A 115,110-nucleotide genomic window follows, 5' to 3' on the forward strand; every position below is an offset into this window, starting at 1 on the left:
TGTCTAAACACCTCAACTTACCCTAGATGAAAATATCAATCATTTTTTACTGTCATTATAACCGTCATTCCCTTTTTTTTTTTTTTTAAGATTTTAAGTAATCTCTTCGCCTGATGTGGTGCTCGAACCCACAACCCTGAGATCAAGAGTCACACGCTCCACCAACTGAGCCAGCCAGGCACCCCATCATTCCTTATCTTTACACGAGGAAATAAAATCATGTGAGAGACTGAATCTGTGCAAAACATTCTAGACTCAACCACAGGACACCAGAAAGCTCAGACTTCCCAGAGGTTCCAATCCCATTTCTTATCAGCCAAAAGCCCCACTCCCTGTGAACTTCATCTACTCAGCTAGAAAACAAGCCAGAGGTGATTTTCTTAGACAGGTTTCATATTCCTCAGAATAAGAGGCCAACCTCTTTGTCAATATCTCAATAAAACTAAGGAGAAAAAATTTTTTAAGAAGCAATCTCTCCTTAAGACAATCTATCAGTGAAAATTGGAATTAAGAGACCAGTCAAAGCCTATGGATATGAAACAAAAGATTTAATTTCAGAATATTACATGAATAAAAAAGACAGTGCATATGGTTGTTTCTTTACAGTTACATAGATCTATCTGATATATAGTCAAATAAGAATGATATACAAAAAATGGTGAAACAGTTAAGAAACCTTGTTTCCGTGTTGAGGGAGCTCAGGGAGAATGGGAGGGCAACCCCTGCTATGAAGGGCCCCGGGGGCAGGAGCGTTTTTTTCCCAATAGGCTCTGCCAGGCTCCCAGCAAGTGTGGGCGAGTGCTCTGCTCAATGGCTCTCTAGCGCCCAGGCTGTGGCCTCGAACACTCCAGCTTCCATGGCAACGCAAGCGCTCAGCCTATCACCACCCCACCTCCTCACTAGCCCCTGCACTGACTCTCCACTACACGTTGGCATTGGCTGCTAGGGAAGCTAGCTTTTCCCTGGGGAGTTTTAGATTGGGTTAATTACCACTGGTTTGAAAAGGTTGTGCATCTTAGGAACCCAAATCTTCCCCAGATTCTAGAGCAATCTTGCCAAATGCCGGTATCCAGGTTTAGATCAAGGTCTTGTCTTCAGTACAAAAGCTTCAGGGTGGAGGGGACAGGGATGAGGTTCTCCCCGGGAAAAGGGAAACCTACTTAGAAAAGACCTTCCAGCATTTGCGTGAGGCCCTGTGTGAAGTAAGGAAGCAGCAAGAGTCTAGAGAAGTCCATTCCCAAAGATGGCTGCCCCAGGTAAGCATGGGCCACACAGCTGGTCACTGCGAGGCACAGTTGCGATGACCACAGCTTCTCCTAGGAGGCAGTATTTTAAACCATATCCTAACAGAGGCTCCTGCGAGGGAAGCTGCACAAAAACACTGCTATCCGGGAGGAAAGGCTCTGCCCCGATACTCTGGGATCTGCTGGCTTCCTCACAGGCCAACAAAGGGCTGCCTCTGCAGTGGTCATCGCCGTCAACAGCCCTGCACTTCTCCATTTCCCAAGGGTGCTCCCTTGTCATTCCTGACAGACCCTAGAAATATATTCAGGGTGAAGAGTGTGTGGAGGACCAACTGCCGCTTCAGTTATGATTTGTAAACAACCATCTCCTTTGACATGTTTTGGCACTCAGGTATCATCAGTATCTTCTAATCTTCTTTCGCTGAGGCAGTGGAGTTTTTCAAACCAGACTCACTGGTCCCAGTGCAAAAGTCTGTCATTATAAAAGGTTAGAAACCCCAGTGACTATGGTTTTCACTGATTCACCCAGTGATATGAATCAAGGCGGTGCTCTGTGTTTCCATGCTCATGCCCACTGGCACAAATACACTGCCCTGCACTAACGTATCAGAATCCATCACAACTGACCCCAGAAAGAAATGAAATCTTAAAAATCATAAGAGGCATTTCCAAAGAGACTGTTCCAACATGAAAAATAAACATAACAGATTAAAAAAAACATCTTATAGATTAAAAAACTGTTAAATACTGGCTCAAGAATACCCGCCCACCAAGTCAGAAGGGAGACAGTACCCTTCTGTGGCAAATGACAAAGGGCTTTGTCTTTGAGTTCTCCGTAAGATTCCACAGGATTAGAACGCTTACATATTATAAGGCAGAAGGTTATGCTGTTTATTTCTCAAATTTGGATTCCAACTGGATCACAGCTTCTGTTAAAAAATTACCTATCACACCCTTTAAGCAAGGGAAAGTATATTTAATAAATAACTTAAATGAAACACACATACCCGAATACACACATAAATTGCCCAAGGAAGCGAGCTATATAAAAGCATGTGCATGTGGCAAGCATCTTTCTCACCATCCTGGTGCCAGAACACTACCCTGGGGTATCAATTCCATCCAATCAAAGAAAGTCTCCTAAATCTCAGCCACCTTCCTCAAATAGAACGCCAGAACAAACCTGATGAGAGGGAGCTATCAGGTCACTGCCCTGCTCTCTCCACCTGATGCCAGGCATGTTTAACCGACCACGCCACTCTGGGATGAAACATTTAGACGAATAAAGAAACGAACTACAGAGTTAAGGGAGAGCATTACTTCAGTCTGGTCATACCGAAAGCAGCGTCTGTTTGCATTCACTGGTAGCTGGTGCTTATTTTCTCAATAAGAAAAAAGCCAAATAGAAATCTACATAAGTGAAATTGCTAAAAATATTTTTAAGAATGACATAAAACTGTTTTAGAGAAAAGGGATTCTATGCAGGTTTATACTCCTCACCATCTACCATTCACAATCCATTGAATTGGAAAGCCAAATTTTACATTTCCCTTCACTACTGCTGTTACAGCAGCAAATGAAACAGGAGGCACGGAAGAGGACTGACACCTGGACACAAAACCGAAGCATGCTCCCCGCAGAGTCATCTTCCGTTTCAGGAGAAACGCAGCCTTTTCAATAGTTTGAAGATAGTCAGCAAATCAAACTTTGCCGGGCAACTGCTTCTGCACAGAGCCTGACTCAGCTCCAGCACAGGGCAAGAGCGGCCGCGCAGCTTAATAGAGCAGGCCCGCTCCGAACGTCCTCACCAGCCACACACCGCTCTCCGGGCAGTGAGTCCGCACACCGGATCAAAGCCATGCCACCGCTCACCTCCAACGCACGTGAACATCCCCAACCAGGTCAAAGCCCCAGCCCCACCTCCAGACCACTCCCTTGCCCATCCTGATGAGGAGGGGGCAGCGCAGCAACCCTCCTCAAGCACTGGTGATAAGCCTTAACTGCTTCCAAAGGAGAACATGCTCCTTTAAATCCTCCCAGCCCTGCAGAGTAATGCTGGCTTCCTCCCTGTGGCTCCAGCTTGCTCTCAGGAGACAGTCCAGCCCGCACACACCATCCCTTAGAAGGATGCAATATAATCCCGTCCACAAGGAGTCACCACGGTCATAAAGCCAGCTGGCCCCATCCTAGTCACACTCCAGAGCTTCCACTACATTCAGATGTATCGGCAAACCTCTATTAAGCCGTCAGTGACTTTCCTTGAGTCACAGTGATTTGGCACAGAAGTACTGGCACCAGAGATGTTTTAGGTGAGAGGAGACTGAATGAAGGAGACGAGTTCAGCAACCACACAATTACTTTGGCATCACTGAGGAAAGGGGAAGAGAGGGAAGGAGGGAGAGATGCAAGGAGGGAGGAAGGGACAAAGTTTAACAAATGACATTTGTTAAAATATTCTATCATTCTGAATTCTCCCTTTTCAATGCCACAGGCCAAATACCCTGCAATCTCAGGCCCAAGAAATAATTTGTAAATTTCCGGGAAAGCTGTTAAGTTCTTTGGACACAAATGATATTGAGGAGTACAGCCGCATGAGACAAAGAGCTTTCCCAAAGCTTAAGGTGAAAAAGGGAAAGACACCTGTCTTAGAGGCAATTTAGAGTACCTATCCGAAAAATGGCTTTAAAAAAGACAACAACAAACAAACAAGAAACAACCAAAATACCCCCAACACTAACAAAACAGAGAAAAGCCCCAAATATCAGTTAAAAATAGTATCAACCCACTAGGATTGACAGTACTTTTTAAAAAAATCACTGACAGTTGAGCACAACTTTCATATTTTTAAAAATAATATCTGCCTGAACAAATACATGGAATGAGCACTGAAGCCCACCTGGTCCTGCCCATTTACTGCGCTGTGTGAGCTGGTTGGCTAGTTCAGTGGTTTCCCCATGATATTTTCAAAGAGAGAGAAAGAGAGAGATGCCAGCACTCATTCAGTAGGCAGAGTCTATAGACATTATCCAGTGAGTGGGGTTAGAGGTGTCAGTCAGGTCACAGGATTAGGTGACTCTCACAATTCAAAATGCAGCAAGCAGGCTGCAAGTCCAAGCTTCTCCACGAGCGGTAATGATGCCTGGCCCACTAAAGAGAAAATTCTGGGTGGACAACAGGAGAACTCTGGATCCTTCAGGGGAACCCTAGGCTGAAAGAAAAATAAGAACATTAAGCACATTTATAAACATTTCTTTTTGCAAACATCCCACCTAAAAGCTAGAGAATCTACACTTAATATTTCTACAAACTGAAGGTTCAATAGCTTGAGAATTTCTGACTCTCTATCAAATAAACATCACTTTGTCCACTTGCCCTAATCTCAGTTCATTGTAACAACTTGGGACACCTGGGTGGCTCAACTGGTTAAGCATACAACTTCGGCTCAGGTCATGATCTCAGGGTTGTGAGTTTGAGCCTCACATCAGACTCTGTGCTGACAGCTCAGAGCCTGGAGCCTGCTTCAGATTCTGTGTCTTCCTCTCTCTCTGCCCCTCCCCTACCTCTCAAAAAATAAAGATTAAAAATAAATAAATTAAATTAAACTAAATTAAATTAAATTTAAAAATGTAATGACAATAACAGCTACCACTTTACTGCTCTGAGTTTCTTATATACCTTATCTCATTTATCTTCATAACAATTTGTGCATGAGATAACACTCTTGCCATTTTACAGGTGAAGAATCTGAAGCCTACACAAGTTAACTTGCCCCAAGATAAATAGCTATTGAGCAGCAAAGCTGGGAAATGAACCAAAGCCTAACTGAATGCAGAGCTCATGTTCTTACCACTACTACGCCTCTCACCAGCAAATGTTTACTAAATGCCTACTAGATGTCATTACTGGGAGAAAAAGAACAGGAGACAGGAGACCACAAATATATTCTTAAGTCTGGCCCTGTCTTTCAGAAAAGAAACGGGGCGCCTGGATGGCGCAGTCGGTTAAGTGTCCGACTTCAGCCAGGTCACAATCTCACGGTCCGTGAGTTCGAGCCCCGCGTCAGGCTCTGGGCTGATGGCTCGGAGCCTGGAGCCTGTTTCCGATTCTGTGTCTCCCTCTCTCTCTGCCCCTCCCCCCGTTCATGCTCTGTCTCTCTCTGTCCCCAAAAAAATAAATAAACGTTGAAAAAAAAAATAAAAAAAAAAAAAGAAAAGAAACTAGCTACAGATATTAGATGATACAAGTGAAGTAAATAATGACGATAAATCATACTAAATGTCAACATTTTAGTAGTGTCCACAAGAATCCAAAGGAAAACGCACATCTGGCTGGGCTAGCCAAAGAAGGTTTCAAAGGGGAGATGTGTGGTTCAGGTTAGGCTTTGAAGAATGGGTAAGATTCTAACTACTGAAAGTAATGCTCATTAATAAGGAAGTGCTACATCAGCAATTCTCATCTGGGGGTCCCCAGAGGACACTTGGCAATGTTTGGAGGCATTTTGGGTTGTCAAAACTGGGGGAAGGGTGCTACTGGCATCTAATGGGTAGAGACTAAGGGATGTTGCTAACCATGGTACAATGTACAGGGTAGCTCATACAACAAAGAATTATCTGACCCAAAATGTCCACAGAAGCAGTTGAGAAACCCTCTGCTAAATAAATCTCTTTGGAGAGCGTGTTCTTTTTTTTTTTTTCTTTTTAATTTTAGAGAGAAAGCGCAGGTGCACATAAGGTGGGTAGGAGGGGCAGAAGGAGAAAAAGAGAGAATCTTAAGCAGGCTCCACACTCAGCCTGATGCGGGGCTCAATTCCATGACCCTGGGATCATGACCTGAGCCAGAATCATGTCAGATGCTCAACCGACTGAGCTACCTAGGCGCTCCTGGAGTGTGTTCTTGATGATGATAATTAAATTACATTATTTCCCTCAAATAATATTTGTTCCTTTTATAAAATCACCATCAAAAAATCTAGTTATATGGGGAATGCAAGCTGGTGCAGCCACTCTGGAAAACAGTTTGGAGGTTCCTCAAAAAACTAAAAACAAAACTACCCTATGACCCAGCAACTGCACTACTAGGCATCTATCCAAGGGATACAGGTGTGCTGTTTCGAAGGGACAAATGCACCCCCATGTTTATAGCAGCACTATCAACAATAGCCAAAGTATGGAAAGAGCCCAAATGTCCATTGATGGATGAATGGATAAAGAAGATGTGGTATATATATATATATATATATATATATATATACACACACACACACACACACATATACATACATACATACAGTGGAGTATTACTCAGCAAACAAAAAGAATGAAATCTTGCCATTTGCAACCACGTGGATGGAACTGGACGGTATTTTGCTAAGTGAAATTAGTCAGAGAAACAAATATCATATGACTTCACTCATATGAGGACTTTAAGAGACAAAACAGATGAACATAAAGGAAGGGAAACAAAAATAATATAAAAACAGGGAGGGGGACAAAACATAAGAGACTCATAAATATGGAGAACAAACAGAGGGCTACTGGAGGGGTTGTGGGAGGGGGGATGGGCTAAATGGGTAAGGGGCACTAAGGAATCTACTCCTGAAATCATTGTTGCACTATATGCTAACTAATTTGGATGTAAATTTTAAAAAATAAAAAATAAAATCAGGAAAAAAAAGAAAACTTCACAGTACTTTCTATTATAGCATTTTTGGCTAAGATTTAAACAGGAGAAACCTGGAGCTTTGATGTATAACTTGAAAATTTGTAATTTTTCACAGCAGTTTTTAATCCAAAGAATTTTGAATAAAATCTAATTAATTATGGGAAAAAAATACGAATAAAGATTTCCAAATAACTATTAAAAAAATTTAGTTATATTCATTGCATTAAAAGAATCAGACAGCAGGTAAGTGGATCTATGTCCTTGGAAACTGGAAGAGAATTCAGATCTGGAGATGCAGGTCTGGCAGCAGTTATCCTAAAGAGAGAATAGAGCAGTGGATTAGCCCAAGCTGCTGAGAGGGAAAAAGCAAGAGCAGAGATAAGCAGGGAACTCAAGACAGATCACTTAAAAACAGGAAGCAGAGGTAGACCAGCAACAGTAAGCCACCACAGAAGTGGAAAAGAATTAACAAGGAAGGAGAGTAAGAATAGGATATCATCATGACAGCCAAGGAAGGCTTTTCAAGATGGAGGAAATGACTAAGGGGAGGGCAAAGCGAAAATGCCACTGCTTAATCCAATCAAAGGTGCTCATTATCTGTGGGCTCCCACTATTCTGAATCCTTAACATTTTTTTTTTTTTTTTAATTTTTAAGTAGGCTCCACGCCCAACATGGGGCTTGAACTCACGACCCTGAGATCAAAAGTCGCATTCTCAGGGCACCTGGATGGCTCAGTTGGTTGAGCGTTCAGCTTCAGCCCAGGTCAAGATCTCGGAGTTCATGAATTTGAGCCCCGCATCCGGCTCACTGCTTTCAGTGTGGAGCCCACTTTGGACCCTGTGCCCTCCTCTCTCTCTGCTCCTCTACCGCTCATGCTCTCTCCCTCTCTGTCTCTGTCTCTGTCTCTCTCTCTCTCTCTCTCAAAAAGGAATCAACATTAAAAAGAGAGAGAGTTGCATGCTCTACCAAGTCAGCCAGGCACAACTGAACCACTAACATTTTTGAGAATCTAACAAAACTATATATTCTGTCCTCCAAAAAAACGTACATAGGCATCTACAAATGAAATAACATTAACAATACTAGGAACTTTATCAGAGTCTTTAGAAGGTCCACAGGAACAGCTCAAGAACCCTTGCTCTAAATCTTCTTGGTAAGGGGCACCTGGGTGGCTCAGTCAGTTAAGTGTCCGACTTCAGCTCAGGTCACAATCTCATGGTTCGTGGGTTCGAGCCCCACATTGGGCTCTGTGCTGACAGCTGACAGCCTGGAGCCTGCCTCGGATTCTGTGTCTCCCTCTCTCTCTCTGCCCCTCCCCTGCTCTGTCTCTCAAAAATGAATAAAAAAAACATTAAAATTTTTTTTATAAAAATTAAAAAATCTTCTTGGTAAAATATGAACCTGGCTTCTTTTTTTTTTTTTTTTTTAACTGTTTATTTTTGAGAGAGAGAGCACAAACCGGGGAGGTGCACAGAGAGAGGGACAGAGGATCCAAAACAGGCTCTGCGCTGACAGCAGAGAACCCCATGCAGGGCTCGAACACACTAATGGAACCATGAGATCATGACCTGAGTCAAAGTTGGACGCTCAACCAACTAAGCCAACCAGGCACCCTGAACCTGGCTTATTTCTGTAATGCATTTCTCTCTCCTGAAAGTAGAACTGTCAATATAAAAAGACTTAATATTTCTTGATTATTTTAAAAAATAAAAGCCACAAAAGGTATAATTGATACAAAACAATGTATCCTTCAAAAATAACTTATACTTAGCTTTGATTCATGGATATATAGGTTAGGTAAAAATATTTAGACACACATAACTCAAACACCCAACTTGCCTCAATCAGACAGCCCCTCCTTTAAGTCCAAAGATGGAAAGAAAAAGAGCTCAGATAATTCATTCAAGGATAAGGAATAAGACTATACTGAAATCTGGGAATGCAAGCTGGTGCAGCCACTCTGGAAGACAGTATGGAGGTTCCTCAAAAAATTAAAAATAGAACTACCCTACAACCCAGTAATTGTACTACTAGGTACTTATCCAAGGGATACAGGTATGCTGTTTCGAAGGGACACATGCACCCCAATGTTTATGGCAGCACTACTGACAATAGCCAAAGTACGGAAAGAGCCCAAATGTCCATCGACAGATGAATGGATAAAGAAGACGTGGTATACACATACAATGGAGTATTACTAGGCAATCAAAAAGAATGAAATCTTGCCATTTGCAACTACATGGCTGGAACTAGAGGGTATTATGCTAAGTGAAATTAGTCAGTCAGAGAAAGACAGATATGACTTCATTCATATGAGGAATTTAAGATACAAAACAGATGAACATAAGAGAAGGGAAGCAAAAATATAAAAACAGGGAGGGGGACAAAACAGAAGAGACTCTTAAATATAGAGAACAGAGAGTTACTGGAGGGGTTGTGGGAGGGGGGATGGGCTAAATGGGTAAGGGGCATTAAGGAATCTAATCCTGAAATGATTGTTGCACTATATGCTAACTAATTTGGATATAAATTTAAAAAAAATAAAATTAATAAAATTTTAAAAAAAGACTATACTGAAATCTAATCTTTTAGAAAAGAATAAAGATTTATCCATAAGGATTGGATTTTTGTTCTCTTTCTATTGCTGATATCTCAAATCATAATTATGCTCAGGTCTCATTAGTAAAGTGCACATGTCAAACCAGAGATCACTTCATCTGCCACAGGAGCCTTTTAAAATAAGACCAAGTCTCAACCATTTTTCTCTAGTCACACTAGCACTACTTATCAATGCTTCTAAAACACTATTTCAATGAAGCCTCACAAGATATCTGTGAACTAGATATAACTATTATCCTTATTTTCAGAGAAGGAAACAAGCTCAGAGAGAATGAATGGTCTTCCTGGGCCAGAGGAATAATGCCTTAAATCAGGTCTAACAACAAGTCCCCTGGTCCTCCCAGTGGGCCACATGGCTTCTTCAGAGGAAAGCACAGCAGCCGCTACTTTTCATCCCCAAGCCTCGGGCAACTGGCAGTCAGTGCCAAATAATCTTTTTTGTTCTAAGTATCGTCTGAAATATGTTGTATGATATGATTTCCAGGATCCGTCAGCTGTTTATTCACTGAAAGCCTCACTGAGTAAACAAGGCCAAAGTCTACACAGAAAGAGAACATAACTATTCCATGTTTATTGAGCATATTCTTAGCACTTCTGTACTTGGTTTCACAAATTAGTTTACACTTGCTTTAAATTTTCTTAACAAGTATTCTTAAGATTTTGTTCACATGTGTCCCATCTGTCCAAGAATGCAGGGACCATGGGGGCTGTCTTCACAGCTCTGCACCTCAGCACCGGGGACAGCGCTAGGTATGTTATCAATAACCATCTGCTAAACAAACTCAAGGGCAAAGACCCAGTCTTGCTATTTTACGTTGCTTCTGACACTGGGAATTCAAAAACTGCTCCTGACTGACTAAATGCAGAAAGGACTTACATTCAGTAAGAATAAATATAATCAGTACCTTTTTTCCCCTCTTTCTTCCCCTCAGACCATTTCAATCTTGTTGGCATCAATGTGACAGCTGGAGAACCAGGAAATAACTGTAACAAGAAAATTTTATAGTGGCTTAAATGTGCTTATATCATTCTTATACATGGACTACTAACAGAAGAATTATTTGCTTGTTCCATTTCAGTGTGAAGAGTTTCACGGAGGCAGATTGTATTTATATCACTAACCTTAATTGATTTTATTGCTGGCTTGATGAAGCAGCATGTCTAGCATACCTGAGACTACCCAACAAGTAATGCAGTGTCAAGCAGGCCCAGCTCAGTGTTACCTGCCCCCTTGAGTCTCCCCGTAAGGACTGGAATAGTTCCAGCACTTTGTGGAGCTATTTCACCATATTTGTCACCTCTGCGTATGACTGGCTATACTCTCCTGGAACTGCACATGTGTTTGTTTTGACCATCAACATACATGAAAGGACTGAAGAAAAGGCATAGTTTCATGGCCCAGAGAAACACAACAGGAAATAAAACAGATGACAGACAGTATAGCAATATTTCTCCTTTCTACAAATGTACACAAAGAGAAAGTCTGAAGAACAGGATCTTACTAAGTTCATATTTTCTTTGCTGGCTCTCTTCAGTTCACCCATGGCTATAGATTCCGGAGTAGGGTACTTGTTTTTCTTTTCTGACATCATCTGATTTCCCAGGACCTTCCGCTGATTTAGGAAGAGAAAATATGTGATTTATAAAGATTGACTCTATCTGTATAATAGCTATACTGATCTTTTAAACTACAGTTTCTTTCTTTTTTTTTTTTTTAAGTTTATTTATTTGGAGAGAGAGAGAGAGAAAACGAGCAAGTAGGGGAGGGGCAGAGAGAGAGGGAGAAGGAGGATCCAAAGCTGGCTCCATGCTGTCAGTGCAGAGTCTAACATGGGGCTTGAACTCACAAACCATGAGATCATGACTTGAGCCAGATGCTTAACTTAACTGCCACCTAGGTGCTCCACTACAGTTTCTTAGTTTAAAATTTTTTGAAAGAAATAAAAAAGTTACAAAAATTAAAATAACTAAAAATAAAAATTAAAAAATTTCAGCTTTCTGATAAATTCTGCCAGGGCATCTTATACAAAGGAGTCCAAAGCATGTTACAAAAAACCTTGAAATTATTGCCTTTCTTTAGGTGATCACTTTTCCTCTACATTTAAAATAGCTGAAATGTAAGAAGCAATTTTATAGTTGATTTAAACTAGCTAATGCAGGCCAATTACAGTGTGTTTCTGAGAACATTAAAAAAAAAAAACAAAACCACCAGTTATTTACCAATATAATTTTTTTCCCAAAGACATGTGGTCTCTGGCAGCTATTAAGAGTCCCCTCCCTACTAAAGGACACTTCTGCGAGGTCCACTCTAAGACAGCCTCCCTGTCACATCCTCATACAGGATTAGAAAATTTGGGGAGAGTCTTTAAGAGTTTCTAATACAGCCACAAGAGCATGCAGGTCTTCTTAAGAGGGTCACATGCCTATATTGTCATTCAGAGCAGGACAAAAAGCCCTTTCATCTCTGAACAGCTTAGAAGCTCACCTAACCTACTGTAACAGCTGACGGTGACAATTCTATCATCTTTGAGGAAATCTTCCCATTTTTCTTCTTAGATTAAGTTTAAATCCCAAAAAAGGAATGTAACAAAACTAAAAGATTAAACTTTACAATATAAATTTAGCAGCAATATTAAGAATATTCCAATGCAGGGGCACCTGGGTGGCCCAGTCGGTTAAGCATCTGGACTCTTGATTTAGGCTCAGGTCATGGTCTCAAGTTTGTGAGTTTGAGCCCCGTGTCAGGCTCTGTGCTGACAGTGGAGAGACTGCTTGGGATTCTCTCTCTCTCTCACCCTCTCTCTCACCCTCCCCCACTCTCTCTCTCTCTCTCAAAATAAATAAACTTTAAAAAAAAGAATATTCCTGGAGCGCCTGGGTGGCTTGATCGGTTAAGCATCCGACTTTGGCTCAGGTCATGATCTCATGGTCCGTGAGTTCAAGGCCCACGTCGGGCTCTGCTGACAACTCAGAGCCTGGAGCCTGTTTCAGATTCTGTGTCTCCCTCTCTCTCTGCCCCTCCCCTGTTCATGCTCTGTCTCTCTCTGTCTCAAAAATAAATAAACGTTAAAAAAAATTAAAAAAAAAAGAATATTCCAATGTAATAAATTATTTACATGAGAGGAATTCTGGAGGGAAGGGTCTAGCCCAAAAAAAAGGGATCAAAGCAGAATATAAATCAAATACCTAAAACATAGAAGTACCAGAAAAATGAGACCACTACATCTTCCTTTCTGAAATCAGGTATCACCTCAGAAAAGCTGAAAGGGGGATCCTAGGAGCCATAGGACAGGCTGTAAAGCTTCCAATGAACTTTTAAAAAAACATTTCATTACCCCGTCTCTATTGAGCAGAAACCTCTATTATTAGCTCAAAAGTCTCTTCATTTAGAACAAAAATACTTTATCCTTCTGTTTCATAAAATTTGTTAATGTTTGTATTTAAAGTTGCTGTTCTAAAATGTTTTCTCCTGGCAGAATTATAAACTCTATTATAATTCTAAAGCTCTAAATTCTCTCTCAGTAAGTTAAGTGGGCACTTGCCAAAAGGATATACTCTATATTTACATCTGAAGCAACACTTAGCATGACATCTAGAGCCACGCAGAGACCTCACTAGAAAGAGAAAACTACACCATGTAGCTTCAGTTAAAGAAACATTTGTTTGACTGACACATAGAGAAATATCTGACTAACAACTTTTCTTGTTATCAATAATCTCAATGACAGGAAGTCAGAGGAAATGACAGACTTCCAAGTAAAATGAACCAAAAAGGATGTTCATTTCATGAACTACACCTAAGCAGGTGAGTATACTGCTAGGGTTCTAGCAAAATAAATTACTTTTTAATTATGGTAAAATATACACAACACAAAATTTACCATTTTAACCATATTGAGTATGTAGTTCAGTGGCATTACTTCCATTCATATTGTTGTGCAACCATCACACCATCCACCTCCAGAATTTTCTCATCTTCCCAAATAGAAACTGTGTACCCACTAGACAATAATTCCCAACTCCCCCCGCCCCAAACCCTTAGCCCCTAACAACCACCATTCTACTTTCTTTCTCCATGAATTAGACTATTCTAGGTCTCTCGTATAAATGATATCACATAGTATGTGTTCTTTTATGACTGGTTTATTTCATTTGGCATACTGTCCTCACGGTTCATTCACGTTGTAGTATATGTCAGAATTTCCTTCCTTTTTAAGGCTGAAGAGTATTCCACTGCGTGTATATACAACATTTTGTGTATCCATTCATCCGTCAACAGATACTTAGGTGGCTTCCACCTTTTGGTTGTTGTGAATAATACTGCTACAAACATGGGTGTACAAATATCTGGTTCTTACCCTTGCTTTTGATTCTCTTGGGTGTGTACCCAGAAGTGGACTTGCTGAATCATATGGTAAAATCCTTTTAATTTTTTGAGGAACTGCCACACTGTTATCCTTGGCAGCTGCGCCATTTTCCATTCCTACCAATAGTGCACAAGGGTTCCAATTTCTCCACATCCTCCCTGACACTTGTTCTTTTCTGTTTGTTTTTTTATTTTTTTTATGTTTATTTAGTTTTGAGAGAGAGAGAGAGAGAGAGAGAGAGAGCGTGAGCAGCAGAGGGGCAGAGAGAGAGGGACACAGAATCCGAAGCAGGCTCCAGGCTCTGAGATGTCAGCACAGAGCCCAATGTGGGACTCAAACTCACGGACCGCAAGATCATGACCTGAGCTGAAGTTGGACGCTTAACCGACTGAGCCAACCAGGCACCCCTGTTTGTTTGTTTTTTTAATAATAGCCATCATACTGTGTATGACTTGCTATCTCACTGTGGTTTTGATTTGCATTTCCCTAAAAGATAAGTGATATTGAGCATATTTTCGTGTGTTTATTGGCATTTGTGTATCTTCTTTGGAGAAATGTCAGAGTCCTTTGCCCATTTTTTAATTTTCTTTTTCTATTGTTGTAAGAGTTCATTATATATTCTGGACTCCTTATCAGACATATGTTTTACAAATATTTTACATTCTGTGAGTTGCTCTTTCATTCTGTTGATCACAAAGGCAATTTTGATGTTAAGCAAGACTAATGTAGCAGAAGATACTCGCCCCCCACAGATCAGGATTGAGAGTGAATTCTAAACTTCTATTAATGATAATAGCTAAGACCAAAATTAGGGCTAGATGACATAGCAATGGCTAACAACTGCAGCTTACAGAAAAAATACATATTACAAGGTCTTTATTTTTTTAGGGAATAATGTTTACTTTTAAACAGAGCTCCTTAATGTTGCTGGATTTATAGATTTTAATAACATTAAAACAATTTTTTAAAATAAAAACAGCAGAACACAGAACTGTGCTTAATCTCTCTCCAAGTTAACCAGAACGTTGCCTTAGTTTATGCCTGAAAATTTGAACCCCATAATTGGGTTATCTACTGCCACCTAATGGCAACATCCCTTAATCACAAGTTGAGATCATCCATGAAGACCTGTGAATTCAACCTACAAGCATAGTGAGGGCAGCAACAGCACAGAAGTAGATACTGTATTTGTTTTAAAAACAAGATTTTTAAGTAATTTGATACAGAGGAAATATACAACTGATTGAAATAATAAGCTTACAAAAATTTCAGCTACCTGAAACTCACTAGGCTATCAGAAAATCCATTTTCTGGGGGCACCTGGGTGGCTCAGTTGGTTAGGTGGCCAACTTTTGATTTCAGCTCAGGTCATGATCTCACAGTTTGTGGGTGTCGAGCCCCACATCAGGCTCCACGCTGATAGCATGGAGCCTGCTTGGGATTTTCTCTCTTTCTGTCCCACCCCCGCTGGTGCACAAGCCACACACGCTCTCTCCATCTCTCTCTTCTCTCTCAAAATAAACTTCAAAAAAAAAAATCCATTCCCAAACCATTTCCACAAGCCTGTCAACTCCCTCACTTCTCCAAGAGCTTTTGTAAATTGTGCAGTGAAATGTGTAGCACAAAACAAAGAACTCTCTACACTGCTCAGGAATGGGACTCTGCCCTCAGCCCCCAAAGAGAAGGACCTTTCTTTTATTCTTCCCTTCTCCAATCACAGAACCCCTTCTCCAATTTGAAACAGCAAAATGCTATAAAAACTAAAAGTTTTTCCAAATTCTATCCTTAACCTCTTACAAACAAACCCTTTATAGGATCCCAAAGAATAGAAGAAAACTGTTTATGCATAAGAAAAGTCAGACTGTTAAATTTTCTCTGAGTCAATGCTGAAAACGACAGCACAGCATACCTACCTTGATAAGGCCACTGAAGGAACGTGAACGGGCTCTCTTCTGTACCTGAGGAGTAGAAGATTCTCGCCCTGGTGTCTGAGTCACCGACTGCTTATTAAACTAAGAGAAAACATAAACATTTTACTATTATTCCCCCATCAAGAGATAGGATTCTGTAATCATCAATAGCTAAGTATAAATATCCAGAAAAATCCAGGAATAAGTGAGTCTCCACACATATGGATTGGTAGGTTGGCAAGCAAATCTCAAAGCAAACGATGTTGCCAAAAAAAGTCAAAATTTTTTAAATTACTCTAAGAAGACTGCACTTCATTTTCCTTTTCACATGTACTATATGAGGTTGGAAATGTTACCCCTATTTTACAGACAAGGAAACTGAGACTCTGGGAGTTATGTAATTTGTCCAAGATCTCCAGCTGGTAATCAAGACTTTTCTGCAGAAAGTACCTTGAACAAAGAGAGTGACTAGCACAACCTAAAACAGTCCTTAATTTAACATCAATTGCACACAGAATAAAAAAGTGACTAAAGCTCTTTAAATGGACATCTATCATGATTGCTTGCCAGCATTATTATCAGAGGAAATACATCAGAATAAAAATTTGTTGGGGTACCTGGGTGGCTCAATCAGTTAAGCATCCGAATCTTGATTTTGGCTGAGGTCACAATCTCACGGTTTGTGAGACTGAGCCACGAGTCAGGCTCTGCACTAGACGTGGAGACTATGTAGGATTCTCTCTCCCCCTCTCCCTCTGCCCCTCCCCAACTTGCTCGTACCCTCTCTCTCAAAAGAATTGGCATTTTTATCAATATCAGCTCTCTGTTTAATAGTATCTAACATGAAAAATGGAAGACCTAAGACATTATATAGTCTTATTTAATGCTTTGATTAGCCATTCATCTTCCCAGTTACAAAAAATGACATAGTACTTAATTCTACTTATCTTCCTTTTCGACATATCGTTTTTACATGTGAATTTTAATTTTGCAAATTTTTATCAGTTCAGGTTCAGTTCTGGAGACTTTAAAAAATGACACTTTTCATACATATTATATAGGTACCAAAATGTTCTCGACATTAATTATCTCAGCTGACAGAAAATTTAGTCACTTCTAAAGAGCTTCGCAAGCAAGCATCCCTCCGGGGTATATTGGGACAAGTGACAACCCATCATTCCTGATCATGTTGGACAGGTACAGTAAGGTGGGTTCTCTTGTATCCAGCTTGTGAGAGCATTAATAATTTTCTGGGAAGCTGTTTAGCAATGTGTGTCCAGAGTCTTTTAAAAATGCATACAGTAGCCCCCCTTTATTCATGGTTTTGCCTTCCGTGGTTTCAGCTACCTGTAATCAACCACAGTCCAGAAGCAGATGATCCTCCTTCCGATGTACGGTCTGAGGTCAGTAGTAAGCCTAACGCTACATCATAATGCCTACATCATTCACCTCACTTCACCAAATCACATGAGCATTTTATCACTTCGCATTATCATAAGAAGGGTGAGAACACTATAGTAAGGTATGTTGAGAGAGAACACATCCACATAACTTTTATTACAGTATACTGTTATATCTGTTCTATTTTATTATTATTGTGGTTATTGTTATTGTTGTTAATCTCTCATTGGGCCTAATTTATAAATTAAACTTTATCATAAGTATGTATGTATTAAAAAAACATAGTATATATAGGGTTCAGCACTATCCACAGTTTTCAGGCATCCACCGGGGGTCTTGGAATGCATCCCCTGAAGATAAGAGGCAGGAACTACTGTATTAAAAAACTCACACCACCTATGAAGTTCTTACCAAAAATCAAAAAACCTAATTGATATTCAAATCAGTTTCTATAATTAGATCTAAAAATGTATAATAAATACAGAGGATGGAGGAACATGTTAAATAAAACCGCAGAAGTGCAACCAGCAAGATCCAGCCTGTGGAAAACAATCTGGTTTCTTTCACAAATGAAGTGCAGAGAGAGAATGTGTGTATTTAAACACAAATGCGGTAACCTGGATTAGATCCTGACACAGAAAAAGGGTATTAGCAAAAGAACTGATAAAATCTGAGTAAAATCTATCATGTTAATAGTAACATTAAGTTTTAACAATTTTTTTTTTATGAGAGAGAGAGAGAGAGAGAGAGAGAGAACACAAGTGCGAATGAGGGAGACAGGGCAGAGACAGGGGGAGAGAATCCCAAGCAGACTCCACAATGGTACAAAACCAGACATGGGGCTAGCAGAAGATCATGCATGACCTGAGCCAAAATCAAAAGTCGGATGCTTAGCCAGCTGAGCCACCTAGGCATCCCAGTCTTAACAATGTTAACATCAGGAGTGAAGGGTACCCTGAGTGAAGGGTATGTGAGAATTCTCTGTATTATCTTTGCAAGCTTTTCCTAAATCTAAATTTTATTTATTATTTTTTTTAATGTTTATTTATTTTTTGAGAAAGAAAGAGAGAGAGTGAGTGGGGGAGGGGCAGAGAGAGAGAGGGAGACACAGACTCAGAAGCAGGCCCCAGGCTCTGAGCTGTCAGCAGAGTCGGATGTGGGGCCGGAACTCACAAACCATGAGATCATGACCTGAGCTGAAGTCGGACGCTTAACGAACTGAACCACCCAGGTGTCCCGTAAATCTAAATTATTTTAAATTTAAGGGCCAGCTGGGTGGCTCAGTCGGTTGGGTGTCCGACTTCGGCTCGGGTCATGATCTCACTGGTCAGCTCTGTGCTGACAGCTCCAGGTCAGGCTCTGTGCTGACAGCTCGGAGCCTGGAGCCTGCTTCGGGTTCTCTTCCCTCTCTCTCTCTGCCCCTCCGCCCCCACTCTCATGCTCTCTCTCTCTCTCTCTCTCAAAAAATGAACATTTAAAAAAAAAAAAATTTAAGTTTACTCAGGGACGCCAGGGTGGCTCAGTCATGTAAGCATCCAACTTCAGCTCAGGTCATGATCTCACGGTTCAGGAGTTCAAACCCCGTGTCAGGCTCAGAGCCTGGAGCCTGCTTCGGATTCTGTGTCTCCCTCTCTCTCTGCCCCTCCCCTGCTCACACTCTGTCTCTCTCTCTCTCTCTCAAAATTAAATAAACATTAAAAAAATGAAAAATAAGTAAATAAACAAATGAATTTAAGATTATTCAAACAAACTTTGGCAATGTTTTAGGGGGAAAAGGGGGGGAAAGAAAGAGAGACCTATATATTAAAAGGGATCTAGGGGCGCCTGGGTGGCTCAGTTGGTTAAGCATCCACCTTCAGCCCAGGTCATGATCTCACAGTTCATGGGTTCAACCCCCATCTTGGGCTCTCTGCTATCAGCACGGAGCCCGCTTCAGATCCTCTGTCCCCCTCTCTCGCTGCTCCTCCCTTACTCCCGTGCTCTTTCTCTAATATAAATTTTAAAACTTTAAAAATAAAAAGGGGGGGCCCCTTGGTGGCTTATTCAGTTAGGCACCCCACTCAGCTCAGGTCATGATCTCGCGGTTCGTGGGTTCAAGCCCCACTTTGGGCTCTGCACAGACAATGCAGAGCCTGCCTGGGATTCTCTCTCTCCCTCTCTGCCCCATCTCACTCACACACTCTCTCTCAAAAATAAATAAACTTTAAAAAAAAGTGACCTAATAGCTATAAGCTACACCCAAAAAAAAAAAAAAAAAAAAAAAAAAAAGCATATCCTTGGGTCATGCCACTTCTAGGAAAAACTCTGCAATGAAAATAGCTATGAGCAAAAATTTATAAGCTAAAAAACAACCTATTTCCCAAACATGTACAATGTTAGGCAAATTGTATATACATTAGATATAAGTGATGAAATATTATGCAAGTGTTAAAAATGTTCACGACCCTTTCTGTTGTTGTTTTTTTTTAATATTTATTTGTTTCTGAGAGACAGAGAGAGAGAGAGAAAGAAAGAGACATAGAATCCAAAGCAAGCTCCAGGCTCCAAACCGTCAGCGCAGAGCCCAACGCGGGGCTTGAACCCACGAACTGCAAGATCATGACCCGAGCCAAAGTTGGACACCCAACCGACTGAGCCACCCAGACGCCCTTGTTCACGGCCTCTAGAAAATGATCATGATATAATATTAAATGAAAAGGACAGGAATATAAAAACTGAATATATATTATGATCTCAAGCAAAAGAAAAACATGTCAAATACATATTCATGGAAAGAAACGCTAGAAGAAAATACTCCCAAATTTTTATTGGTGGTTATCTCAGGATGATTACAGGTGATTTTTCTTCTTTACACTCTTCTGGAGGTTTCAATGTTTCTATAGTAAATATTTATTATTTTTATAACCAGAGAAAAATCAGGAAATAGTAAAATTATACTTTCCACAAAACAAAATGGCAGTATTTGAAACGTATGCAAGGAGTTTGCAAGCATGCATGAGAAAATGCTTATGCTGTAATGTTTAGTAAAAGAGATAAAGAAAGTATGTGGTATGCTCCTAATTATGTAAAAATTTATTCATAGGAAAAAAACGAAAAGAAATACCAAAAAGGCAAACCCTGGTGGGATGAGTGATTTATTTTCTTCTTAACCTTCTCTATAATTTCCTATTTTTCTAAAAAGACCAAAAATGATGCTAGCTTTTTCCTTCATATTATCTTTAACCCTCTGCATTCTTGATGACAAAGTCATTACACTTGTCCTACCTAAGTTGCTGTCTTAGTTTCTATCAAGAATGAAATCACTGCAGTGCTCTGAATCTGTGAGAATACTCAGACAACACCCCTGAAAATTCCAGTCATAACACAATTTGCTAGATCTCAAAGTAACTTCAAAGAGTGTAACAGAAAACTTTTCTTAAAAGATTCTATCAACTATTCAGAATAGCTCAGTTCAACTTTTTCTGAGCACTTGGTTATATCTGGCCCTACGCTTGAGATTAGGTATAAAAAAAAAAAAGTAAAAACACAGACTTCCCTCAAGAAGGTCCCAGTTGAATAAGAAGTCAAGAGGCTGACCTTGCCTATTCAGCTAAAATTCAAGAGGGATTGAGACAAAATATATTTCCTGAGAAAGAAATTAACCAAGTCGTTGGGATTTACCCCTGCTACACTTCAAGTCTCAAAATGGCAAATGAGAGCACTAATTTGTTCCCACGGCTCCAAAATCAACAAATTTAGCTACCAGAATTCCTACCTTCTAATATCAAACCAGGCCCACTTTATAGTGTTTCCTAACTGCAAACAACTCATTAGTAAGAGCTACCGCTTTCTGCTATGCCAGCCACTTTACATAGATTCTTTCTAATGTTTATAGTCATGAAACGCGGACATTTCAATTACCATTTTACAAACAAGGAAATTGGGATTCCAAAGGATTAAATTATTTGCCAAGAATATCTGAAGGATTTAAACTCCGGAACAATATATTGTATAACTGCTGATTCTCTCTCAGCATATTTGGTACATGGCCGAAATTAGAGAAACTCTAACTACACTTGGATCCTTCTGTTTAACTGTAGAAATCCAAGAGCCTCCCTCTACTCCCTTCCCTAGTGGGGCAGTATATAGACACCGCCACTGAGATTCCACTGACAAGTTTGCTTCCTTGGCCGAGCCAAGTGTAGGTCAATATGAGCCAAAACTTAAACGAGATTTGTAACAGTATTCCCTAGTGATTCTACAACCTTGACTACATTCCTAAAGCCCGTCACCATTTCCTGCCTTCAGGTACCTGTCTAATAAGCTGTTTCTTCTTCGCTGACTCTGGCATATTGTGAACGTGTTGGAACAGCTCTCTCAATGCCTCTTCTGTACGCTGCTGGGTCTCCTCCTGATGAGAGCAGGAATCAACCCAGTTCCGTTTCTGAGATTTTGCCAGCTGGAAGGACTTAGTATGACATGAAGCTATCAGATCAAGATCATCCTAGAGAAAATTTTAAAGAAAAGCGAATTAATGTATCCTGCCAGCTTATTTTCAGGTTCCCACAACCCTGGAACAAAAGAGGGGGGAGAAATGGGGAACATGGTACACTCTTATATCAAGGAATAAGAAAAACCTAAACATAAAATTATCAGATGAAGAGAAATCGCTAATTATGGACTACATTAACAGCCCACTCCCACGACCTACATAGAGAACCTAAATTCATTTAGAATATTGCCACCAAAAATTATATTTATATAAGAGTTCAGTTTTCAAAGCATCTTTTAATCGCATATAACTCTCACTGCTATCCTATGAGGTAAGCAGGGAAAGTTATCATCATTCCTATTTGATAAAAGAAAAAACTGAAGTTAAGCTATAAGTTTAAAGTCATTTAGATATTAAAAGGGACAGACCCATCCTGGAGACCAAGTGCACGGGCTCTTGGCTGGGTGCTCTTTCCTACACATGACAACATGATGGGGTAACTACACTGCAGTGGTGGAGGAATGGCAACAACTCTCTAAGAAAAACCAAACTCCACTTACACTAGTTGAACTCATATACTGTCCTCCAGGTCACACCAAATATTTACTGAAGAAGAGGCAGGAACAATAGCATAAGATGACAGCTTAAGTTTCTAACCAAGACAGACTAAATAGAAATCGTTAAAAAGTACTTGTGAAGTTTTTTAAACTTCTCAGTTTTAAAGCACAATAATCATACGCAATCTTGTTAATAAGCATCACACATTTGCTTTCTAAAAGCTCATGTGGTCTCAAGCGTTTGAGACATTTGGTAGAGTGTTACCACTGAACATGAAATAAGAATGTATTATATAAAACTAATTTACTGCTGTAAAATATTTAATACATTGCTATTTACAGACTGCTTATACCATATGCTGTAAGAATGCATAGGGGCTTTATGAAAAAGTTCAAACATGCAGTCTATGCCATCACTCACATGTAGAGGATACCATCTACCAGTGGAGCACCTCTGAAAGGAAACAAGAAGACTGCGGGAGGCGGAGGGGGCACTTTTGTTTCAATACATAACTTTCTTCTCGGTCTTTTTCCTTATCTCAAACTGGCTAGATAATTTTGAACTATAACACTAACATTTTATTTTCCATGGCTTATTTTTATTTCATACTTTGTTTTATTATTTTTTCAAAGTTTATTTATTTTGAGTGAGAGAGAGAGAGAGTGCGAGTGAGGGAGGGGTAGAGGAGAGGGAGAGAGAGAATACCAAGCAGGCTCTGCACTGTCAGCCCAGAGCCCCATGCAGGGCTCAAACTCCCGAACCATGAGATCACATGACCTGAGCCAAAATCAAGAGTTGGACACTTAACTAAGTAAGCCACCCAGGCACCCCTCACACTTTGTTTTAAAACTCCACTAATCCCGGGGCGCCTGGGTGGCTCAGTCGGTTATGCATTGGACTTCGGCTCAGGTCATGATCTCGTGGTTTGTGGGTTCGAGCCCCGCGTCGGGCTCTGTGCTGACAGCTGGGAGCCTGGAACCCGCTTCGGATTCTGTGTCTCCCTCTCTCTCTGCGCCTCCCCTGCTTGTGCTCTCTCAAAAATGAAGAAATGTAAAAAAAAAATTAAAAAAAAAAAGAACTTCCTTCCCTTTTAAAAAAATAAAAAAATAAGAAAAAATAAAACTCCACTAATCTGGGGGGGTGCCTGGGTGGCTCAGTTGGTTAAGCACCCAACTTCAGCTCAGGTCATGATCTCGCAGTCCATTAGTTTGAGCCCCGCGTCTGGCCCTGTGCTGACAGCTCAGAGCCTGGAGCCTGCTTCAGATTCTGTGTCTCCCTCTCTCTCTGCCCCTCCCCTGCTCATGTTCTGTCTCTCTCACTCTCAAAAATGAATAAATGTTAAAAAAATTAAAAAAAAAAAACAAACTCCACTAATCTGGGAGCCTAGGTGGCTCAGTCGGTTAGGCGTCCGACTTCAGCTGAGGTCATGATCTCACAGTCAGTGAGTTTAAGCCCCGCATCGGGCCCTGTGCTGACAGCTCAGAGCCTGGAGCCTGCTTCGGATTCTGTGTCTCCCTCCCTCTGTGCTCCTCCCCTGCTCACGCTCTGTCTCTCTCTGTCTCTCAAAAACGAATAAATGTTAAAAAAAAATTTTTTTGTAAATAAAATAAAACTCCACTAATCTTAATTAACTCTCTCCTTGAATAGGCTAAGAGCAATTTCCTATTCTTACCTTTGATGCTTGAGATCTGGAGCCCAAATAGTGCAATCTAGCACATTCCCGAATATAAACAGGAGCCTGGGCGGGATATAAAAGAAAACCAAGAACAAATGGTTAGCAGTATCTAAATTTCTTTCAGGCCACAAAAACAGTGACTCTCAAAATAACTGGACTAGCAGATTACTTCTGAAAAACAAAAGATCCCAGGGGCACCTGGGTGGCTTAGTCAGTTAAGCATAGTTTGAACCCCACATTGGGCTGTCTGCTGTCTACTGTCAGAGGGGGATCCTATGTCCCACTCTCTCTCTGCCCCTCCCCGACTAGTGTGCATGCACACCCTCTCTCTCTCACAAAAATAAAAATTTAAAAGAAAATTTAAAAAAAAAGAAAGAAAAACAAAAGATCCTCAAAATGCCCTATTCCATAGCTTCCTTTCTCTTGCCACCAAAATGGTACTTCAACAAATCTGATAGGAAAACTATTTTTGAGAAGACACTACTATAGATGTAAAAATCAAATATGGGGCGCCTCAGTGGCTTACTTAGTTAAGTCAGTTAAGCCTCTGACTCTTGATTTCGGCTCAGATCACGATCTCATGGTCATGACATTGAGTCCCACATTGGGCTCTGTGCTGAGCATGGAGCCTGCATGGGATTCTCTCTCTCTGCCCCTCTACCACTCACGCTCACTCTCTGTCTAGCAAAATAAATAAATAAACATTAAAAAAAAAAAAACCACTCTGGACATATTTCAGAATGGTTACTTTCCCCCTGGCCACAATTTAAATTGTCATTTAAAAAAAAAAAAAAAAGAGGGGGTGCCTATGTAGCTCAGTGGGTTAAGTGTCCAGCTCTTGATTTCGGCTCAGGTCATGATCTCACAATTTGTGAGGTCGAGCCCCAAGTTGGTCTCCGTGCTGAGCATGAAGTCTGCTTGAGATTCTCTCTCTCCCTCTCTCCCTCTCTCTCTCTCTCTCTCTCCCTCTCTCTCTCTCCCCCTCCCCCACTCATACTCACACACTCTCTCAAAAGAAATAAGTAAACTTTAAAAAAAAAGATTAAACACAACCTAAATGTCTTTTTTTTTTAATGTTTTATTTATTTTTGAGACAGACACAGAGTGTGAGCAGGGAGGGGCAGAGAGAGGGCGAAACATAGAATCCAAAGCAGGCTCCAGGCTCCGAGCTGTCCGCACAGAGCCCGACGCAGGGCTCAAACTCACAAACCGCGAGATCATGACCTGAGCCAAAGTCGGACGCTTAATGGACTGAGCCACCCAGGCGCCCCCTAAATGTCTTTTAATAGAAAACTGGTTGAATGAATTTTTATACATCCATACAACACAGAACTATCTAGTTACTAAAAACGAAAGAGGGGAGAGGGTAAGGGAAAGAAGGAAGAAACACTATGAATTGATATGAATGACTTCCAGGATCTACTGTTGAATGAGAAAAGTCATGGAACAGTATATAAAGCACCTATGTAAGAAAAAGGAAATAGGAACATATATACATATGCACACTTATTTGCTTTTATAAAAAGAAACACAAGGGGCGCCTGGGTGGCGCAGTCGGTTAGGCGTCCGACTTCAGCCAGGTCACGATCTCGCGGTCCGGGAGTTCGAGCCCCGCGTCAGGCTCTGGGCTGATGGCTCAGAGCCTGGAGCCTGTTTCCGATTCTGTGTCTCCCTCTCTCTCTCTCTCTGCCCCTCCCCCATTCATGCTCTGTCTCTCTCTCTCTGTCCCAAAAATAAATAAACGTTGAAAAAAAAAATTTAAAAAGAAACACAAAAGGAACCAGATAAACAAGAAAAGGATAAGCCAGAAAATAATGAAAATGGTTAGGAAGACGATTGAGATTTCTCTAAGTATATACCCTTTTGTGTAATTGGGCTTTTGAAGCATGTAAATATACTACAGAGTCAAAAAAATACACTTAAACCCAAAAGGAAATAAAGGTAAACCCTAAACTGAACACAAACAGGGAAAAAATGAATATATCTGAGTATATGATTGACAACATAAGCACAGAAAAAGAACTATTCCACCTAACTTTTGGAAACTGTATTCTAGGGGCATCGGTTAAGCATTCCAACTTTGGCTCAGGTCATGATCTCATGGTTCATGATTTTGAGCCCCGTGTGGGACTCTACGCTGACAGCTCAAAGCCTGAAGCCTGCTTTGCATTCTGTGTCTCCTTCTCTCTCTCTCGGTTGCTCCCCTGCTTGGGCTCTAGCCCTCTCTCAAAAATAAATAAACATTAAAAAAAAAAAAACTGTATTCTAATTATACATCCTGAGTGAGATATATTCTAGGGAAAAGGAACTATAAAGGAATCTTAAACTTCCATCAGCATGCTTATATAGGTGTATTTTTTAAACTAATTTTTTATATGTTGATATTTTATATATTGTAGGATAAAGCAAGTAGCATATAAATGCTACTAAAATCTTGAATTTGCAATGACTGAAAACAGATACAAAGTAAAAGAAGTCAAGAAAAAGCTCTGGAATGATAAATCTGAATTGGAGATACTACTATGAACTAATAGTTGCTTTTTAAAAAATTTTTAATCTACTTCCTGCCCTCAAAGAGCCTAGAAAGCAATGACACCCCAGAAACAATGAGTATACCTAGGGTCACTCAAAAAAAAAAACAGGGCTCCTTAAAGAAAATAATTGATTCCAGGCCCAGGGCAGAGCAAATGCAAAGTGAGCTGGGGACATTTTATGCCGGGAAGGAAACACTCAGACTAATGGAGTCCTGTCAAAAAGACAGCAGGAAGAGCTGGCAAGGGCTCTCACTGGCCAAATCTCAGACAATTTGAAAATTAAAATTAACAACTGAAATTGACTAACACCTTGAATAACTACAAACCTATGAGTCTATAGAGGTATTCATTAAAAAAAAGAGAGAGAGAATGAAACAGGAAAGGAAAGCTCTCCTCCACAGGAAAAAAAAAGTCAGCTAATAAAGATTAAACAGAATTAGAAAAACACTATTTTGTAATACCCAGTATCACCATAGATTCCAGCAGGATTACAGATGGGTGCTAAAATCATTACATTAGGTAATCACCCTGCAGGTTACTTACTAATTGCAAAGGAGAAAATGTACCTTTGTAATTAAGAGATGTGGCAGTTAGCAAAATTAGCATCACTGAGGGTGAGACAATCTGACATTCTGTGCCTCTGAATGTGATGCAACATGATGCAATAGGAGATACACAAACATCACCTATAAATCTTTGCCAAAAATGCTTAATATGAATCTAATCAAGCCTCTAGACCTAATTTAACAGTTTACAGGAACTACCTAGAAAGGGATACATAGGAACAAGTTAAATAACCTTGAGAAAACAGTAAGACAAATTTAGAAGATGGAATATTCTGTAACACAGTTGGCCTGAATACTTCAACAAGTCCATGACATGAAGAAAAAGCATAGGGACTATTCCAGATTAAAAGTGACATAGGGGCGCCTGGGTGGCGCAGTCGGTTAAGCGTCCGACTTCAGCCAGGTCACGATCTCGCGGTCCAGGAGTTCGAGCCCCGCGTCGGGCTCTGGGCTGATGGCTCAGAGCCTGGAGCCTGTTTCCGATTCTGTGTCTCCCTCTCTCTCTGCCCCTCCCCCGTTCATGCTCTGTCTCTCTCTGTCCCAAAAAAAAAAACGTTGAAAAAAAAAAAAAAAATTAAAAAAAAAAAAAAAGTGACATAATAATCAAAGGCAATATATGAACCTCGATTAGTATATGTTATTAAAAACAGCAGCGGGGCGCCTGGGTGGCTCAGTCGGTTAAGCGGCCGACTTCGGCTCAGGTCATGATCTCACGGTTCGTGGGTTCAAGCCCCGCGTCGGGCTCTGTGCTGACAGCTCAGAGCCTGGAGCCTGTTTCAGATTCTGTGTCTCCCTCTTTCTCTGACCCTCCACTGTTCATGCTCTCTCTCTCTCTGTCTCAAAAATAAATAAATGTTAAAAAAAAAAAAACAAATTTTAAAAACAGCAGCTATGAAATACATTCTTAGGATAAATGGGGAAATTTGAATCTGTACTGAATATTAGCTAATATGAAATCCTCATTAATTTTCTTAGACATGATAATGGTACTGTGACTATTGGGACAATGTTCTTATTCTTAGGAGATGTACGCTTAAGCACTTAGGTGTTAAGTATCATGTCTGCAATTTACTGTCAGGGATTCAGCCAAAAACAAACACCAAAAAAAGCATAAATATATAGAGTAAAAAAAAAAAAAGCAAATATGGCAAATGGTAACATTTGTTGAATCTGACAGTTATATAAGTGTTCACTGTTTTACTCTTTCACCTTTTATCTGTATTTGAAAAACTTCATAACAAAGTTTTAAGAAGAGTCTTGTGACAAAAACATTATGATATCTTGTTTAATTTCTACCTTGCTAAACTATAAAGCAGAGCTCAAAACCAAAGGAAATTTCCTCCAAAGAATATGACAGAACCCACTCCACCTATTCTATAAACTTCATTTAAAACAAAAAAAACAAAAACCTGGGGCACCTAGCTGGCTCAATTGGTGGAGCATGTGACTCCTGATCTTGGGGTTGTGACTTCGAGCCCCACATTGGGTGTGAGATTATTTTTTTTTTAATTTTTAAATTAAAAAAAAAAAAATCCCTGCCCCCAAAAGATACTATGAGCTTAAGACATATCCAGAAAGGGAGACAGAAGCAGATGGGTTTAAATGAAAATCTGGAGGTGTTAAGTATTTTACAGTTCAGAGGGAATCAACAAAAGGACTTCTCACATAAAATGGGAATTGGCCTTAATTGTATATCATTATAAGTCCCTAGGAAAAGATGTTGTGACTCGTGTTAGGGAGACATAAAACCAGATTGGGTCAGAGGGACTGATAATAGAAGACAGAACTAGAAATAGGAAGAATTTTAAGGAAAAAAATACAAAGAACACAGAATCTGAGGATTAGGAGGTAAAAACTCCACCCAAAGAAGCCTGAGAAGAAGAAGACACAACAAAGCACAAGAACAACAAACCGGGGGTACAATAGGACCTCAGAATAAGTGATAGAGCACACAGAACAATCGACCATTTTTCATCCAAAGGAAAAGCTCAGGAAAGAACCTAATTAGCCAAAGTGGTAAAGCAGATGCCCATAAAGACAACAGTTCTGATGTGAGTATCAAAGAGGAGAGACTGAAGACTAAAATCTCAAAAGAAATGTTTTTTCTCTCCTTCAAAGATCAACAGAGGCTCAAAGAGTGCTCACACTAGTCTGGAAACAAAGGTAAAGTAGCAAACAAGAATCAAAACCCCAAAGATGAGGAGCTGAAACAGGAATCTATATAAGGAAAATGTAGAGTAAAAACAGACTGTTGAAAGGGTCTATTAATTAGAACTGTACCAAGCTGAATTGCGTCCAGGAGCCCATACTCTTGTTTTATCTCTAAGATTTGTGTGATTTCTATTCTCAAAATCCTTCACAGTGATATGTTATCTTACATGGTAGAAAGGACTTTGCTGGTGTGACTAAGTTAAGAACCTTGCAATGGGGAGATTAACTAGGTTATTCAGATGGGTCCTTAAAAGCAGAGAACCATTCCCAGCCGTAGTTAGGAATAAGAGAGAGATACAACATTGCTAGCCTTGAATATAGAGGAAGGGGACCATAAGCCAAGGAATGTGGGCAACCTCTGGAAGATGGAGAAGGCAAATAAATAAATTCTCTCCTAGAATATCCAGAAATGAAAGCATCCCTGCCAACCGTGATTTTAGACCAGTGAGACTCCTGTAGACTTACGACCTACAGAACTGTAAGATAACAAATTTGTGTTAAGTCACTTAAAATCCTTCATAGTTAAGTACAACCTCATTGTATACTTGAACTATGTACACTGAAATCATGCACAAGGGAGAATGGATTCCACAGGTAAAGAGATCAGAAGTAGAAAGGCTAAAAACCGTGGGGTGCAATGAGATCTCTGAGATCCCACTTCTCTTTTAACTTGTGAGTGGTGGACTATGAAAAGTTAATCCTATAGCAATAGTAACAAGAAAATTCAATGAAGGAGAGTTCTATTAGAAACTGCACCTAGAAACTCTCCATTTTGATTCACAACTACAGTCAAGTAATTGCCTTACTGTTCATAATCACAACTCCTCTCTACTTATTCCCATAAATGCATGTTTTGGAACTAGCTGTTCCCCTCATCAGGAAGTATATAATGAACAGGTCTGAAAGATCTTTGTTCATCATTAAAAATCATTTTCTCTCCTGGTGTCCTCTGACTACTATTCTAATTCACTTATCTAGATCTTGACCTCTAACTGATGATAATCTTTGACCTGGGCACCAAATCCCCTGATGTAGCCCTGACTCTTTGTTTTTTAACCTAAGATTCTGATCTTTCATTTCTAAACTCTGGACTCTGGATCACTCACCACCTTGTAGTCAATAAATCCCAGGGAGGCCTCCATGTTTACACCCTGCATTTACTACAAAGCTATAGTCATCAAAATAGTGTGGTACTGGTATAAAGACAAACATATAGACCAACTGAATAGAGAATCCAGAAATATATCCTTAAATGATTTTCAACAAGCATGCCAAGACTATTCAATGGAAAAAGAACAGTTTTTCAAGAAATGGAGCTGGGAAAACTGGATGTCCACAGCAAAAGAATAAAGTTGGACACTTACCTAACACCATATTAAAAAGTTAATTGAAAATGGATTTATAAACTAAATATAAGACCTAAAACTATAAAATTATTTTTAAAAAGCATAGGACAAAAGCTTCATGGCATTGGATTTAGCAATGATTTCTTGCATATGACATCAAAGTCACAGGCAACAAAAGGAAAAAAATAAACTAATGGGGGATTTCACAGAAGTTTTTACATTTTGTGTAGTAAGACTATCACCTGAGTAAAAAGGCAACCCACAGAATGGGAGGAAATATTTGCACATCATATATCTTATAAGGGATTACTAATCAGAATATATAAAGAACTCCTACAACTCAACAATAAAAAAACCCAATTCAAAAATGGGCAAAGGCCTTGAACAACATTTCTTCAAAGAAGATAGGCAATAAGCACATGAAAGATGCTCAACATCTCACTAATCATTAGGGAAATGCAAATCAAAACTACAATGAGATACCACCTCATAGTTACTACCAAAAAATAAAAAATAAGTATTCGTGAGGATGTGAAGAAATGGGAACCCTTGTACGTCACTGGAGGGAATGTAAAATGAATACAGCCACTATAGAAAACAGTATGCCCGGGGGCCCCTGGGTGGCTCAGGAGGTTAAGTGTGCAACTTTGGCTCAGGTCATGCTCTTACAGTTCATGAGTTCAAGCCCCATGTCGGGCTCTGTGCTGTCAGCTCAGAGCCTAGAGCCCGCTTCAGATTTGGTGTCTCCCTCTCTCTCTGCCCCTCCCCAACTCGTGCTCTGTCTCTGTCTCTCAAAAATGAATAAACGTTAAAAAAAGATAGAAAGAAAGAAAGAAAGAAAAAAAGAAAGAAAGAAAGAAAGAAAGAAAGAAAGAAAGAAAGAAAGAAAGAAAGAAAGAAAGAAGTATGTCTAAAAAACAAATAATCCAGTGAAGAAATGGGCAAAAGACATGAACAGACACTTTTCCAAAGAAGCATCCAAATAACAGACACATGAAAAGATGCTCAATACCACCTCACACCTGTCAGAATGGCTAAAATTAATAAGGCAGGTAACAATAAATGTTGTCAAGGATGCAGAGAAAGGGGAACATTTTTGCACTGCTGGTGGGAATGCAAACTGGTGCAGCCACTCTGGAGAACACTATGGAGGTTCCTCAAAAAATTAAAAATAGAACTACCCTATGACCCAGCAACTGCACTACTAGGTATTTATCTAAAGAATACAAAAATGCTGATTCAAAAAGGAACATGAAACCCAATGTTTATAGCAGCACTATCAACAAGAGCCAAATTATGGAAAGAGTCTAAATGTCCATCAATTGATGAATGTATAAAGATGTGGTATAATATACAATGGAATATTACTCAGTGATCAAAAAGAATGAAATTTTGTCATTTGCAACAACATGAATGGAACTAGAATGTATTATGCTAAGTGAAATAGGTCAGGCAGAGAAAGACAAATACCATATGATTTCACTCATATGTGGGATTTAAGAAACAAAACAGATGAACATAGGGGAAGGGAAGAAAAATAGATAAAAACAGAGAGGGAGGGAAACCATAAGAGACTCTTAAATACAGAGAACAAACTGAGGGTTGCTGGAGGGATGGTGAGTAGGGGAATGGACTAAATGGGTGATGGGCATTAAGGAGGGCACATGTTGGGATGAGCACTGGGTGTTATATTTAAGTGATGCATTACTAAATTCTACTCCTGAAACCATTATTACACTATATGTTAACTAACTTGGATTTAAATAAAATTAAATTAAAAAAAGAAATAGCAACATAAAAAAAAAAAAAAATGAAAGAAGAAAAAAAACAGTATGGCAGTTCTGTTAGAATTACCATGATCCAGTAATTCCACTTCTGGGTGTATACCCAAAAGAATTGAAAGCAGTGTCTCAAAAAAGATATTTGTACATCCATGTTCATAGCAGCATTATTCACAAGAGCTAAAACATGGGAGAAATCCAAGTGTCCTCAACAGATAAATGATAAGCAAAATGCAGTATATACAATGAAAGGGATATTACTCATCCTTAAAAAAGAAGGAAATTCTGACAAGTGCTACAATATGGATGAATCTTGAAAACATTATGCTAAGTGAAATAAGCCAATCACAAAAAGTGTGATTTCTCTTATATGAAGTACTTAGTCAATTCTCTCTCAATTCTCAGTCTTTCCAGATGGCAAGATGCTAAAATTGAGAAATTCACTATCAGGAAAGTGTGCTCTAAAGAAAAAGCCAAGGATATGACTGTACAACTTTTTGTTAAAATCTTAGAAGCATCAGGGCACCTGGGTGGCTCAGTTGGTTAAGCATCTGACTCTTGGTTTTGGCTCAGGTCATGATCTCACAGTTCGTGAGTTCGAGCCCCACATCAGGCTCCACGCTCACAGTGCAGAGCCTGCTTGGGATTCCCTCTCTCTCTCTCTCTCTCTCTCTCTCTCTCTCTCTGACCCTCCCCTGCTCATGCTGTCTCTCTCTCTCTCTAAAATAAATAAACATTAAAAAAAAAAAAAAAAACAGTAATGAGGCACCTGGGTGGCTCAGTCAGTTAAGCAACCGACTTCAGTTCAGCTATGATCTAGAGGTTCAAGAGTTTGAGCCCGATATCTGTGCTGATAGCTCAGAGCCTAGAGCCTGCTTCAGATCCTGTGTCTCCCTCTCTCTCTACCCCTCCCCTGTTCTCTCTCTCTCGCTCTCTCAAATAAACATTTAAAAACATTTTTTAATAATAATAAATAAAATAAAATAAATAAAATAAAATAAAATAAAATAAAAATCTTTAGGGGCACCTGAGTGGCTCAGTTGGTTAAGCACCAGACTTTGGCTCAGGTCATGATCTCACAGTTCATGGGTTCGAGCCTGCATCAGGCTCTGTGCTGACAGCTCAGAGCCTGGAGCTTGCCTGAATTCTGTGTCTCCCTCTCTCTCTGCCCCTTCCCCGCTCACACTCTTGCTCTCTCTCAAAAGTAAACATTAAAAAAAATTTTTTTAACAAAATCTTTTAAAACATCAAAAGGTCAAAGTTTTCAGTCACACAAAGGACCCTTTCAAAAGAATAAAGATCCTCTCAGTCAGACCAGAGGGCCTCTGGGAAGGTTAAAGGTATTGTCCTTCAGCCTTCTCAGGAGGAGACCAAGGGAGAGAAGGGTTTGTCTTCAAAAGATTTGTATATGTGGTTTTTGTCTAATGGAGTGAATCCCTCTGAAATCCACAGAACCACGAAGTTGAAAAAGTTATATGGGCAGAAACATTGATAGTGTGGACTAAAAGGGACAAAGAGTACAAAATGAAAGCAGACTGTCAGACCCTCAAAATTCTCCTGGCAGGAAGCAGACAGAATAAACTCACTCAACTGCCAGTACAAACTGCCCTTCATGAAAAAGTAACGGTGTCCCAGGTGGGGCCAGTTATCCTACTCAGCCTCCAGGTTCCTTACTATTTCTCCCCACCTTAGTTGTTCTGAGTTTTGCCACTGTCCCATCTGGTTTCAAGTCCGAGGCAGAGACTTTTTTATTAGTCATCCTTGTAGCCCTACTGAGGATTCCACCATGCTCCAACCTCCTGTCCTATTACCACTCAAATCCCATCCCTTACCTACCTTAAAAAGTTTCTGGGAATGTTTAATCATAAAAGCCATCCCATTGTTCAACTTTGTGATATTCTCTTGAAGGTCATTGGCAGTGGCCTATTCATAGGGAAAGAAACCAAAAGAGGATTAAGAGCTGAGAAGTAGAAGAGATGTTCCATTTACTTACCAATAAGCTTATTCTTTCAAAGGTATAAGGGTTTCTATCCTGAACAAAGGTGCCTGTACTATAGTGTTTGATTCTGGAAAGGCTTTTCAGTTCAGCAAGTTTCTACTGGATTGGACATATAACCTAGAAGAGACCATGTGTCCCTGAACTCAACAAGAACCTATGAGAACCAATCTTTATTTCCTAATTCTGCTAGAGAATTATACATGCAAGCAGTGTTGATAAAGAAAATCTAGTCCAGGATCCAAAATGGGCAGGAAGAACAGAATCTGTACAAACTACCAGGGACGCTGCCTCTTCAGAGAAACTGGAGTTTCTCCAAAGGTGAAAGAAAACCATCACTACTAATTGATACCAAAGGTAACATCTGTTTCTTAAAAACGCAAATGGTCACTGATTCTCTTATTTCTCCTCTTTTTTAAGCACTTGAGTATCCATCTCTACTATCCCAAAGCCCTCATCCTCAACATGCATCTTTGTTACTTAATATGTTTGCTTTAACCAAGATCTCTTAATATTTTTTTTTAATGTTTATTTTTGAGAGAAAGAGAAAGCACACGAGCAGGGCAGGGACAGAGAGGGAAGGGGACAGAGGAACCCAAGCAGGCTCTGCACTGACAGCAGAGAGACTGATGTGGGACTCAAACTCAAGAACAATGAGACCATGACCCAAGCCAAAGTTGGACATTTAACCAACTGAGCCACCCAGGTGCCCCAGCATTTCTTTTTATAGACACGGATTACTCACTCTTTTTTCATGAGATCAATTGACTGGTTCTAAAATTCTTTCATTGCAGCACCTGGGTGGCTCAGTCAGTTAAGTGACCAACTCCTGATTTCAGCTCAGGTCATTATGTCACAGTTTGTGAGATCGAGCCCCGAATTGGGCTCTGTGAGGGCAGTGCAGAGCCTGTTTGAGATTCTCTCTCTACCTCTCTCACTGCCCCTCCTCCACTTGCTCTCTCTCTCTCTCTCTCTCTCTCTCTCTCTCTCTGACCCTCCCCCATTGGCTCACACTCTCTCTCTCTCAAAATAAATAAAAATAATTTTTTTAATTATTAAAATTTTTCATTAGGGGGCACCTGGGTGACTCAGTCAGTTAAGCATCCAACTCTTGATTTCGGTTCAGGTCATGATCTCACAGTTCATGGGTTTGAGCCCCCACATCAGGCTCTCACAGAGCCTGCTTGGGATTCTCATTCTCTCTCTCTCTCTCTCTCTCTCTCTCTCTCTCTCTGCCCCTCCCCTGCTTGCACTCTCTTTCTAAATAAATAAACTTAAAAAAAAAAAACAGGGGCGCCTGGGTGGCGCAGTCGGTTAAGCGTCCGACTTCAGCCAGGTCACGATCTCACGCTCCATGAGTTCGAGCCCCGCGTCGGGCTCTGGGCTGATGGCTCGGAGCCTGTTTCCGATTCTGTGTCTCCCTCTCTCTCTGCCCCTCCCCCGTTCATGCTCTGTCTCTCTCTGTCCCAAAAATAAATAAAAAAAAAAACGTTGAAAAAAAAATTAAAAAAAAAAAAAAAAAAAAAACAACAAAAAACTCATTAGGAGGCTTGATCTCCTTAATATGGACAAATGTTAGTGTGTCCTTTTCTTCTTACCCCACCCCCACCTTTGTGTGGGGTGGGGTTCTTCCTAGCCTGGAACATTACATTTTTTCACTAGTTACTTGTTAGGTAAAACGTTCCACACAACTGTTCTCCTTTTTTTTTTTTTTTTAAAGTAAACTCTATGAGGGGCGCCTGGGTGGCTCAGTCGGTTAAGTGGCCGACTTCGGCTCAGGTCATGATCTCTCGGTCCGTGAGTTCGAGCCCCGCGTCGGGCTCTGTGCTGACAGCTCAGAGCCTGTTTCAGATTCTATGTCTCCCTCTCTCTGACCCTCCCCCGTTCATGCTCTGTCTCTCTCTGTCTCAAAAATAAATAAACATTTTAAAAAATAAATAAATAAATAAATAAATAAATAAATAAAGTAAACTCTATGAGCCCAAGGAGTCCAACACGGGTGGGGCTGGCACTCACAACCCCAGGATCAAGAGTCTACACTCTACCAACTGAGCCAATCAGGCATCCACAAGTGCTCTCCTTAACCCTCCTTTTCTCATTTCTTATAATCCCAAAAACCTTTTATAAATCACCATATCCTATCATCCTATCTATTTCCATTATCTTCCAAAACCTTATAAGTGATAAAATACTAATTTACGCCCAGTTTACAGAGGAAGAGCCTAAGCATAACAAGGGTAAAGGACACAGATAACATAGCTGGTTTGCAGCTTCCAACCCAAGTGTTCTGGCTCCCAATTCCAATATGCAATAAAACTTATATTATGAATGTGCAGGAATAGAAAGCTGTACACCTCCAGGTCAAAAATTAGTTCAAAAGACATTTAATAATTTATTTCTCATGTAAGTCACTGAGAAAGCCATGGTCTCAGTAATAAAAAAACACATTCAGCTTTATCCGAGGAGAGCATATCTACAGAAAATAGAAGGGTTAGGATAAGGAAGAATTGCTCGGGGCGCCTGGGTGGCTCAGTCGGTTAAGCGTCCAACTTCAGCCCAGGTCACGATCTCGCGGTCCGTGAGTTCAAGCCCCGCGTCGGGCTCTGGGCTGATGGCTCAGAGCCTGGAGCCTGCTTCCGATTCTGTGTCTCCCTCTCTCTCTGACCCTCCCCCATTCATGCTCTGTCTCTCTCTGTCTCAAAAATAAATAAACGTTAAAAAAAAATTAAAAAAAAAAAAAAAAAGGAAGGATTGCTCTATCATCTTACCTGAGGGCTTAGTGACATTATCCAGTAAAATTGTATGGCTCTAGTCTAAATTTATGCCATTCAATCTTCAGATATCAATTTGATTTCTCAAGAAGGCGTATATATTGACCAGCCAAAACAAATATTCTATTTTAGTTAGTAGCTATAATTTTCCACTAAAAGCTTCCACTAATAAATGTCTTTCAGCTTTATCAGAGATTGATTTACACATGAGGTTAACAGGAATTGGCCCCTCATGTTAGGTGACTCTTAAACGAATTAATAAAGTATGTCCCTAACCTTGTAAAGCTGAAGAGTAGACCTTGGACCCTTGATAACCTCACCAAGATACAGCCAGAGGATTAGGACCAGCCCAAGAAAACCAAGCACTCTTTGCTCGTCGCCTCAACACTCACATTTTTCGGCCACAGGACATGGGGTGCAAACATAAGGGCAAGGTTATAAGCAGACATCTTATTCTTGTCTTGTTTCTTTGCTGTCTGGTACAGGAGATCAAGCAATAACTTCAGCAAGTTACGATTAGGTGGAGGGAGAATGAGGAAGAGCAACTGGAGAGCCTCAATTTGCCGCTCCTTATCTGGTACATTGGTCTTGTTTCCTTTATCATCAAACTGCATCAAATCTTGAGGACAAAAGAAACGATTGCAAAGGAGGGAGAAAATACAAGCAAGAAAAATCAACATGTCTACTATTATCCTCCCCTGAACTCCAATCAAAATGAGAAGAAAGATGTGGTGCATGGGGGGCTCAGTCAGTTAAGCGTCCAACTTCAGCTCAGGTCACAATCTCTAGTTCGTGGGTTCCAGCATTGCATCGAGCTCTGTGCTGACAGCTCAGAGCCTGGAGCCTGCAGCCTGCTTCACATTCTGTGTCTCCCTTTCTCTCTCTGCCCCTCCCCAGCTCGCATTCTGTCTCTCTCTCAAAAATAAGTAAACATTTAAAAAATTAAAAAAAAAAAAAAAAAAGAAGAAGAAGAAGAACGGGGCGCCTGGGTGGCTCAGTCGGTTAAGCGTCCGACTCTTGATTTGGGCTCAGGTCATGATCTCACAATTTGTGAGTTTGAGTCCAACGTTGGGCTCTGTGCTGACTGTGGAGAGCCTGCTTGGGATCCTCTCTCTCCCTCTCTCTCTCTCTGCCCCTCTCTCCCATTCATTATCTCCCTCTCAAAATAAATAAATAAACTTAAAGAAAAGAAGAAAAAAAGAATCAGGCATAAACAGAACTTAGAGCAAAATATAATAACAAATAGTGTCAATACAGTTCAATAATAAAAAGACCAAAATTTTTAAATGGGCAAAAGATTTGGGGTTTTTTTTAATATAATTTATTGTCAAATTGGATTACATACAACACCCAGTGCTCATCCCAAGTGCCCTCTTCAATGCCCATCACCCATTTTCCCCTCTCCCCCACCCCATCAACCCTCAGTTTGTTCTCTGTATTTAAGAGTCTCTTATGGTTTAAATGGGCCAAAGATTTGAATAAACGTCCTCCAAAGAAGATATATGAATGGCCAATAAGCACTTGTATACTGTTTCATTTGCTATCAGTGCGATGTAAATTAAAACCACAATGAGACACTACTTCATACCTCCTAGTATGGCTATAACCCAAAAAACTGAAAATAACAAGTGTTGGCAAAAATGTTGAGAAAATTAAACCCTCCTACATTGCTGGTAGGAATGGAAAACGGTACACTTTGGAAAACAGTTTGTCAGTTCCTCAAAAAGCTAAACATAGCGTTACCATATGACCTGGCAATTCTACTCCTAGGTATATATTCTTAGCTATACAGAGAGATGAAAACATGTCCAAAAAGATCTTTGATAATGCTACCCTCTTCACTTTTCCTCACACAGGGAAAGAAATATGAGAGTGAATTATGCCCTGATAACAGGATAATCTAGGAGCTCCTCATGGCATCAGAATCACTGTTTCTCCCCTAAGAGGCTACATAGGTTATCAATAAAAACAGTCCCCTGGATAATCAGAATTTCAAACAATACAAATAACCATTTGGATATAAATCATATAGACCCAAAAATAGTTAGTATGTTGTTTAAACTATTTAACTTCAATAATAAATCCAAGTTTAGGAAAGGCAGGTATTATTTCTAGAAACTATTCCTTGTTAATATGAAACCAAAAACAAAAATACCTTCCAGTTATCAGCAAGGCATATCAAATGCTACAACTGTGCCACACCTCAATATGATTGCAAAGAAGTGTGAGTCATGGGTGGTGGAGCGGAGGATTTCAAGTATGGCACTAAATTAACTCAAAGTAAACGGAACGAACATTCTTCATATTAACACTTATAAAAAACGTACCAATATTTTCCATATCTTTTTCAAGATCCAAGTTTATTTCTCTCCAAAACAATTATAAAGTTATAAAACGTTTTAATAACATTTACTCATTTGTATAACCTGAATGTCCTGAGAGTGCTAAAAAGAAAATCTAATCTTAATTAGAGGTTAGAAATTCAAAGCTAGTTTTTTAAGTAGTAAAAATTATTCAACAGAAAAAATAATCTTATATTTTACTTAAAATTAAAAGAAAGAGGAAAATACCCAAGGGCAGAAAATCAAGTAAGTGCAGTATAGATTTTGATGTCATGTGCACTTAGAGCCTATAGCAGCCTAACAGCTGTGCAATTCAAGAATGAATTCCCAGGGCGCCTGGGTGGCTCAGTCAGTTAAGCGGCTGACTTCGGCTCAGGTCATGATCTCGCGGTCCGTGAGTTCGAGCCCCGCGTCGGGCTCTGTGCTGACAGCTCAGAGCCTGAAGCCTGTTTCAGATTCTGTGTCTCCCTCTCTCTGACCCTCCCCCATTCATGCTCTGTCTCTCTCTGTCTCAAAAATAAATAAACGTTAAAAAAAATTAAAAAAAAAAAAAAAAGAATGAATTCCCTACCATACAAGCATAAAAGAGAATGAGGTAAATATGAGCTGAAAATGGAACATCCTCCAAGATATATCAAGTGAAAAAAGCAAACCACAGAACCATGTATTTAATACCCTACCACTACCAATACCTAAAAGAGAGAAAAAGAATATATGTAAGTATTTGTTTGTAAATGTATAAAATACCTCTGGAAGGATACATAAGAAATCAATAGCAATGGTTGCCTCCAAGAAGAAAATCTGGGTACTGGGGGACAGGGGCAGGAAGAGAGGCTTTTCACTCTATACTTTCAAATCTTTTGAATTTTGAACCATGTGAATGTATTGCCTATTTAGAAAACAAAATTATTTTCAAAAAACAAGTCTCCTAGATTAGAGATCTCAACTGAGGCATAACAATACTTAATATTAGCAAATGCCTCAAGCCAAGGTAAATATAGCAAACCTATAACCATCTCAGGTATGTGAATCAATCCAATGAAAAGCATTCATTTATTGAGCAACTAAAATGTTCAAAGCACAATGTTAGGATCTATCAGAGATACAAAAATAAATAAAATCCGGCTTTTATTTTCAAAGAAGCTGATTTGGCAAGAAAAACACCTGATTAAAACTAAACTGGCCAATACCACCGAGAAAGCCCCAAATACCATGAATTCTTAAGCAATTTTGGCAGAAGTATTACTGTGGGTTACAAACAACAGAAAATTCCAAAGAACTTTACTCAACTAAAAGAAATGTATTCATTTACATCTCCTTCTCACCTCCTATACTCACCAGCAATTTTGAGGTGTGCATGGAAATGTTTATGAGTCAGCAGCGGCTCAGGTAACTCTCCTAGAAACATCTTCAGCAAGGTAGCAACATCATTTGAATGAAACTCCCCTGATTCCAAGTCAATATCAGTTCCATTATTGAGAGCATCTCTTAAAATCTGCTGTCGGACACTATTCCCTGGTACTCTAAACAAACCCTCTACTCTCAAGTCTGTTTAGCATGGAAAAAGAACAGAAGACATGCAAAAAGGAAGCAAAAAGAGAAATTACAATTAAAACAATTGATCTAGAAGACTACTTTACACTTGAAGGACCCTTTATAAACACCTTGAAGGAGATTACCCCACCACCACCACCACCATTTTCCCAGAGAAGTTTAGAATCTACTGGCCCTTGAGGAGACTTATCTGAACATCCCTGAGCACCTGGACATGGTCTGCCTCAGGCACATCTGGAGACTGAATTTAACCTGAACAATGATTAGAATGAGCTTGAAAAATAAGTGGGAAGAAAGCCAAATCTTCCAGAAGTCCCCTTCCCTTTGGCCATCCCAGACTTTGTTTAGAGGTGCTAAATTCATCTGTGGAAGTGTGTTGCCCCTGTAAATGGTTTCCCAGCCCAAAATGAATTTGGAGTCTCTGCACTGTCCCAGAAATTAGAACTCTAACCTGTCAGATCACATTTCAGTCTGAGATTCCCAGAAGCTTAGGATCATCGCAACTAAACTGTTCTCCCCTGCCAACTAGGTTCTAAGCTAACCTAAGAGGATTTAAAAGGGGGAGGGGGGCGGAATTATAGTTTTGGTCTGATCTAGAAGAAGCATAAAAGTTCATATTTTCAGCTGAGGTATACATTTATCTTTGTATAGCCTCCTAATTCAGGGGTTCAAGTTCAAATGCCTACAAGGGCAGGCAGGTAACAGTAAATGAATGAATAGGAACCAAAACAAACTGGAGAGCACATAGCTGTGCTCCAGTTGATTGTATCCAAGTGGGGGCCCCAGGATGCTAGATCTTCCTATACCAAAAGAATTTTGAAAACCTGGACTTCCACCAGTAACTAATTTTATTTTTATTTTAATACTTTGCCAAGCAAACAACACATGAACATAGAGGACGCAAGTCCTTACATTATCGGTTTACAACCTCTGCTCTAGCTCCTACCACAGTGCCCCACATAAACAAGTCATAAATAGGGGTGCCTAGGGGCGCCCATGTGGCTCAGTCGGTTAAGCTCTGACTTCAGCTCAGTCATGATCTCGCAGTTTGTGAATTCAAGCCCCACGTCAGGCTCTGTACTGACAGCTCAGAGCCTGGAGCCTGCTTCAGATTCTGGGTCCCCCTCTCTTTCTGCTCTTCCCCCACTCACACTCTTATCTCTCAAAAAATGAATAAATATTAAAAATTTTTTAAAACAAATTCTCTCTGAAAAGAAATTTAAGAAGAAATATATTTAGAAACATGCCACCTAAAATTATAACTGGTTAGTGTCTTATGTTCATTAGCACCTACTAACTCAAGGAAGTTCATACAAAACTGACAACTCTTCATTAACACAGAACAACAAAATCCTGAGTAGTCTTACTTTTGTGTAGATACTCAATCAGTTGGTATATCTGGGCAATGCCTTCTTCCGTCAATGGGGATCCAAATACCACTCCTTTTTCTAAAAAAACATACAACAGGACAGGGCTATATTTTCCACAAATAGTACAAAATCATCATTCTTAAAACCACTCAAGCATCCTACATAACAATCCAGCAAATGTTTTCACAGGTTCAGTAAACAAAAACCTTAAAGCTGTTAGTGCCCCCAAAAATGCAACAACTCTCAATCAACTCTGCATGTTTAAGATTAAACTGTAGGTTCCCTGAAGGCAAAAACTATCTTCTTAAAGTAACAATACTTAGCATGTTGATAATTAGCTTAAAAATAAAAAATAGAACTTAGAGCCATGATTGTCAAAGTATGACAGACTATCCACTAGAGTATAGGGTCTAATCTATTGTCATGTTTAAACATTTTTCTCTACCTTAAATGATTTTCTTATGTTTAATAAAATGAAATAGTACCTCTTAGTATCTTATCGAAAGTAGTGCTACAATTTATTTTCTAGGGAGGCTTTTATTTTGGGTGACTCATAGCTCTTTGATAATGCCTTATCAAAGCATTCCATAGAATAAAAACATTTGAGAACTGCAATAAAAAATGTTCATTCTTGGGGCACCTGGGTGGCTCAATCGGTTAAGCGTCCAACTTCGGATCAGGTCATGATCTCACCGTCTGTGGGTTCAAGCCCCATGTCGGGCTCTGTGCTGACAGCTCAGAGCCTGAAGCCTGCTTTGGATTCTGTCTCTCTCTCTCTCTGCCTCTCTCCCGTTCGCTCGGTCTCTCTCTCTCTCTCTCTCTCTCTCTCTCTCTCTCTCTCAAAAATAAATAACCATTAAAAAAAAATTTTTTTTAATGTTCATTCTTTACTCTCCAGCTATGTTATAGGGCATGAAAATCAAGGTGCCTCTGATAACTACCTAAACTAAATCATGTCATCTCTCTCAGGGACTGATATACTTGCTTTAACTTATCTATTTTTTAAAATTTTTTATTACTATTACTTAAGATTTTACTACTTATGAAAATGAGAAAAATGACCAAAAAATACTTTAAATAACAGCAACTCAGTGAATGTGCAGATGTTAGGAATAAAGCCCAGGGAGCAGCTGAGACCTGCCCACCCTTCACAGACACATCCCCTACCTTTCCGCTTGAGAGACATCAGAGACCGGAAGAATCCCGGTGCTGGGCTGGCCCCACCAGGCAACTTAAGGTCCACTTCCCCCATCAGCTGAGCCAACTCAGTTCCAGGTAAGTCGATGAGCCTCGTGATATTGCTGACCACCAACTCGGTGAACACCTCAGGTTTCTCATGTCGGAGTTTCTCCACAAAAAAATCAGGATTGAAGATAATGGGCTGCCCTCGAAGGGAAGAATCATTGCAGATAACAAAATTACAGATAGCATCACTGAAAAAAATGAAACAGAAGACTCGTTAGGGGGATCATTTCTGTATGCTTCTCATGCTCTCTAAGCCATATAATTATTCACTCTTTCTGTGGGTTAATCTACATATTGGTCTTTTGAAAAACCTAATCCATAATCTGCTGACTGTACAAAAGAAGACAATTTGAGCTTGTTGCTGTTTAGGTTATACCCACGCAACTACTTAGGAATTTCATTCAAAACAATTTTTCTTTAATGTTTATTTTTGAGAGAGAGAGAGAGAGAGAGAGGCAGGCAGATTGTGAGTAGGGGAGAGCCAGAGTGAGAGGGAGACATGGAATCCGAAGCAGGCTCCAGGCTCTGAGCTGTCAGCACACAGCCCAATGCAGGGCTCAAACCCACAAACCGCAAGATCATGACCTGAGCCGAAATCAGACACTTAACCAACTGAGCCACCCAGGCGCCCCGTGTAATTTCATCTGATAAAAAGACACCAAGGGGCTCCTGGGTGGCTCAGTCGATTAAGCATCCAACTCTTGATTTCTGCTCAGGTCATGATCTCACGATTCTTGAGATCGAACCCTACATCAGGCTCTATGTAGACAGTCCAGGGCCTGCTTGGGATTCTCTCTCTCTGTCCCCCCTCAGCTTGCACACATGTGTGCATGCTTGCTCTCTCTCTCTCTCTCTCAAGATAAATAAAACACTCTAAAAAATTAAATTAAATTAAAAAAGAAAAGACACCGGGGCACCTGGGTGGCTCAGTGGGTTAAGCATTCAATTTCAGCTCGGGTCATGATCTCACAGTTTGTGGGTTCAAGCCCCACATCGGGCTCTGTGCTAACAGCTTGGAACCTGGAGCCTGCTTCGGATTCTGTGTGTTCCTCTCTGTCGCTCCTCTACTCATGCTGTCTCTCTCTCAAAATAAATAAACATAAAAAAAATTATACTATTTCCCATGCATCATCCCAACTGTTCACAGTACCACATTTAGGCCAGTCTCAAATGCCACAGAAACACATGATAGTAAGCATAAAACTATAAAAGAGCTAAAACTACATCTAAATAGTGTAGTAGACATTTTGGAGACATTTACTCTACCCATAGGGTTCTTTGGTTCCTGGGTCCCTATACAGGCATTTTCTAATAATCAGCTCCCTTTAACTGAGTCAGCTGCCCTTGGATTCTATTCCTCATAATTGGAAAGCCTTCCCCAGAATGAAAAGCCTTCACCTTTACAGGTATATAAAATAAATTAATTCCATCTTACCCAGGTCCAGAAATCTTGTGGGGTTTTTTTTTTTTTGTTTTGTTTTTTATTATTTATTTTGAGAGAGAGAGGCAGAAAGAGAGAAAGAGGTAAAGTCTCAAGCAGGTCCTGCACTATCAGCAGAGAGCCCACGCAGGACTCAAATTCACAAACCGTGACATCATGACCTGAGCTGAAATCAAGAGTCAGATACTCAACCAAGCCACCCAGGTGCTCTAAGAAATAAGTTTTATTTTACAATCCTTCAACTCTAGGGTGCCTGAGTGGCTCAGTCAGTTAAGGGTCCAACTCTTGATTTTGGCTCAGGTCATGATCTCACGGTTCATGAGTTCGAGCCCCTCATGGGCTCTGCGCTGACAACACAGGGCCTGCTTAAGACTCTCCCTCTTTCTCTCTCCCTCCCCCACACATACTCTGTCTCTCTCAAAAATAAAACAAAATAAAATCCTCCAAGTCTAGATGCCTCTGCCCCGTCATCTAAGTCCAACCTTTGTTCAGACAGTTTCTTCTCTCTAGGGCACTTGGCAAACTTCTACATCTTGCTCCTAATTTCACTTTTCTGTCACTAAATAATACTAAGCTGATATGTTCTGTGGGCCCCTGATCTTAGCTGGTTTTCCACTCCTACATTACTCAGGCTGCACTCCTGGCAAAGTTCCTTTGACTCTCAGGAAATATTTTCTTCCCTATTCATTGTTTTCTGATACCTAACTACTATACTCCTTTGTACTTCATGTGATTCCACATGTCTGATAGCAGACACAACAACACTTGTTTGTATCCATTATCAATTATCTCTAATGGCTTGTTCTAACCCTTATTATATAAAGGCATCTACTGTATAACCAAAGAGTAGAACACAAGCCAGAAAGGACTAGTCATCACGTCTGCCAGGCGAAGTCAAAATCCACCTGACACACACAAACATTCCCACAATAAAAAAATAAATTAAAAAAATCACAACTTAAAGTCTTCCACAACATCCTAGGTACCAAAATACTGTTGAAGGAAAAATAACACTCTAAATTTTAAATATTAGTGATCTAAATCCACTTCGTCAACACTACCTGGATAATTTTTAACAATGGCATAATGAAAACAAGGCATGGGAAAACTTCAAAGTTTGTCACTACTTCCTTGAAAAATTATCACATAACTTCAATCAACAGCCCAAATCTTCAATTGGTGGCTACTAATTCCTTCTTTTCTCTGGAATGACAATATAAGAATTCATGTAAAAATTTTAAATTATGCGTATTCTCAAGCCAAAGAGTCAGTAAAGAAAGATACCTTAACCTGCTTATCTCTTCAACCTTTTCACACACAAAGAAAGGTTATTTTCCCTGTAAATATGCCAATGATGAGAAGCCAATTAAGCCAATTAAAACCAAAAGTAACCATTGGCAAAACCTCTTTTTTTTTTTTTTAATGTCAGCTTATTTCAGTTAAAAACCAATAGTCAATATAAAACTACTGTTTATAATCACTGCCAATCAGAAATCACTACTCTGAGACAGCCAGAAAAAATCATGAAATGTATCAGCACTGAAAAGATTCTTATAATTTACTGAGGTTAAACAATCATTTTACGGATTTCACACTCCTTTTAATTCTGAAAAACAGATTTCAGATCAAATTAGTTCTAACGTATATATACATGAATAGCATCCATTATACCCCTGAAGTAGAACCACATACAGACATATAACTTTCAGATCTTTAGTTTATTAATATCCAGAGAAATACTCGGTTAAAATTCTAAAATTTCCATCACAGATGACCCTCCAGCACTAAACTGGATCACATACACATGTGAGAAAGGAACTAGAAGCACAAAGCCCTAGCTACATAGTTTCTCAACAGAGTCCTTCCTGCCTGGCCTTTAGCCCCCAAGTGTGCCCCCTCCTAAACAGGTAGAACTGGTAGAAGAGTAAGTAATTCAAGGCTGCCCCTACCTACTCACAAAGAATACCAGAAAAATTCCCTTGGAGTCCTAACACACAGGTCACAAATAAGCAATCTCCTCTTTTCTCCTTCTGCTTTTCCTCCCCTTCCTTCTCCTGATCATTCACTCTTGTTCTGCCCTACTTTAATGTCTTTAACCTAGTTTTTTGTTTCCTCTTCCACACTTTTTCTGAGGGGGGCATCTGGTAAGACAGGATGTAAGAGAGAGAAATGGTTAAAAAAGAAGTAAAATGGAAGATGAGAGGTGGAAAAGACAGGTACAGTGGGATACATTTTTTTAATTACCCCCATACCACACAGCCCACTAATCCCTTTCCGCAGAATACACAATATCACAATACAAAGGTAAGAATATCAAGGAACACATTAAGAACTTAAGAGATTTCTAGGACTAACAAAAAAATACTACATTTAAGCAAAAACAACTTCCTACTCTATGGTATCTTATTTTAAAACAAAGTCTAAGTTTGCTCAAGTTCAAGAAAAAAATTTAATTTCTTACATAAGTGCTGAAAGCTTCTGATGAGGCATTGGTAAATCGAAGAGACAGGAAAAAAGCTTTCTCCTTGTTTGTTATGACAAAGGAGCCTTCCTTTCCCTGCCCCATCACAGCCTACACAAATTCCAGACATGTTAGAGGATACAAGGGCATATTATGGGGCCTGAAAGGCAGTACTTATCAGGACTCTAAGCACTCATCTGCAAGTAGGAACAAAACAGAAATTAAAAACTGGACCAGTTCATTGTATTTGCCAATGCGTACTTGAAACTCAACAGTAGTTCCGCATCACACTGAAAATTGTATTAGATAAAACAATCACATAACGTAAGAGTATAAGGACAAGTAGTTTTATAATATGGAGAGGATGATCCCTACCTCACATCATACACAAAAGACAAATTCCAGACAGAACAAAGATCTAAATATAAAAAGTCAAACTTTAAAAAGTTTAGAAAAGAGCAAAGAATAAATGAGACAGAGGAAATGTCTTAAACAAGGCATAAAAAGCACAATCCACAAAGAAAAAATTGATATATTTAACTACATTAAAACTTTAAATGTCAGTACAACAAATGGCATTATGAACAAAGTTCTTTAAAAAAGAAATCAAAATGCCTCTGGAGAGAGGAACAGGAATGAAAGAACAGGAGTGGGAGAAAAACTTTTCACTGTATGCTCTTTTGTATTTTCTGCATTTTTGATTCATGTGAACATACTACTCATTCACATACATAAATAAATAGATTTAAAACTTTAAGGGGTGCCTGGATAGCTCAGTTGGTTAAATATCCGACTTCAGCTCAGATCATGATCTTGTGGTTTGTGAGTTCAAGCCCGTGGAGCTCTGTGCAAACAGCTCAGAGCCTGGAGCCTGCTTTAGGTTCTGTGTCTCCCTCTCTCTCTCCCCCTCCCCCTGCTCACACTATCTCTCTGTCTCTCTCTCTCAAAAATAAATACGCATTAAAAAAAATTTTTAATAAAACTTTAAAATAACAAAATAAAAGGCATAAACTGGAAAAAAATATTTGTCATGCATATAAAAGGATTAGTATTCAGAATTCATCACTCTAAAATTTTATGTCTAAAATTTATAAGAAAAATACACTCAGGGCACCTGGGTGGCTCAGTCAGTTAAGCGGCCGACTTCGGCTCAGGTCATGATTTCGCGGTCTGTGAGTTCCAGCCCCGCGTCCGGCTCTGTGCTGACAGCTCAGAGCCTGGATCCTGTTTCAGATTCTGTGTCCCCTCTTTCTGACCCTCCCCCATTCATGCTCTGTCTCTCTCTGTTTCAAAAATAAATAAACGTTAAAAAAAATTTAAAAAAAAAAAAAAAAGAAAAATACACTCAACTCAAAGAAAATTAGACAAAAGATATGACGAAGTAATTCACCAAAGAGGAGCCCTAAGTGACTGACAAACATGAAAGGAATCTCAACTCTAAAAATTATAAGGATAGAAGCACGTGGGTGGCTCAGTCAGTTAAGCAACCAACAGGCTCAGGTCATGATCTCATGGTTCATAAGTTCAAGCCCTGCATTGAGCTTTGAACTGACATTGCAGAGTCTGCTTTGGATTCTCTGTCTCCCTCATTCTCTGCCCCTCCCCTGTTTGCACTCTCTCTCAAAAATAAGTAAACATTAAAAGAATTTTTTTTTTTTAATTACAATAGTTGGGGCGCCTGGGTGGCTCAGTCAGTTAAATGTCCAACTTCGGGCTCAGGTCATGATCTCATAGTTCATGGGTTTGAGCCCCACATCAGGCTCTGTGTTGACAGCTCAGAGCCTGGAGCCTATTTCGGATTCTGTGTCTCTGTCTCTCTCTCTGCCCCTCCCTCGCTCGTGCTTGCTCTCTCTCTCTCTTTCAAAAATAAATAAAACATTTTAAAAATAAATAAATAAATATGGGGCGCCGGGGTGGCTCAGTTGGTTAAGCGACTGACTTCAGCTCAGGTCATGATCTCACAGTTTGTGAGTTCGAGCCCCGCATCAGGCTCTGTGCTGACAGCTCAGAGCCTGGAGCCTACTTCAGATTCTATGTCTCCCCCGATCTCTACCCCTCCCCTGCTCACGCTCTGTGTCTCTCTGTCTCTCAATAATAAATAAACGTTAAAAACAATTTTTTTAAATAAATAAATAAATATCACAAGGGTAAAGCAAATTGAAGAATGGTACCTTTCCCCATCCATCATTTTGGCAAAAACTATCAGATTTAGGCATTATCTTTTTATTCCTAGTTTGCTAAGGGTTGGTTATTTATTTATTTATTTATTTATTTATTTATTTATTTATGTATTTATTATCATGAGTCAGTGCTTAATTTTATCAATTTTTGTGCATCTGTTAATATGACTTTTCTCCCTTATTTTGTTGATGTGGTGAATGACATTGATTAATGTTAAGCCAATTGTGCATCTCTAGAATGAATGTAATATTGTTATGATATATCATTTTTATATATTGTTGAATTTGGTTTGCTAATATTTAGATTTCTCTACATTCATTCATAAGTGAGAAAGTCATGGAATTGCTTTCCAAAAGTATAGAGTTCCTATGAAATCTTTCATTAAGCCAAAATGGCATAAAGTGAAGAAGCAGTCACCATTAACTCATACGGAAATTTTTTTTTGCATCTTGACCCCCAAAATAACCCCTCTTAGTCTTTTCAGATCCCTTAGGACCTATAACTCACAGATCCTCACAGACACAGTTCAGAGTTATGGCAGCTTGCTACTGAGATGCTAAGTGCAGTGGGAAGGAGCTTGGTGGGGCCACTCTCGTTGATCAGGCTCTGAGCCGCCTCTATAATGGCTCCATGGAAAATAAACGCTGAATACTATTTTCATTTCTTTGCCATTTTTCATAAAAATGGAAATCCTCTTTGGATTGCTTTCAGTTAGTGAAAATAGGCACTAATGGAGGTCCCTCATAAAAGTGGCCAAACACAGACGGTCAAAATGCAGGTGATACCTGTGCAGTGGCGCCACCACCCGTCCACAGTTTCACTTTCTGGGGTCCACAGATAATCTTCCTCTGACCTATCATCAGAAGGTCAACAGTAGTCTAACAACTACCACAATGCCTACATCACTCACCTCACGTCTCACTGCACAGGCATATTTTCATCTCACATCATCACAAGAAGGGTGAGTACAGCACAAAAGATACTCTGAGAGAAAGACTACACGCACATAATTTTTATTATAGTATAATTGTTCTATTTGATTGTTATTTATTGCCCTATTGTATCTAGTTTTTGTTATTAATCTCTTAATATGTCTAATTTATACATTAAACATTATCATAGCTATGTACATATAGGAAAAAAGTATATATGGGGTTCAGTACTATCCATAGCTTCAGCCATCCACTGGGGGGTCTTGGAACATATCCCCCATGGACAGAATGGGACTACTGTATTGTCTTCATTAGGTTTTATATAAAGGTTGTGCTGGCCTGGGGCACCTGGGTAGCTCAGTCAGTTAGGCATCCAACTCTTGATTTCAGCTCAGGTCATGATCTCACAGTTTGTGAGATGGAGCCCCACATCAGACTCTGCACTGACAGTGTGAAGCCTGCTTAGGATTCTCTCTCTCTCTTTCTCTCTCTCTCTCAAAATAAATAAATAAACATAAAAAAAACAGATTGTGTTTCCATATAAAATTAGTTGGGGAATATGTCTTGTTTTTCTATTTTCTGAAAAAGTTTATGTGAGATTGATGTTATTGCTTCTTTAAATATTTGATCAAATTGGCTGATGAAGCCATCTAAACCTAGAGCTTTCTTTGTGAGGTTTTTAATTATATATTCAATTTACTTTATGTTACAGGACTATTCAAATTTTCTATTTCTTCTTACATTAATTTTGGTTAAGCTGGACATTTCTAGGACTTTGTCTATTTCACATAAATTTTCAAGCTTTATTGGCATAAACTTGCTTATAATATCCTCTTAGGTACTTTTTTTTAAAGATTCCTTATTTTTTATTATTTTTTTAAATGTTTATTTATTTATTTTGAGAGCGAAAAAGAGAGAGCATGCATGCGTGCAAGCAGGAAAGAAGCAGAGAGAGGGGGAGAGAGAGAATCCAAAGCACCCTCCACGTTATCAACACAGAGCCCAAGGCAGGGCTCAAACTCACCAACCATGAGTCATGACCTGAGCCAAAATCAAGAGTCGGACACTTAATCAACTGAGTCACCCAGGCACCCCCTCCTTTTAGGCATTTTTTAATGGTTCCTCTTAAGAACTACAAAGTTACGGGGCGCCTGGGTGGCGCAGTCGGTTAAGCGTCCGACTTCAGCCAGGTCACGATCTCGCAGTCCGGGAGTTCGAGCCCCGCGTCAGGCTCTGGGCTGATGGCTCAGAGCCTGGAGCCTGCTTCCAATTCTGTGTCTCCCTCTCTCTCTGCCCCTCCCCTGTTCATGCTCTGTCTCTCTCTGTCCCAAAAATAAATAAACGTTGAAAAAAAAAAATTTTTAAGAACTACAAAGTTACATAATGATGTCCTTCTCTTTGTTCCTGATATTGATAATTTATGTTTTCTCTTTTAATTTATGAATCTTATTAGAGGTTTATTATTCGTTTTGTCAAGGTTACGGCTTTTGATTTTGCTGAATCCCTCTATCACGTATTTGCTGCTTATTTCATTAATTTCTGCTCTTATCTTTATTGCTTCCTTTCTTTACTGGATTCAGGGTAAAGGTGGCACTGCAAATCAGTGGGGAATCAATGACCTTTTGACTAAATGGTGTGGGACACTTGGCTATCTACAGGAGGAAAAAGTGAAAATTGACCTCTATCACACAATATACACAAAGATCATCAATTGCAGGTGAGTGGCAGATCTAAAGGTGAATAGCAGAACCATAAACCTACTAGAAGGTAATATAGAAGAATACATTCTTGAACTGAAGCTGAGGAAATTTTTTAAATAGTTTTTAAATACCGCATTAAAAATATTAACCACAAGGGGGCACCTGGGTGGTTCAGTCGGTTAAGCATCTGACTTGGTTTCCGCTCAGGTCATAATCTCACAGTTTCATGAGTTCAAGCACAGAGCCTGATTGAGATTCTCGGTCTCCCTCTCTCTTTGCCCCATCCCTACTCATGCTGTTTCTGTCTCTCAAAATAAATAAATAATCTTAAAATATACATATATTAACCATAAAGGTACCTGGGTGGCTCAGTTGTTTGAGCATCCAACTCTTGATTTTGGCTCAGGTCATGATCCCAGGGTCATGGGATCAAGCCCATGTCAGGCTCCATATTGAGCGTGGAGCCTGATTAAGAGTTTCTCTCTCTCTCCCTCTGCCCCTCTCTTCCACACACACTCTTTTTCTTTCTCTTAAAAAAAAAAGAAGAGGGGCGCCTGGGTGGCGCAGTCGGTTGGGCGTCCGACTTCAGCCAGGTCACGATCTCGCGGTCCGTGAGTTCGAGCCCCGCGTCAGGCTCTGGGCTGATGGCTCGGAGCCTGGAGCCTGTTTCCGATTCTGTGTCTCCCTCTCTCTCTGCCCCTCCCCCGTTCATGCTCTGTCTCTCTCTGTCCCAAAAATAAATAAAAACGTTGAAAAAAAAATTTAAAAAAAAAAAAAAAAAAAAAGAAGAAACAAACCCAATAGAAAAACAGGCATGAAATTTCAATAAAATGTCATTAAAAAAAGCCAAATGGCCCATATATTCATAAAGAAAAAAAACTGTTCAATATCATTAAATGTCAAGGAAATGCAAATTTTAAAACAATGACATACTATTATCCAACAGAATGACTAAAATTAAAAAGAATGACAATACCAAAGCTTAGACAAACTGACAGTAACTCTTTTATACTGATAGTGAGGCTATAAATTGGTACAAGCATTTTGGAAAACTGTTTGGTCTTATCTACTAAAGTTGAACAAAAGTGTATCCTGTGACCCCAGCAATTCTAAAACATGTCTAATGTATGCAGCCACGTGTGTACCAAAATCATTAGTAGAAACATTAATTTCTAAACAGCCAAAATATCCAGAATGATTCCTTAAATTGTGGCATATATAATGGTATATTTTACAGCAATGAAAATGAGCAAACTCCAGTCACATGCACCATCAAGAATGAATCTCACCTGTAATGATGAGCAAAAGAAGTCTCTCATACCACACACACACACACACACACACACACACACACACAGACTACTTAGTATGCAAGACCATTTACATCAAATTTTGAGAACAGACAAAACTATATTATTTAGCAATACTTACTTAAGTGGTAAAATTGTAAAGAGAAGCAAAGATATATTTACCATAAAATTCAGGAAACTGGCTACCTTTGAGGAGTAGTAATTAAGAAAAGGAGGCAAAAAGGGGGGTTGAGGGGAGTTTCCAGGGTGCTAGCACTATTCTTGTGATAAATCATGGAGCTATGGGAAAAAGGAGCTTCATTTGAATGACTTATAGCTAATGTTAAGGTTTACTGAAGCTGGGCAATAGGAAAATACTGATCATATTATTCTACATTCTTGTAGGTAGAACCACATCTTCCAAGATAAATCTTTTTTTTTTTTTAATTTTTTTTTAACGTTTATTTATTTTTGAGACAGAGAGAGACAGAGCATGAATGGGGGAGGAGCAGAGAGAGAGGGAGACACAGAATCGAAACCAGGCTCCAGGCTCTGGGCCATCAGCCCAGAGCCCGACGCGGGGCTCGAACTCACAGACCGTGAGATCGTGACCTGAGCTGAAGTCAGATGCTTAACCGACTGAGCCACCCAGGCGCTCCCTTCCAAGATAAATCTTAAGAAACCAAGCAGATTTGACCTAAATCTTGCTACAACTTGATGTTAATATCATAGAAAGTCAAAGTGAATAGTAAAGGTTAACTTCCTCATCACAGGAGTTTTTGATACGTGAACAGAACCAGGAGAATTAGTAGTTAGGCAGTAGGCATACAGAGATAGTTAGGACTCCAGTATTTAAATGCATATATTAGGTAACTATCCCAAAGAAGAATAAGAGGCAGGGTCTATTAAAAAGGAAACTTTGGGGGCATCTGGCTGGCTCAATTGGTAGAGAATGTATGTGACTCTTGATCTCAGGGTCGTGAGTTCAAGCCCCACCTTAGACATAGAGCTTACATTTAAAAAAAAAAAAAGAAAAACGGCACAAAAAGAGACACTCAGATCAATGAAACAGAATAGAGAACCCAGAAATGGACCCACAAACATATGGCCAATTAATCTTTAACAAAGCAGGAATGAATATCCAATGGAATAAAGACAGGCTCTTCAGCAAATGGTGCTGGGAAAACTGGACAGCAACATGCAGAAAAATGAACCTGGACCACTTTCTTACAGCATACACAAAAATAAACTCAAAATGGATGAAAGACCTAAATGTAAGACAGGAAGCCATCAAAATCCTAGAGGAGAAAGCAGGCAAAAACCTCTTTGATCTTGGCCGCAGCAACTTCTTACTCAACACATCTCCAGAGGCAAGGGAATCAAAAGCAAACATGAACTATTGGGACCTCATCAAAATAAAAAGCTTCTACACAGCAAAGGAAACAAGCAGCAAAACTAAAAGGCAACCAACAGAATGGGAGAAGATATTTGCAAACGACGTATCAGATAAAGGATTAGTATCCAAAATCTATAAAGAACTTACCAAATTCAACACCCAAAAAACAAATAATCCAGTGAAGAAATGGGCAAAAAACATGAATAGACACTTCTCCAAAGAAGACATCCAGACGGCCAATCGACACATGAAAAAATGCTCAAGGGGCACCTGGGTAGCTCAGTCAGTTAAGCCTCTGACTTCAGCTTCAGGTCATGATCTTGTACTCTGGGAGTTCGAGCCCCTCAGGCTCTGTGCTGACAGCTCAGAGCCTGGAGCCTGCTTCGGATTTTGTGTCTCCTTCTCTCTCTACCCCTCTGCCTCTCACGCTCTCTCTCTCTCGCTCTCTCTCTTTCTCAAAAATAAATAAACATTAAAAAAAGAAAGAAAAAAAAAGAAAAAATGCTCAACATCACTCATCATCAGGGAACTACAAATCAAAACCACAATGAGACACCACTTCAAACCTGTCAGAATGGCTAACATTAACAACCCAGGCGACAACAGATGGCGGCGAGGATGCAGAGAAAGAGGATCTCTTTTGCATTGTTGGTGGGAATGCAAGCTGGTGCAGCCACTCTGGAAAACAGTATGGAGGTTCCTCAAAAAATTAAAAATATAGAACTACCCTATGACCAGCAATTGCACTACTAGGTATTGATCCAAGGGATATAGGTGTGCTGTTTCAAAGAGGCACATGCACCCCAATGTTTATAGCAGTGCTATCAACAATAACCAAAGTATGGAAAGAGCCCAAATGTCCACTGATGGATGAATGGATAAAGAAGATGTGGTATATATATACAATGGAGTATTACTTGGCAATCAAAAAGAATGAAATCTTGCTATTTGCAACTACATGGATGGAACTAGAGGTATTATGCCAAATGAAATTAATCAGAGAAAGACAAACAGCATATGACTTTACTCACATGAGGACTTTAAAATACAAAACGAACATAAGGGAAGGGAAGGAAGAATAATATAAAAACAGGGAGGGGAACAAAACATAAAAAAATCTTAAATATACAGAACAAACAGAGGGTTGCTGGAGGGGTTGTGGGAAGGGGGACGGGCTAAATGGGTAAGGGACATTAAGGAATCTACTTCTGAAATCATTGTTGCACTATATGTTAACTAACTTGGATATAAATTTAAAAATAAATAAATTATTAAAAATAAGAAAGAGGGGCGCCTGGGTGGCGCAGTCGGTTAAGCGTCCGACTTCAGCCAGGTCACGATCTCGCGGTCCGTGAGTTCGAGCCCCGCGTCAGGCCCTGGGCTGATGGCTCGGAGCCTGGAGCCTGTTTCTGATTCTGTGTCTCCCTCTCTCTCTGCCCCTCCCCCGTTCATGCTCTGTCTCTCTCTGTCCCAAAAATAAATAAAAAACGTTGAAAAAAAATTAAAAAAAAAAAAAGAAAAGAAAAAAAAATAAGAAAGAAAGAAAGAAAGAAAGAAAAAGAAAAATTTGTATAACCTACTTATTGTCTGCTATGATTACTCTTACCACTAGATGGAAGTCTACATGTAAGGTAATCTGCTTAGTGAAAGAACTAGAAACAGAATCCACAGCTGAAAAATCAATTACAGAATAATGAAATGCAAGTGCTTTTGAGGCATGTTGAACCCATGAATCTGCAAAATTCAAGACAGTGGGGGGAAAAATATGTATCCTGCAGATGTATCTTTTGGCTGACTGCTACCAAAACTGCATACCCACAAAAACTAAATGTTTCCTCCCTAGTGAATTGCTTAACTTGATTTGTTCTCCAAGAACCACAACCTTGGCAACATCTATCAAAATATGAGCTATAATTAAAGTTGTCTAAATCTGACTTACCACCCTAAGAGAAGTAGGCACTCTCTGACTACTTTTTCAACTGTCTGGCTCTGAAATATGGCTTTCAATGTGTCACTTTCTGGGAGAGCTGTTAGATAGGAATACACAGAAGTATTAAACGAGAGGCTATTCTTCCTTTTTCTGCATATAAATTTAAACTGGTATCATGAAAAGTTGTATATATAGAGAAAGGATAAAACAAACCCCATGTGCCCAAGCTGGCAGCATTTTTATATAACAAAAATAGTTCAAAGTTGACAAGTAGTACTACAAGGTTTCAGCAAATAATATCCAATTTCTTAGACAAGAAACATTTATATCCTAAAGTCCACCCTTAGAGTAGCTGTCCAAGGTTTTGTAATTAGGACCTCTTATCTCTAATTTAGACGCCAAAAGTCTGCAAAAGTATATTTGTCCTCTACATTTGATCTCAACATAAACTAATTTCAAAGTACTAGAGCAACTTAACCTGAAATAAATTATTTAGAAATTAAAGAATTCCTGGAGCGTCTGGGTGGCTCAGTGGGTTAAGCATCTGATTTTGGCTCAGGTCGTGATCTCATGGTTTGTGGGCTGGAGCCCCGCATCCGGCTCTGTGCTGACAGTGGGAGCCTACTTCAGACTCTTTCTCTCCCTCTATCTCTGCCCCCCACCTCAAAAAATAAACAAACATTAAAAAAAATTGTTTTTTAAGAAACTAAAGAATTCCTGATTGCTTATCTTAACCTTAACATTTTTGGAAATCTGACCTAAGATTTTGCCCTATAGAATGACGACCCAATGTCCTCAGTCAAGAGGGCTAATTATACTTCCTCAAAGTATCAGTAACACAAATTTATTAACATGTATTTACTTGCCAATTTGTATCCTTTTTGGGTGTCACAAGAATTGGTATTAATTCTGCTGCTGCCACCTCTCTTAATTTTTCTCCGTCAGGCAGGTATACAATAAGAAAGTTTATTTCAATTAGAAAAATTACATCAAAATTCCTTATTTGGAGAAAGTTCTAAAAGATGCTTTGCTGGCAATACAGTGTCTCTCTTATCATTACCTAAAATCTGTTTACTACTCAGAAAAGTATAGTCCAAACTTCAGGAGACTCTCTTTTCCAACAGACTTTAAATGACATGAGCCTCAGGCAACTAAAACACAAAGTACTTCTATGTATGATCAGATTAGGTTCCAAAGACTACTTCTAAATCTATTTGTTCCAAAGTCCAGAGTGATCCTATCCAAGAGACAGCAAGTGCTTTTGCTCTGACATGTGACATTCATATCTTTAAAAAGAGCTTCTATTACCTTAGTCAATATTCTACAAACCTAATCATAAGTCTCTTCAACTAGCATAAGAAGGTGAAATCATAGTCACTCATGTGTCATTTAAAATCAAACTAACCATGATCTACTGAGTGCTTTGTAATTTTAAGAAATCATAAGGTATAGGGACAAGACACTAAGGTAATTTGCTGGCCTCCAGAAGTTTAAAATTCACTCAGCTTTTATTTTTTTCCCCCCACTACCTCTATTTTCAAAAATACAAGTAGCCAATTGCAGGTATAATTAAGCAGAGGAGCACCTAGAGATGACTTTGAAAATTAGGTGGTAAACAATTTTTGTTTGATTGTATTTGCATATATACGTTATTTTAAAGAGCTCTTTCGGCAACTGCTAAAAATCCTTTGCATTGCAAGCGATTATGAGACTTTTTCACAGCAGTACGTCTTAAGCAACCTCCACTTTGGGAAAACACATACCTTCCCACTCCGTCTGAATGACACCAACTGTTGAGAAGATGGAATGCTGAAAAGATAGCATTCTAATATATGGGATTTTATGGTGCATCAAGTATGTAATACTTTCGAAATACTTTTTGAAAGTTTAAATATTCTAATGTCTTTTCAACACTTTTATTTCTCAATACCCAAAAAGAATCTATGTTGTCAGTTAAAATACTTACACTTTAATAAAATTTAGGCTTTATCCCCTATACAATCTTAATATACATACCCTGTATTTAAATTTTCAATAAAGGGGCACCAGGGTGGCTCAGTTGGTTAAGTGTCCAACTTCGGCTCAGGTCATAATCTCACAGTTCACGAGTTCAAGCCCTACCTGGGCTCTGCGCTAACAGTGTGGAGCCTGTTTCAGATCCTCTGTCCCCCTCTCTCTCTGCCCCTCCCCATAAACATTTAAAAAATAAAAATAAAAAAATAAACCTTCAATGAAAACTGTTAACACATGATGTAGGCATGTTTCACACTGGTGGACTTTGATTGCAAGAGCCTAGTCACAAGGATAGCTGCCACAAAATGACCTTACCAAAAGAAAAAATATTAATAAAGTAAGCCTTGACACTTGAGTGAAGAAACTATTATTGCAACCAAGGGAAGGACTGTGGGGATTCTAAAATGCAAAAAAACTTAAAAATGATAAGTAGACTTAAGTATACAAAAGCTAGCCATACTTCAAAGCACAACTTCCAGTGCATGTAGCAATCTCCAATCAAACTATAAAAGAAAGTCATTGATGATAATGCCAAGTATAATATTACTAAATTGTATCACTGTATACTTTCTTGGTTTCTCCCCCAATTCTGTTTCCTATTATTTGGTGAGTTATTCTTTAGCTTCATTAATATTACTTACTTGGTTTTATTTTTGTAATTGTGTTCAACATGAAAATAAGTGAAGAACTTTCTCATTATATAATCCCAATATCACTCTTTAGGTTAGTTTCTAAATTAATAAGGTTCTCCCCTACCCAAAGGTATAATTAAAACACATTTAGCAAATGTAGCTCTCATTATTGTGGCATGCAATTACAAATTTAATATTAAGACCTCTGTAGTATCTATATTTCATTCATTAATTTTGCTTTTTATTCATAGTGATAGAACCCAGCTAAGAGGGCTTTATCTCTAATCAGATGACATATTATCTTAAAACTGTCAAATAATGTTTTACTTATTTATAATAACACATTTCAGAGACTTGGACAAAGATCAACCAAACTATTTTAATTTTCCATGGGAAAAAATGAAAAGAACAAATAAATAAAAACACAATCATATAATGTTACATTTCTGAAGTGGATATAGCTTTATGTGATATGTTGGACATTTTCTGTTAAACTGGGGGAAGTTTATTTGTCATAGATTGGCTCAGATTATTATTGCATTTTTGTAATCTTACTGAGTCCCAAGAAATTAGTTTTATGCTACATAATAAACTCTGGTCAGTAAACAAGAGAAATAAAGCTCAAACTTGACTACATTTATTGGAAACTGATCCATATGTCTTTTAAAAAAAATTTTTTTTTTCAACGTTTATTTTTGGGACAGAGAGAGACAGAGCATGAATGGGGGAGGGGCAGAGAGAGAGGGAGACACAGAATCGGAAACAGGCTTCAGGCTCTGAGCTATCAGCCCAGAGCCCGACGCGGGGCTCGAACTCCCAGACCGCGAGATCGTGACCTGGCTGAAGTCCGACGCTTAACCTACTGCGCCACCCAGGTGCCCCTGATCCATATGTCTTTAAACGAAACATCTCATCTCCGTATTTGTGTATACAAGCAATATTTTAATTATGTATTAATTTTTCAAAAGCCAAAGTGTTATTACTTCAGCACAACTAAATTCAGTAGGGGGTGACTAAATTTTTCTATGGTTCCATTTCATTCTGGTGTCCAGCTTTCATAGTTCAACCTGACAAATCACCTGTATTTAATCTAGTAACTGATACTATTATTATGTTTTCATATGATCATCTTAAAAGTTATGGCTTTATAGTGTTATAGTTATGAATTTCACACTAACACTTCCCCGTTATAAAATGTACTATCATTAACACACTCCATATTTGAATAATTACTTATAAGGTAGATCACAAAACTTGTGAACATCTGACAAAATAATTTTCCCCACTATATTACTACAGTTTTACACTTGATTACAAAAAAGAATGATAGCTTTCCTACAAAATTTTAAGTATAACTAAAGACCATAACACAAAAGATAATACAAGATCATTAACTGCCCAATCCATGGTACAAACAATAAAAGATGTACAAATTCAGTAGGAGAGAGGCGCCTAGGTGGCTCGGTCAGTTAAGCATCCAACTTCAGCTCAGGTCATGATCTCATGGTTCATGAGTTTGAGCCCTGCATCAGGCCTTCTGCTGTCAGTGTAGAACCTCTTCAGATCCTCTGTCCCCCTCTCTCTCTGCCCCTCCCCCGCTCATTCTCATACTCTCTCTCTCTCAAAAATAAACATTAAAAAAAAAAGAAGGTAGGAGAGAAACTCTCACTCTTATACAAGAGATGAGATTTGAGGTAGATCTTAAAGATGAATAGGGTTTGGACAGTGGAAAAAAGAAATAAGTAGTACTTAAATAAGGGGCTTGTTGGTTTGGTTGGTTTTTTAAGAAACATAAAATGTGGGGCACCTGGGTGCCTCAGTCGATTAAGCATCCAACTCTCGGTATCGGCTTGAGTCATGATCCCACAGTTTCATGAGTTCAAGCCCCTCATCCGGCTCTGCTCTGGCAGCGCAGAACCTGCTTGGGATTCTCTCTCTCTCTCTCTCTCTCTCTCTCTCTCTGCCCCTCTCCCACTCACACTGTCTCTGTCTCTCTCAAAATAAATTTAAAAAAGAAAAGAAAAGAAAAGAAAAGAAAAGAAACATAAAATATGTTCTCCACATACTTATGGCAAGCCCTTTTCAAAACATAACGTTAAATAGAGGGGAGTATACAGAGGGGTTAATGAAATAGAGCAGTGGACATCTGTTTTTTGCATACCCGACATCTATTTCCCCCTTCCTCTGGTAAGAGCACCCCTATTCTCCTTTGGGCAATAAGCTCTCCCCATCTTTCAATGTATGTGGTTTGCCACCAATATCGACCCTACTCTCTGGGCAGCAAGTGTGAGCTCAGGACCCAGGCTTAACCAATGGAAACATTCTATCCTCCTCATTGATTCAGACAAAGGCCCACAGAGTCAAACCAGGAAAAGATTTAATTCCAGAGTCATGCTAGATGCTAAGATTGCTAAACCTGTGGAATGTGAGACTGAAGCTGCTGGTGGTCCTTTACTGCATCTTTTGTAAAGAACTTGCCTTTTCAAAAAGCAGGAAAAAAAGGAAGGAAACCAGATCTAAGGAAGCAAGAAGCAGATGCCTCATGACACTGAGATTTGAGAATTTCAATACAGACTAAGCCATGCTCGATCTACCCCTGGGACTTTTCATTTTCTTAAGCCAATCGATAGCATCTCTTTGTTTAAGCTAGTTTAAGTTTCTGTCACATATAACTGAAAGAATCCTAATAAATATAAATGCTAAAAATGTCACCCCCTAGGGGCGCCTGGGTGGCTCAGTCAGTTGGGCGCCCAACTTCGGCTCAGGTCATGATCTCACAGCTCATGAGTTCGAGCCCCGCGTCAAGCTATTGTGCTGACCATTCGGAACCTGGAGCCTGCTTCGGATTCTGTGTGTGTGTCTCTCTCTGCCCCTAACCCACTCACATTCTGTCTCTATCCTTCTCAAGAATAAACATTTTTTTTTAATTAAAAAAAAAAATGTCAGCCCCTAGTATAAATCCCAGCCCCTCTTTGGTCATTTTGGTATTCTCCCTACTTCTTCCTTGGGAAATCTCTCTTCTCCTAGATCACCTCTTGCTGGGCTCATTATCACCACTGCCTCTAAAGCCCGCCCTAAGGCTGTGGCTGGCAGCCTCTACTAGGAAGTTACCCTCTCTTCTCCATATTTTCTTTTTAATTTTTATCTTATCACTTGTGCTTCTCCTTTCTGTACCATTTTTCCAATGCTTCTTGGCTTTTTAATAAGCCAGTCTTGGGTTTTCTTACAATGTGAACTTCTGTTCAGCCAAATGCACCAATCACAGCACACAGCATGCAGCCTTTGGTTCTTCAGCTCAGCTCATTTCGGTGATTTTCATTGTCCCACGTTATTCAAAGGTTCGTTTAAAAAAAAATAACAAAACTTTCAAGCTTAATGCTGTGTTATGCCAAATAACTGATGCTGATATTAAATCTAAATTCAGGATAAAAGGGTATTACTCTAATAAGTATAACTAAAAACTACACTTGTTCAAAAGATTCATGTGCAATACCCAGACCTAGAACAAGGCCAAAAAAAATTATTATACATTAGACCCTGGCAGAAATGCAATTAACTCTTTTAAAATTATATATATTTCAAGATCATTACAAACAACAATTTCTAAAACTTCGTATAACTACCTACCGGAAACCCCATTTAAAGATAGGGAAATACGAAAGTAACTTGCTCAAAGACACAAACTGCTTTAATTGAGAGAACAGTATCAATAAACAACACACCCTCTGTGATCTCTGCAAGTTTGAAACTGCAAAGATCAGTAAGGTAATACTAACACTTTACACATCAGCATGCCTCAAAAAAATAAAATACAGATAAGCAATAGTTATCAGGTTAAATATAATTTAACAGTCTTGGGGGGCTTGGGTGGCTCAATCCGTTGAGCGTCCAACCTCAGCTCAGGTCATAAGCTCACAGTTTGTGAGTTCAAGCCCCGCATGAGGCTCTCTGTTGTCAGCACAGAGCCCACTTTGGATCCTCTGCCCTGCTCTCTCTCTGCCCCTTCCCTGCTGGTTCTATATCAAAATAAATACGTAAACTTTAAAAAAATAGATAAATATAATTTAACAGTCTTGCTCTAGGTTCTTTATTCCAGGAAACAGTCATTCTATCTAGAAAGCATATAGACTTTTACAAGTTTACATGCAAATAAGTGTGTCAGTGCAAATTTAACCACCCATCACTCCCTTGTCTTCTCTGATGTGTTTCTGTCCCTCCTCATTCTTTCAGATCCTACCCAGTATCTCATACTCTTCCATAGAAGTCTTAGGAAGTGCTACAGCAAGAGAGGCAAAGAATTAGAGTGAGATGATTATCCACATGTGCCAATTATTGATTTCATGCCTCTCACCCACCGTTGCCTACTCTGCAAAAATGGAGCTGGAGCCCTTAAATATATTTCCTTCTCCAGGCACCTGGATGGCTCAGTTGGTTAAGTATCCAACTCCTGGTTTCCACTCCGGTTATGATCTCAGGGTTCATGGTTTGACCCCCCCCCCAACCCCCAGTGTGGAGCCTGCTTGGGATTCTCTCTCTTTCCCTCTCTCTCTGCCTCTCCCCACTCATAAGCTCTCTCTCAAAATAAATTTGTTTACTTAAAGTTTATGTATTTTCTTCTCCAGCTGGCATGACAATCAGAGTTCATAAAGAACACAGGGGTGACACTGCAGGAGGAGGAGCCTTTCCCTTTCCCTGGCCCCAGGGCACTCCACTAGGAAAGCTCCTGCAGCATGCACAGCTTCTCCAGTACCCAGATCCCACAGCATAGGCAGCTTCTCCAGTGACAGCCTCCTGCAGTCTATGGCACTGAGCAGCACCCATAAGCCAGTAGCTCCCTAGGAACAGCTCTCCCCAGTACCCTAAAGCGTGGATTTCTAGCAGGTTCTATAAGGTGAATTTCCAACAAGTTCCACCACAGCAACTTTTCTGCCATTCAATGTGAGCCATAGCCATGCCTTAAACAAAGCGTGGACCTCTTTCTTGTACGTTCTATCTCAGCCCTAAGGATTATAGTGGATTCTTTTTTTTTTTTTTAATCAAGGTATAAATGGCAAATAAAATTGCAAGATGTTTAAAGTGTACAACATGATGATTCAATATATATAAGCTGATTCTGATATCTACTATTTATATAATCTTTAGAGATCTCTTTTACTTACTAGCCAATCCCTGTTAACTCCAATCCCACTATAGTTAACAATTCTTTATGTTAAACACTTTTTGCTCAAATTACTGTATAGTTTCTGTGTCCTAGTTGAACCTCAACTGATCTATCAGGTAAAACTAGCAAACCATCAGCACAAAATAGATGGGCTCTGGCATTTCTAGAAAAAAACCCATCCTAAAAAATGATTAATAACAGTGTAGTTAAGAGAATTCATACAAGGTAACCAGAGGGTATCTTCAAGAAGGAAATGAGATCACTGCTGTTAAAAAATAATAATAATAATAAGCATTGATATAATCAACTGTAGTGTATCCCTCCCAAAGATAAAATAAGGCAAACTGGTGTACATAACTTGTATATTCTTTGTGCAAATTACCAAATTTGCATTTAGCAATTGGCTTCTTGTGAGCCTGAATGGAGTCAGTCTCCTCAAACCCACCTAATGGATAAAATAGTGTCTGAACTCACAATAACAAAAACAGACTGCCACTCTCTGATGACCTTCCACATAACCAACCAGCAACCTCCAGCTTTAACATTTGTTAATCTCACAAACTCTACAAAAGGTCAGAAGCAAAGAAAAGTAAGCCACTTTTATGTGGATTATTTTAAAATTCTATTCCTTCTTCTCCTCTCCTTCCACAAGACTGGCCTTGTCTAGAAATATAATGATCAAACCCTCTAAGCCAGGTAATTGATAAAAATATAAAATGAAATGATTCAGATTCAAGAAAGACCATTGAAGCAGGTCTGCATGGCTCAGTCAGTTAAGTGTCCAACTCTTGATCTCAGAGCACATCATGATCTCACAATTCATGGGGTCGAGCCCCAAGTCAGGCTCTGTGCTGACAGTGTGAAGCCCGTTTGGGATTCTCTCTCTCTCCCTCTCTCCCTGTCCTCCTGCTCACTTGTGCTCTCTCTAAATAAATAAATAAACTTTAAAAATGAAAAAAAGAGGGGCGCCTGGGTGGCGCAGTCGGTTAAGCGTCCGACTTCAGCCAGGTCACGATCTCGCGGTCCGGGAGTTCGAGCCCCGCGTCAGGCTCTGGGCGGATGGCTCAGAGCCTGGAGCCTGCTTCCGATTCTGTGTCTCCCTCTCTCTCTGCCCCTCCCCCGTTCATGCTCTGTCTCTCTCTGTCCCAAAAATGAATAAACGTTGAAAAAAAAAATGAAAAAAAAAAAAGAAAAAAGAAAAATCACTGAAGAGTCTATTCCTGTGCCTGCTTTGGCAGCACATATACTAAAATTGAAGAATCTATTCCTCATTACCCTTCACATAGAATATTTTTTAATGTTTATTTATTTTTGAAAGAGAGAGAGAGGGAGAGAGAGAGAAAATACAAGCGGGGGAGGGGAAGAAAGAGAGGGGGACAGAGCCTGTCACAGGGCTCAAACTCATGAACCGTGAGATCACGACCTGAGCCAAAGTCCCACACTCAGCCAACTGAGCCACCCAGGTGCCCCCCTTCGGATAGGATTTGACAGCACAAATACAAAACTGGATTCAGGTATTTAAATCATGTTTTCCCACTTGTGCATGTGAGAAGAGGCAAGTCTTCCAAAGATCAGTAAAGGTTCCATTTTTCACTTTTTTTTTTTCCATCTATCACTTTTCTTAAGGGCCACACTGCTGTCTTATCAAAGGAAGAACAATATAACAAAAAGTCTTCAGGAAATTATGTGTTGAGTAACCAATATTCCACTCTCTATGGTGTATTTAAATTAGCAGAATACAGGACCCTTTCCCCATCTATAGGACTTTCCTTATCCTCCAAAAACAATTCCAAAATGGAATGCAAGCATCCAGTAAGTAGTTGTTTCCTAAGCTTCCTGCTGTTCCTAAATTCTAGAAACAGGCTTGGGCCCCAAAACTTGGACACTGCTGGCATATTAACTGTCACCAACTTATGACAAATGTTATCACTACCATGGCTTGTTATGCTTCCCTCCAACCCTGGATGTTCCCATTTGCTTTTCTAGGTTCACAGCAGGTTTCTTTTTCCCCGTGAGTTTTGGGGTTAAAAAGCTTGTGACTCTTTGTTATCAATTTCCCCTCTTCATCTAATAATAGAACTTTTATTATATGTCTGTTTAATTCAAAAAGTACTGAACTGGGCGCCTATATGGCTCAGTTGTCAAGCATCTAACTTCGGCTCAGGTCATGATCTCACGGTTCATGAGTTCAAGTCCCACATCGGACAAGCTTGAACCCTGCATCGGGTGAGCTCGTGCTCTGCTTCAGGTGAGCCTCACTTCTCTTTCTCTCTCTCTCTCTCTCTCTCTCTCTCTCTCCCTCACTCTCTCTCTTCCCCCTTTCTCTGTCTCTCTCTCCCTCTGCCCCTCCTGGGATTCTCTCTCTGCCCCTCTCTCACTTGTGCCCTCTCTCTCTCTCTCTCTCTCTCTCTCAAAAAAAAAAAAAAAAAAAAAAAGGTACTGAACTGTATTTCCCTACTGCCAATTACGTAGGAGAAATGGCTACAGATTTTCCTGCTTTAGCTTTTTTCTCTTTGGCCTTTGAAAGTCTTAAATATTTTTATATTGCTATTGGTAGAGTGGATAGCTTCTATTTGTGGATTCCGCTTTAGAATTGTTCACTTAAGAGTAACTTGAAGGTAGGGGACCCTGGGTGGCTCAGTCACTTGAGCATCCAACTTCGGCTCAGGTCATGATCTCAGTTCCTAAGATCAAGCCCCGCATCAGGCTCTGAGCTGACAGCATGAAGCCTACTTGGAATTCTTTCTCTCCCTCTCTCTCTGCCTCTCCCCCACACAAGCACACACACACATACTCTCTCTCAAAATAGACTTAAAAAAAAAAAGACTATTATTCATTCATTATTGACTACCTATGCAAAGCTAAGCACCGGGAATATGTAATAAAAATAAACATGTGTCCTGCCCTCAAAAAGCCTTACAGAAACCTGAATTTTCTTTTATAATAGGAAATTGATAAAAGTTTCAAATTCAAATAAAATTCTGTAAATACCTGCTGATCATATAACTAAACCTGGCACTTAAAACTTAAATTCAATTGGCAACATCCTTTAAAGGAATTCAAACCACTCCTGCTACAGACTAGTATTTTGTCTTCAGGTTTTCATCACAATTCAAGATTTTAAAGCAGGATGAGAGATCAGCTCATCAAATTTATCAATCCCCTCTACAGTGTCCAGGCACCAATGATCAACCATTTATAGACACCTCCAAGAGTGAAAAACTCTTCCCTGTAAGATATTAACACACTCAACCATGTCTATCTCAGCTAGGGAAGGAGTCCAGTGCCCATTCATAAACCCAACTTCCCAAGACTTGGAATCTCTTATTCAATACAAATGGCACCAAGAGACACCAAAGTGTTTACACTTTACACTGAGGCAATGAGAATAATCTCACTCTACTAAATTCTAATATATAAGTAATCAGTTGAGACAACTAAGGTCTCAAGGCTGTGGCAAGACCACCTGGAAATTCTTTCTGGGAAAAGCTATCTTTTGGTGTGCCTGTAGAAATTATGATTTCTTAAACTGCAGATCTGTTCTTTAGTTCTACCAGGAAAAAGAAAATCTATCACATAATGAATGGTTATTACCTGCTAGGCTCAGTACTAAGCACTTTATTTTTTTTTTATTTTTTTTCTTAATGTTTATTTATTTTTGAGAGAGAGAGAAACAGAGTGTGAGTGCAGGAGGGGCAGAGAGAGAGGAAGACACGGAATCTGAAGCAGGCTCCAGGCTCTGAGCTGTCAACATAGAGCCCTACACGGGGCTCAAACTCTCCAACTGTGAGATCATGACCTGAGCTGAAGTTGGATGCTTAACCAACTGAGCCACCCAGGTGCCCCAGGTCTAAGCACTTTAAAAGGACTGTCTAATTTAATACTGACATTCTCTGGAGTAGACACCATTGTGCCCATTTATAAATAAAGACACTGAAGCTGAGAGAGGTTTAAAAATTGGCTGAGTATTTTATATATGATCCAGCAATCCCGCTTGTATTTATCCAAAAGTATTGAAATCAGGATCTCAAAGAATTACTGGCACTCTCACGTTCACTGAGGCACAATTAACAATCACTAAGGTGTGGAACAAGTTAAATGTCCATGGACAGATGAATGGAATAGCAAAATGTGGTATATACACAGAATGGAATATTACTCAGCTTTTAGAAAGAAGAAAATTCTGCAATAGGTGACAACATGGATGAACCTTATAAGCCAGGTACTGGAAGACAAATGATTCCACTTCTATATATGAGGTACTAAAATAGTCAATTTCATAGAACGTTAGAGTAGAATGGTGGTTGCCGGGACTGGGAGAGGGGCAATGGGAAGTTACTAATTAACAGGCATAAAGTTCCAGTTAAGCAAGATGAATAAGCTCTTGGGGCGCCTGGGTGGCTCAGTCGGCTGAGCATCCGACTTCGGCTCAGGTCATGATCTCACAGTTCGTGAGTTCGAGCCCTGCGTCAGGCTCTGTGCTGACAGCTTGGAGCCTGGAACCTGCTTCTGATTTCTGTCTCCCTCTCTCTTTGCCCCTCCCCCGCTCATGCTCTGTCTCTCTCTCTCTGTCAAAAATAAAAAATTTAAAGATGAATAAGCTCTTGAGATATGCTGTACAACATTGTACCTATCGTCAACAATATTATCTCATACACTGAAAGTTTTGCTAAGAGGGTTCGCGCGTGGATGGCTCAGTCGGTTCAGCGGCTGACTTCAGCTTCGGTCATGATCTCAGGGTTAGTGAGTTGGGGCCCCTACACAGGGCTCTCGGTCAGTGTGGGGTCGCTTGGGATCCTCTGTCCCCCTCTCTCTCTGCCCTTTCCCACCCTCAGAAATAAACATTTACTTTAATTAATTAATTATTTATTTATTTATTTACTAAGAGGGTAGCCCTCGTGTTAAGTATTCTAAAGCACAACGAAAATTTTTATTTAATTGGCACAAGAACTCAAACCCATTTCTGGCACTCCAACCCTCGCTCCGACTTTAACACATATACTGCGGTACTGACAGAGCTCTCTCCCGGCACTGTGTGACGTTAGGGAATTCGCTTAACAGCTCTGGGCTTGAGTTTCCTCACCAAGGAAGCTCAGCGCAAAAGCAAGCAGAGCTGCCACCACCAACCGGTGGGTCTGCAGCCAACGCTGCGGACAGACCTCCGGAGAGGGCATCAACGGGACCAAGTGGAGGCCAGGCTGGATCCCAGCTCCTGAGCCAGACCGCAGGCGTGAAGGTGAGAAACGCGGTGGCAGGAAACAACAAAGCGTGGCCCCGCTGGGTCACCATGACCCAAAGGAAAAGCGTCAGTACGACCAGCCCACGGCCTCGTTTCCAAGGAAGCTGGACCAAGAACTCGGCTCACCTCCGGCGGGAATCCCTGGCTGGCACCTCCCCTTCACTCTGCGCCTCTGTCGCCATCTTAGTCAGCAAACTTCTTTCTCCGCCCCCATCTCCGGCCCCGCCCCCACGCCTTCGGATTGGCTAAGGTGTTTCCCCCCTCTTCCATGCGATTGGGTGACTTTACCACCCCTCCGCAACCTAAACAGTTTCATGATATTATTGGTCTATTCAAATTACTAACGGTCATTGGTCGCCCCCAGCCCTGGCGGAAAAAAAAAAAAAGGATCCCGGAGGAGACCGAGCCCCGAGACCTGCTGGGGGTTGTAGTTTCTTGTTTTGATTAGCCCTTCGTATTCCACCTACTTTTTAAGGTTCAAGTCAGAAATCCCCAGCCTACGCTCAAATTATGACACAGAGACACATGCCTAGAAGGCTAGGTATAGCGCGGCAAACAAGAAGTATGTAACTATTACATTTCGTTCACAGCCCGCTTGCTTCAGACAGTCACACAGCACAGCCGTGGGTCACTTCTGCTTCTTTCCACACGCTCCCTTCCGGCTTCCCAGAGAACCCACAGACTTTGCCTCTCTGGTCTGAAACATGGAACCAAAGGCTGCCTAACTTTGTCCCTGACTGAGCTTTAATGCTTAGTGATAGAAATAATCATAATTCTGCTTGCTCTCCCTGCCTCATGGGCTTCTAGTGAGGATTCACTTCTAGTGAGGCAACAGATGTGGGAACATTGTAAACCTAAGGCATTAATGTTTTTTTCTGTACTGTTTTACTATGCAGGATTTTTCTAGGGATATTTTTCTTGGGGTTCCTTCGGACATCCTTTCCTGTGAGGTTCCTCCCAGCATTCTTCCCTTTCACTAAGCTCTATCCACATGTGTTTCAGTTTCTCAGCAAACTCTTCCTGCCTCCAGCCTTTGCACTTGTTACTTTTTCTGACTGGCCCATTTTTCACTTTATTATTGGTCAGGTCTCAGCTTAAATGTCAGTGGTTGGGATGGCTTCCATGGCCCCCACTATATTAAATCAGTTTACCGACTACACTTTCACAGAGCACTCTATACTCGCCCTTCATAGCTTTCATAACCACTTAAAATTATGTAGTTGTTTGTATGACTATTTATTTCATGTGAAGTTTCCCAACTAGACTTCCTACCACACATGCACAGAGACTACATCTATTTTGCTCCCCATGGCTTCTGACACATAGTGACCTTTCAATAAATAGTTTTTGAACAAATGATTAAACAAGTCCTCAGATTATATAATCCAAAACAAAAACTGAATCTCATGATCCAATAGGTTATTTCAATTGATGACTTCATATTAAAAGTTTGATGAAGGGGCGCCTGGGTGGCTCAGTCAATTAAGCATCTGACTCTTGGTTTCAGCTCAGGGCACGATCTCAGTTCCCGAGTTCGAGCCCCACGTCTGGCTCCACACTAACAGTGAGGAGCCTGCTTGGGATTCTCTCTTCTTCTCTGGCCCTCCCTCACTCTCTCTTTCAAAATAAATATAAGAAAAAAATCTTTACAAAGTTTGATGAAAGTGTTAAAATAAAATTGCTTTATTTTATTTATTTATTTATTTTTTTAGAGAGAGAGAAAGAATATGAGAGGGGAAGGGGCAGAGAGAGAGAGAGAGAGAGAGAGAGAGAGACAGAAGATCTGAAGTGGGCTCTGTACTGACAGCAGAGAGCCCAATGTGGGAATGGAACTCAACAAACTATGAGATCACGACCTGAGCTGAACTCGGACGCTTAACTGACTGAGCCACCCAGGTGCCCTATTTTATGTCTTATGTTTAACAGATGATCTCTGTTGAACAAATACATGAAAAGAAACATACAATTCAACAAACACGTATCAGTGAAATTGTTCATTGAACCCGCGACAGACTTGGAAAATCCAAGCTGCATATTTGGTATAAATACAAAGCAAGGAACACAAGGCTCAAATTCTGCAAAGAATTTCTCCCAAGAAGGAACAAGTTTTGTTTTTTGGTTTGTTTGTTTTTTTTTTTTCCTAGCTGCATGAGACCCAGCATCAACTGACTGATTGGATTGAATGGCTGTTTTCACACAGAAGAAATGTTCACAACTTTAAAATTTCACTGCTACAACCAGGTAGAATACCACACCACTCTATTTCTGGTTTATCTGTTTTGATGACATTTTTATACAAAGCCCTTACCGTTTGGAGAACTACAGCACGGTAGTTAAGAGCATGGGTTCTGGAGCCAGTAAGCCTACTTTGAAATCCTAGCTCCATTACTTCTAACCGTGACCCAGACAGCTTATTTCACTTTCTGAGTCCACTTCCTCCTCTGAAAAACGAGGATAATAATAAGTACTCCCCAGCCGACGAGCCTGCCGACAAGCAAGGGGGTCCTGGCTCCCCTGAAATCATCCTTACTCAGTCTGGCTGCTGACTGCCAGCCTGGTGATAAGCATGGCTGTACAGCAGGTATTCATGAACAGTTCAGAAAGTCATCTTGTTTCCAACAGTCTGGCTGAACCGAAGGTCATGGAAAAGTGGCCCCAGCCCTGCAGGAGTGACAGACTGGGAGAGACAAAATGAACACACATAAGTCACATACAACAGAAGTCAGGTTAGAATTACAGAGGACTGGGGCGCCTGGGTGGCGCAGTCGGTTAAGCGTCCGACTTCAGCCAAGTCACGATCTCGCGGTCCGTGAGTTCGAGCCCCGCGTCAGGCTCTGGGCGGATGGCTCGGAGCCTGGAGCCTGTTTCCGATTCTGTGTCTCCCTCTCTCTCTGCCCCTCCCCCGTTCATGCTCTGTCTCTCTCTGTCCCAAAAATAAATAAAAACGTTGAAAAAAAAATTTAGAATTACAGAGGACTATATATTCAAGCAGAGAAAAGACTCCTAAGAATTCTGAAGTATGGCGCAGGGAAGAGGGCCAGGGCCACAAATGTCACTGCACCTCCATCTGCCTACCTCCAACAAACTGCAAGCATCTTTTTATATCATTTAATGACACATATAATACGTGAAGATATTCCCCTTGTAAAAAAAATTTAAGTAATACAGATAAAAAATCTCCCTCGTCAACCGCCCCTACCTCTAGTCCCTCCTCTAAGAAACTATTTTCAGTTTAATATATGTTCTTCTAGATCTTTTTCCATACAATACATTCATTCAGGAAATATTTATCGAGGGGCGCCTGGGTCGCGCAGTCAGTTAAGCATCTAACTTCAGCTCAGGTCATGATCTCGTGGTTCATGAGTTCAAGCCCTGCATTGGGCTCTGTGCTAACCACTCAGAGCGTGGAACCTGCTTCGGATTCTGTGTCTCCCGCTCTCTCTGCCCCTCCCCCACTTATCCCCTGTCTGTCTGTCTGTCTCTCTCTTTCTCTGTCTCTCTCAAAAATAAACATTAAAAAAAAAATATTTATCGAATATGTACGATGTGCTAGGTCCTGTTCTAGGCCTGGAAATATAAGTGTGAACAAAGCTAAATTCCTTTTCTTATGGCATTTCTTTCCTTTTTTTTTTTTTTTTTTAAGGTTATTTTTTTAGTAATCTCTACACCCAGCATGGACCTCCATCTCATGACCCTAAGATCAAGAGTCACATGCTCTACCAACTGAGCCAGCCAGGCTTCCCTTAATTTTTAGATTAATTGTGATATATTGTACACATTATCCCTAGAAGGGCATCTTGGACATCTATGTCAGTACACATAGATATGCCATTACCCTTTTGAACAGCTGTGTAGTATTCCACCTTACAGATGCTCCCTGGCTTGTTTATTTGTTTTAATTTTTTACGTTTATTTATTTTTGAGAAACAGAGAGAGACAGAGCACGAGTGGGGGAAGGACAGAGACAGAGGGAGACACAGAATCCGAAGCAGGCTCCAGGCTGCTGTCAGCACAGAGCCCGACCCAGGGCTCAGACCCACAAACCGTGAGATCATGACATGGGCCGAAGTCGGACGCTTAACCGACTGAGCCACTCAGGTGCCCCACTCCCTGGTTTATTTAAACCACTTCCTCCAGACATAAAACAGGTTTATATCAATCTGGATTCAAGCACTGGAAAGTGACTTTGGCTAACAGAAACTGGATTTGTTATGAGGATACTAGGTTGAAGAGCTGGCAGGAAGGAAGGGGGCTAGGGAGCCAAAAACCCAGCCAAGTTCACACCATTCAGTGCCACTTGACTCAGCACATTCACCCCTCCACTGATTTCCCATCTGTCCTTAGGTCTCCCCATCAATCCCTGGAGAGAAAGAGTCATGAGTGAGAACATCTGATTAGCTGGGCCAAGGTCACGTGCCTCTACCTTTCGGCCTGGAGGACAGCCCTATCTCCCACCAAAGTTCTCCCAGTGGGGAACTACCCACTAAAGGGGGGCAAAGTTAAAGGACAAAGGTAGGCTACAAATCACTCCCAATTTTCTTGCTTCCTGGGACACCTGTTTATTGTGGGCTACGGCAAAGTTTAACCATTCAGTCTCCTTCAGACACACCAAAGACTAACACTTACATTATTCCATATGCCAAAAAACGAAGTTATCTCCAGCTTTGCTATGGAATCCTCTTTAAGACCGGCCACAGGGTAAGTGGAGGCAGGAACTCAATGGGGTGAAGAGAAGAGGAACCGATTCTGTGCAGCTAAAAACAACCCGGGTCAGGGCTGGAACCCCACGGGAAAAACTCTGGGGGTCATTTTCCCCAGCCAGGATAACAAGCTGGGAAACAGCCAGGTCACTGGCAAGAGGCTGGCAGAGAGAAACACTGGAAGCACATTCAGTCACGGAGCATTTGTGATTGGGATTTACCATCTGTCAAGCACTGAGCTCAGCATTGAGCATTGAGCCATGAACCCTACCTCAGAAAGTTCAGACTGTAGCTGGGGGCAAAGGGGCAGGCTGTCTGGGCTTCAACAGAGGCAAGGAACAAACTCTCTGAAAGCCTGAAGGTATCGCAGGCAGCCAGGCCTGGCGCAGGGGTCGGATCTGAGGGAGGCTTAGGGTGGTCCTGAGTCTTGCAGAGTAAGTTTAAAGTCCCGAAAACTGACCAAATTATCCTGTATTGGAATCTTTCTGGCCCTCTAGTCAAAAACACCCAGACCTCAGGTCAGGAGGCCCCAAGTGCTGATGGCTAAGTTTCAAAGCAGTAACATGTATGTGATGTTCAGGAACGGGCAGGAACATTATGAACTCGCTGTGTTGGGTGTTATCTCCACAGTCATGTGAGCTGAAGCCTGGATGGATCCTTTTTTCTGCCACTATAACCCATCCTTATGGAGATTGCTTTGGTATGGAGAGAAATTTTGCACATAAAGTTTCTATAGCTATTAGGAAGTAGGGTGAAGGTCAGAAAAGGCCCCAAGGCTTCCCCTATCTCTTTGTTCTCTAGGGGAGCCTTCAGAATCAGCCTGTAAGATTCCCCATTCAAAATAGGAAAGTGAAGGAAATTGTCCTTTAGCCCTCTGTAGGCCTGTACAACCATCCCCACCCATATGATCCATCTTCTTTCAAGGGTGTAGAAAGAACGGCCTTGTTCATTGAGTCATTCATTTATTCACACTTCAGTGTGAATTAAGTCCAAGGGTACCTCTTTTGGAACATGTGAATGTAAAGGACCACTTCTAATTGTGAAAGGCTTGTTGCCCGGTTAAAATAACTTCACACAGTCATTTCGATTAGGAAACATGAAAACCTTCTGGGGACTCAAATGCATCTCAGATTACCACTGCTGCATTTCTAGATTTGTTTATAGATTGCTTGATTAGTTTTGGAGACTGGAGGCTCTATGAGTTAAGGACTATATTTAGTTTTGCTTACCCAACTATTTGTTGAAGGAATAAAGGAACGAGTTAATCAATTAAATCAAGGAAGTAATAAATGAAACAATAAAGTTGCTCAGGCCTTCTGGAAAAACTACATCCTGCCAATACTGGAAATGGGCTTTTGTTTTGATGCACCCAGCAACTCTTAAGGGATCCTCTACTTCCCTATCTCAGTCCAAGAGTTTTGGGTATGACTGGCCCTATCGCTGGCTATAGGGGTGGGCAAAGAACTCAGGCCTGACCAATCAGAGGACTCTCACTTCTGAACTTAAGAGACTTACAGTCTAGACCAGCCCAAGTAACTACTGAAATAAAGAATGTTCTAACAGCCCCCACTGAGGGAACTGAATGGGGTGGGAGAGCAGAGGGCTGAGGAACCACCACCTACTGGGGAGAACAGAGACAGCTTCATGAAGGAGCTTCACTTCACAGACTGAGCAAGACTGAGATGGCTAGAGATGTGGGAGAAGCCATTCTCTGCGCAAAGAACAGCACCAAACACATGAGACAGGAACCTGGCTTGTGTGGGGGTGGAGGACAGGAGGTTTGGAAGAATGGATCAGGGCCAGTCCTCTAAGAGTTCTGGATACTGTGTCAAGGAGCTAAGGGTTTTACTCCGGAGGCAACGTGCACATATTCACAGTGGGAAAGGTGGGTAACCTGAGCAGGATCGGGCATTAGGAAGTTGATCTGCCACAAGAGTGGATTAAAGGGAAAGAGGCTAGGGTCCAGAAACAAGTTGCATGCGCCCAGCCAAGGAAACACGAAGGGCATCCGCAGTGGGACCAGAAATAGGGCAAGACTGCTAGCAGAGTCACTGAAGGCCTTGGGGAACAAGAACCAGGCAGAGGTAAGAGACCACATCGCTGCGCCTGGGTAACAGCATGTGGGTAGCGGCTTGAGAAGGGCAGGTCTAGGCGTCAACCAAAACAGAGTTTGAATCCTGGCCCTGGCACTGGTAGTCTGGGTGATCTTGGGCAAGTTTTCTTATCTCTGGGCCTTGGTTTTCCTCTCCATAAAGAGGATAAAACGAAACTTAGAGGTTACTGGAAGACTAAAGGAAATAACATCTGTAAAGCACTTTTCCATAGAGCTTTTAGGTACGAAGTTTCTTTTGGGGATGATGCATATATTCTAAAGTCAGATTATGGGGATGGTTGTACAACTCTGGAAATATACTAAAGGCCACTGAACTGTACAATTTAAATGGGTGAATTTTATGGCATGTAAATTATGTCTCAATAAAACTGTTAGAAAGAATAATCAGTATGTGGTAGCTACTATCATTATCGGCTTCGGTTCCTGATCTGAGTATTTCTCATAGGCCTGCCTGACTGGCATTGCTCTCCAAACCAGCTTTGCAGATTTTCTGATTATAGTAGCATTATCTTCACAAAGTTTCTGCTTGGCCTAAACAAGGTAGAATGTTATTTCTTCCTCACAGAAAAGAGATCCAGAGGTAGGCAGTCTAAGACTGCATTTGACTCTTCAGACGTTGTTTGAGATTCCTTCAAATGCACTGCTCTTTTCATAGATCCGCGTGGCTGCTGGGGTTCCAGCTAACACATCCACATTCCAGGCAACACGAGGAAAGAAAAAAAGAAAGGTTTGGCCCCCTTCTACTAGGGTGACTTTCCAAAAGTACCACACGGCACTTCTATACTTCTGACTTCTAGCTCACTGGCTAGAATGTCATCACATAGCCCCATCCAGCTGCCAGAGAAATTCAAAAGTGTGATACTAGAGCCCTCGTGCTTCCATAACGTGGGGTCCATCGAAGGGGAGAATGGTAGCTGGGAAGCAAACAGCAGCTTCTGTTAAAGCCTCTAGCTAACAAAGGGAGGCAAAATACAAATACAAAGATACACACACACACACACACACACACACACACACACATACACACACATATCTTTAATAGATGGTAAGGGCACCTAGGTGGCTCAGTCAGTTAAGCGTCCTACTTCCGCTCAGGTCATGATCTCGCGGTTCGCCAGTTGGAGCCCCGCGTCAGGCTCTGTGCTGACAGCTTGGAGCCTGGGGCCTGCTCCGGATTCCGTGCCTCCCTCGCTCTCTGCCCCTCCCCCACTCGTGATCTGTCTTTCTCGAAAATAAATAAACATTAAAAACAATAATTTTTTAAAAAACAATAATGATTGTATGGTTTGCCTCCAGGTTGGGAGACCGGGTGGCTGGGAACAGGGATGGGGTCAGAACTTGCACTTTTCCCATTTTGACCTTTAGAATTTTCAACCACGTGGCTATATTATCTAGTCAAATAACTAAAACTAGAATCTTTTTTCAAAAAGACTGAATTAGGCCACCTGACCTTGTGTCTCCTGATTTCCAATTCTGCTGATTCCACTGCTGTCCCAGGCATCCAGACAGTCCCCAAACCTCTGCAGATCCAAGACCACCTGCCTGGACACCTTCTCTTCCCTTCCTGCTGCCGTCCCTTTGGCAAGGACAGCGCAAGCTTTTCTGCAGTTCCAGAAATGTGAGTGCTGACTGCATCAGCCTATATGGGGTCATCCTAATAATCCCTGTGGAGATGTGTTCCCGATATGGCTTTTTTTTTTTTTTTTTTTTTTTATTTTACATATGATGAACACACAAAAAGGGGTTTTTGGCCCCTTGTTTTTTTTATCTCTTCATTCTTTATTCCTGTTCTCAGGGCAGATGTCGCTGGGCCTCGCATAACCCAACATCTATCAGAGAGGCCCTCGGCCCTTCAATTTTTTCCACTGATTCTCAGAACTCCCCCAGAGCCTTCAATAAATTTCTCCATGGCTTACATGCTTTACACAATTTCTTGAAATCACTCCTAGTTCCCTGGGACTGCCGTAACAAATTACCAAAAACCTGGTGCCTTAAAACAACAGAAATTGATTCTCTCACAGTTTCGGAGGCCAGAAGTCCAGTATCAAGGGGTCAGTTGGCAGGGTTGGTTCCTTTCTGGGGACTCTGAGGGAGAAGCTGTTCCGTGCCCTCCGTAGGTGACTGCTGACAATCCTTAGTGTTCTCTGGCTGGTGGTGACACCTCTCCAATCTCTGCCTCTGCGGACACGTGGCATTCTCCCTGTGCGTCTCTGTGTCCAAATTTCCCTCTTTGAACAAGGACACCAGCCACTGCATTAGAGCCCACCCTACTCTAGTTTGACCTCATCTTAACTTGCTTACATCCGCAAAGACCCTCTTTCCAAAATAAGGTCCCATTTACAGGTTCCAGGCAGGCAGGAACGTGGAGGGAGCTTCATTCAGCTCAGTGCACTACTCAAGTCTCCACCTGCCAGCTGCATCCCTCTCAACCTCTTCCCCAGTCTTGAGTCATTTCTACCTTTATGAATGGCAAAATTATTTCACACTGCTGCATCACTGTTAGCCCAAAGCCGTTCATCCAGTTTAACTACTGAGTTACAGACACCACTGTCCCATTTAACCAGTGGCCAGTTATCTTTCCCACCCTATCAGCAGCCTCAAGACATTTTCAACTTCTGCCCTCTCAGTTTGCAGCTTCTTCAGCGCTACTCCCCCGAGAGGTGTTTAATATCTCATTAGCACCTCTTTGCACCTCAGTGTGAATCCCCTAATCTCTTAAATTCTCTCTGTACACATACCCCCCCCACCCCAACCTCCAACCAGCTCAGTTCCTCCAGCCTCCCTGCGTGGGCGCTGGGTGGCAATGAAGGGACTGATAAAGAGGCGAGCCCATGTCTACCCATCGCTCAGCACTCAGGGATGCTGCTGGCCTCTGAAAATAGTGTCAAGCCTCATTCCTGCCATACAGTTTAAAATCCTCCACAGTGGGCAAGAATTTGGTCAGCCTGCAGCAGACTGTCTACATTCTTTCAACACTGGAGAATGAGTCTACACAATTCCCCTGCCGTGTAGCAGGCAACCTGCCAGCAGGGTGTTTCCTTGCTCCCTTCCTTCCCAGTTGTCAGCCCTGAGCACCCCACCACCACCACCACCCCGTGTCCCGGGCAGTTCTGAAGAAAGCCGTAAAATTAATCAGCTCTTTTCTGTGGCTTATTTTTTTCTAGCATCTTATTCTAAAAATTTGCAGTCAACAAAAGTGAAAGAATTTGACAATGAACTACCCTATTACCCAGCACCTAGATGTTACCATTAATATTTTTTAGCATTGAAAAAATTGGTATATATCTCACATCTAAAGTGAATTATTTACTTGTTTGTTTGTTTATTTATTTATTTATTTATTTAGAAAGCATGCACCCACACGAGCTGGGGAGGGCAGAGGGAAAGACAGAACCGTATGCAGGCCCCATGCCCGGTGAGGAGCTGGATGCGGGGCTCCACCCCACCACCATGAGATCATGACCTGGGCCGAAATCAAGAGTCGGCCGCTGAATCGACTGAGCCACCCAGATGCCTTCTAAGGTGAATTTTAAAGTGTATACTTATGAAATGTACATTTTAGTGGCTTTTAGTATACTCACTACATTGTGCAAACATCACCACTAATTCCAAAACATTTTCATCACCCCAAAAGAAATCCCCGACCCATTAGCAGTTAGTCCTAATCCCCTTCTCTACCCTGTCAACCATTAATCTACTTTCTGTCTCTGTGGATTTGTTTTTTCTGGATATTTCATATAAATAGAATCCTACAATATGTGGCCTTTTGCGTTTGGTTCCTTTCACTTAGAATAATGTCTTCAAGGGGCACCTGGGTGGCTCAGTCGGTTAAGTGTCTGACTGTAGCTCAGGTCATGCTCTCCCAGTCCATGGGTTTGAGCCCTGTGTCTCAGCACAGAGCCCGAAGTCTGCTTCAGATTCTGTGTCTCCTCTCTCTCTGCCCCTCCCCTGCTTGCACTTTGTCTCTCTCTCTCAAAAATAAGTAAACATAAAAGTATTTTTAAAAAACACAAATTGTAAGCTGCTACCAATTATTTACATCTTAAGTTTTTAAATAAGTAGATTCAGAATATTGAAGCTAATAAATGCCTGCCTTGATTGTACATTCACATGAATAATAATTTAAGGGGCACCTGGGTGGCCAGTCAGTTGAGCGCCCGACTCGATTTCAGCTCAGGTAAGGATCCCTGGGTTGTGAGATTGAGCCCCATTCTTGCATGCACACATTCTCTCTCTTTCTCTCTAAAATAAAATTTTAAAAAGAATAGTGATTTAAAATGAGGGGATGGTCCTTTCGTGATAAAAAATGCGCAACAAACCAGGAATAGAAGGGAATGTTATCAACCTGATGAAGCCATCTTTTTTATAAAAACCCACAGCCAACGTCATACTTGATGAAAAACTGAATGCTTTACCCTAAGATCAAGAACAAGACATGGATGCTTGCCCTCACCATTTCTACCTAACATTGTTCTAGGAGTTCTAGCTGGACAACTAGGCAAGAAAGATAAAAGGCATCCAGACTAGAAAGAAGTAAAACTTTCTTTGCAGATGTTATGATCAATATATATAGAAAATCCTAAGGAATCTACTAAAAAGAGATGATGAATTTTATGACACCCTGTAGAAGTCCCCATTTCCAAGATTTAAAAATTCCCTGGCTTTTTTCAAACTGCCTCTTCCTTTATTCCCACATTCTTCTCTCCATACTTAGCAAGAATAAACCCAACACTTTTTAAACAATTACCCACCTATTCCCTCCACCCCATCTCTCCTTGGAGGTTTGCTCTTGTAATTAGCATCTTTGGAACTGCCCACCACGACCCTTGTTTCTCCCCATCTGGACGGTCTCCAGTCTCTTCCTCTGGCACTCCCTTTCTAAATTAGGCTACTCTCCTGCTGCCTATCCTAAAGTAGCCCCCTTCTGCCTGGCTTCTGTATTTGTGTGTGCATGTGTTGTGGTTAATTTTTAAAACAGCTTTATTGACATATAATTTACATATGAAATTCACTCATCTTAGGAGACCATTCAGGGGCTGGGGGGGGCGGGGCAGGGAGGGGCTCAGTAGGTTGAGCAACCCACTCTTGGTTTCTGCTCAGGTCATGATCTCCCAGTTTATGGGCTCCAGCTCCACATTAGGCTCTGTGCTGAGATTCTCTCTCTCCCTCTCAAAATAAATAAATAACTATTTGGAGGAAAAGAGAGAGGGGCACCTGGGTGGCTCAGTCGATGGAGCGTCCAACTTCAGCTCAGGTCATGATCTCAAGGTTCGTCAATTCGAGTCCCACATCTGGCTTTCTGCTGTCAGCGTGGAGCCCACTTCGGATTCTCTGTCCCCCAGCTCCCTTCTCTCATGCTTGGTCTCTCCCTCTCAAAAATAAATAAATGTTAATTTTTTTTTTTTTTAAAGAAAGAGACCATTCAATGATTTTTATAAATTTACTAAGTTGTTCAACCATCACCATAATCCAGTTTTGAATATTTCTCTCACGCTGATAGTATACCTCACCTGATTGGCTTGTAAAGGCTGGGCCTCTACACTTGGCCACCTACAAGTGTAGAGTTTGGAAGTTAGGCCTGAGGGATTTGGGATTTTGAATAAAGGTCTAAAACCCCCAGGCAACGAGGCAGTGAAGAATCATTTTTCCATCCCTCCTCCTTTTTTTTTTTTTTAATTTTTTTTTCAACGTTTTTTATTTATTTTTGGGACAGAGAGAGACAGAGCATGAACGGGGGAGGGGCAGAGAGAGAGGGAGACACAGAATCGGAAACAGGCTCCAGGCTCTGAGCCATCAGCCCAGAGCCCGACGCGGGGCTCGAACCCACGGACCGCGAGATCGTGACCTGGCCGAAGTCGGACGCTTAACCGACTGCGCCACCCAGGCGACCCCCCTCCTCCTTTTAAAAAATGAAGTCTTGGTTAATCATTAAGCCAATCATGATATCTTGAAGAGTTAAACTGATCCATATCTCCATTTTCATCCAAACAGCTTATTTTCCTCTCCTGTGTTCCCCTCAGAGAAGATACTCCGCTGCTGAGCTGAGGCATTCTTAGAACTTTCTAGCTCAGTTCACACACCCACCGCCCAAGACCAACGACCTCCTCCTCTCCAGGAATGTCAGCCCCAGTCCAGGCCCCATATACCCATGCTCCTGGTCAAGAAACATTGCTCTGTGTCCTTTCTTTGCCTATTCTAACTCTACCACCCACCGCCCGCCCCCCGCACTCCATCACACCACAAGGTCCTGGGCTTCCTTTTCATCCCTGTCAGCCTCGTTTCCCTAATCTCCAGACAGATCTCTCGCCTGACCCCTTCTCTCCATCCTCGCTTCACTCGCCGGGTCATCACTTCCCAGACGCGGGCACCCGGGACCTCAAAAGCGCAAATGCCAAATCCAGACGAGTTGACGCGCCTAAAAGAGGGGAGTGTGTGGGTGTAAGTGTCTGTGCTTGTGTGTGGAAGAAACCAACTGAGTCCACGCCGGTGTTCATTTTCTGGAAATGCCAACCACGCCCGGCTGACAGAGCGGGTATCCGCAAGCCAGTGCGCTCCTGCACACACCACTCAGGGTTGGTGGACTCAAAAGCAGCAAGGTTTCACCCTGCACCCGGGCCCAGCGGGCGCCCCGCCCCCCAACCGTACAGCGCACCCCCGTCCTGGCGCGGTGGTAGGGCCCGGCGGCGACGTCACCCATTGTTTACAAATCAACCCGAGCCGGTAGGATTCCGGCTCCCGCGGCTGCAGGCGCGCGGCGCGAGTGCCTGGAGGGTTCCCGCTTCCGTGTCCGCCCCGGCCCCGGCCCCGGCCCCGGCCCCGGCCCCCGCTCCCGCTTCGGCCTCAGCACCGCTCCCCGCTCCGCCGCGGCCCATCGAGCCCGGCGGGCCGCCGAGCCGCCAGCGCCGGCCGCCGAGCTCCGTGTGCCCGGGCGGGGGGCCATGCCGTGTCGGAGGGAGGAGGAAGAGGAAGCCGGCGAGGAAGCGGAGGGGGAGGCGGAGGAGGAGGAGGAGGAGGACAGCTTCCTCCTGCTGGAGCAGTCGGTGACGCTGGGCGGCTCGGGCGAGGTGGACCTGCTGGTGGCCCAGATCGGCGAGGCGCTGCAGCTGGACGCGGCTCAGGACAGCCCGGCCTCCCCGTGCGCGCCCCCGGGGCTGCCGCTGCAGCCCCCGCGGCCCCCGGCGGCCGTGCGGGCGGACAAGGCCCGGCCCCCTGCGCTGCCACTGCTGCTGCCGCCCGCGCCGGCCGAGGCGGTGGGCCCGGCGCCGCCGGGGGCCCTGCGCTGCGCCCTCGGGGACCGCGGCCGCGTGCGGGGCCGGGCTGCGCCCTACTTCGTGGCCGAGCTCGCCGCAGGCCCCAGCGCTCTGTCCCCACTGGCCCCTCATCCCGGCTTTGATGGGCCTTCGGGAGCCAACAAGCGGGGCGCCCCGCAGCCGCTGTCCGGCCCGTGCCGGCGAGGTTGGCTGCGAGGCGCCGCCGCCTCCCGCCGCCTACAACAGCGACGCGGGACCCAGCTTGAATCCCGCACCGGCGACGACGATCCGCACCGGCTCCTGCAGCAGCTGGTGCTCTCGGGGAACCTCATCAAGGAGGCTGTGCGGAGGCTTCATTCGCGACGGCTGCAGTTACACGCAAAGCTTCCCCAGCGCCCGCTCACGGGGCCTCTGTCGGCCCCAGTGCATGAGCCCCCTTCGCCCCACAGCCCTCGCGCGGCCTGCAGCGACCCCGGCGCGTCTGGGAGGAGGGCGCAGCTCAAAACTGGCGACGGCGTTCTGGTACCTGGCAGCTAACACCCCGAGTGGCCACAGTGCCAGCGTCTGCCAGGAGGGCAAGGGATTCCGCTGAGGGCTGCATCCCTATTCAGACTGGTGAACTCGCGCAGTTGGAAACGGGAAAATAAGCTAATGCAGACGAGGAATGGAAAAACCGCGAATATTTCCTTGGGGAATTAATGGAGGGCTCCAGTGTGTTTGAAACAGCTTGGTTGGCCCTATTTGTGAGGCAGATTACAGAGCGCACTCCCAAGCTCATATTCAGTAGGACTCCTTATTTGGCTTGACCAGCCCCGGCGGTGCAGCTTGCAGTTCCACGCAGCCTCTCGGAGCCCTTCAGCCCGGCGACCGTGTGGCCACACTCCACGCTTCTCGGGATCGCCGAGCGTCTGAAAGACGAGGATGATCCCAGTTACTTTACCTTTTCAGGGCTGGTTCCTGATCCACTTTGGGGGAGGGGAACATGAGTAGACCGTCATTTCAGGGAGAACCTCAAACTGCCAGACTTGAAAATTTGTGACTCTTAAAAAAAAAAAAAAAAAAAAGCATCTCATGTCTTTTGGGTGCTGGTTCTTAATACAAAACACGCGGTACCATGAAAGGACTTTTTGGGAGTTGAGTAGGAGTAATGTTTTCTCTGTCCCCCGTTTTGCAACTGGCTGCGGTTCTCAGCGTGGCAGGGAAAGGTGTGCGAGATTGGCACGGGAGGCGGGGGCGGGCGGTGCTGGGGAAAGGTAAGGTGCGACGTGGAGTGAACCCTCCTTCCTCTCTAAAATATTTTCACAGCCGTCCCTCTCCTCCTCGGGTTCAAGGTCACTGTTTCCGGAGCGCAGGCAGGGTTCCGGGGTTCCAGTAGAGCAGAAGAGTTGCCGGGTTCTGCCTGTACTCCGGAGAAGAGCTCGGTGTTTTGCAAGTACTGGAGTCTCCTAAGGACACGCGCACCGCGGCCACCGCGGGTATGGGGAGGCGGGGACGTGACGGGCGCCGGTGCCTTCTGCGGGCAGCCGCGCCCTGGGCTTTCACAGAAACTGCCCAGAGTCTTAGCCTCGGGTCCCTGCACTCCCCCCACGGCTCTGCTGTCCTACTCCAAGTGGGTGGCGCTGGTGCTCCTTGGGGCCAGGGCTGGGGGCTGGGGAGACGCCACGTGACGCGCACTCCGGGGACACAGCCTCGCACAGCAGCTTATAATGGACTCTCCGGGGCCATTTGCAATAACAGCTGCAATTCCCTGGATAGACGGAGTTGATTTCCTCCCTCTGCCCCTCCCCCAGGCATGCCAGCTCGCCTTTGTAAGTGAAGGAAACCGAGTAGAAAATGTGACCCTCCAAACGGAGAAGCTGCAGGCTTTGCCATTGTGAATCGTGGTAAAGAGCTTTAACATACTGTTCACTTACTCTGAGGGATCTAAAACCGTTTTGTGGGTGTTGTAGTTTTATAAGATTCAATGGCTTGTTCATCATCCAGATGTGGCTATTGACATATCTACACTTCGCACCGGAGTGTCTGGAATTGTGGCTATCCTGATTGTAGGATTTTAACTTAACTGAAATACTTGTTTTTAATAAATGCGTTGGGTTTTTTGTTGGGTTTATTGTTGGGTTTTATCTTCTACCTGCCCTCAGTGCGAAAGATGCAGAGAACACATTTCTCTAATCCATAAACCTTAAAAACACTTGAAATCCTTGTCGGCCTGCCTTGTGGATGGTAATTAGAGCGCCTTTGTGTCTGAGCGGCTCACTAGTTAAGCAGGGTCTGTGTGGCTGGGCGTGTATTGGTGCTGGCATGAAATTAAATGAAAGTGAGGTCAGGTTTTGGACCAATCCCATTCACTAAAACCTTAGAGCCTTTTGGATTACTAGTCAGTGATGGAGTTTTATGAAGCTGCCTCTGACTATTAGCAAAGGACATCAGTTCAGCCTGTCACTGCAGACTGGGAGGCTCATCACTTTTTTTTTTCTTTCTAACATGGTCATTAAGTGGACTCGTTTCACAAGGCAGCCCTTAAGGCTGGGGCAGCTCTTGGTTAGCGGCCGATCAGGATACAAACCCACGGTGGGAAAGCTGTCTGGCAGTGTCTGAAAGGACTCCTCTCTTTGCTCTTAGCATGTTTGCTGCCATTCTCTCCAGGAGCGGTGACATAATGGCCTGTCTCTATCCCTCCCTTTCTGAGTTACTTCAGCCTGTTCCCTCCAGGAAGGAGCCACACTAGGCAACATATTATCCAGGGTTCAAGGCCACTTATTAAATGGGGACCTCGGACAAGTTGCTCAACCTCTGTGGGCTTTTGGTTTCCTTCTGTACAATAGACGAGAAGTGAGATGTGGAAAAGTTTGCTGTGACTGGCACATACTGGAGAAAAACAGTCTCTAGTCCCAACTCGTTCCTTCCCAGGAGTGTCCCTTGGTAGCCATATGACTGGGTCCTAGGTTTCTCATGAAAGAAGGGCATGCCATGGTCCCAAAAGTGCTTTCTGGATACAGTCCTTTCTTTTTTTCTCTTTCTTTCTTTCTTTCTTTCTTTCTTTCTTTCTTTCTTTCTTTCTTTCAATTTATTTTGAGAAAGAGAGAGAGAGAATGCAAGCAGGGGAGGGGCAGAGAGAGAATCCCAAGCAGGCTCCCTGCTGTCAGCGCAGAGCTCGACTCAGGGCTCTATCCCATGAACCCTTGAGATCGTGGCCTGAGCCGAAATCAAGAGTCAGATGCTCAACGAACCGAGCACCCGGGCACCCCTACAGTCCTGACTTTCTAACTCCCTTCTGGACCCCATGCCTATTGTCTATACCTCCCCATTCTCTCTGCCCCTGATAGTCTGAGATACACCTCCAGAGCGCACCAAGCCAGCTGTTCCCTACACCTTGTCCAGAAAATGTTGTGGGAGGCTTGTCCAGTGGGGCTCAGCAAGGGAAGGGTGATTATGGAGGCTCTAACACTGAGGAAGGGGACGCTCCAACAGTGTAGGTGGCTGCCACGACTGGGCGCTGAGCAGGAGGAAAGTGGTCACGTGCTGACTTCCTCCAGCATTGGAGTACGCCTGGGGTCATCAGCTCCGCTTCTTACTGGGGATGGGATTTCCTTGAGGTCAAAGGGTTAGGGGTAATCGAGGGCCAAACTGGCCATGATTTGATGCCACTGCACCGGCCGTGCTGGCTTGTAATGATCAATTAAGGCCAGACTCAACCATGGGGTTCACATAGTACTACTCCCTCCTTAAAGGAAGACTGGAGAGGAGCCTGAGTGGCTCAGTCAAGCATCTGACTCTTGATTTTGGCTCAGGTCACGATTACAAGGTCATGGGAGTGAACCCTGTGTCGAGCCCCCGTTAAGCCCGTCAGGCTTCATGCTTAGCGTGGAGCCTGCTTAAGATATTCTCTCTTGCTGTCACCCTCTTTCTCTCTCATTCTGCCCCCTCCCCAATTTGCACACTCTCTCTCTCAAAATAAATAAATTTAAAAGGACAACTGGAGAAAACTAATCTCTACTACCAGGCACTTTAAACGCACCATAATCCTAAACTGTCCAGCTTTTAAAAAATCTTTCAGGCCTTGGGGCGCCTGGGTGGCGCAGTCGGTTAAGCGTCCGACTTCAGCCAGGTCACGATCTCGCGGTCCGTGAGTTCGAGCCCCGCGTCGGGCTCTGGGCTGATGGCTCAGAGCCTGGAGCCTGTTTCCGATTCTGTGTCTCCCTCTCTCTCTGCCCCTCCCCCGTTCATGCTCTGTCTCTCTCTGTCCCAAAAATAAATAAAACGTTGAAAAAAAAAAAATTAAAAAAAAAAAAATAAAAAATCTTTCAGGCCTTACTAGTCACCCCAAAATCTTTTTTGAAATAAGTCAAGGTTTACACAAATGATTGCTAAGTTATTAGACCACTTTATATATATATATATATATATATATATATATATATATAGGTGGAAAAATAGTCCGATAAGGGAACAGGACAGAGTCACCTACCAAAGTCACTTATGAAAGTCAAAGGCCTAACAGAGTCTAGAACCCAGGTCTCTGGGCTCCCAGTTCAGGCCTCTTTCCAATAGACTAACACCGTCATACACAGTCCAATATCGTTCACTGCACAACTCCGCACATATACTACAATGTGAGTGACACCCCTGTAATTGTCCAAGATGGTGGCCCTGCCACTGGCACCCTGAAAAACATACCCCAGATCCCTAGGCTGAGCTAGGGAAAGCCAGGTATGCCACAACCATATTCTTAGAAAATGTTCAGCGTCCTATGAAGACAGCTAGTTGGCCAGAGAAAATAGCCTGGATGAGATAAAAGACCAAGCTAGAAAGTCAACGAGAAAAATACAAAATAAAAACACGGAAACTGGCAAGTAACGAGTGATGTGGAGAAAGGAATGCCACACCTCACAGAGAACTGCACAGTCTGCCACCCCAGGATTTCATTCTAAATTAGGCATAAACGCTACAATATTTGGATTCAGTTTTCGCCCTTCTTTTTCCAGCTCATAAGCAAAGACATGGAATGAAGATCAGACACCACTTTCGTATCCAGCAAAGTCTGTGTTGAACCCTGTGATCCCTTCCTTCCAATCAGAAAAGAGTTACCCTGGCAACTAAATTACTAACTCACTCAATTAGCTCCCCCCTCTTCCACCAATGCTCAGTAATCACAGAATGTCAGCCCAGGGAGAGCTCAGCCTTAGGCAGTCTAGTGCTACCATAGTTCTATTTAGCCATAGAAGCCCAGAGCGGTTGCCCCTCAGAGGTGCACTCGTTTGAACACGGTGCAGGCTCCTGCAGGCCCAGGGGCAAAACCTCTCCCGTGCAGTACATCTTCATGGTTTTCCATCCATCACTGATGGGGGAACAAGTGACCTGCCCTTAACAGTTTCCCAGAAGTAATAATAGATAAGACCTTGGGCTCTGCAGGCAGCCCTACCCTGCCTCCACACAGGCAGCTGTGTGATTTGGGGCAGAGTCACTAACCTAATTAATGAGCTCAATGAACTCATCTGCAAAATGGGAGAAGAAGGGCCTACCTTGGAAAAATTATGTGAGTGTTCAATTAGATAATGCATGGAAGTAAATAGCAAACAATAAACCCTCGAATAATAAGACATTGTATCTGGAAGCTATTGCATGAAGGTCACGACTTTGTTTTTTGTGGAAAATCCTGCCTCTTAAAAAGGACTTCTTCCATCTGTTTCTTCAAAAGCATAAACCTGTTTCCTCTGAAGACTAGGTGCTTGAGCATACGCCCCTGTTGTATAGGTAAGTGCTAAGGGAAGTATAGAGAACCCTTTACTCAGTCTAGATGAGGTTTAATCTGAAAAGGGTGGCAGTGCCCTTCATCCCAAACCTTGAAAGCAGATCAGGACTAGTAGAGTAGGAGCAGCAGGAAATATTACAAAGGGGAGGGTTTGTGCTGAGGACAGCCTGGGACCACAGCTCTTAACGCCCCCATCAGAAAACCCATCCCCTTCTGGAGCACCTGGGTGGCTCAGTCGACCAAGGTCCAACTTTGGCTCAGGTCATGATCTCACAGTTCGTGGGTTCAAGCCGCATGTCGGGCTCTGTGCTGACAGCTCAAAGCCTGGAGCCTGCTTTGGATTCTGTGTCTCCCTCTCCCTCTGTCCCTTACCCACTTGTGCTCTCTCTTTCAAAAATAAACATTAAAAATAAATAAATAAAACCCATCCTTCTAATTCAAATTCAGGGCTCAGCTGAAGTTTTGTGTGCCCACTCTGTCCACTCGTGTATAACCTGTACTGAGAAACTCATGTAATTTCTTCGCGGGGAGTGATCTTGGAGTTCATTTTGTTCTTACTCTTCATTATATTTACTGTCATTATAGGGTTATCTCAGGAACTCATATGTGAATGTCTTCCCTTCCCAAAGAGATTAGATATTCTTTAATGGCAGAGGACAAGATGAAGAGGATGTGTTGGGCAGATTATCAGGCCACTCAGTGTAGGGGATGGTCTGAGGTTGAGGGGGGACATTTATGGTAAGCTAGATCAGTTGCATGGCTGTTATAACATCCATGCACCAGGTGATAAGGGCCTTGGTGGGAAGAGAGAGATGAAAAGACAAGACACACTTTGAAAAGAAAAAAAAAAAAAAAAACAGAAAAACCCACAGGCCTCCATAGAGTACCTTGTGGCAACTAAAATGTCAGTTCTGGAGCCAGAATGCCTGGGTGGCAATTCTGGATCTTTCCTTTAAAGCTCCTTCCTGTGACTTCGGGCCAGTCACTTCACCTCACCTAACCTCACGTTCCTCATCTGTGAATTCCGATAGTAATAAAGTCCCTGCCTCACAGGGTTGTGAGGATTCACTGAGCTAATGCTAGTAAAAATGCTGAGCCAACTGCCCAAAACATAGCTGCATTTAGTAATGCTGCTTTGGTATTGGCATTTAGTAAATATTTGCAGAGCAAACAAATGGGGCGATTTCAACAGACCTATAGAGGCCAGGGGAGTGGGGTGCTTGGGGCATAGTGAGGAGCTGTGGTTCCTAGAAACTCAAAGAAGATGAGAAAGGAGGGACAGCAGCTAAAAAGGAAAAACTGGGCCAATGGAAGGATTCGCTCAACCAGGAGAGACTTGAGCTTGTCTGACGGCCATGGAGGATGTGCAGAGGGAGAAACTGAAGATGTTCTCAGGGGTAAGCTTGCCTGAGGAGGCAAGAAGGCACAAGATGCCCCGTCTGCACAGGTCTGAAGGGCAGGGCTCTGGGGGATTACAAGGGTGACGTGCCCACTACGTGACAGCACCTACATCACAAACTCCTAGCACAGCAAGGCTGGGCACCTGAGAGTTGGCTGTTGAAACCACTTTGTATAACCCATCATGCCTGGGATCGCTGGTGTGTTTCTGTTGTTGTGTGAAGGAATCCTTCTTCTCTGAACCTTCTGCTACAACTTACGCCACAATAGAATGGAAACTAAATCTGGTATCAAGTTTATTAACTGCTCCCTCTTATCAATTAACTGACTCATAGAAGGTAAAATTCACAACCCCAGTCGATAGGCTGTTCAGGCACTTTGTTTGACTTATTGATTTGGGTGGGTTTAAAAAAAAAAATCACAAGCTGGTTATCTTCTTGTTACCTTTGGCCTGCCTTTTTGCCTGTTTCTTTTTTACCAGCGAAATTAGATTCCACAACCTAGCACGGGTGACAAATGATTTCCTAGGTTTTCCCAAAAATCTTCCCTAGGCTGGAGTCATAATCACCTTTCTCCAGATGCACCATAGATAGTACTTTGCATCAGCTGGGTTAAAGGGGGAGAAACTCACAGTGCAGATGTTCAAGACCTATTGTTTAATGGTGCTGAGGCAGGGAAACTGAATAACTCTGGGGTGTAAAAAAGATACTGAAAATCACGGGGCACCTAGGTGATTCAGTTGGTTAAGCATCTGACTCTTGATTTCGGCTCAGGTCATGGTTTGTGAGATCAAGCCCCACGTCAGGCTCAGTACTGACAGCACTGAGCCTGCTTGGGATTCTCTCTCTCTCCCTCTCTCTCTCTCTCTCTCTCTCTCTCTCTCTGCCTCTCCCCTGTTCACACTTTCACTCTCTCTCAAAATAAAAAAAAAAAAAAAAAAAAAAGAGGGCACCTGGGTGGCTTAGTCGGTTAAGTGTCCGACTTCAGCTCAAGTCATGATCTTACAGCTTGTGCGTTCGAGCCCTGCATCAGGCTTGTGCTGACAGCTTGGAGCCTGGAGACTGCTTCCGATTCTGTGTCTCCCTCTCTGTTCCTTCCCAGCTCGTGCTCTCTCTCAAAAATAAATATTAAAAAAAAAAAAATAGTGAAAGTCACTAAGATCTGATTCCATATACCTTGGACCTAGCCACAGAGGATGTACAGAGATAACGTAGATACATCTGTTCGTGTGCATACACCCATAAGCACGTGCAGACACACTCACATACCCATCATCCCTTACAGTCTTCCGTGGCTTCTTGGTTCTACTCTGTCTATTCCTATTGTTTACTTTTTTCTCTCCCACATAGATGTGATGAGTTGGGTCTTTATAAAGAACTTAGAACAGAGCCTGGCACATGGGAAGCACGACAGACATTAGCTAGTGTTATTACTGCTTCCCAACTGCCAGCGTCTCCCAGGATCCATCCACCCATCTTAGCTCTAACTGCCAAGTCTTTATCTTCAGCACAGCTCTAATCATTTATGAGGCACCAGGCTGCCGTCCCTATAACTTCACACATGAAACTCCTGATCAACCCCCACCCCCACCCCCACAACCAGCTAGCTTCTCCTTGCCACTTCCCTATTTTTCTGGATCTTCTAAGGGCTCAAAACTTGCAGAATGTTACCAGGGAAACCTAGGTCCCAGCCCCTTCAGAAGATGGGAGCTGTCTCAATTCTGCAGCTCACATCCCCCCAGTTCGGTGCCCAGCTACTCAAAGGGCTAGGGATATCCCAGCCACAGTCATTCATTCCTGGGCCAAGTACTAGGAATGGGCCATCCCAAGCTCCAATACCTTGGAAATGGCCATTGCCTCAATATAGAGAGACACTTGCCCAGGCCCAGGCCCAGGCTTTGGCTCCCTACAGCCTTTACAAATGGCTGAATCCACAGAGGGGGCTGTTCATGACTAGAGATGTGGGTGGTTCAGGCAGGAGACAAGAGAATCAGCTTAATGCCATGAGTTCAGACCCTGCTCTACCACCAGTAAGTCCTACCTGTCCCCATTGTAGAGAACAAAGGAAGGTCTCATAAAAGGTGTCAACAGAGCACCTGCCCTTAACAGGTATCACTTCTCTTTCCTTCTACCTTGCTTCTCAGGTCCCATAGCTCTTCTCTCCTTGTCTGCAGGCACCATTCTAACCTCATTCCCAAGTGCTCTTGGGAATAGTGCAGACCCACAGGACATCTGCTCTGGGTGAGACTGCACCATCTCGGCCCTATGCCCTCATCTTATTTTTTTTTTTTTTTTAATTTTTTTTTTTCACCCTTTCTTTATTTTTGGGACAGAGAGAGACAGAGCATGAACAGGGGAGGGTCAGAGAGAGAGGGAGACACAGAATCGGAAACAGGCTCCAGGCTCTGAGCCATCAGCCCAGAGCCTGACGCGGGGCTCGAACCCACAGACCGCGAGATCGTGACCTGGCTGAAGTCGGACACCTAACCGACTGCGCCACCCAGGCGCCCCCTATGCCCTCATCTTAGACAACTCAAGGTTCTAAAAGCAGCAGCCAGGTACCATTTGTTATCCGTGCCCTTCTTAGGCAATTTCTCCTATCTTATGTAAAGGCCTCGGCCCCAAAGCTGCTTGCGAATTCTCCCAGGTCTCAAACCCTGCCGCATCCCACAGCCCCAGCACTTTGCATATACGTGGCTGGTGTTCAAGAGAAGTTTGAGAACAGTGATGCCATTGTGTTAAGGTATTTAGTGGGATACTCTTAAGAAACCCAACATGGGAGAAAATGGTGTCAAGGAAGTCTCATACAGGGGGTACAGTAGACTGGAAGGTCTGGTTGAGGAACAGGAGATCCTAGAACCAGACTGCCTGGCTTCAAATCCCAGCTTGTCCACTTAAAAAGTGGTGACTTCAGGGGCGCCTAGGTGGCTGTCGGTTAAGCATCTGACTCTTGATTTCGGCTCAGGTCATGATCTTAAGGTTTCTGAGATGGCGCCCTGCATCGGGCTCTGCACTGACTGTGTGGAGCCTGCTTGAGATCCCCTTTCCCTCTCTCTGCCCCTCTCCCGCTGGGACGTGCGCATGCGTGCGCACGCAACCTCTCTCAAAATAAAACATTAAAAAAGGTGGTGACTTCAGGCAAGTCAGTCAGTCTCATGGGCCTCAGTGTCCTCATCTATAAAATGGAGAAAACAGTCTCCACATTATGGCCCATAAAACCATGACATGATGAGAGGATACCCAGAACAGTGACTCCTGGCACATGTATACCCAGTGAAAACAACCCCCAGAATGATGAATGCAGAGATAGACTGGTTTGGAAGGTTACGTGGAAGCAGATTTCTGGAAGGAGTCAGAACGAGGGATGTGTAGGGTACAGTAGCAAGAGACTGGGACAGCTTGTATTATGGTGGCTAAAGTTAGCGAGGGCAAGTGGGGCACATTTGGTCCCCAAGGAAGGGGCCACTCCCAAAGGAAGGGACCAAGGAAGAGGCAGTGGTGGTGACAAGAATTAGCCACTATCATTCTTTGAGCAAGTTATCCCAGACATCTCTGATCTTCATTTAACCCTCCCAACTACCCTATTAACTAGTATGCTTTTATTAATGAGCGAAGGAACAAGCACAGGGTGGTCACTTGCTCGTTATGATACAGATGGGTGAGTAGCAGGGCCGAGTCAAACCCAGTCACTGAACACTAGCTTTCCCCTGTGGCCCCCGCACGAGAAAATGGTGGGCGGGCGAGGGAGGAAGAGGTGCTAAGAAGTTCCCGAGGGGGCTGGGTGGCAGAACTCTGGGCTGGACCAAGTAGGAAGGGACTCTACCAGGGTTCCATGCCTGGGGAAAACAGGCCTGAGGACAGGAAAACCTCAGTTAATCTAACCCTTGCCTGCTCAAACCAAGCCATTTTACAACTACCAGATATATCGCTGTGAAACTGGTCTCCCTTTCCTAGGCCAGAGCTCCAGACCGGGTTAGTCTCCAAAGAGGAAGAAACAGACTGGCTTTGCCTGTGCCCTCCCATTCTTCACACACACAAAAATCCAGATGAAAATCACCCCACCTCCACCGCTCTCCAGACACATCAAGTCTCTTGGCCTCTGCCCTCCCGCCTAGAGAGCATTTCTGGAATATGTTCTTATTCCACAGAGGGAATGGAAGCCCATCTAGCAGGTTTTAAAAATCTGGACTTAATTTGCTGATTTCGGTTAACATCAACCCAGAAACAATGAAGTCCTGCAGCTCTACCAGTATTCTACGCTGAGCACAGATGGCTCCAACCCGTTGCCCAGGTCCCCCCAAGTACACTCACCCTTCATTATTAAGATATCCCCTATGTGTTTTTCTTTCCCCCACCTTCCACCAAAAAGCCAAACATGCTCCAAAACAAAAACCAAATTTATTCAGCAGACATTTTAATTAAGAAATCCTATAAATCAGGACCACCACAATTTCAGACACTCCGGTGCGAAGTGTACGTCAATAGCTACATCTGGAGGATGAACGAGCCATTGAAACTGTTTTTAAAATTTGTTTAGCTACCTTAAAGTTTGGGGGTGGCACTTTCCTTAAAGTGCCGTCAAGTTTCACAAGGGTAAAGCCGACGGGTTCTCCTCTCGGAGAGTCACATTTTAAACACGGTTTCAGTCACTCACAAGAAGAGCTGGTGACAGAAGAAGGCTGTGAGGGATGAGGACCCACAAAGGCTCAGGCCCACGGCCCCACAGACGGCCAAAACATAGCAGAAAAACATCCAGGGTCTCATCTATCCCATGCAGACACCAGAAAGGGTGAAATAACAAAGTCTGGCTGGGAGGACAGGGGAGACTGTTTATGACTTTCTGAGAAAGCTCAAGGCTAGGCCAAGAGTGGCCTCAGGGAAAGAGGAGGAGGAGTTCTGGAAAGAGGAAAGCACAGAAAAATAACTCTCCCCATAGGTCCCTCTCTGCTTCTGCGTGTCCTCGGGAGACTCCAAAAGGTAGCAAAGCACAGACAGGGCTCTTCTTGGAGCAAGAGAAAGAAAAGACCCAGGGATGAATTTAGTTCTCCCAGGAACCCCACAGCCTTCTGCCAGAGAGCAAACTGTGACCTTGAACCACAGGTGGCAAGGTCAAGTCAGTTAAAAGTCCACATTCAACTCCAACTCGCGCCACCTTCAAAATTCTTCAGCTCCCTCTAACCCCCTAACTGGAGTTCACATCTCCCACCTCCACCAAACACCAGTTGGGTGGGGAAAAGGGGGTGATGGCAACCCACCCACCACCAGGCTTTTACATTCTTCTTCCCTCTGGAATTTCTTTGCACAGCAATTGTAGCACCATTTCCACTAAGCTCTTCCACCAGAAAATAAAATGTTTGCGTGTCATTAGTTTTCAAGTATTGTTAATAAAGCCCAGGCGATACCCGCCCCTCAGAACCCTATCTTTAAACAATCGAAGCACATGACGCCCCCAAGGCTTAAGTCAGGTACAAGTCGATGCAAGTAGCTGCCATAGTTCTCCCAGTTTATCCCAGGTCATTGGCCCCGAGGTGGCCGAGAAAACTCTCACGCGGCACCTATGCGCCCTGGCCCGTGCATTTCTCCAGGCTCCTGTTCTCCGACAGCCTCGCTGGGGCCGGTAACTTCTTTCTCGCCTTGAGGGCTCTCCCCACGCGTCTCTCCGCAGCCTGGGCGGTCGCTCCCAGGACCGCAACGGCGGCTTCAGCTCTCGGTCGGTGAGGGTAGGACGCTGTTGGGTCTGCGAAGCGGTGTCCTCTTCCTCCTCCAGGGGCCCCCGGGTCAGTGCAAAGCGCCAGAAGGCTGCAGGGAGACAGGGTCCGGTCCGCTGCGGCCGCCTCCCGGCCCAGCGGCGCCCACTGGGCTCGTGGCTGCAACGGCAGCGACGGCTCGCTGAAGTCTTCGCACGGCCTCCTTGATGAGGTTCCCCGAGAGTACCAGCTGCTGCAGGAGCCGGTGCGGATCGTCTTCGCGGGCGCGCGTCCCGGTTGGGGGCCATCGTCGCTGCTGCAGGCGGCGGGAGGCGGTGGCGCCCCGCAGCCAACCTCGCCGGCACGGCCCGGGCAGAGCGCTGGGGCCTGCGGTGAGCTCGGCCACGAAGTAGGGCGCAGCCCGGCCCCGCACGCGGCCGCGGTCCCCGAGGGCGCAGCGCAGGGCCCCCGGGGGCGCCGGGCCCACCGCCTCGGCCGGCGCGGGCGGCAGCAGCAGTGGCAGCGCAGGGGGCCGGGCCTTGTCCGCCCGCACGGCCGCCGGGGGCCGCGGGGGCTGCAGCGGCGGCCCCGGGGGCGCGCACGGGGAGGCCGGGCTGTCCTGAGCCGCGTCCAGCTGCAGCGCCTCGCCGATCTGGGCCACCAGCAGGTCCACCTCGCCCGAGCCGCCCAGCGTCACCGACTGCTCCAGCAGGAGGAAGCTGTCCTCCTCCTCCTCCTCCTCCGCTTCCTCGCCGGCTTCCTCTTCCTCCTCCCTCCGACACGGCATGGCCCCCCGCCCGGGCACACGGAGCTCGGCGGCCGGCGCTGGCGGCTCGGCGGCCCGCCGGGCTCGATGGGCCGCGGCGGAGCGGGGAGCGGTGCTGAGGCCGAAGCGGGAGCGGGGGCCGGGGCCGGGGCCGGGGCGGACACGGAAGCGGGAACCCGCCAGGCACTCGCGCCGCGCGCCTGCAGCCGCTGGAGCCGGAATCCTACCGGCTCGGGTTGATTTGTAAACAATGGGTGACGTCGCCGCCGGGCCCTACCACCGCGCCAGGACGCGGGGGGGGGGAGACGTGCGACCAGGGGACGGGTTACTGGTCGTCGCGGGCAGCGCAGGGTCGCGGCCGGAGCTTTCTGGTGTTTGCTCTCGGTACCTACCTAGGAGGGGCTCTGGATCGTTGGGAGAGCTGCGTCCTTTTTCCATCCGGTAAGCAACACGAGAAAATGAAGACTCGGAGGTGGTCTGGGTTGGTTTCTCCCACTCGCGGACACACCCACCCACACACCCCACCCCTCCTCCTCGGACGTTTCCTCGCTCCCCACGTGTCAGCAACGCTTGGGCCCGCCCTGCTCCTCCCCCGCGCACCCGCAGTCACCAGGACCTGGTGTAGTGGGGGAGGGGCGGGTTTCGCCGACCGTCCCGGTTCGCAGAGCTGGAGGTGGGGAAAGGAGGGGGAATTGGGGTGCGGCGGCGACCTTGCAAAGAAGAGCGGGATCGTCTCGGGGTAGGGCCTCTGAGATTTCCTCTCCGTGTTGTCCTCAAGTCCCCAGGGAACTTGGGAGAGAAGGACACGCCACCGCATGGCTAAAGAAAAGTTGATTTTGTTCATTAAAAAAAAATTGTAAAGGTCAAATAGAAATATAGGACGGTGGAAAAAACCTCTCTCGATCATAGGACTCAAACATGTTCACGTTAAAAAAGAATGTTTCCTCTCCAGCCTTTTTCTAGCAAAGTGTATTTTACAAACAGCCACACATACAACGCACGCGCTTTTCCACTTCTCATTACACCATAAATGGTGTTCGTGTTATTGCATGCACTTTGAAAACCTATAATGATTACATAAGTTCTCATCAAGTGTTTGTTCCATAAATTATTTAACAATTCCTTTAGCGTTTGCTGTTTACCAAATTTCACCACTGTAAGTGCGTGACTAACATTTCTTTGCGTAAAACTTTTTCCGTATTGATGATTCTTTCCTAAGACCGTATTCCCAGGAGTGGAATATTAGGTCAAATTATATTTTAAGGTTTCTGATAAACGTGGCAAACTGCTTTACAAGGGTTGAGTACATTTACTCTCCCATCATTAGTGTTGAGTATTAAAAGTTAAAAAAAAATTTTTTTTCTGATTTCATAGGTGAGATTGACATCTCCTTTGTGTTTTCATATCTTTGATTTTTACTTAGGTAGAGCAGTTTTCTAAATGTTTGTTAACCAACTGTACTTCCTTTTTTTGTGAATTGTCTGTTTCCTAGGAAGTTTTTCATCTTGAGCTTTTCTTAGTATTTGCGTGACTCTTCTACATAAGTTTAGTTAACCCTTTTCTTCCACATTTTCCTCTATTTCTTCAGGGTTTTTTGGCCCTTTACAGTCATGTTTTTGTGACTAAAACTTAACGAATTTTAATGCCCCCAAATCTACAAAATCCCTTTCCTTGAGACTTTTAACACAGTGCTAAATTTAGTCTTCTTGTCTCCAGCAAGTTATTCAATATCGAGTTCTATTTTCCTTAGTGGGTTTTTTTTTTTTTTAATGCCTTGTTTGTTGTTATTTTCAAATCATCTGGGATTAATTTTGGTCAGTGGTGTAGGGAGACAATATGAAATGATTTTTTTCCCCCAGAGGGTTTGCCAGTCAGGGCTATGTATCTTCATTAGGACAGAGGTGTGGGGACAGTGTGAACAAATTGCTCTGTCCTGGTGAACTCCTAGCTGCTGGTTAAGCTGCTGGGTGTGAGGACTGGGTGGGGCTGGGAATATTTTGATCTGTCTGTTGTGTGGAGTTAAAAGAACCCTGCACAGGTTGTACAAAGATCTAGATTGAAGTCTCTCATTCCTGCCACATCCTGGGTGTGTGGCTCCTGGCAAATCAGTTTACAAGTGTTTTCACTTGTAAAATGGAAAAAATAATCCCTGCCCTGCCTCCCTCTGAGGATTGTTTTCAGGATCAAATGAGATAATGGGAACAGGCTTTGTCAGGCATTACACAAATGTAATGTGGGATTAGGTCCAGTGATTTACTAACAGAGGCCTGGCTCAGTTCCCGTGAATCCCCCAGGGAAACAGCTAATATATTAATGATAAATGCTCCCCCTTGCAGCCCACTAAGTCAAATGTACCCTGAAGGCATTACTTCCTTGAATTTACCCTTGAATTCTGCCTCCTGTCTACCCTGACCTGCATTTATTTGAAGCCTTTTGAAGTCAGCCCAGAGGCTCCCTAGTCCCCAGGTATGTCACCACAGCTAGTTTTGCAGGTTTTGGTGACAGATCCTTTCCCAACTGGCAGCCGTCCTCCTCCGTCTCTGTGGAGGGCTCTTCGCACACTTACTGATGAGGCTCGGAAACCATCCCCCCAAAGAGAGCGATTCTCATTTTCATTCTGATGCTACTTACTGGAGTATTTCAATGGGAATAAAAACTAGGGGAGGGCTTAAGGATTTCACTAGAGTTAAATGGTAATTTTTTTTTTTCTCCTCTCTGTAAGATGATGCCTGCCTGTAAGTAGAGAAAAGCAGTTTTATGCTCCATTGAGTTTAAACATTAATGGAGCTGGTGTAGCTATTGTCTCTAACCCAGCATCCCTGGAAGTCGTTTTTTGTCTTCTTGTCAGGGTAATTCCCATAGTGTTCTTAGCACTATAGGAAATGGAGCTTTGAGATGACATTCTTTTAAAAATCTTCCCTTTGTAATGTTGCTTTTGTGTGGAGATTGCTATGTAAATATGCTGGAGCTTGGATATTATACTCTTCATTATAGAGATGAATTCATTAGGGAAGACCAACTCCATTTTCTGGGGGCACTTCTCTGGGGAGCTCTGAGAAAAGGAAGTGCTGTGCTGGACTAGTGGGAGGCAGAGAAACGCCCTGGATTAGGAGTCAAAATACAAGATGCTAGAGAGGCTCAGATGCAATTAAAAGTAACAAGAGGGCATCAAGGAGGGACTGGGGAGGACCCTGCGTTGGGTATGCTGGCTGCCGGCCTGAAGAGATGCTCACGGAGGGTATTCAGAACCACCGTGGAAGGACACAGAAGTCAAGGGTTTTCTGCATTGGTCTGGACTACACTGAAATCTTTCCCAAGGAACTGTTTTCCACATGGATTTTGCTTTCAGGTACGTGCATTCAGAGACACCAGCTGGGGTGAAGAGGGATGAACACTGGGTTTATATTTCCACCTGGATCCAGAAGCTTCATCCTTCTGTGCCTCAGATTCTGAATGTGTAAAGTGGGGGATGATCCCTTCTGTACAAAAGTATTATGTTGTATGAGAACATGTATGGGAAGGCTTAGCACATGGGCCCGTAGGAATGACATTGGAATTAAACTATGGGGACAGAAATCATCTCAGGGGTACTCAAATTACAAATAAGGCAGTTCTATGCTGTGGCCCATCAGCAGACCCATGGATAAACTGTGACATGGCCAGACAATGGAATATTACTCAGCCATGAAAAGGCTATGATATGCTACGTTATGCTAAGTGAAAGAAGTCAGACACAGAAGGTCACTGTATGAAACATCCAGAATAGTAATTCATAGAGCCAGAAAGCAGACTGGTGGTTGCTTAGGTCCAGGGGGTGGGACTATGAGGGGGTATGTAGAGACAGCTGCTAATGGGTTGCATTTGCAGACAGCTGCAAAAGGTTTCCTTTTGGGAAGGTGAAAATGTTTTGGAAGTTGGTAGAGGTGGTCGTTGCACAACACTGTGGGTGTACTAAATGTCACTGAACCGTACGCTCTAAAATGACTAATTCTATGTTATGTGAATTGCACCTCAAGAAAAATTCTAGGTTGTATCTTATATTTGATCTAGTTCTTACTTTGTAATCATAACTGCAATCTATTTGTTGATGTGAAGTAATCACAGCTTCACCATGCTTCCAGAGCAGTGGTTGATCCTTTTCAACTTTGTGGTCACATTAAAAATGCCAGCTCACCTGATTCCCTCACTTCCGTTCCATGGTCTTCCTGGCCCAGGCGAACAGGTTCATTGTTTTCCCTCCTCATGGGGACGGAGGCTGGCCTAGAGGCAGCTAGGGGACCACCGTGAGCCTGATGAGAATGTTCAGTGACCCTGCCCAGTTCCGAGTTTTCATCTGGTCACCCCCTTCTTTGTGCTAAAGATGTAGTTTGGGGAGGTGGATACAATACAATGCAGAGAGGGAAAGGGGTTGTTTTTAATAAAATGGTACCTAGGTAGTCATGATTAAAATTTGCCTTGGACAAAACTATAGTTTCAGATAACAGATCAGTGGTTCCCAAGGGCTAAGGGGGTGGGGGAAGCTGAGGGGAGCTCAGGGGTATTTTGGAGAGTGATAGATCCATTCAGTATCCTGATTGTGGTGACAGTTACATACATTGGTATAGGTCTTAGAACTGTACATTGAAACAACGAAAGAAACCATGAACACACATACACCCTATATTGATTATGGTGGTGGCTGCATGGGGGTATACATTTGTCAAAACTCAACACTTAAGATGGATGGATTAATCATATGTAAATTATACCTCAATAAAGTTGATTCTTAAAACTCTGCCTTGGAACATGAAGGCCAAATGTCCTATGAATTCTTTATAAACCACATCATATGGGGAAGTAGGAACTATGACAAATGGGCTGCTGGCCATGAGCCAGCCCAGACCTCATGGGGAGAGAAAAATGGGCAGGGTTGCCACAACCTGGGGCTCACTTTGGGAAGCTATAACCCTACCCATTCCATCACCTCACACGTTGAAGAACATCTACAATGTCCCACGTACCGGGATTACTTCTAAGGCCACATAGCAACAAAGAGTGGAGACAGTCCTTACAAAAGCTTAACAGTCTGTGGTGGTCAAGATAATGGCCCTCCAGGGGCACCTGGGTGGTTCAGTCGGTTGAGCCCCCAACTTCAGCTCAGGTCTTGATCTCACGTTCGTAAGTTCTGGCCCCATGTTGGACTCTGCTGACAGCTCAGAGCCTTCTTCGGATTCTGTGTCTCCCTCTCTGTCTGCCCCTCCCCCACTTGTTCCCTCTCTCTCTCTCTCTCTCTCAAAAATAAATAAACGTTAAAAAAAAAAAAAAAGATGGGGCACCTAGGTGGCTCAGTCGGTTGAGCATCTGACTTCGGCTCAGGTCATGATGTCACAGCTTGTGAGTTCGAGCCCTGCATCCGGCTCTGTGCTGACAGCTCGGAGCCTAAAGCCTGCTTCGGATTCTGTGTCTCCCTCTCTCTGTTCCTCCCCCGCTTATACTCTGTCTCTCTCTCTTTCAAAAATAAAAAAAGATTTTATTTATTTTTATTTTTATTTTTTTAATTTTTTTAACGTTTTTTAATTATTTTTGAGACAGAGAGAGACAGAGCATGAACGGGGGAGGGGCAGAGAGAGAGGGAGACACAGAATCGGAAGCAGGCTCCAGGCTCTGAGCCATCAGCCCAGAGCCCGACGCGGGGCTCGAACTCACGGACCGCGAGATCGTGACCTGAGCTGAAGTCGGACGCTTAACTGACTGAGCCACCCAGGCGCCCCAAAAATAAAAAAAGATTTTAAAAAATTAAAAAAAAAAGATAATGACCCTCCAAAGACGTCTATGGTCTAATCCCTGGACTCTGTGAATATGTTACCTTACAGTGGCAGAGGGGACTGTGCAGATGTGACTAAGTTAAAGATCTTGAGATGGGGAGTTTATCCTGGATTATCCAGCCGGGCCCAATGTAATCACAAGCGTCCTTATAAGAGGGAAGAAAGAAGGTCAGAGTCAGAGGAGGAGACATAAAGCTTGGAAGGCTGTGATTGCTGCCTTTGAAGATGGAAGGGGCTGTGAGCCAAGGAGTGCAGGAAGCTCCTAATGCTGGAAAAGGCAAAAAAAAAAAAAAAAAAAAAAAAAAAAAAATCAGATTCCCCTAGATAGGCCTCCAGAAGGAGCACAGAACACACCTTGACCTTAACCCAGTAAGACCCACTTCAGGCCTCTGACCACTAGAACTGTAATAAAATAAATTTATATTGTTTTAGGCCACTGAGTTTGTGATAATTCTTTATAGAAGCAATAGGAAACTAATATACATTCTAACACAGAAAAATGTGTAAATAAACCATTATTATACCCTACCTTAAATATGGCTTATAAAAGGATTGGGTTCCAAGTGTACTGGTTCAGCCCAAAAGGAGCAGCTTGGCCTGCTCATAAGTTAGGAAATACTTTCTGTGCAAGTGACTCGGGCTCACACCTCAAGGGTGGTGTGGCAGCGTTCACAAAAACCCAGTCCTTACTCGCCGGGAATACAGCTAGAATGTTGTCCAGACCCCCTTGGGGTTAAGCGTGGCCAAATGACTGGGTTCTAGCCAGCGAAATGTGAGCAGAAACAATGTGCGCTGGCCCAGAAAAATCTCCCTCATCTGATCATCCAGCGCTCTTTCCTGTTGTGCCGACAGCCTGTCAATGCCCCAGCAGCCTTGGAGGCCACACGTGGAAGAGGGCAGCCCCTGCCCCCACTTCTATCACACAACTTCTAGAAATTTCAATACAGATTGTTAGGAGAACTTGAAAACAACTTTGTGTTAAGCACTAAAGTTTTGAGATTCGTTCCTTCCTTGGAGCATCTTGCATCACACTAACAGATGCGGATGGTGGGGCAGGGGGAGGAAGGCTGACAGGGGAGAGGGAAGTGGGAGAGCAGCACACCTAAGCAACTTGGAGAAGTTCGGCAAGGCTGGAACTGAGTGGCAGAGGTGGAAAAGGGGGCAGGTGAAGGTTAGGGATGCTGTACTGGTGAGCACTGGGTCAGCTCGTGAGCACAAGTAGGAGAGGGGACCGGATTTGCATTTTGAAGAGAGCAATACCCCCGGAGGAGGCACACCCTGAAGAAGTGGACGTGAAAGCCAGACGCCAGTACAGACTGATGGCAGAGGAGAGACCTCCCTGTGTGAGGAAGGGCTCCAGCATACAGGCCACACCCTGGCCCCCTCCCAGGATCGCAAGTTCTACTTCCCAAGTCTCACAGGCCCTGTGTTTCACAGAATCTTGGTGAGTTTGTCCTAGAAAGGGCAGGTTGCTTCAACTAGGCCATTCTGAGTTTCCCTCCCTGGGTAGCTTTGCTTCTGGTTTCTGGGAGGTGGGAAGGGACAGGGGAGTCCCTGCATCTGTAGACCCCAACCTGTACATATGGGGCCTTCTCTTTCCCATTTCAGATACCTGGGGAGCTCCCTGGAGACATTGCTGGTCTCACCCACAGAACTAGTGACCTCATTTGGAAAAACATAACCTCCACCCACCTAACTGCCCACTGGAAATGGAGGCTTGAGGGTATTATCTAAATTCATTCTTAGCTGCTGCAGACCTACATTCCTAGGCCCAGTGAGCTCTATGTGGCCTCCAGCTTCCCTGTGTCATCCAGACTACCTTCAGCAGAGGGCACCGGGTTGGGGGTTAGTGACATGGGTTCTAGTCCCTGGTTCTTCCAGTATCTGGATGCTGGGAACAGCAGTCCCTGCTCTGGGCCTCAGGGTCCCCATTTGCAAATCAAGGGATTTGGACTCAATTCCTGAAGCCTCCCCTGTCTAGGAGGCTGGGTGAACAGCTTGGCTGTGAGCCAGGCTTGTAATTTCCAGTGCTTCCTCATATTCCTTTTACAAAATTAGGATGGCCAGAGGCTAGTCCCAAAAAAGCTGACGAGAGGACAGGCAGACTTCTTTGTGCTTTTTACCCTCTTTCCTACTCTGTAAAATAGACATAATGAAAACATCTAACTCGGGATCTATTCTTGTTTTTCTTTTTGTTTTGTTTTTTTGGTTTTTAGTTTATTCATTTTTTGAGAGTGAGCAACCGGGGGAGGGGCAGAGAAAGAGGGAGAGAGAGAATCCCAAGCAGGCCAGACTGTCAGGACAGAGCCCGATGCAGGGCTCGAACCTACAAACCATGAGATCATGACCTGAGCTGAAATCAAGAGTCTGACACTTAACTGACTGAGCCACCCAGGCGCCTCTCAGGATCTGTTCTAAGCGGGGAAGGAAGAGTCAGCTGAAACCTGGTGATCACCTTCCCAGCCCCAAGTAAACGATGGCCACTCCCTCATAATCCAGGCCCACTGAACACACACCTCTAGATACCTGTTAGCCTGGATTTGGTGTTCATTCTTTTCTCTCTTCTACTGTATGGTTTTAATATTTTCTTCTCTAGCAGTCCTGCTGTATATTTGGCTTTTATTACATAAATTTGTGGACGTAGATGGGCTATACACCTAAATAAATAAAAACTGCTGTCTCCCCAAAAGAACATACAAAACTTGCAAAGTTAGATAGGAGTTTAGCTAATGATACCTAACATTTATTTGTAGTTAATATATGCCATGTGCTGAGCTTAATGCTTTACAGATGTTTTACTCGATCCTTAAAACCAATGTATGAGTTAGATATTATCTCTGAGGATATGACCTCTGGGGAATAGAGAAGTAGGCTAACCAGTCAAGTTAGGATAACCAGCTCACAGGCAGGAGACTGGATTGACGGATTGACTTATGTATTTATTTTTAATTAATTTATTTATTTTGAGAGAGAGAGAGAGAGAGAGTATACGAGCAGGGGAGGGGCAGAGAGAGAGAGAAAATACCAAGCAGGCACTGCACTATTCCTGCCCGATGCAGGGATCAAACTCATGAACTGAGATCATGACCTGGGCCAAAATCAAGAGTCGGATGCTCAACTGACTGAGCCACCCAAGCACCCCCCCCAAACTGTATTTAGATGACCAGTTATCACAATGTGCCTGGACCTTTCCTGGTTTTAGCATCGGAAGTCCCGTGTTCTGGGAAACCCCCCTAGTCCCAGGCAAACCAGGGCAGTTGGTCACCCTGACTCAGGGGTTCTCAGCATATTGCCTCAGGGGACATTCTGCAGTGGTCATTTTTACAACAATGGCAGTTAGTATTACTAGTATTACGATCACTACCATGTATGACTTTGTAGCCGCTCCCTCCCCTTAGCACCATACTATCCCCAAGAAAGTATTATTTGCTCTGCCAAACCATTTCCCAGGCTCACAGGAGGAGGAAAGAGGTTGATTTAAGAGTACCCAGGGTGAAAGGTGCCTACGTTTCACTTTTAACCAGAACCTACTTTTCTGGCAATGTCAGGTTCCCTGGAAACTCCTGGTTTGAAAATCAGCTGACCGTTTCTCTGGGTTCCAAGGACGGGGATGGGTGTTTTATTTATTTATTTTTTAAAGCTTATTTATTTATTTTGAGAGAGAGAGAGAGCACGCGCATGAGCAAAGGAGGGTCGAGAGAGAGAGAGAGAGAGAGAGAGAGAGAATCCCAAGCAGGCTCTGTGCTATTAGAGCAGATGGGCTGGGTGTTTTAAAATGTTACCTGGGATATTGGTTTTATACAGATGCAGCGAAACCAACAGATCAGTAATCTACAGCCACTGACATGATAGTTGCTCACAGTTCCCAAGAGGTCAGGGCTTGCTGGACGCCACACAGCCTTTAGCCAGGAGAACACTGGCTGCACAGGGAGAGTGCAGAGAAGGAACGAATCAATGAGTAGCTCCCCTGAGCTGCTGCTGCTTAGTGTTTGGTGCTGTCCTCTAAACCCAGGTCCTTCAAGGGGATGTTCCCTTTATCCTTTCTGAATAATGAGAGTACATTGCAGATAAAACCGTTTTAAAACATGGTTGATTAGTGGTTTCCACACAAAGGAAAAATCATCTAAAAGCTGAACAGTCCAACACAAGTGTCAGGTAGGAACTTCGGGGGCCAAGAGTCCTTACGTGGTGGCCACTGCCCTGTAGAAGTGGCTCCAAGCCTCAGAAAAATTAAACAGAATTACCAGGTGATCCAGCAATTCCAATTCTGGGTACATGCCCCAAGTCAAAAAAGCCTAAAGCAGGGACCCAAATAGATATTTGCATACCCATGTTCACAACAACATTATTCTATCGCCAAAGGGTGGAGGCAACCCAAATGCCCATTGGCAGATAAATGGATAAGCAGATGTGGTGTGTACGTGCCATGGAATATTAGCCAGCCTTAAAAAGGAAGGCAGGTCTGACACATGCTATAACATGGATGGAATCTGAGGACGGTACGCTAAGTGAAATAAGCCAGTCATAAAAGAACAAATGTAGCATGATGCCACTTATGTGAGATATGTAGGGCAGGCGAATTCATGGAGACAGAAAGTGGAATGATGGCCTCCAGGAGCTGGAGGGAGGGGGGCATGGGGAGTTATCGTATAATGGGTATGTGGCTTCAGTTTGGGATGCAAAGGTTCTGGAGGTGGATGGTGGTGACGGGTGCACACCAAAGTGAGTGTACGTCATGCCACTGACCTTGTTAAGACGGTAAATGTTACGTTATGCATATTTTACCACAATGAAAAAAAGGAGTGCCCGTTGTCTGGAGTAATAATAGCAACAACAAGAACAACAATAATAATAAGTGTTGGCATGGATGCGGAGAGATTAGAGCCCTTATACACTGATGGTGGGAATGTAAAACCGTGGAACTGCTTTGGAAAAGAGTTTGGCCAGTTCCTTAAAAAGTGGAGCATGAAGTTAGCGTATGACCCAGCAAGTCCAGGACCCAAGAGGACTGAAAGCATGCATTCACACAAAAACTTGTACACCAGTGTTCCCAGCAGCATTATCTGTTATAGCCCCAAAGCGGAAACAACCCAAATGCCTACCAGCTGACGAGTGAACAAACAGAATGCGGTATAGGCACACGTGGAATGTCATCCGGCCATAAAAGGGAATGAAGCACTGACGCATGGTACAACATGGATGAACCTTGAGAATAGGACGCTCAGTGAAAGAAGCCAGACAAAAAGGCCACATCTGTGGTTCAATTTATAGGAAATGCCCAGAATTAGGCAAATCCATAAAGACAGAAAGTAGATTACAGGGGATGGGGGGAGGGGGGGGCGGGGAGGGGAAGCAGGGCATGGGGAATGACTGCTTAACAGGTACAGGTTTCTTATTTAAGGTGATGGAAATTTGTGGAATTAGATAGTGGGGATGGTTGTGCAACATTGTGAATATACTAAAAAAAACACTAGATTGTATACTTTATAAAGGCGAGTTTTATGGTATGTGAATTATACCTCAATAAAGCTGTTATAAAAAAAGATATCACTAAGAAAATAAAATACCATAAAATTAATTAATTAAAACTTGGGCAAAAGATCTGAGTGGACATTTCACTAAAGATACACAAATGGCCAATAAGTACACAAAAAGATGCTTGATGTCATTAGTCACTAGGAAAATGCAACCTAAAACCACAGTGAGATTCCAGTATACACCCACTAGAAGGCTATTAAAAAAAGACAGACAATGCCAACTGTTGGCAAGGATATGGAAAGACAGGAGTCCTCAGACACGCTGGTGGGAATGTAAAATAGCTACTCTGCAAAACAGTTCAAATAGTTAGGCAGTTCCTTCCTTCCTTCCTTCCTTCCTTCCTTCCTTCCTTCCTTCCTTCCTTCCTTCCTTCTTCCTCCCTCCCTCCCTCCCTCCCTCTATCTCTCTTTCTTTCTTTCTTAAAGTGAACTGTACACCCAACATGGGGCTTGAACTCACGACCTAGAGATCAAGCGACACATGTTCTTCCGAATGAGCCAGCCAGGTGCCCCTGTTTGTCAGTTCCTTAAAAGATTAAACATAAACCTAGCATATGACCAAGGAATTCCACTCCTAAAACTCTACTCAAGACATAGAGGGACATATGTGCACACAAATACTTGGGCGTTAATGCTATTTGCAGCATTAGTCATAACTCCAAACTGGAAACAATCCATATGACTATCAACTGGTGGGGAAAGAAACAAAATGTGTGTATAGTCATACTAGGAATACTTGGCAGTAATAAACAGAAATGAAATACTGACGCATGCCACACATGAACAAATCTCAAAAATGCTGTGAAAGACGTCTGTCGGAAGCAAAAGGCTACCTATTATAGAATTTCATTTACGTGAAATATCCAGAAAAGGACAATTTACAGAGACAGAAAAAAGACCAGCGATCGCACGGGGCTGTGCAAGGGAACAGAGAGTAACACCAAAGGGGCATGAGAGAACTTTTTGGGGTGATGGCAACGTTCCCAAATTAGAGGTGGGTAATGGTTGCACAATCTATAAATTTACTAAAAACCATAAAACTGTGCACTTAAAATGGGTAAATTTTATGGCGTATAAATCATATATCAATAAAGCTGTTGAAATTACCCTAAGGGAATTTAGTGGTTCAATAAAAGAGAATTCCAGAGCTGTGGTATCAGTTTGGTAGTCCCTAGCCACACAGGGCAATTGAACACTTGAAATATAGGCCGTCCAAATTGAGATGGGTTGAGTGTACACACAGGACTTCATACTTAGCATAAATAACAGGATGTAAGATATTTTATTAATAGTATGTTAGTATATGTTAAAACGATACTCTTTTGGGTGTTAGGTTAAATAAAAGATATTATTAAAATTAATTTCACTTTTTTAAAACTTTTTTTGTAATGTTTATTTTTGGGAGAGAGAGTGTGAGCAGGGGAGGGGCAGAGAGAGAGGGAGACACAGAATCTGAAGCAGGCTGCAGGCTCTGAGCTGTCAGCACAGAGCCCGATGCAGGGCTCAAACTCATTAACCATGAGATCGTGACCTGAGCCGAAGTCAGACACTTAACCTCTTAACCGACTGAGCCACTCAGGCGCCATCCACTTCTTACTTTTTAACGTGGCCACTACATAAGTTACATAAATGACTTGCATTATATTTCTGTCGGACACTGCTGCTCTAGAGGCAGATCTAACTTCAAATGAATTTTGATCTAGCAGCTTACCAATGTTACCGAACACCTGATTTCTTTCCATTTCTCTGTTTGGTCTTGTGTGGGGTGGGTTTCGTCCTGTAGCCAGCAGCTCCCAGAGGGACATGCTTCCTCATCCAAGAGTATGGTTCTGTGTATCAGCATTTTTCAAAAGGGCTGGAATTCACCCATTGGACTGCCTTACATTCTCACCCCTGAATCAATCCTGGGGACAAGAAGAGAGACTAGGTGGCTAGTTCACGTGCCCCACTCTTAGAGCTGGTCAGCCTCTCCAGTACCCCTTTATTACCAGAACTGAAATCAAGAGTGTTGGGAAGCAAAAAGTATGGAATGGATGCTGGAGAAGCAACCAAGAGATGTTCCCCATCAAAAAAGGGTCACAACTAATAACAACACAGTGTGACAAGTGAGATCATAGAGGTGTAAACAGATTGCCTGTGGTATGTTCTTGTTGTTTATTGTTTCGACATTTTCTCTCATACTTTACTATCTCCTAGTATGCCCAGTTATTTTTAATTGAATACCGGACATTGTATTTGAAAACTTAGTGGTAGAAATCATTTGGAACTAGGATGATGTTGCCATGTTTGTTTCTGCAAAATTCCTGGGGACACTAGCAATCCAGAAACACCTAAATCCAAGTCCTGGCCTCAAGATTCCCTGAGCCACCCAGACGACCTGACAGTAGTTTGCAAGCACGTGTGACATGCTTTAGATGTACACCTACACCTAGGTTGTCGCCCATTAGGGTCCCAGACGAAGGTGTGCATGTGTAATTTATTTGGGTTTCCACTCTTGGTGGTTCCCAAACTCCAACTTCTGTTTTCTTAATCCCATGAAACCACCAAAAGACCATTTCAGCCTTAAAACAGACTCTTCCTACTTTGCACCACCGCCCGCCCACCCCAGCCTAAGTTCCCCTTTTGTTGGGCTTTCCTCTCAAGCTCCTGTCTACTCTTAGGACTTGGTTGACTAAGTCTTCACTCTCCAGCTAGCTCTTTGTTGCTTTTGAGTTTGTCTCTTTAAATGTTTCATCCTTTTTTTTTTTTTTTTTAACGTTTTTATTTTACTTTTTGAGAGACAGAGAAAGAAAGAGTGTGAGCCGGGGAGGGACAGAGAGAGAGGGAGACAGAATCCAAAGCAGGCTCCAGGCTCTGAGCTGCCAGCACAGAGCCTGACATGGGGCTTGAACTCACCAACTCAGATCATGATCTGAGCCGAAGTCGGATGCTTGCCGACTGAGCCACCCAGGTGCCCCCATCCTACTTTTTTAGGTCAGTGTCAGAGAGCAGTTTGGGCTGAGCTGCCGATTCCCAGAACTCCTCACCAATGACCTTCATGTTACCAAATCCAGTACTTGTCATCTTACCTGACCTCTCAGTAGATCTGATAAAGCCGATAACTCTCTTTTCTTGAAACGTTATCTTTACTTAGTTCTCCAGAAGGCCATTTTTTTGTTTTGTCTTGTTGGTTTGTTTTTTCTGCCTCACTGGCTGTTCTTCCTTATCTATCTGCTTTTAATGTTGGGGTATCCCAAGCTCAGGCGTTGGAAATGTTCTCTTCTCTTTCTGCACTCACCCACTTGTTGATGTCCCAGTCTATTTGCTTGAAACACACACACGTACACACATAACTCTCAAGTGTATACACCCATGCAGGAACCCTCCTGAGTTCCAGATTCCTATCACCAGCTGGTCCATCTCCATTTGGATGTCTAACAGCCGTCTCAAACTCAGGATGTCTAAAACTGAACTCCTGCCTTTCCTGCCCCCAAATGCTCCATTTGCAGTTTTCCCCATCTCAGATGATGGCTTCTCCAGGTCATGTAACCCCCTACATTCATAATCATCCAATGGCTCCCCTTTCCATTGGGAGGAAAAGTTAAAGTCTTCACAGTAGTCTATAAGGGACCACCTGGCTCAGTCAGAAGAGCATACGACTCTTGATCTCAAGGTCATTAATTTGAGTCCCACGTTGAGTGTAGAGATTGCTTAAAAGAAATAAAATCCTTTAAAAAAAAAAAAAAAGGTCCTCACAGGGACGCCTGGGTGGCTCGGTCGGTTAAGCATCTGACTCTTGGTTTTGGCTCAGGTCATGATCTCATGGTTTGTGAGTTCAAGCCCCATGTCAGGCTCTGAGCTGACAGCACATGCCTACCTCAGGGCCTTTGTACTTGCCGTTTCCTCCATCTTTTTTTTTTTTTTTTTTTAATTTTTTTTTTATTTTCAACGATTATTTATTTTTGGGACAGAGAGAGACTGAGCATGAACGGGGGTGGGGCAGAGAGAGAGGGAGACACAGAATCGGAAACAGGCTCCAGGCTCTGAGCCATCAGCCCAGAGCCCGACGCGGGGCTCGAACTCGCGGACTGCGAGATCGTGACCTGGCTGAAGTCGGACGCTTAACCGACTGCGCCACCCAGGCGCCCCATATAATTCTCTAGAACCCTTATCACTAACATGCTAAAATTCCATATTTATTTTGTTTGATCCTCCCACGAAAACTGGAGTTCTGTTGTTTTGTTCTTTCGTGTATTTGAAGTGCCTTGGACAGTGCAATGCCTGACATGATGGGCACTGAATGAAAGGGGACGAACGACTGAACTTTGTCCAGCCTTTGTGGTCCAGTAAACAAGAGGCCCAGCTTCTTTCTCCCAAAGCTGAAGACCCCTCCACTAACAGTACTGAACTTCAGGTTGCAGTTTTCATACCACGTACAGCCACTTCCCACCATCCCCGCCACGGCCCCACCACCCACCACCCCACCACATGCACCATCCCTTGTTGGATTATAGCAGCAGCTTCCCAGTGGGCCTCCTGTGTCCTCTTGCCCTGTTCCAATCTATGACTCATGTGGCAGCCAGTGATCTTAAAAAAAAAAAAAAAAAGCAAGTCAGTTCAGGCCAGTTCCCGGCATTACCCCTCCCTCCCCTCCAACACCCGTTTGAGTTGGGCTAATTCAAGACCCTGTGAGCAGCCGCTTCTCTAGCCTTTAGCTGTCCCACTCTCCACCTTGCTCCTCTGGTCCAGCAACCCTGACTTCCTGTCAATTCTTTGGTTTTTGTTTGTTTTGTTTTTAAAGATTTTATTTATTATTTATTTATTTTAAATATCTTTTTCATGTTTATTTATTTTTGAGAAAGAGAGTGCTAGCAGTGGGGGGGGGGGGGGGGGTGGGCAGAGAGGGAGACACAGAATCCAAAGCAGGCTCCAGGCTCTGAGCTGTCAGCACAGAGCCCGACACAGGGCTCGAACTCACGTACCGTGAGATCATGACCTGAGCTGAAGTCAGATGCTTAACCGACTGAGCCACCCAGTGCCCCTTTAAAGATTTTGTTCTTAAGTACTCTCTCCACCCAACGTAGGGCTCCAACTCACAGCCCAGAGATCAAGATTTGCACGCTCTACCGACTGACCCAGCCAGGCGCCCCTCCTGCTAATTCTTTGAAGGGGCCAAACTCTTCTTGGCTCCAGGGCCTCTGCATGTGCTATTCGTTTGTCTGGAGCAGGAGCCAAAAGTAGGTGAGAGATTTAGCCACACCACCACCCATCCACACACACAATCTAAGTGAAATAATAAGCCTGGTAGGCAGCAGAACTTCCAGACAGGTGCTGGCCTAAATCCACCTTCCAACCATATTGTTGCTCTTAGGTCCGGGACCTAGAAATTTCGGAGCCTGGATCATTGAGGCAAATGAGTTAACCTAAAGCCTGCTCACGCTTCAGGTCTTAGACGAACATCATTTACTCCAAGAGTGCCCCCCCCACCATGTCCTCCTCATCCAAATTAGGTCCATTCAAGGTATCCACAAAGCACTATTCTAATCACGTGTTTTATTTATTCTTTATTTTACCTGTTCCCTCCTCATAAACTTTATGAAGGCAAAGATCCTGTCTGCCTGGCTTATTACTGTATCCCATCTCACAAAATGCCTTTCTGAAGGAAGTCCTTTGCTCAGAACAAAGGCACAATGCAAGTGTGTGTGTGTGTGTGTGTGTGTGTGTGTGTGTGTAGAGAAGCAGAGACAGGGAGGGAGGGAGAGCTGAGGAAGTGGACAAGGAATAGGGTAGAAGAAAACGGCAGAAAGGAAGAAAGGCAAGACGTGCAGAGCAGCTCCACCGTCTGCTGAAAGGGGAAGAGGAAGGAGAGGAAAGAGAGGAAGGAATATCCAGCAAGCAGCCCTGCCCTGCCTTGCCCTGCCCCTGGTGGCTGTCAAGAAAGTCAGTCCTGGTACAACTCCACCCTCCTCTCGCCAAGTACAAAGAAGCCTGTTCTGTAATTGGTTTTAATCCCAGAGCGGCAGAGCTTTGGGGAGTAAAGAGCCCACAAGGTGATGAAGGGAAAGGAAACAGACTCTGGTGTCCCAACTGCAGGCGGTGTTTTGAAATGCACAGCTAAGCCTGCTTG

General features: G+C 42.9%; 3 protein-coding genes across 5 annotated transcripts; 1 reads left to right on the top strand and 2 right to left on the bottom strand.

Moving 5' to 3' along the window:
- Positions 1 to 529: 529 nt before the first annotated feature.
- Positions 530 to 82,455, bottom strand: ARHGAP19 (Rho GTPase activating protein 19). Of its 3 annotated transcripts, XM_086680528.1 has the most exons (14): positions 82,026 to 82,455; positions 80,945 to 81,053; positions 78,831 to 79,039; positions 43,546 to 43,811; positions 42,376 to 42,456; positions 40,793 to 41,002; positions 37,505 to 37,731; positions 34,182 to 34,268; positions 23,905 to 23,970; positions 21,495 to 21,686; positions 15,806 to 15,904; positions 11,028 to 11,138; positions 10,431 to 10,509; positions 530 to 4,452 (listed from the first exon to the last, which is right to left on the bottom strand). In XM_086680528.1, the coding sequence occupies exons 3-14, from the start codon at positions 79,004 to 79,006 to the stop codon at positions 4,448 to 4,450; spliced, it is 1,599 nt and encodes a 532-aa protein (XP_086536654.1). In that variant the 5' UTR covers positions 79,007 to 79,039; positions 80,945 to 81,053; positions 82,026 to 82,455; the 3' UTR covers positions 530 to 4,447. The 3 variants fall into 3 exon arrangements, with proteins under 3 accessions (XP_086536654.1, XP_086536655.1, XP_086536656.1); XM_086680529.1 differs by lacking the exons at positions 78,831 to 79,039; positions 80,945 to 81,053; positions 82,026 to 82,455 and adding an exon at positions 70,125 to 70,229; XM_086680530.1 differs by lacking the exons at positions 78,831 to 79,039; positions 80,945 to 81,053; positions 82,026 to 82,455 and adding an exon at positions 47,526 to 47,598.
- Positions 82,456 to 83,514: 1,059 nt separating this feature from the next.
- FRAT1 (FRAT regulator of Wnt signaling pathway 1) lies at positions 83,515 to 86,171 on the top strand. The gene has a single exon (XM_086680527.1). The coding sequence runs from the start codon at positions 83,750 to 83,752 to the stop codon at positions 84,596 to 84,598; it is 849 nt and encodes a 282-aa protein (XP_086536653.1). The 5' UTR covers positions 83,515 to 83,749; the 3' UTR covers positions 84,599 to 86,171.
- Positions 86,172 to 95,589: 9,418 nt separating this feature from the next.
- Positions 95,590 to 97,827, bottom strand: FRAT2 (FRAT regulator of Wnt signaling pathway 2). Its single transcript, XM_086680531.1, has one exon. The coding sequence runs from the start codon at positions 97,682 to 97,684 to the stop codon at positions 96,989 to 96,991; it is 696 nt and encodes a 231-aa protein (XP_086536657.1). The 5' UTR covers positions 97,685 to 97,827; the 3' UTR covers positions 95,590 to 96,988.
- Positions 97,828 to 115,110: the final 17,283 nt, after the last annotated feature.

Source organism: Puma concolor, chromosome D2 (assembly GCF_028749965.1).
Source record: "Puma concolor isolate L17-30 chromosome D2, mPumCon1.1.hap2, whole genome shotgun sequence".
Taxonomy (NCBI): Eukaryota; Metazoa; Chordata; class Mammalia; order Carnivora; family Felidae; genus Puma; species Puma concolor.

Coding starts and splice junctions, on each gene's coding strand:
- ARHGAP19 (XM_086680528.1), bottom strand. CDS start 79,006: ATGCCACGTGTCCGCAGAGGCAGAGATTGGAGAGGTGTCACCACCAGC. Junction 43,812..78,830: donor GACTTCTGGCCTCCGAAACT/GTGAGAGAATCA, acceptor CATTTTTTTCAG/TGATGCTATCTGTAATTTTG. Junction 10,510..11,027: donor GCAAAGAAAATATGAACTTA/GTAAGATCCTGT, acceptor TTCTTGTTACAG/TTATTTCCTGGTTCTCCAGC.
- FRAT1 (XM_086680527.1), top strand. CDS start 83,750: ATGCCGTGTCGGAGGGAGGAGGAAGAGGAAGCCGGCGAGGAAGCGGAG.
- FRAT2 (XM_086680531.1), bottom strand. CDS start 97,684: ATGCCGTGTCGGAGGGAGGAGGAAGAGGAAGCCGGCGAGGAAGCGGAG.